General features: G+C 39.1%; 2 protein-coding genes across 2 annotated transcripts; both read right to left on the bottom strand.

Moving 5' to 3' along the window:
• Window positions 1-7934: 7934 nt before the first annotated feature.
• Window positions 7935-39492, bottom strand: LOC128664691 (extracellular calcium-sensing receptor-like). Its single transcript, XM_053719500.1, has 8 exons — window positions 39488-39492; window positions 35520-35741; window positions 34701-34992; window positions 33687-34505; window positions 30521-30745; window positions 9132-9255; window positions 8160-9052; window positions 7935-8021 (listed from the first exon to the last, which is right to left on the bottom strand). Exons 1-8 carry the CDS (start codon window positions 39490-39492, stop codon window positions 7935-7937), a joined length of 2667 nt encoding a protein of 888 aa, XP_053575475.1.
• A 16581-nt stretch (window positions 39493-56073) lies between these two features.
• On the bottom strand, window positions 56074-76103 carry LOC128664692 (extracellular calcium-sensing receptor-like). The gene is made up of 7 exons (XM_053719502.1): window positions 76099-76103; window positions 74103-74336; window positions 72418-72709; window positions 64212-65042; window positions 63509-63649; window positions 59743-59866; window positions 56074-56978 (listed from the first exon to the last, which is right to left on the bottom strand). Exons 1-7 carry the CDS (start codon window positions 76101-76103, stop codon window positions 56074-56076), a joined length of 2532 nt encoding a protein of 843 aa, XP_053575477.1.
• Between the last annotated feature and the right edge of the window lie 66692 nt (window positions 76104-142795).

Genomic DNA, 142795 nt, shown 5'->3' on the forward strand with positions numbered 1-142795 from the left:
ATTCTACATTAAAAAGTTAACAGCTTTATTACCTTACCAGCCCTTAAAGGGCCTTTTGCGGGGCATGCCCCAAAGAATTCAGCTCTTTTGCCTGTAAAAATAAAATACAACCCCCCCAACATTAAAACCCACCACCCACATACCCCTACTCTAACCCAAACCCCCCTTAAATAAACCTAACACTACCCCCCTGAAGATCATCCTACCTTTAGCCGTCTTCAGCCAGCCAACCACCGATGGAACAGAAGAAGACATCCGGAGCGGCAGAAGTCATCATCCAAGGGGCACTGAAGAAGTCTTCCATCCGATTGAAGTCAACATCCAGACGGCGCTGAAGAAGTCTTCCATCCGATTGAAGTCATCATCCAGGCGGCGTCTTCAATCTTCATCCATCCGGAGCGGAGCGGAGCCATCTTCAGATGAGCCTACGCGGAGCCATCTTCTTCCACCAACGACTGAACGACGAATGACGGTTCCTTTAAGTGATGTCATCCAAGATGGTGTCCCTCGAATTCCGATTGGCTGATAGGATTCTATCAGCCAATCGGAATTAAGGTAGGAAAATCTGATTGGCTGATTGAATCAGCCAATCAGATTGAAGTTCAATCCGATTGGCTGATCCAATCAGCCAATCAGATTGATCTCGCATTCTATTGGCTGATCGGAACAGCCAATAGAATGCGAGCTCAATCTGATTGGCTGATTGGATCAGCCAATCCGATTGAACTTCAATCTGATTGGCTGATTTAATCAGCCAATCAGATTTTTCCAACCTTAATTCCCATTGGCTGATAAAATCCTATCAGCCAATCGGAATTTGAGGGACGCCATCTTGGATGACGTCACTTAAAGGAACCGTCATTCATCGTTCAGTCGTCGGTGGAAGAAGATGGCTCCGCGTTGGCTCGTCTGAAGATGGATGAAGATTGAAGATGCCGCCTGGATGATGACTTCAATCGGATGGAAGACTTCTTCAGCGCCGCCTGGATGTTGACTTCAATCGGATGGAAGACTTCTTCAGCGCCCCTTGGATGATGACTTCGGCCGCTCCCGATGTCTTCTTCTGTTCCATCGGTGGTCGGCTGGCTGAAGACGGCTAAAGGTAGGATGATCTTCAGGGGAGTAGTGTTAGGTTTACTTAAGGGGGGTTTGGGTTAGAGTAGGGGTATGTGGGTGGTGGGTTTTAATGTTGGGGGGGTTGTATTTTATTTTTACAATCAAAAGAGCTGAATTCTTTGGGGCATGCCCCGCAAAAGGCCCTTTTAAGGGCTGGTAAGGTAATAGAGCTGTTAACTTTTTAATGTAGAATAGGGTAGGGCATTTTTTTTTATTTTGGGGGGCTTTGTTATTTTATTAGAGGGCTTAGATTAGGTGTAAGTAGCTTAAAATTGTTGTAATATTTTTTAAATGTTTGTAACTTATTTTTTTTATTTTTTGTAACTTAGTTTTTTTATTTAGAGTAGGGGTATGTGGGTGGTGGGTTTTAATGTTGGGGGGGTTGTATTGTATTTTTACAGGCAAAAGAGCTGAATTCTTTGGGGCATGCCCCGCAAAAGGCCCTTTTAAGGGCTGGTAAGGTAATAGAGCTGTTAACTTTTTAATGTAGAATAGGGTAGGGCATTTTTTTATTTTGGGGGGCTTTTTTATTTTATTAGGGGGCTTAGATTAGGTGTAAGTAGCTTAAAATTGTTGTAATATTTTTTAAATGTTTGTAACTTATTTTTTTTATTTTTTGTAACTTAGTTTTTTTTATTTTTTGTACTTTAGCTAGTTTATTTAATTGTATTTAATTGTAGTTATTTGTAGGTAATTTATTTAATTAATTTAATGATAGTGTAGTGTTAGGTTTAATTGTAACTTAGGTTAGGATTTATTTTACAGGTAATTTTGTATTTCTTTTAGCTAGGTAGTTATTAAATAGTTAATAACTATTTAATAACTATTATAACTAGCTAAAATAAATACAAAGTTACCTGTAAAATAAATTTAAATCCTAAAATAGCTACAATGTATTTATTAATTACATTGCAGCTATGTTAGGGTTTATTTTACAGGTAAGTATTTAGTTTTAAATAGGAATAATTTATTTAATGATAGTGTAGTGTTAGGTGTAATTGTAGCTTAGGTTAATTTTTATTTTACAGGTAAATTTCTCTTTATTTTAACTAGGTAGCTATTAAATAGTTAATAACTATTTAATAGCTATTGTACCTAGTTAAAATAAATAAAAATTTGCCTGTAAAATAAAAATAAATCCTAAAATAGATACAATATAATTATTATTTATATTGTAGCTATATTAGTGTTTATTTTAAAGGTAAGTATTTAGTTTTAAATAGGATTAATTTAGTTAATAAGAGTTATAATATTTAGATGTATTTAATTAATATTTAAGTTAGGGGGGTGTTAGGGTTAGGGTTAGACTTAGGTTTAGCAGTTAATAATTTTATTATAGTTGCGGCGGTGTAGGGGGGGCAGGATAGGGGTTAATAAATGTATTATAGTGGCGGCGGTATGGGGGGGCAGGATAGGGGTTAATAGGTATTATGTAGGTGGCGGCGGGGTTCGGGAGCGGCGGTTTAGGGGTTAACATATTTATTATAGTGGTGGCGGGGTCCGGGAGCATCGGTTTAGGGGTTAATCAGTTTATTATAGTGGCTGCGGGGTCCGGGAGCGGCGGTTTAGGGGTTAATCAATTTATTAGAGTGGCAGCGGGGTCCGGGAGCAGCGGTTTAGGGGGTAATACATTTATTTAGTTGTGGCGGTGTAGGGGGGGCAGATTATGGGTGTTTAGACTCGGGGTACATGTTAGGGTGTTAGTGCAGACAGCTCCCATAGGAATCAATGGGATGTCGGGCAGCAGCGAACATGAACTTTCGCTATGGTCAGACTCCCATTGATTCCTATGGGATCCGCCGCCTCCAGGGCGGCGGATTGAAAATCAGGTACGCTGGGCCGGAAAAGTGCCGAGGGTACCTGCTAGTTTTTTGATAACTAGCAAAAGTAGTCAGATTGTGCCGAACATGTGTGCGGAACATCTGGAGTGATGTAAGAATCGATCTGTGTCGGACTGAGTCCGGCGGATCGAAGCTTACGTCACAAAATTCTACTTTTGCCGGTGTGTAGGGCTTGATAACTTAGGCGAATCAGCCTCGCCACAAATACGCTGCGGAATTCCAGCGTATTTGAGGTTGATGGCTTGATAACTAGGGGCCCATGTTTCATGTATAGAAATAAAGACACTATACAAGCTGTTAGTGTGAGGAATTATGTTGGACTATAGAACTACTTCCAGGTAAGAGGTAGGGACAGGAAACAGGAAGTATAAGGCAATGCAATGTTTCCATAAACAAACAGTCACAGTATTTGCATAATAACTCCATAACAGGAGTCTTGCTGATGATAATGCCCAAATACTTTATTTGGTCCAACCCCTTTAAACGGGCAGTTTTCCTGAGGACTTGCGGCTTAGGGGTTGTGGTGTAGGGGTTGTTATAGCAGGGGCTTATGGTGATTTGGATTAGCGCGCGTTTTTTAAAAAATGTTTGCTCCATTGACTTCTATGGAGCAGTAGGTTATTGCACTAGAGGTAGGTCATTTGCGCGATTTGGGTTTGCATTGGATCAATCATTTTTAACTTTCAACTTGTAATATTAGTGCAACCCGACTCACGCAAAAGGCTTACCGCTAGTACAATTAGCACTCTAGCGAAAGCACTAGTTTGTGCTCCACTTTTAATCAAGCCCTAAATATTTGAATAAATAAAATATTTTTATTTTTAAATAGGTCCTCATATTCTGTAATGTGACAGTGTACATACCGTTTTATTAGTTATTAAGGCCTAATTCAATACAATTATTAATAAAATGGTCATAAACTCAAAAGTATCAACATGTTTAAACTTTTCGTTTGATTTAAATTCTAAATTAAGCTATTGTACATATCAGTCAAAATGAATTTTTCATACGTTACACCCATAGTTATAAACACATAGCTTTATTTTTGTATTCATATTTAGTTGAACAAATAATTATTTTGGTGTGTTAATAATAATATATCCTCTTCATATTGTTTCAGTGGTTGTGTACAGTTCACAAACAAGAAATCATCCAGGTGTCTCACAAACGCGAGGAAGAGAAAGATATACTTGATACACCCTACTAGTATTAACTCTAGGGACAAAGGAACCATTACTGAGCAGTTCTTCACAGGGAGATTTTATTCAGTTTATCACCTTTATGCACTTACACATTTTAATATATAAATTTTATCATAATCCAGTATTTAATTTGCTTAAATAAGCCTGTTCTAGTTAATAAGTTATTATGTAGTATTCTTCAGTCTTATTAATGATCACATAATTAATACATACTCGGTGCATGGGCCAGTATGTAACATTATGGCTATAAGCCAGGGCTACAGAATTTTGCAAATAAATAACAATAATAACCAATTTTTTTCATAATCAGCGCCAGTGCTACAATAGAGGCAGACTAGGCGACTGCCTAACTTGGATTGATTTTGTAGTAGGGGCTATATGTAATGACATAATGGATTCACGGGAGGGGTCTCCCCTTAAATATAGGTAGGCAGAGGGTGCAGGTCACCCAGAACCGCTGGAAGCATCTGACTGGAATAACTCTCTGCACAGTCCCTGCACTCTCTGCAAAACTTAAGAAGCCTTCATAAAAGCTGATGGACCTGGTGAGACTTTCCTCCACTCACAACCTAATGTTTATTATTTATATATATACCTGTATAAAGTCATAATTGCACAGCACTACGTCTATTATCTGTCTACTTTTTATTCATACCATAAACATTAATGTGTATAAAAAGCTATAATCATTATTCAGCCCAAAATGTCTTATTCAGTGTATATACTGTATACTAGGTATAATTATACAGTGCAGTGTGTCCAAATACGGTATATAAATGTTCAGCATCATGACGCAGTGAAGTGGGATCACCATCAGCGTATAGGCACCTATCATCATTATGGCAGACAGTTCTGTTTTATTATTTGAACTTTCAAAATCCTTATAGAATGCATAGGCTCTCTGCATTAATTAAACAGTACAGCATGTTTATTAGTTATAGATGTCTTACATTATCATATAGTGTTGTGTTTATCAGTGTATCAATGTTCATTATCATCAATATACAGTGACAGTTGACCACAATAAATATGAGTTGTACTGGTCCCCTGGCCAAAACGTGCCAGTACTTAACTGCAAGTTAATGTATACTAATGGAAACATTTATAAAGATGTATTCGCAGTTTGTGATATTGAGATTATCAGTTGGTTTGAACCATATCAACCTGTTGTTATGTGCACAATGGTAGAGTCAGGAAGTGCCTCTTGCATAGTGTGTGTGTGTATAGCATTCTTAATAAAGTTTACAGTTATGAAGACCTGTGCTTGATCTCCTTATATAAACTAAGATAAAACACACAGGTTCTGAGAACTTGCAGTTCAGGCTTCCAAGATTGAGTCTGCAACCACAAATTTAGGAAGCAGTCTCTGCTTCTTATCCTTGGTGGCAGAGATAAACCACCTCAAATTGGCTTGTTCTGGGACATTGACAGACCCTGCTCTCATGCAATTGGCTGCCCAAAAGCAGGGGTCAGGATTGAACAAGAGCTCTTCCGCAATATTACATTTTGCCAAGTAATGATTCCAAGTGGACAGGTTCTCTGCTTGAGAGCTTGTTTGCCTATAGCCTGATCATTTTTCTTTCAAACGTACTAGTATCAGTCTAGGTATAATGGTGAAAAATAAAAAAAGGCGTTCTACCTCTAGTTTTTTATGCTTTATATATTGTCACCACCATGTTATTTATTTTGCAGAACCAGCACAGATTTGCTTTGTTGTTCAGAGCCACCATTTGGTGCATTATGTCATGGCAGAAATTAACCATTATACCTATTACAATTATAATAACAGCCAATAATTGAATGTAATAATGGAAATGTATTTTCTCTATCATTATAGACAAAATAGCTATCTATAGCTACTAGAACATTATGTTAAGAAGCAATAATAGCAGGGTATATAATTTTGTCGGAGGGGGGGGCAGCAAAATATGACTTCACCTGTGTAGCCAAAAATCCTAGCATTGGCCCTATTTATAATGCAAATTGATTGTTTATGGAGACACAATGAGCTTCATGTACTAAACACTTTGGAGCCTTTGTGGTGCATGCTTCTTAATGAGAGCCTGCTTACAGCAAGTGGTAAAGCAGAGGTCATATGACAACTTCTTTGTAACCTCTCCACCAACTCTGAGATTGCAGAGATAATTTACTCTTTTGTCCTGGGTGAATGACATGCTCTGATCTTTACATGATTGGTTGCAAGAACAGGGGGTGGCTCTGCACAAGCAAATGCTTGTGGAACAGAAAATAGGGGCAGTGAATGTACATTATCTGCTGCCTGTTCACCACAAAGACGGGTTTACAGGTTCTTAAGTCTTGAACTTTGCCCCCCACACACACAATAGTACATGGGGCCCAATGACACATCAGTCCTTGTTGAACTTTGTACATAAATATCATTAGCTTTTGAAATTCCGAGAATATAAATCTGTGTGGTTTTCTGCTGCAGTTGATGCAGCATTGCTATGTATAGCTGTATGTGTATTTTCTGTTGCACCCATAATGAAAGCTCAGAGATTTCATGATTATAAATACATAATAGAGCAAGTAAAGTGGCAGTAGACTAGGAAGAAAAGGCGAAGTGAGCATAATGATGGCCATTACTTTACTGGGTTAAAACCTAGTATAGTGCCTCAGAGCTTAAGAGATGTACTATGATGGCTCAGGTATAGAGAAGCTGGCCCATGTTATAGAGATAGTAGGAGAACACACACACTATAATAGATAAAGTAGAGGGGCAGTAGGCTAAGCATTACAAAGAAGGTGGACATAATCACAGTCAGCAGGGGCCACTTTAGTGGGTTAAATAACTAGTACACTGCTTATGCTATTGGGCGTACAGGTAGTGATGGTGCTGGTTTGGCAATAAAGATGGTTTTATAAGAGTTGCAGGAGATGTACTATGTCTTAGCTCAAATATAGTGTGGAGCTGTTCCATGTTATAGAAATAGTAGGAGAAACACATTGGGATATGATTGAAAAGGAAAAAGAGTTTTTGTAAACAATGTGATGAAATGGATGGCCTATGTCTGGGATCTGGAAGGTCACTTTTATACCCAAATGGCAGACTAGATAAACAAACACATTTTGAGACCCTAATGCCCCTGAAGGGCAACTATTTTAATCATTTTTGTTTATTCATATATTTATTTTTCACAAGGCATATATTCTTAGCTAAATCCTCTACAAGTCCATACAATAAAATGCAAATAAAACTATTTTGCATCGTTTTCAAAAGCAAACAAATGGACTAAAGTCCATTTAAAAGAATAAACATTTTATAATTTCAAAATGCTTTAGAATAGATTTTTCTTGCAAGACATGCAGAGATTTAGCCCCCTCTACTAAATTCTCAATGGGAGCTGTCAGTGTTGACCAGTGGGATTGAACACTGAAGTGTGGGATTTGATTTTAGGTTTACTTAAAGAGACACAGATTTTTTTAATGATTTAGATAGAGTGTACAGAGTGTAGAGTGGCAGCAGTTGAAATAAACTAGTAAGCACTAGTAGCAGCAGTGTTTGCAAAATGTATTACATTATTAAAAACATTGTTGCAAAACGGCTGCCACATAGTGCTGAGTCTACGTAGGTATGTTCCTAAACAAATGGTACAAATAAATCAAAGTCAATTTTTACATTCTATTTGAATCATGTGTAAGGTTTTCATGTTCTTTTTAACATTTTAATGCACATATATTGTATTCAATTGCTAACCTTTAAAGTGAATGATATTTTTGCTTCCAAACTACCCATGGTCATTCTAATCTATTCTTCTTACTCTTCCAAATCATATGCATGGAAATGAAAGTTGCATACTGCTTTATGATATCCACAGTATGTTCCACTTAGAAAAGCAGATATCTAGCGTATAAAAGCTTAATCTCATAGAGATTTACCATAAAGTTAAATTAGTACACACATGTTTTGAACACTTGTGCAAATAAAATGTCTGATTACTTTAGCAACTTATTATGATTGTGTTGAACTTTAACCCCTTACTTTCCCCATTAGATGTTCCTTTGAATTCATGCTGGGTTTGAACAATATGATGAAACACTTTGGCACAAACATACAGCCCACAAGAGCCCAGCTAGAAGATAGGATGGCAAAAACCTCCATTGCCACAATGTACTTGCCACGTGCACTAAGGGAGGCTGGGATAAAGGACGTCCAAACGCATAAAAAGGCCAACATGCTGAAAGTGATGAATTTTGCTTCATTAAAGCTGTCTGGGAGATGTCTGGCCAAGAAGGCAACAATAAAGCTAAAACTAGCCAGGAAGCCAAGATATCCCAGCATACACCAGAAGGCAGTGGTAGAATTCTCATTGCATTCCATTATGATGAGCCCAGGTTCAGTTTGAGTATTATATTCTACAAAAGGGGGAGAGAAGAATAACCAGCATATACATAACAGGAGTTGTAAGAAAGAGCATAATGCAATGATCATGTAGGAGAAGTAAGGGCTGGCCCATTTTCTAAGCCTGCTTCCAGGTTTGGTGGCCATGAATGCAAAAACAACCATAATGGTTTTGGCCAAGATACATGAGATGCAAAGGGCAAAGGCCACACCGAATGCTGCCTGCTGCAGAAGACATGTCAAAGGTTTTGGGTAACCAATGAAAGCCAAAGAGCAGAGGAAGCAAAGAGTCAAGGAAACCAGCAAAATACAGCTGAGATAGTAATTGTTTGCTCTGACTATAGGAGTAGCTTTGTAAAAAATAAAAAGTCCAAAGATGCAAACTGGAACCATAGAAGAGGTGATGCTGATAGCGACTAGTGTAGCCCCCAATGTATCTTCAAAGGAAAGGAATTCAATTATCTTTGGGAGGCATTTATCTTTCTCCTGATTTGGCCACTTATCTTTTGGACACTTGATACAATCGACTGAGCCTAAAAGAAACAATCATAAATTCATTAGTTATGAATTACATTTTGAAAGACAGTTATATTATTATCTACTCAGGCTCACCTGTCTGGTTGGATATCTCTTCTGGGGGACATGGAACACATCGGAAGCAACAGATGGGTGCACCCCTTATAACTACCCTTCTGAAACCTGAGGGACAATTCTCATTGCAGACAGAGGTAGGAGCCTAGGATAATGTAAAAAAAGATCTATAATCTATAAGGTGAATGCACATTTAATTTTAAAGTGTTGTTAAAATTCTCAGTACATAAATAAAAGAGTGTCCCTTCCCTTATCCACCTATAATGTGGGGATGCTGAAGAGTAAAAAATTATTGAACTACAAATTACATGTACACTTATAAAAATAATATAAGCTGATCGTATTGATAAGAGGACATTAAAGGGTAGTAATTAAACATTAAACTTTCATAATTCAGATAATGCAAATTTACTTCAACTATCTAATTTTGGAGTCAATTCTAATCCTTCTTATTCTGTTTATCAGCAGCTTTTTTTGGCTCTTGAACTGTTTTTTTTATCACAATCCAAGACTTACCAAATTTTTTCGCATTGGGAAAAGTTCAGATCTGATCCAGTCATGTATCAGGAAAAACGCACATACAATGCATGGACAGCAATAACTTTGGCAATCAGAATCCTCCTGACCAAGGGTTTTGCACTTTCGGCAACAACATGGGTACATCACATTCAACACACAAAGGATGTTGATAAACTACAAAAATTGTCTTTATTGACATGTTTGGGTATATTATGGTTTGGAATAATTCTATTAAGTTGCGCATTTGCAATATACTCTGAAAGACCACTGAAGGCATTTTAAATGTATGTATCAATATAAGGTCTACATTCATTAAATCTATAATGAATGGGGGCGGAGCTGGCCGAGAAACAACATGTGAGCTCCGTGCAAGCACAAGCTAAAGGAACTAAACTGAGGAGTCAGAGACAGATCTTCACATTTCTATCTCCCTACTCATCACCTAAGTTCAAGGGGGATCCTCCTGGGAAGCCGTTACACACAAGTTTTAAGACAGAGGAGCGACCCGCCATTGTGGCCTAACATGCAAGCCAGACCAGCACTTATATTTTGATAGCCGCAACTCGCGGCACACAGACATCACTACGCGATTGATAACGGCCACCAAACCTAGACTTGAAGTGACTCTTTGACCGCTCCACAGCCGTGATTATTAAACTGAAGCCTAATCTGCAAACATAAGGGGCCTCAGGTATTAGAATAGTTGCGACTCCGCAACTTTCAAGCTTATCTTAAATAACCAAAGGAGAAAATACGCTGCCAGCAATAATTGACCCGCAAATAGAGCTTATCACTTCATCACTTGGGGCTTTGCTTGATCAGCACTTTAAATTACTTGAAAGAGAACTGGAGAGGGCTTTTTTGAATTATTTATTGGTTGAGGACCGTGCTGAGGGGACTTCTGCAAATATGATGACCCAGCAAGCAGACTTCACTCTGGACACTTATCAACATATTAATGTGAATACTGGCATCCAATCTTGCTTTGAGGTATGTGATATAAAGCCAGGAGTGACGGCCATGAATGATATACAGAAGCCTTATGGTCAGGAGAATAGTTACACTGCTACAAGATTCATGTTTGGCCATAACGTACAAGACTCCTTAGCTGTGAACATGTGTTTGCTTCAATCTCTTTTTGAGATATTGAAGGGGGCGCAGAAGCGAGATTCAGGTCCCGCCATCTTTACTAATGATTCCAATTTGTGGCAGTCATGGAGGTTTGGGAGTCAAGATTATCGACATCCAATGGTGCTGGGAGACTTATTGCAAGCAAGTATCTCAGAAGTCTTTTGGTACCACTTGTTGAAAATTGGCATCAGTTTACTTTCTATGAGACATGAAAGGGGCTGACATAAGTTAAAATAATTTTTTCACAAATTTACCATACTCATATGGTTGGATACCTTGTAGCACTTTTATGATGGCATTTAATATTTGAGCGATACATTACCACAACAATCAATAAGTTAGGACCTATAACCTATATTCATTTCTTCTTTTAACAGTTTGTTAGGTAATGTTATCATAGAAAAGTTAAAAATATTCAATGCTAATTGTTTTGTTATTATTGTACCCAAGGTTTGTTGTAGTAATCTACTGAGGCTAAGTTACATAGATGTGTATATATATATATATATATATATATATATATACGTGTGTATGTGTGAGTATATGTACATATATTAGGGCCTTTTTTCAACCTGATATAATCATTCAGTTTTTTGTACTACTTGCCTAATAACTTTAAGTATTCAACCTAGAGGCGACTCTTTAATGTGGTCTTTTATTTTACTAGCTATACATAGATACTAATATCACAGTAATAATACAAAATTAACTACGTTCTTTGGGGGATATTTATCAAAGGTCTGGCGGACCTGATCCACACTCCAGACCTCGCTGAATGCGGAGAGCAATACGCTCTCCGTATTCAGCATTTCACCAGCAGCTTTTGTGAGCTGCTGGTGCAATGCCACCCCCTGCAGATTTACGGCCAATCGGCCACCAGCAGGGGGGTGTCAATCAACGCGATCGGGTTGAATTGCAGCGATGTCTGTCCGTCTCCACAGAGTAGGCGGACAGGTTATGGAGCAGCGGTCTTTAGACCGCTGCTTTATAAGTTATAACTGCTGTTTCTGGCGAGCGTGCAGGCTCGCCAGAAACACGGGCCCTCAAGCTCCATCCGGAGCTTGATAAATGGGCCCCTTTATCTTGAATTCTTTTGATAAATGTTATAGTTTCCATTAATATACATCACAACAAATGTATAGCTTTCATAAGAGATTACCATAAATAGTTTTCATTGGAATTTTCCACTGTAAATCTATTACATGGCTTAACAGCGGCTCTAGAGCAGCTATTATATGGTATAATTCTAACTCCTAAGTGTGCTGTTACACGGTTTGGAACTATTTTCCATTTAAAGACTCTAGACTTATATACTTATCTTATCACTAAGTTCACCCACTTCTTAGAGACATGGCTGCTCATGTGTTATGATTCCTATTTGTATAATTGTGTTTTCTTGTGCCATATTTACCCACAAGGTTAATAACGTTAGGTAAACTGTTTAGTATGCTTATCATTTTTATATATATAAATCCAGCACATGATTGCTCAGATGGTGGGTGTCTATTGGCACCCTCTAAAAAAGTATACATCATATGTACCACACGTCCTTGTACATCTAGTTTTCTCTTAGATAACTTTTATATGTGTCACCATATGTGTCAATATTTGGGTGCAGACCTTGAAAAGTTATGTCTTACATATAATACCATGTGAATTAACATGTTTTGTTGTATCTTGGTTTGGCGGGGCTTGTGTTATTTCTAGTTGTGGTAGATTAGCGCTGCAGAATCTGTTGGCGCTCTACAAATAACCGATAATAATAATAATAATTCCTGCTTACTAATTCAGTCACTTGTTGTTGGGCATAGGGCCCATGCCCAGTCGGAAGGGTTTGATTGGATGAGAGTATGAAAAATAGCAGTCTTTGTAGTACTAGCTGTTACAACTATATTTTTATACTGCAGCAACACAGTCCTCCATATATTTCACCATCATTGATAACGATTTATTCTCCTGAGTCTTGCCGCATTGATATAGTATCTAAAACAACTGCACCTTAGCCATAAGCTAACATAAGCCACAATGTACTTTATCATTTCAGAAACAGTCTTAGTTTCCCAATCCATTTAGAGCAGAGCTTTCCAAACTTTTCATGTTGGTGGCACACTTTTTAGACCTACATCATTTCACGACACAGTAGTTCCGTTGTACAAGCAAACAGGAGGTTAAACTAACTTGTTTTAAGAGATACAGACAGATACATAAATTATATAATAACAAAATGTATTTACAAGTAACAGTATGTAAGTATGGGCAAGAATTATTTTTATTTTTTTTAATAACACCAATAGCTACTTACTATTTTAATGGGATGTATGAGGTTGATGGGATGAACACAGTTGCTGAATATCTGGTGGAATATTAGATAAAGATACTTGCATTTCATCATCAAGCATTTTTAAGCTTCCATTTCCTATCAATATATCAAGAGCAGGAGCAGAAATGCTACTGGGAGCTAGCTGCAAAAAAAAAAACACTTTCGGCTAGATTACGAGTCTTGCGTTAGCCTTAAAAAGCAGCGTTGAGATGTCCCAACGCTGCATTTTAATGCCCGCTGGTATTATGAGTCTGGCAGGTACAGGTGTACCGCTCACTTTTCTTCCGCGACTCGAGCTTACCGCAAATCCCCTTACGTCAATTGCGTATCCTATCTTTTTAATGGGATTTGCCTAACGCCGGTATTACGAGTCTTGGAAGAAGTGAGTGGTAGACCCTCTCCTGTCAAGACTCCTACCGCATTTAAAAGTCAGTAGTTAAGAGTTTTATGGGCTAACGCCGGAACATAAAACTCTTAACTAAAGTGCTACAAAGTACACTAACACCCATAAACTACCTATTAACACCTAAACCGAGCCCTCCCCTCCACATTGCAAACACTTAAATAAAATGTTTAACCCATAATCTGCCGACCGGACATCGCCGCCACTTTAATAAATGTATTAACCCCTAAACCACCGCACTCCCACCTCGCAAACACTAGTTAATTTTTATTAACCCCTAATGTGCCGTCCCTAACATCGCCGACACCTACCTACATTTATAAACCCCTAATCTTCCGACCCCAACGTCGCCACTACTATATTAAATTTATTAACCCCTAAACCTAAGTCTAAACCTAAGTCTAACCCCCCGTAACTTAAATATAATTTAAATTAAACAAAATAAATTTACCATAATTAAATAAATTAATCCTATTTAAAACTAACCTGTAAAATAAACCCTAAGCTAGCTACAATATAACTAATAGTTACATGGTAGCTAGCTTAGGATTTATATTTATTTTACAGGCAACTTTGAATTTATTTTAACTAGGTAGAATAGTTATTAAATAGTTATTAACTATTTAATAACTACCTAGCTAAAATAGTACAAAAGTACCTGTAAAATAAACCCTAACCTCAGTTACAATTACACCTAACACTACACTATCATTAAACTAATTACCTAAACTACCTACAATTAATTACAATTAAATTAAATAAACTAAATTACGAAAAAAACAAACACTAAATTACAGAGAAAAAAAAAGAATTACAAGAATTTTAAACTAATTACACCTAATCTAATCCCCCAATAAAATAAAAAAGCCCCCCAAAATAATTAAATTCCCTACCATATACTAAATTACAAATAGCCCTTAAAAGGGCCTTTTGTGGGGCATTGCCCCAAAGTAATCAGCTCTTTCACCTGTAAAAAAAAAATACAATACCCCCAACATTAAAACCCACCACCCACACACCCAACCCTACTCTAAAACCCACCCAATCCCCCTTAAAAAAACCTAACACTACCCCCTTGAAGATCACCCTACCTTGAGCCGTCTTCACCCAGCCGGGCACAAGTGGTCCTCCAGAGGGTCCGAAGTCTTCATCCTATCTGGCCAGAAGAGGACCTCCTGACCAGTAGAAGTCTTCATCCAGGCGGCATCTTCTATCTTCATCCTTCCGGAGCGGAGCGGGTCCATCTTCAAGACATCCGATGCAGCGCATCCTCTTCATCCGACGGCCAAATGACTGGTCCTTTAAGTGACGTCATCCAAGATGGCGTCCCTTGAATTCCGATTGGCTGATAGAATCCTATCAGCCAATCGGAATTAAGGTAGGAAAAATCCTATTGGCTGATGCAATCAGCCAATATGATTGAGCTTGCATTCTATTGGCTGATTGGAACAGCCAATAGAATGCAAGCTCAATCCTATTGGCTGATTGGATCAGCCAATAGGATTGAACTTCAATCCTATTGGCTGATTGCATCAGCCAATAGGATTTTTCCTACCTTAATTCCGATTGGCTGATAGAATCCTATTAGCCAATCGGAATTCAAGAGACGCAATCTTGGATGACGTCATTTAAAGGAACCTTCATTCAGTGTTAGGACGTCAATGGAAGAGGATGCTCCGTGTCGGATGGATTGAAGATGGACCCACTCCGCTCCGGATGGATGAAGATAGAAGATGCCGCCTGGATGAAGACTTCTGCCGGTCTGGATGTCCTCTTCTGCTCGTATAGGATGAAGACTTCTGCCGGTCTGGAGGTCCACTTGTGCCCGGCTGGGTGTAGACGGCTCAAGGTAGGGTGATCTTCAGGGGGTTAGTGCTAGGTTTTTTTAAGGGGGGTTTGGGTGGGTTTTAGAGTAGGGTTGTGTGTGTGGGTGGTGGGTTTTAATGTTGGGGGATTGAATTTCTTTTTATACAGGTAAAAGAGCTGATTACTTTGGGGCAATGCCCCTCAAAAGGCCCTTTTAAGGGCTATTTGTAATTTAGTATAGGGTAGGGAATTTTTTTATTTTGGGGGGCTTTTTAATTTTATTAGGAGGCTTAGATTAAGTGTAATTAGTTTAAAATTCTTGTAATTTTTTTTATTTTCTATAATTTAGTGTTTGTTTTTTTGTACTTTAGTTAATTTTATTTAATTGTAATTAGTTTTAATTAATTGTAGTTAATTTATGTAATTAATTTAATGATAGTGTAGTGTTATGTGTAATTGTAACTTAGGTTAGGTTTTATTTTACAGGTATTTATTTTAGCTAGGTAGTTATTAAATAGTTAATAACTATTTAATAACTATTGTACCTAGTTAAAATAAATACAAAGTTGCCTGTAAAATAAAAATAAATCCTAAAATAGCTATAATGTAATTATTAATTATATTGTAGCTATCTTAGGGTTTATTTTATAGGTAAGTATTTAGTTTTAAATAGGAATAATTTACGGCTAGATTTGGAGTTTGGCGGTAGCCGTGAAAACCAGCGTTAGAGGCTCCTAACGCTGGTTTTAGGCTACCGCCGGTATTTGGAGTCACTGAAAATAGGGTCTAACGCTCACTTTTCAGCCGCGACTTTTCAATACCGCAGATCCCCTTACGTCAATTGCGTATCCTATCTTTTCAATGGGATCTTCCTAACTCCGGTATTTAGAGTCGTTTCTGCAGTGAGCGTTAGAGCTCTAACGACAAAACTCCAGCCGCAGAAAAAAAGCAGGAGTTAAGAGCTTTCTGGGCTAACGCCGGTTCATAAAGCTCTTAACTACTGTACCCTAAAGTACACTAACACCCATAAACTACCTATGTACCCCTAAACTGAGGTCCCCCCACATCGCCGCCACTCAATTTTTTTTTTTAACCCCTAATCTGCCGACCGCCACCTACGTTATACTTATGTACCCCTAATCTGCTGCCCCTAACCCCGCCGACCCCTGTATTATATTTATTAACCCCTAACCTGCCCCCCACAACGTCGCCGCCAGCTACTTACAATAATTAACCCCTAATCTGCCGACCGCAAAGCGCCGCCACCTACATTATAGCTATGTACCCCTAATCTGCTGCCCCTAACACCGCCGACCCCTATATTATATTTATTAACCCCTAATCTGCCCCCCTCAACGTCGCCTCCACCTGCCTACACTTATTAACCCCTAATCTGCCGAGCGGACCGCACCGCTACTATAATAAAGTTATTAACCCCTAATCCGCATCACTAACCCTATCATAAATAGTATTAACCCCTAATCTGCCCTCCCTAACATCGCCGACACCTAACTTCAAACATTAACCCCTAATCTGCCGACCGGAGATCACCGCTACTATAATAAATGGATTAACCCCTAAAGCTAAGTCTAACACTAACACCCCCCTAACTTAAATATAATTTAAATCTAACAAAATTAATTAACTCTTATTAAATAAATTATTCCTATTTAAAGCTAAATACTTACCTGTAAAATAAATCCTAATATAGCTACAATATAAATAACAATTACATTGTAGCTATTTTAGGATTAATATTTATTTTACAGGCAACTTCGTAATTATTTTAACCAGGTACAATAGCTATTAAATAGTTAAGAACTATTTAATAGTTACCTAGTTAAAATAATCACAAAATTACCTGTAAAATAAATCCTAACCTAAGTTACAATTAAACCTAACACTATACTATCATTAAATTAATTAAATAAAATACCTACAATTACCTACAATAAAACCTAACACTACACTATCAATAGATAAATTAAATACAATTCCTACAAATAACTACAATGAAATAAACTAACTAAAGTACAAAAAATAAAAAAGAACTAAGTTACAAAAAATAAAAAATTTTTTACAAACATCAGAAAAATATTACAACAATTTTAAACTAATTACACCTACTCTAAGCCCCCTAATAAAATAACAAAGACCCCCAAAATAAAAAATGCCCTACCCTATTCTAAATAAAAAAAGTTAAAAGCTCTTTTACCTTACCAGCCCTGAACAGGGCCCTTTGCGGGGCATGCCCCAAGAAATTCAGCTCTTTTGCCTGTAAAAAAAACATACAATACCCCCCCCCCAACATTACAACCCACCACCCACATACCCCTAATCTAACCCAAACCCCCCTTAAATAAACCTAACACTAAGCCCCTGAAGATCTTCCTACCTTGTCTTCACCTCACCAGGTATCACCGATCCGTCCTGTCTCCAAAATCTTCATCCAACCCAAGCGGGGGCTGGCGATCCATCATCCGGTGCTGAAGAGGTCCAGAAGAGGCTCCAAAGTCTTCCTCCTATCCGGCAAGAAGAGGACATCCGGACCGGCAAACATCTTCATCCAAGCGGCATCTTCTATCTTCTTCCATCCGGTGCGGAGCGGGTCCATCTTGAAGCAGCTGACGCGGATCCATCCTCTTCTTCCGGCGACTCCCGACGAATGACGGTTCCTTTAAGGGACGTCATCCAAGATGGCGTCCCTCGAATTCCGATTGGCTGATAGGATTCTATCAGCCAATCGGAATTAAGGTAGGAATATTCTGATTGGCTGATGGAATCAGCCAATCAGAATCAGGTTCAATCCGATTGGCTGATCCAATCAGCCAATCAGATAGAGCTCGCATTCTATTGGCTGATCGGAACAGCCAATAGAATGCGAGCTCAATCTGATTGGCTGATTGGATCAGCCAATCGGATTGAACTTGATTCTGATTGGCTGATTCCATCAGCCAATCAGAATATTCCTACCTTAATTCCGATTGGCTGATAGAATCCTATCAGCCAATCGGAATTCGAGGGACGCCATCTTGGATGACGTCCCTTAAAGGAACCGTCATTCGTCGGGAGTCGCCGGAAGAAGAGGATGGATCCGCGTCGGCTGCTTCAAGATGGACCCGCTCCGCACCGGATGGAAGAAGATAGAAGATGCCGCTTGGATGAAGATGTTTGCCGGTCCGGATGTCCTCTTCTTGCCGGATAGGAGGAAGACTTTGGAGCCTCTTCTGGACCTCTTCAGCACCGGATGATGGATCGCCAGCCCCCGCTTGGGTTGGATGAAGATTTTGGAGCCAGGACGGATCGGTGATACCTGGTGAGGTGAAGACAAGGTAGGAAGATCTTCAGGGGCTTAGTGTTAGGTTTATTTAAGGGGGGTTTGGGTTAGATTAGGGGTATGTGGGTGGTGGGTTGTAATGTTGGGGGGGGGTATTGTATGTTTTTTTTACAGGCAAAAGAGCTGAATTTCTTGGGGCATGCCCCGCAAAGGGCCCTGTTCAGGGCTGGTAAGGTAAAAGAGCTTTTAACTTTTTTTATTTAGAATAGGGTAGGGCATTTTTTATTTTGGGGGTCTTTGTTATTTTATTAGGGGGCTTAGAGTAGGTGTAATTAGTTTAAAATTGTTGTAATATTTTTCTGATGTTTGTAAAAAAAAATTTATTTTTTGTAACTTAGTTCTTTTTTATTTTTTGTACTTTAGTTAGTTTATTTCATTGTAGTTATTTGTAGGAATTGTATTTAATTTATTTATTGATAGTATAGTGTTAGGTTTAATTGTAACTTAGGTTAGGATTTATTTTACAGGTAATTTTGTGATTATTTTAACTAGGTAACTATTAAATAGTTCTTAACTATTTAATAGCTACTGTACCTGGTTAAAATAATTACAAAGTTGCCTGTAAAATAAATATTAATCCTAAAATAGCTACAATGTAATTATAATTTATATTGTAGCTATATTAGGATTTATTTTACAGGTAAGTATTTAGCTTTAAATAGGAATAATTTATTTAATAAGAGTTAATTAATTTCGTTAGATTTAAATTATATTTAAGTTAGGGGGGTGTTAGTGTTAGGGTTAGACTTAGCTTTAGGGGTTAATCCATTTATTATAGTAGCGGTGAGCTCCGGTCGGCAGATTAGGGGTTAATAATTGAAGTTAGGTGTCGGTGATGTTAGGGAGGGCAGATTAGGGGTTAATACTATTTATGATAGGGTTAGTGATGCGGATTAGGGGTTAATAACTTTATTATAGTAGCGGTGCGGTCCGCTCGGCAGATTATGGGTTAATAAGTGTAGGCAGGTGGAGGCGACGTTGAGGGGGGCAGATTAGGGGTTAATAAATATAATATAGGGGTCGGCGGTGTTAGGGGCAGCAGATTAGGGGTACATAGCTATAATGTAAGTAGCGGCGGTTTACGGAGCGGCAGATTAGGGGTTAAAAATAATATGCAGGGGTCAGCGATAGCGGGGGCGGCAGATTAGGGGTTAATAAGTGTAAGGTTAGGGGTGTTTAGACTCGGGGTACATGTTAGGGTGTTAGGTGCAGACGTAGGAAGTGTTTCCCCATAGGAAACAATGGGGCCGCGTAAGGAGCTGAACGCGGCTTTTTTGCAGGTGTTAGGTTTTTTTTCAGCTCAAACAGCCCCATTGTTTCCTATGGGGGAATCGTGCACGAGCACGTTTTTGAGGCTGGCCGCTTGCGTAAGCAACTCTGGTATCGAGAGTTTAAGTTGCGGTAAAAATGCTCTACGCTCCTTTTTTGGAGCCTAACGCAGCATTTTTTTGGACTCTCGATACCAGAGTTAATTTTATGGTGCGGCCAGAAAAAAGCCTGCGTAGCGTTAACAACCCATCTACCGCCAAACTCCAAATCTAGCCGTTAGTTAATAATAGTAATATTTATTTAGATTTATTTTAATTATATTTAAGTTAGTGGGTATTAGGGTTAGGGTTAGACTTAGGTTTAGGGGTTAATTACTTTATTATAGTGGTGGCGATGTAGGGGGGGCAGGATAGGGGTTAATATGCATAATGTAGGTGGCGGTGGGCTTCGGGAGCGGCGGTTTAGGGGTTAAACAATTTATTTAGTTGCGGCGGGGTCCGGGATCGTCAGGATAGGGGTTAATAACTTTATGTAGGTGGCGGCGGTATAGGGGGCGGCAGATTAGGGGTTAATAGGTATAATGTAGGTGGCGGTGGGGTCCGGGAGCAGCGGTTTAGGGGTTAATATATTTATTATAGTTGCGGCTGGGTCCGGGAGCGGTGGTTTAGAGGTTAATATATTTATTATAGTTGCGGCGGGGGCCGGGAGCAGCGGTTTACGGGTTAATAACTTTATTTAGTTGCGGGGGGCTCCGGGAGCGGCGGTATAGGGGGTAAAACAGTATAGTATAGTGTGAGTGCTTAGTGACAGTATAGCAAGAAAGCTGCGAATAAGCCGCAGAGCAGCGAGATCGATGACTGTTAGTTAACAACAGTCTGCTGCTCATCGCACCATACTTGGTGCGCGGCTTTTTGACAGCTTTCTTGATAAATTTGGCAAACGTATTCAGGTCCGCGGCGGCGATGTTAGGCGAGCTTAGGCGAGCGTATTGGTGCCGGCGAATGCAGGTAAGTAGACAGCTTGATAAATAGAGGCCCATGTCTCCTCCTTCTTTCCGGCATATAGCCCAAGGCAATCCTCGCCAATGTGTCCCCTCCTCCACTCTGGCAAACAGCTGAGCCCTATGGGTATCTCCAATGAATGCAAACAAAAAGCTGTACAAACACAGACCGGCTCAATCCGTTGTAAAAGCGAGGAACTTTATTGAAAAACAATTAAAAATGTTATGTAACACACCATTAATAAGATGGTGTATTAATGTATTAACTGCTCTATGAGCTACGTGGCATATTTGATCTCTTGTGTAGACTGCAAATTGCAGTATGTGGACCTCACCACTAGGGAGGTGAGGTCCAGAATTAGAGAGCATCTCACCAACATAGACAATGAGCGAGAATGTTCTGCATTGGCTTCCCACTTCATATTGAAGCATACTAAAAGTGTTAATTTCTTTAAGTGGCAGGCCATTGAGAGGGTGTTTACCCCAAAGAGAGGAGGAGATCGGACTAAGATCCTATACCGAAGGGAGGAGTTCTGGATCTTTAAGCTCCAGACACGCCTACCCAAGGGGTTTAACTTCATGTTTGACTTAATAAATCATTGGGAATAAACTGATGTGGACCTTACCTTTAGATTTATCGCCATTTATGTTCCAAGTAATAGCTTTACCCCCAAGAAAATGAACATTATTATTATTATTATTATTATTATTACGTCTATTCCAAACCTGGCGATTAACAGTAATGTGTATATATATATATATATATATACATGACTCATTAATTCATCTAGAGATGGTGATAAATATCGGAGTCCATTGTCCATTTTTTACCTGATCATTCTTACTTTTGTATTAATTAATTGATATAGATAAGGAGGTTGAGAACCTATTCATGTATATATATATATATATATATATATATGTTTAGCTTTCTATTTAATAGATGATATAAATGTAAATATAAAAACAAAAACTTAATCAAGTGATTATATCATATTATTTCATATATATGGTAGATAAGTAGAGTAGAAATGTAATTGAATGAAATATACGTATAAGTATACAGGTATATAGTATTGTGCAATTGATATATAATATGTACGTGTTTGTTTCTTTAATTATGACTCTGACAATTTATTTAGTTGCGGCGGGGTCCGGGATCGGCAGGATAGGGGTTAATAACTTTATGTAGGTGGTGGCGGTATAGGGGGCGGCAGATTAGGGGTTAATAGGTATAATGTAGGTGGCGGCGGGGTCCGGGAGCAGCGGTTTAGGGGTTAATATATTTTTTATAGTTGCGGCTGGGTCCGGGAGCGGTGGTTTAGAGGTTAATATATTTATTATAGTTGCGGCGGGGTCCGGGAGCAGCGGTTTAGGGGTTAATAACTTTATTTAGTTGCGGGGGGCTCCGGGAGCGGCGGTATAGGGGATAAAACAGTATAGTATAGTGTGAGTGCTTAGTGACAGTATAGCAAGAAAGCTGCGAATAAGCCGCAGAGCAGCGAGATCGATGACTGTTAGTTAACAACAGTCTGCTGCTCATCGCACCATACTTGGTGCGCGGCTTTTTGATAGCTTTCTTGATAAATTTGGCAAACGTATTCAGGTCCGCGGCGGCGATGTTAGGCGAGCTTAGGCGAGCGTATTGGTGCCGGCGAATGCAGGTAAGTAGACAGCTTGATAAATAGAGGCCCATGTCTCCTCCTTCTTTCCGGCATATAGCCCAAGGCAATCCTCGCCGCTGTGTCCCCTCCTCCACTCTGGCAAACAGCTGAGCCCTATGGGTATCTCCAATGAATGCAAACAAAAAGCTGTACAAACACAGACCGGCTCAATCCGTTGTAAAAGCGAGGAACTTTATTGAAAAACAATTAAAAATGCTATGTAACACACCATTAATAAGATGGTGTATTAATGTATTAACTGCTCTATGAGCTACGTGGCATATTTGATCTCTTGTGTAGACTGCAAATTGCAGTATGTGGACCTCACCACTAGGGAGGTGAGGTCCAAAATTAGAGAGCATCTCACCAACATAGACAATGAGCGAGAATGTTCTGCATTGGCTTCCCACTTCATATTGAAGCATACTAAAAGTGTTAATTTCTTTAAGTGGCAGGCCATTGAGAGGGTGTTTACCCCAAAGAGAGGAGGAGATCGGACTAAGATCCTATACCAAAGGGAGGAGTTCTGGATCTTTAAGCTCCAGACACGCCTACCCAAGGGGTTTAACTTCATGTTTGACTTAATAAATCATTGGGAATAAACTGATGTGGACCTTACCTTTAGATTTATATTTATGTTCCAAGTAATAGCTTTACCCCCAAGAAAATTAACATTATTATTATTATTATTATTACGTCTATTCCAAACCTGGCGATTAACAGTAATGTGTATATATATATATATATATATACATGACTCATTAATTCATCTAGAGATGGTGATAAATATCGGAGTCCATTGTCCATTTTTACCTGATCATTCTTACTTTTGTATTAATTAATTGATATAGATAAGGAGGTTGAGAACCTATTCATGTATATATATATATATATATATATATATATATATATATGTTTAGCTTTCTATTTAACTTAATCAAGTGATTATATCACATTATTTCATATATATGGTAGATAAGTAGAGTAGAAATGTAATTGAATGAAATATACGTATAAGTATACAGGTATATAGTATTGTGCAATTGATATATAATATGTACGTGTTTGTTTCTTTAATTATGACTCTGACAGTAAGTTCAGAATGAGGCTACCACCTGTTTTCAGAAGGTATATGAAGGTGAATGAGTCTGTATGTGACTATCTATGATTACAGGAGTATCCGAAACACGTCAGTGACGTCACACGGCCCCAGGTCGTAGCCTTGTTCTGACATTTTAATATGTAGCAAGCGTTGCTTACTTATTAATGGTGTGTTACATAGCGTTTTTAATTGTTTTTCAATAAAGTTCCTCGCTTTTACAACGGATTGAGCCAGTCTGGGTTTGTACAGCTTTTTGTTTTTTTCTTTGTTTCATCTAAAACAAGGCAATTGTGTTAGCATTTTTTTTCAAATGAATGTTGCTGTCCTGAATTGACTAATGTTTTCTTGGAATACTTGAAGAGGTGGGTCCTTGTCTGCCAGTACAGCAGAAGCAGTAGTCTTTCACAATTCAGATAGTGGGCAAGATGCTATCACATATACGCGCCGCATATAAATGCAGCACATATATATTTCACCCGTCGGCTGCAATTTTTATTCCCATAAGCTAACATAGAACCGCATCGCTAATCAGTATCACATATTCAGCGCAAGGACTTAGGCATCGAAAATGGAGACATTTTACTCCATTTTAACCACACATAGTCAGGCACAGCAAGCCTTGTGCTGAGTATGTGAGCACCGTAACTCCCGTAACTGCCTGAAAATATTAACTAACACCTAACACATGCGCAATATCTATCTACCTGTCAACCGCAATCCCCCACCGCAATAACTAATAAAGTATATTAACCCCTAATCCACCATTAACCCACATCGCAATTAACCTAATAAAGTATATTAACCCCTAATCTGCCATTAACCAACATCGCAATGAACAGCCAATAGGATTTTAGTAGCTCTCATCTTATTGGCTGATTTGTATTTGTAGAATCAAATCAGCCAATAGGAATGCAAGGGACAACATTTTTAAATGCGTACCTTGAATTCAACATTCAGTGTAGGGTGGCGATCGTACGAAGAGGATCCTCCATGCTCCATGGCTCTGCGGTCGCCGGTACTGCTCCCCGCTCATTTCTGCTCCGCGCCAGCTTGGTCCTGGATAAAGAAGGAAGAGGTCCCCGCTTGGAAGAAGGATGTCTGCCGCTTGGAAGAAGACTTCACCCCTGCATGGAACAGGACCTTCTCCGCCGGACTTCAGGAACAGTGAGTACCTAATTGGGGGGTTAGAGTTAGGCTTTTTTTTATTTTTAGGGGGTTTGGGTTTTTTTAGATTAGGGATTTCTGGGCACTCTTAAAAGACCTGAATGCCATTTTAAGGGCAGTAAAAGAGCTGAATGCCCTTTTAAGGGCAATGTCCATACAAATGCCCCTTGAGGGGCAATGGGTAGTTTAGGATTTTTTAGTGTTAGGTTTTTTTATTTTGGGGGGTTTGGTGGGTGGGGGATTTTACTGTTAGAAGGGGACTTTTTTTTAAGGAAAAGAGCTGTTTAACTTAGGGCAATGCCCTACAAAAGGCCCTGTTAAGGGCTATTGGTAGTTTAGCATTAGATTAGGGGGTGTTTTTATTTTGGGGGGGCTTATTCATTTTCATAGGGATTAGGTTTAATTTTTAATTTTTGATAATTTGGTTTATTTTTTTTGTAATGTTAGACTTTTTTTATTTTTTGCAATCTTAGATTAATTTAATTTTTTTTTTTAAGTAATGTTATCTTTTTTATTTTAATTGTAACTTAGTATTTTTTAATTTAGGTAATTGGGGTTAATTTAGGGGGTGTTAGGTTAGGGGCCATAGCAATTTAATTAGTTATTTGCATTGTGGAGATTTGGCGGATTAGGGGTTAATAGATTTATTAGGATTATTGCGTTGTGTGGGTTTGGCGGATTAGGGGTTAATAGTTTTATTAGGTTTGTTGCGAGGTGGGTTAAGTGGTGGGTTAGGGGTTAATATACCTTATTAGGTTTGTTGCGAGGTGGGTTAAATGGTGGGTTAGGGGTTAATATACTTTATTAGTTTTATTGCAATGTGGGTTAATGGCAGATGAGGGGTTCATATACTATATTAGGTTTATTGCAATGTGGGTTAAAGGGACATAATACTCATATGCTAAATCACTTGAAACTGATGCAGTATAACTGTAAAAAGCTGAGAGGAAAATATCACCTGAGCATCTCTATGTAAAAAAAGAAGATATTTTACCTCACAATTTCCTCAGCTCAGCAGAGTAAGTTCTGTGTAAAAAAATATACTTCAGCTGCTGCCCAGCTGCAGGGTAAAAAAAAAAGAAAGAAAGAAAGAAATGAACAGCAGCCAATCAGCATCAACAGTGCTGAGGTCATGAACTCTTTTACTGTGATCTCATGAGATTTCACTTAACTCTCATGAGATTTCATAGTAAACTTCCTTAAACTGAATAGGGAAATAAGATGAGTGTGCACGTAAGCTCACTCCCTTAGCTGTATTACTGCTGACATACTGATTTGCTGCTTAGAAGTCCTTTACAATGGGATGTGGCAACTGAGGAATTTTTGAGGTAAAATATCTTTCTTTTTTACATAGAGATGTTCAGGTGATATTTTTTAGTCAGCTTTTTACAGCTATGCTGCATCACTTTCAAGTGTTTCAACATTTGGGTATCATGGCCCTTTAATGGCGGGTTAGGGGTTAATAGTTTTATTAGGTAGATTGCGATGTGGGTGAATTGTGGATTAGGGGGTCGATTTATGAAGCAGCAGATGCCACCTCTGAGGTGGCGGACAGCAATCAACCCGATCGGATATGATCAGGTTGATTGACACCCCTGCTAGCGGCCGATTGGCCGCGAATCTGCAGGGGGCGGCATTGCACCAGCATTTCACCACTGCTGGTGCAATGATAAATGCCGACAATGTATGCTGTCAGCATTTATCGATGTGCGGTGGACATGATATGATACGCATCAAGTTCGTCCACACCTTAATAAATTGACCCCTAGGGGTTAATAGTTTAATTAGGCTTATTGCGTTGTGGGGGGTTGTCGGTTTAGGGGTTAATACTTTTATTATTAGTTCCGATGTGGGTTTGATGAAGGATATAGGGGTTTTACGTGTCGGGTTTATTTTTGGGAGGCGGTTTAGACTTTTACGGGAGATTTGGCCTTTTTTTTTTTTCTTAGGGGCCGGCAGTTTCTAAAGTGCCGTTAGTCACTGTCGACTCCAGAAATGTGTATTTACGCTCATTTCTGGACATCGCTAGTTTATCCGACTTACGGCACTTTATTAACTGCAGGCGGGGTTATGTAATACCCCGATGTGTGAGGTGAAATTACAGGCGGCATGGGTTTCAGCAGTTGAGCTGAAGCTTGTGCCGTATATGTAACCTCACCCAGAGCATGCAATTTTAATCAACTTTATAATTTTCTTCTTTTATCTAATTTGCTTTGCTCTTTTGTTATCCTTTCTTGAAAAGCATACATAGTGTTATGTTCTGGCGCTGGGGAAAGTGCAAATTAGGTCTCGCTATAGTACTGAAAAAGAGAACTGACACACAAGAATGCAGTAGAATAATAATTGTGTTTATTATGAACTTATTGCAAAAACACAAATGAGTTATCAGCTTCTAAATGTATTAAAACATAATGGCTACACTAAGCAGTGATTAAACTATAAATGCCTTACTTATCTTTGGGTTTTCAAATAAGGCATTAATTGCAGCGTACGGTGGCACACAGGCAGGTTAATCCCAATAGCTGAGAGTCATCATAATTCAATAAGATTCAGGCAGCTAATCTCACAGATGCTGTATCAAACTTCTCTCCAAAATTTTACCTAGCAGACTCCCTAGCCCCCCCCCCTTGGCAATTCTAATAATTAAACCTATAGATTTTGCAGGCGTGTCTAGTGTTATGTCAATCATATTATTTCATTTAGCTGGCATTTTAACTAGCTAAGAGTATTTTCATAAGAAATTAATATTCTCACATTAGAGCCTAGCACTATCTGTCTCGGAGAATGTTACATCTGACACTTTCAAGATAAGCTCTGCTATAAAAAAACAGAACTGCAGAGTGAAATACAAGTGTAGCATTTCATAAAGGCAATACTCTTAAAGTTATATATGTGTTAAATTAATTTGAAACCCCAAAATTTTCTTTTGTGGTTCAGACAGAACATACAATTTAAAAAAAAAAAAAGTTTTCAATTTACTCCTATGATCATGTTTGCTTCATTGCCATGGTATTCTTTGCTGAAGAGATACCTAGGTAGGCATCTGAAGCACAACATGGCAGGACATAATGCTGCCCTCTATTGCTCTTGCAAATGGGTAATATTCTTGCAAAACTGCTGCCATATAGTGCCTCAGAAATGATCCTAAGCTTACACACCTGCTTTTCAACAAAAGATACCAAAAGAACAAAGTAAAATTGATAGAAGTAAATTAGAATTTTCTTATTTTGGGTTTCATATCCTTTTGCAAGTATATATATATACAGTATCTCACAAAAGTGAGTACACCCCTCACATTTTTGTAAATATTTTATTATATCTTTTCATGTGACACTGAAGAAATGACACTTTGCTACAATGTAAAGTAGTGAGTGTACATACAGCCTGTATAACAGTGTAAATTTGCTGTCCCTTCAAAATAACTCAACACACAGCCATTAATGTCTAAACCGTTGGCAACAAAAGTGAGTACACCCTTAAGTGGAAATGTCCAAATTGGGCCCAAAGTGTGAATATTTTGTGTGGCCACCATTTTTTTCCAGCACTGCCTTAACCCTCTTGAGCATGGAGCTCACCAGAGCTTCACAGGTTGCCACTGGAGTCCTCTTCCTTTCCTCCATGACAACATCACAGAGCTGGTGGATGTTAGAGACTTTGCACTCCCCCACCTTCCATTTGAGGATGCCCCACAGATGTTTAATAGGGTTTAGGTCTGGAGACATGCTTGGCCAGTCCATTACCTTTACCCTTAGCTTCTTTAGAAAGGCAGTGGTCATCTTGAAGGTGTGTTTGGGGTCGTTATGTTGGAATACTGCCCTGCGGCCCAGTCTCCGAAGGGAGGGGATCATTCTCTGCTTCAGTATGTCACAGTACATGTTGGCATTCATGGTTCCCTCAATGAACTGTAGCTCCCCAGTGCCGGCAGCAGTCATGCAGGCCCAGACCATGACACTCCCACCACCATGCTTGACTGTAGGCAAGACACACTTGTCTGTACTCCTCACCTTGTTGCCACCATACACGCTTGACACCATCTGAACCAAATAAGTTTATCTTGGTCTCATCAGACCACAGGACATGGTTACAGTAATCCATATCCTTAGTCTGCTTGTCTTCAGCACTGTTTGCAGGCTTTCTTGTGCATCATCTTTGGAAGAGGCTTCCTTCTGGGACGACAGCCATGCAGACTAATTTGATGAAGTGTGCAGCATATGGTCTAAGCACTGACAGGCTGACCCCCTCTCCTTCAACCTCTGCAGCAATGCTGGCAGCACTCATACGTCTATTTCCCAAAGACAACCTTTGGATATGATGCTAAGCACGTGCACTCAACTTCTTTGGTCGACCATGGCGAGGCCTGTTCTGAGTTGAACCTGTCCTGTGAAACTGCTGTATGGTCTTGCCTACCGTGCTGCAGCTCAGTTTCAGGCTCTTGGCAATCTTCTTATAGCCTATGCCATCTTTATGTAGAGCAAAAATTATTTTTTCAGATCCTCATAGAGTTCTTTGCCATGAGGTGCCATGTTGAACTTCCAGTGACCAGTATGAGATAGTGTGAGAGCGATAACACCAAATTTAACACACCTGCTCCCCATTCACACCTGAGACCTTGTAACACTAACAAGTCACATGACACCGGGGAGGGAAAATGGCTAATTGGGCCCAATTTGGACATTTCCACTTAGGGGTGTACTCACTTTTGTTGCCAATGGTTTAGACATTAATGGCTGTGTGTTGAGTTATTTTGAGGGGACAGCAAATTTACACTGTTATACAGGCTGTACACTTACAACTTTACAATGTAGCAAAGTGTCATTTCTTCAGTGTTGTCACATGAAAAGATATAATAAAATAGTTAAAAAATGTGAGGGGTGTACTCACTTTTGTGAGATACTGTGTATATATATATGTGTATATATGTATGTATGTATATATATATATATATATATATATATATATAGAGAGAGAGAGAGAGAGAGAGAGACCCCTACCTCTCTCTGTGTACAGTATATATATACACACAGTATATATATATATATATATATATATATATATATATATATATGTAAGCTTACACCCCTGCTTTTCAATAAAAGATTTCAAAAGAACAAAGTAAAATTGATAGAAGTAAATTAGAATTTTCTTTTCTTATTTTGGGTTTCATATCCTTTTACAAGGAGAGAGAGAGAATCTTACTTAATGTATATCGCTACCAAGTATGCAGCTATTACAGAACACATTTATATATATATAAATTTATATATATTAACTGTTTGATTAATTATTTGTGCATGGAATCATGAAAAGTTTCCAATCGCTTACAACTACGTAGGCTCAGGAGCTGGGAGCTAGCTACTGATTGGTGGCTGCACATACAGTATATGCCTCTTGTGATTGGCTTACCAATGTGTTCAGCTAGCTCCCAGTAGTGCATTACTGCTACTTCAAAAAAAAAAAAAAAATGATAATGGGAGTAAAATACAAATTTGTTTACATTTGTATGCTCTGACTCATGAAAGAAAAACTTTTGGTGTCATGTCCCTTTAAATTTTTATAGCTTTTATTTTATATATGCTTAAATAGTGATTTTCCTATGACAGAACATTTCTGAGTATAATGCCTCTAACATATTTGTATCCAAGTCTAAAAATACTCAGACTATTGCTAACAAGATCAGATGTGCTACAATGCATACCTGGCCATACCTAGAATCCCACATCACTGCACTGTTGTTGATGACTAATTTTCTATCAGCAAGTGTCGTATCATAGCTTCCAACCTTGACATGTTGCAACATGCCATCTGCACCCAGTTGCCAATTCACAATGTCGTATATTGCAGGTGGGTCACCATTTTTATCAAAGAAGACCTCTCTATCATTGCTCAGCTTCAACTTCACATTCTGAATGTAATATAATAGCTGTAAATAGGAAAAGTATTGGTCATACATAGGGAGTGGAAGGAAACCTACCCACAGAAAAAATGTTTTGAAGGGAAAGGGAGTGATGAGGCACTGCACTACAGAAAAGGGGTGAAACAGGGATTTGGGGGCACCCTACATAATGAAACCGTGGAGGGGGAGGTGGGGGGGCACTACACTACAGAAACATATATATTTACAAAATTGTATTAATTAAAAAAAATTAAATCTTACAAATTAGATACAGGCAGACAGCTGCTAGTACCAAAGGTGGCTGCCCCCAGTGGGAGGGTTAGAGAGCTGTTTGGGAGGGATCAGGAAGGTGGAAGGGTTGAGGGGATCACTACACTGTATCCAAATAATAAAAAATAAAATAAGCCCTAAACTGCATGCTGGCAGACTGTCAGTACCTAAGATGGCATGGATGAATGTGGGTGGGGGAGTAAGAGTGCTGTTTAGGAGGGCATTATGGAGGTGAGAGGTGTCAGGTAGGATTGTAATACCTACATTAATATAGTATTTTCTTACCAGCTAATTAAATAACCCCTTCACTGCCGGGAATTTCAGAACTGTTGTGCACAACTATAATTAGCAACCTTCTAATTACCAAAAATCAATGGCAAAGCCATGCAAGTATGCTATTTCTGAACAAAGGGGATCCCGGAAAAGCTTTTACAACCATTTGTGTCATGATTGCACAAATAGTATGTACATAATTTCAGTGAGAAACCCAAACTTTGTGAAAAAAGTTAACTATTTTTATTTTTTATGGTCGTATTTAGTGGCAAAATGGTGGAATACAATATACCAAAATGGACCTAGATCAATACCTTGGGTTGTTTATTTTAAAAAAAAGTTTTTCTCTGAAATTCCCAATAGCGAAGTGACATTCCAGACAAAATTAAAATGCACACTTTGGATACAAGAATTTTTACAATAGACATGAATTAGAAAAAAAAAATGCTTCTAATAAAAGCTATAGCTGTTTCAAGAGGGTATTTAAGTATGCTTCGTGCACCAGCATTTTAAGCACAGCACTTGCTCAAAGAACCTAAAGTGCTTGTTTCATCTGGTAAAAACTCAATTTGCATCATTGCTAACATGATACAAGCTCCACTGGCTCTTTGAGCAGCTGCAGTATTTATAAAGCTGGTACACTGAGAATATCTAGCTATGCTTTACATGCACGTGCAGAGAAATATGCTAACATTATAACAGTGATAACTTTTACTAGAAGAATGTTTGCCAATATGTATTATAAGCATAATATATGCAACAATAAATATTAACCCACGATGTGTGCTTAAAAAATATATATTTAATAATGCCTTTGACCCAAATATAATAAATATAAAACCGTATAGGTGATAAAATTTATACTCGTCCTTCAAAACAACATAGGGACTTCTCTCTAGTATAAAAAGGACAATATGCAAAAGACAATGGTGTATAAAAAATGTAACAGTCTAGAAAAAGTTTTAAGGTACCTTTCTCCTGAAACATGCCGAAAAACTTGAGTCTCGGATAAGTGGTATAAAGCGCGTACCTCTATAAGCTAACCACAAACCTCCTCGCGGCTCGTAAGTGCGGTGTGTAGCTCCTAAAATAACACACCTCTGTTTCTATTTGTTATCCGGTGACACACCCCTCCTGTGATTGGTGGATGCGTATGCCAATTGGAAGTAGGATTTTAAGCTACTCTTAGCATTTTGCTTTTTTTGCCGGTGTTCTGTTAAGGGACCGAACTTTTCAAAAGAGCGAACCATGTCACTTCCTGTGACGTTACATCAGCTGTTGTAGACATTTTGCCCCTAATGCGCATGCGTGCCAGCGTCATCACATACCTGGCCACATACGTCACTGTGAAACTATTTAGACTTGTGAAATTAAGAAGCCTTTCTATAGCGCATGCGTGGGATTTTCTATCACAAATGGGGGGGTTTATGGAACGCTGTTTATTCGTCCCTGCATGACAAACAGCCACTCGGCTCTCGCCACTAAACTAAACATAAAGTGAAGTGCTTTGAATGCACGCCTTCTTGTTTGTATGCCAACAGAAGCAGTGGTGAGAGCCGAGTGGCTGTTTGTCATGCAGGGATGAATAAACAGCGTTCCATAAACCCCCCCATTTGTGATAGAAAATCCCACGCATGCGCTATAGAAAGGCTTCTTAATTTCACAAGTCTAAATAGTTTCACAGTGACGTATGTGGCCAGGTATGTGATGACGCTGGCACGCATGCGCATTAGGGGCAAAATGTCTACAACAGCTGATGTAACGTCACAGGAAGTGACATGGTTCGCTCTTTTGAAAAGTTCGGTCCCTTAACAGAACACCGGTTTTGGTGGTAAACCGGAAGCAACTAAGAAGTATCAAAACTTGATTTAAACTTCCTTCTCCATGTCACAGGAGATTTGTTTCCTTGTGTCACGGATCCTAATTAAGATCACTGGATCACATTTTTCAGCTGCTCTGTACTCCTTGGTCCTAGTATTGGGTCCTCTTAAGCTGATGGACTATAGAGTCCAAACGAGGGGCTGTAGTGCAGCTGTGACTGTGTCTTGGTTCTTCTTTTCTCTCTTGCTGTAATCCTGGAGTAAATATACGTGTTTAACCAAATTAGGGTTTTATCAAGATTATCATCAAAACTGGCAAAACAAGCAAAAGCTAAGGGTAGCATAAAATCCTACTTCCCAAAATTTACTTTTCTTAAATATTTCAAGTTCATACTAAAAATATTTTTTAAACGTTAAATCTTCATATTAATGCAATAATTTTCTCATATGGCTTGGTATTCCTATATCATCTCAGTGCATCATAGTAAATTGGGGGGAAACATGATACAGCTTGTGGCACAGTATCAGAGTCACTTTAAAATAACATAAACTTGCAAAGAATATGTCATCAATATACCTTGATCATAAAGTTTATTGATGATTACCTGCCATGGCTTAAAATATTCAGAATCTGCACAACTTCTATTATAAAATGGTCCACTTTCATCTTGGCAAGTTTGCAAATCATGCAAAGCTTTGGCAATGACATGTATTGCTGTATATAAACTATATGCACTTCTTAGGTTGGATACATCATTAAAGCTTGATTGAAGACTGTTAAGATCTTCATTTCCAGTACATAACTTTGTAAAATTCTCCCATGGACTATTGTCAAATAATTTGCACCCAAAAACATTTTCCCAGAATATTTTCATCCAAGATTGCCCAAGAGTATCAAAGAGATTTATGTTGTTAAAATATCCTTCAAAATTTGGGATTTTTGAACTATAGAAAGAAAAGCCAATAGCACCAGACAGTAGGGGAGTATATTTGTCCACTAACAACATAGATAAGGTGGACCAAGCTTCACTGGCTACAAATATCTTTCCCTTCACATTCTGTTTCAGCATTTCATCCAATAGAAATACCAAATCAGATTCTGTAGTGAAGACAACTATTGCCTTGGCTGTTGAATGTTTAATAGCCTTTGCAATGTGTGGCACATTTCTGTCCAAACGATTGGTCATAATATATTCTGTAAAGGCTACGCAAGCTCCAGCATTAAGAATTTCATTTTTAATAACCTGAATTCCTTGCTGTCCATAGTCATTATTTGAAGCAACCAATCCAATCCAAGTCCATCCAAAATGCAACACTAGTTTTGCTAGTCCTTGAGACTGAAAAACATCACTAGGTACAGTCCTAAAGAATGATGGAAACTGAGTCCTGTCACTCAGCAGGAAGCTAGTTGAAAAGTGGCTGATCTACAGTGCCAAAGAGAAATTGAATTATGTAGATTACATCTGATTTAATGTAATGATAATAAAAACATAGATCATTTATAATTTATCAAAGTCAAATTATATTTGCTAGCAGCAGCTAATTAGATTTCAATATATTAGAAATGTAGTAGTAAGTTAAAGAGGTCTTAAACTTTGATAGCTTTCTGCGAAACTCACCTGTGGGTATTTGTACAGTCCCAGTATATAAGCCATCAGAATAGAGAAGGTAGATAAAGAATGTCCAATTATTACAGGCAATGGAGGTCTTTCTCTACAAGAGTAATTGGGTATACCCTTGTTATAGCCCGTTAATAATCTAAAAGTTGAATCAAGTTCTAGCTGAAGCCATGTACATGAATCAAATATATGAAAACCTAGCGTAAGGTTAGGAAGGAGATCATTCCTTCTGTTAATCTCATCCACAGTATATCTCATAACATGGAAATGCTGGAACATTTCAGCACTGAACCTAATAGAAATAGGAAAAACAAGAGGTAATTGTGTTCTTACCCATTATGAAAAGCAAGGGGGTGGTCATCACACACATAAAGATAAAAATATCTATCAAAATGAGACTAAACATTTTCTGGAATAACTGTCCCTAACTGGCTTCGGACATGAAATAATATTACAAGATTTTAAACATAGGAACAAACCTAGGTTAAAACATGGTAACACCCATCATTTTATAAAGACTAAATATTTACACTTGCATTTTTTTAATTATGTGAGTTGAGTTGTTTAAATATTGAAGATACAAGTGAATATTAATATCAGGCTAACATTTGCTTTAAATACATCATTATATCTAGCATTAATGTATTGTCTAATATCTCTTTAATGGTCAAACAACCGTTTTCGATACAAAACTGGAAGGTCAGGAGATATAAAGATAGAGGGAAATAAATAAAAAATATATAGACATATATGACTTAGATTCAAAGGAGATAGAAAAAGAACGAAATTGTAAGTTTAAATGATTAAAAGAAACCTTACATTTTGCAGGATCCTTGTGGTGGTGATTCCATAAAAGAGACTTTGGGCAGCTCCATATCAAAATGAATTGGTAGCACAGCCCCTATTAATACATCTCCAAGGTTCTCCGCCCCAATGAGCTCTAATCCCTTCAATTTACAACCTAAATGGTCTAAATGAGAAGCTGGGATTATGTACCATAAAAAAAGGTCCAATATAGACCAGTATACATGATATATCAACCTGAAATGCAACAGAACATATGTTAAATTATAATGTAATTCCTTATTTTGCAGGAAAAAAATTGTAGCTACACATTATATAAATTGCTGGTATACTTCTTTATTCTGTAAATGGCAGGTAAATGAAATGGGTTCATTTATAAGAAAAACTGGTTAACATTATATGTGTTTTTTTATGCTGACACATAAGTCATACAGAATCTTATCCCCGCACACACACTCATTCCAGACATACTACACACAGACATATAATGAATCACAATTGTTTCTGCATATACAGATAATTTCACAGTTACAGCAGGGAATGATTGCTGCTCTTCCTAGTAGGCTGAAAACTAGAAGGAGTTTTTCTTTTTTACTTGGTGAACTGACAGATGAGTATAATAGAGGTAGATACATGAGTAATAGGGAACCTAATTGTCTGAGATGCTTGAGACTGTACGACTTTAAACAAAGGGAACTCCAGGAATTGATGTATATATATATATATATATATATATATATATATATATATATATATATATATATATATATATAGGCACTTCACTGTTATTTATATGCTTGTATTAATTTAATACTATAGGTACAGATCCAATGTTTTGGCCAATGCTAGGAATTTTCAAGGCATGGGCCAAAATGATGGATCTGTACCTATAGTACATATATATAAATATACTGTATATATATATATATATATATATATATATATATATATATATATAAAATTATTTTTTTTAAAGTATGTCAGTTAATGCGCCATTGGGAATATGCCATTTAATTGCTGTAATTATGCCACATATCATTCTGAATTGCTTCTTTGAAAGTTATCAAATAAAGTGTCTATAATGAAAGTATACCATGAGGAAATGGTAGAAGGCAGAGTGCATTATAACTAAGACTAGATAATAGTCCAGTTTTAAACTAGACAGCTGGTAGCAATTCCAAAAATGTATATTATATTTAAGACTATCATCATTTTTGCAATTACTTAATTTTACAAATGTGTTATATCAAACCCAAAAATCATATTAATAGCCAATCTTTAAATTGTTCCCCAGTGAAATATACAGGTAATTGCCATGAAATTAAATATTTAGAGCTGTGGTATCATGAATAGTATCTATCTCATTTTATGGTTAAATATAAACACAGACAAAAGGTGTATAGTGGTTGTTCCAGAATATCGACAAAAGAAAATATATTGGATTCTTAGTTTTTGTTCCTTGATCAAAAGCAGATTTATGAAGATATAATGAAAGGTTTTAATGTTAGGGATATTTTAGATGGAGTTTAATTCATCTGATGTAATAAAGATGCGCTAGAACTTACTTTTAATATAGATATGAAATTTAAATTCCCCACAGTCCGGCCGCCCACTTCAAAAGTCAGTTTTCCGGTTAGCTAATAGTTTAAATTGTTCTCCAATTTCCACTCTCCACACAGCGCTGATTGGAGAACAATTTCATATAACGCATCTTCGTTACAACTGATGAATGAAACTCAATCTAAAATATCACTAACATTCCGGATCTGATTTTAAAAGGGGGAGAGCTTACCATCACTTTAATTGTGTATAAATGAATGAGAATCTGTTTTTTGTGAGTAAATGAAACTTTCTGCCCAAAGTGGTTTATTAAAGACAACATTTTTTATCTTAATCTTAAAGTGTGGATGTAAGTTTATAGCAAGAGGTTTTCCTCTGTTAACATTTACTATACTCCTAGCGAAGGGGGTATTTTGGTCTAGGCCTAGGGCAGCAAGGTTGGGCAGGGTGGAAGGTTTGAGAAGTAGTTTTGTGGCATGATGCATTCCTTCTTCTATGCTCTGCAAATATTTAATTATATTTAATAAGCTTATTACAAACTAGTGATATCTGGTTATCTAGGGGAGAGGGAAGACCCCAACATGAATCCCTGTAGTACAGTTATAGAGGTTCAAGGGCAGCAGATTTCACAAAATATACTGCAGTTTGTAGCCTCACTAAAGTTAATGTACAACTGCCCTGACTCATACATTATTATACTATCAGTTCTCATATGCCAGTGGTGGGCAGCTGGCTGAACTGTGATTACAATGGAGCCCTTTAAATCACCCTATGTCCTCATCCTCTTCTCTCGGGTGGGCAGTTATGCCCCATTTTTATAGGTACCCTGCAAAATGCTTGCACTCCCTCTTTACTCTCAGTCCCACCCTTTATCCACTGTCTTCCACATACACAGTGGATTTATTTTCTGTACTGTGGGATCAACAACAAGATCAAGGGGACGATTTACTAAAGTGCGGACGGACATGATACAATGAAGCATACGCTGTTGGCATTTATCATTGCACAAGCAGTTCTGGTGAAATTTAATATTTAATATTTATTCAGTCTGGATTACAGTATGAACAGAAATAGATACCTCAAACAGTTTTATATTACTTGTCCTTGTTAGAAAGTAAACAAACAATTTAATACCATTTTTATTTTATTTGAATTTACTAACAGCTGCCTCAGGGCCACATAATATCATCTAGGCATTAAAGGGAAGGAAACAGCATATAATTTAACAAGACAAAAAGTGAATTAACAAGATTAAAAGTTCTTTAAATACATGTCAGTTATGCTCCTTTTAATAAAACTAATTTGCCATCATTATTATATTTTATGCCCTCTAACATATGTCCTACACTGTTTCTAAAAGTTCCCTGCCCATTTCTCTGTGGTTTGTTCAGAACTATAATTATTCATATGCATTATATCACTAAAAAATGTTTTAAAATATTAAAATATGTATTCTGTTCATGTGTGTACGTGCTAGGTTGGGTGTGCGTGTGCATGGTTTTGAGTGAATTTGTGCATGTGTGTGTATATGGGGAGTGCAGACATTTTTTTTATCTAAGTATGTATAAGGTTGTGTGTGTGTGTGTATGCATGTGTGCATGGATTACGTGTATTTCTTTATGTGTGTGTGCGCATGTTGTGTGCAAACATATGTGTGTGCATGTATGTATGTGTTAGGTTGTGTATGTGTGTGCATGTACGTGTGCGTGGGTTAAGCGAATTTGTGTATGTGTGTGTGTATTGTGGTGAAGACATGTGTGCATGTATGTATGCGTTAGGTTGTATGTGTGTATGCATGTGTGTGTGGGTTGAGTGGATTTGTGTATGTGTGTGTATGGGGGTGCAGACAGGTGTGCATTTTTGTATGTGTTAGGCTGTGTGTGTGTATGGGGGTGCAGACAGATGTGCATTTTTGTATGTGTTAGGCTGTGTGTGTGTATGGGGGTGCAGACAGATGTGCATTTTTGTATGTGTTAGGCTGTGTGTGTGTATGGGGGTGCAGACAGGTGTGCATTTATGTATGTGTTAGGCTGTGTGTGTGTATGGGGGTGCAGACAGGTGTGCATTTTTGTATGTGTTAGGCTGTGTGTGTGTATGGGGGTGCAGACAGGTGTGCATTTTTGTATGTGTTAGGCTATGTGTGTGTATGGGGGTGCAGACAGGTGTGCATTTTTGTATGTGTTAGGCTGTGTGTGTGTATGGGGGTGCAGACAGATGTGCATTTTTGTATGTGTTAGGCTGTGTGTGTGTGTATGGGGGTGCAGACAGGTGTGCATTTTTGTATGTGTTAGGCTGTGTGTGTGTATGGGGGTGCAGACAGGTGTGCATTTTTGTATGTGTTAGGATGTGTGTGTGTATGGGGGTGCAGACAGGTGTGCATTTTTGTATGTGTTAGGCTGTGTGTGTGTGTGTTTTCCACTTACCTCATTGTTCATTTATCTATTAACCTTTTTCTCTTACTGCCACCTGTATACAGAACAATACATTGGCAAGTTTAGAGTAACTGGCTCTTTTTATACTGAAATACAATCCCTTGTTCCCTTATTATCATGGTTTTTCAATTACTCACACACCTGCAGTATCACAAATCTTATAGGTAAATCTGGAAGAAATGTGCTAAATAATTGGTTGCAGATGTCATATCTATATGGCAAAATTACTGTATGGGTATGATAATTACCCAACTGAGCTGATTTATTTCCCAGTAGGATCTAGAAATGCCCTTAGTGGGAACAAAGAAGTTTCAAGTCGATCCATATGTTCAGTATAAATTCATACATACAGCTTACACAATATAAAATATAAATCATGACATTAAACTTCATTGGAAACCCAGAGTGTGCAGTTAAAAAAAAAAAAAAAAGAATTAATGATGGCAAATCATGAAAATTATGTTTTGTACCAGATTGGTAAAAGTTTTTCTCTTGTATTTGCAAAATTATTGTGTATAATTGTATAATTGCTGAAGTGCTATATAATTTATCCATACTATTAATTACAGGTTTTCCAACAATTCCAGCTATTAAAATATTATTTTTCCTATATAGCACCAACAAATGGGATTTAAATTTAATTAGCTCTTTGACATCCAGATAAAAGGGACAGTCAAGACCAAAAAAAACTTTCATGTTTTAAATAGGGCATGCAATTTTAAACAACTTCCCAATTTACTTTTATCACCAATTTTGCTTTGTTCTCTTGGTATTCTTAGTTAAAAGCTAAAACTAGGAGGTTCATATGCTAATTTCTTAGACCTTGAAGACTGCCTCTAATTTGAATACATTTTGAGCACTAGAGGGCATTAGTTCACATGTTTCATATAGATAACATTGAGCTCATGCATGTAAAGTGACCTAGGAGTGAGCACTGATTGGCTAAAATGCATGTCTGTCAAAAGAACTGAAATAAAGGGGCAGTCAGCAGAAGCTTAGATACAAGATAATTACAGAGGTAAAATGTGTATTATTATAAGTTTAACTGTGTTGGTTATGCAAAACTGGGGAATGGGTAATAAAGGGATTATCTTTCTTTTTAAACAACAAAAATTATGGTGTTGACTGTCCCTTTAAGTAATTTTGGTGCCACTAGTGTGTATCTAACTATGATCTTAAAAGAAACAAATTGCGCGCTAACTCCGCTAGAAATAAGCTTTTTGCGTGCGTCGGGTAACATACATATTACAAGTTGAAAGTAAAACGTTTTTGCATGAGCGATAACCTGGCGTGCGCAAAAAGCTGTATTTAGAATATTGCGACCGCATTAACGTATTCCCCTATAGACTTCAATGGAGTGTGAAAAGTGCAAAAAACCTAACACCCTTACTCGCATGCAAACCCTTTCTCAAGTGCACTAACATGAAAATATAAATATTTCACATTCCAACGTTCTTCACATAGCAGAATATGTTCTATTTGTTCATAAATACATATTTCTAGATACAGTATATTCATACCTATATATATTTTTATATATATATATATATATATAAATATACAGTATATATATGAATGACTATATATAGGTATAGATATATATATATATATAGATATATATAGATATATATACTGTATATATATATATATATATATATATATAAAAATGAATATCTTTTTAAAAATACTTAGAACATATTCCCCTATGTGAAAACATTGGAATGTGACATATTTACAATAAATACACAGTAAAACACTTTATTAAATATCGCCTAGATTTAGAGTTTTGCGTTAGAAGGGGTGTGTTAGCTACGCATGTTTTTTCCCCCCCGCACCTTTTAAACAACGCTGGTATTTAGAGTTCTCAGAAGGGCTGCGTTAGGCTCCAAAAAGGGAGCGTACAGGCATATTTACCGCCACTGCAACTCTCAATACCAGCGTTGCTTACGGACGCGGCCAGCTTCAAAAACGTGCTCGTGCACGATTCCCCCATAGGAAACAATGGGGCAGTTTGAGCTGAAAAAAAAACTAACACCTGCAAAAAAGCAGCGTTCAGCTCCTAACGCAGCCCCATTGTTTCCTATGGGAAAACACTTCCTAAGTCTGCACCTAACACCCTAACATGTACCCCAAGTCTAAACACCCCTAACCTTACACTTATTAACCCCTAATCTGCTGACCCCGCTATCGCTGACCCCTGCATATTATTTTTAACCCCTAATCTGCTGCTCCGTACACCGCCGCAACCTACGTTATCCCTATGTACCCCTAATCTGCTGCCCCTAACACCGCCGACCACCTACCTACAATTATTAACCCCTAATCTGCCGACCGGACCTCACCGCTACTCTAATAAATGTATTAACCCCTAAAGCTAAGTCTAACCCTAACACTAACACCCCCCTAAGTTAAATATAATTTTATTCTAACGAAATAAAATAATTCTTATTAAATAAATTAATCCTATTTAAAGCTAAATACTTACCTGTAAAATAAACCCTAATATAGCTACAATATAAATAATAATTATATTGTAGCTATATTAGGGTTTATTTTACAGGTTTAATAAGAAATAATTTATTTAGTTAGATTTAAATTATATTTAATTTAGGGGGGTGTTAGGGTTAGGGTTAGACTTAGCTTTAGGGGTTAATACATTTATTATAGTAGCGGCGAGGTCCGGTCGGCAGATTAGGGGTTAAAACTTGAAGTTAGGTGTCGGCGATGTTAGGGAGGGCAGATTAGAGGTTAATACTATTTATTATAGGGTTTTTGAGGCGGGAGTGAGGCGGATTAGGGGTTAATACATTTATTATAGTAGCGGTGAGGTCCGGTCGGCAGATTAGGGGTTAATAATTGTAGGTAGGTAGCGGCGACGTTGGGGGGGCAGATAAGGGGGTAATAAATATTATGTAGGGGTCGGCGATGTTAGGGGCAGCATATTAGGGGTACATAGGGATAATGTAGGTTGCGGCGGTGTGAGGTCGGCAGATTAGGGGTTAAAAAAATTTAATACAGTGGCGGCGATGTGGGGGGGCCTCAGTTTAGGGGTACATAGGTAGTTTATGGGTGTTAGTGTACTTTAGAGCACAGTAGTTAAGAGCTTTATGAACCGGCGTTAGCCCAGAAAGCTCTTAACTCCTGGCTTTTTTCTGCGGCTGGAGTCTTGTCGTTAGATTTCTAACGCTCACTTCAGCCAAGACTCTAAATACCGGCGTTAGAAAGATCCCATTGAAAAGATAGGATACGCAATTGACGTAAGGGGATCTGCGGTATGGAAAAGTCGCGGCTGGAAAGTGAGCGTTAGACCCTTACCTACAAGACTCTAAATACCAGCGGTAGGCCAAAACCAGCGTTAGGACCCCCTAACGCTGGTTTTGACAGCTAGCGCAGAACTCTAAATCTAGGTGTATGAATATTGCATTAATATGATTTTACATGTATATGTATGTATCTCTACATTAAAGCCCTTTGCCTGTCTTTGTAACAGTTGTAACAGTTAACAAGAGCTATGAATTTGGTTTATCCTGACAAGCTTTAAATTAAATTGCGCTCAAATGAACTTGGGTACTTTCAACTAATATACGCACTACTTCAGACTTGCACAAAGAGTCTCGATAAACCCCTTATCGCTTGCACCGATCAGTTAGAGCACCACTTGTAATCTAGCCCTTAAAGGGAGAGTAAAGCCAAAATCAAACTTTAGATAAACCATGAAGTTTTAAAGAGCTTTTATCTATTTTGTTTTGTTATCTTGGCATTCTTTGAAAAGCATACTTAAATAGGCTGAGAAGCAGCATTGCGCTACTGGGAGCTAGCTGCTGATAGGTGGCTGCACACATATACCACTTGTCATTGGCTCACCTGATGTGTTTAGCTAGCTCCCAGTAGTGTATTGCTTCTCAATCAATAAAGAATACCAAGAGAACTAAGTCTATTTGATAATAGAAGTACACTGGAAAGTTACTTAAAATGGTATGCTCTGTCTGAATCATGAAAGAAAAAAATGTGGGTTTCAAGTCCCTTTAACAATTTATTACAAGGTAATATCAGTTATTAGATTGCATCAGTGTTAGTCCATATGTACTTGTTATTAAAAGATATTTCAGCTCACTATGTACGCTTTACATGTTTTAAAATTATGTCTGCAATCTAAGCAATATTTTAGATAGACTTTAATTGATCACTTCTAATAAAGATACGCTGTAACTTACTTTTTAATCTAGCTATGTCATTCTAATACCCCACACTCCGGCCGCCCTCCTCAATAATAATTTTTTATTTTTTTATCTAACGGTTTAAACTGTTCTCCAATCAGCGATCTAGCTTAAAAAAAGTGCTGTACGGCTAGAGAGCCAATTGGAGAAAGTGCTGTACGGCTAGAGAGCCAATTAGAAAAAGTGCTGTATGGCTAGAGAGCCAATTGGAGAAAGTGCTGTACGGTTAGAGAGCCAATTGGAGAAAGTGCTGTACGGTTAGAGAGCCAATTGGAGAAAGTGCTGTACGGCTAGAGAGCCAATTGGAGAAAGTGCTGTACGGTTAGAGAGCCAATTAGAGAAAGTGCTGTACGGCTAGAGAGCCAATTGGAGAAAGTGCTGTACGGTTAGAGAGCCAATTGGAGAAAGTGCTGTACGGCTAGAGAGCCAATTAAAGAAAGTGCTGTATGGCTAGAGAGCCAATTGGAGAACAGTTCAAACCATTAGCCCATAAAAAAAATGGTTTTGAGGTGGGCAGCAGGAGCGCAGGGTATACGAATGGTGCGGGTAGATTAAAAACAAAGTTCTAGTGCATCTTTATTAGAAGTGATCAATTAAAGTCCATCTAAAATATTGCTTAGATTCCAGACATGATTTTAAAACCAAAGAAATGTCAAGCTTATGTCAGTTATACAGTTTTGCCATCTGTATTGTAGTGACTAGTTATTATTATTATTCTTTATTTATAAAGCGACAACAGATTCTGCAGCGCTGTCCATGGGTACAAAGATAAAAATACAACTGTGATACAATACAATACAATATAAGACACCAGACAAAATTTAACAAACAAATACAGGGGGAATTGAGGGCCCTATTCTGGTGGGAACTTACTAGCCCCTCAAAGGAGATTTCCCGCAGTTTTATAGTGAGGCGCAAACTACATTGCTGTGATGGCCAATGGAACTGGGGATTATGCAGAGTCAGCCAAGATAATCCTAATACTATAAGATATAATGGGGATTCTATAACATCAAATTTAAGGACCTCTTAATGAAAAATCCCAACAGAAACTGTCAGAGGTAAGGTCTCAAAATGCATTATCCAGATCCCAAAGGATGACCATCGATACTGGCTACCTTAAATAACTGTGTCTTAGTACGAGAAGGAAGTTGAATCTTAATCCTATTGAACATCTTTGAGATGAGCTGGAAAGGGAAATTCGCTGCAGCCCTACACCTCCGTCGAATCTCAAGGAGTTGCATGACACTCATGTCTGCATGGTACACAATACCTCCACAACGTTTTCAGCATCTTGTTAAATCCATGCCTTGACAAATTCAGGCTGTTTAGAAGGCTAAAGGAGACTAAACACGTTACTAGGTTGCTGTGCCTAATAAAGTGTATGTATCGCTGCCTTTTTTTTCCCTAACACCTGAGACCTCATATCTTTGAGCCTTTATAACTTTTGTGTGCTATATTTTTTTTAAATAATTTTTACTAGATGGTGATATTATGAGTTTAAGTGTACTTTGTAAAGTATTTTTGATGTGTTTTGAGCAACTTTTTTGTTTTGCAAAACAGATAACTCTGAAGACACAGTGATCATTCTAGCATTTACTTTTAACTCGTAATACCAGCAGTAAACCTGACGAACGCAAACACCTGCGATAAATCCCTCGCAAGCAAACGTTAAGGCTCCACTCATAATCTGGCCTACAATGTATAATTTTGTTTTTCTGGATAAATCTAGTTTTGAATTTTGATTGATTTATTTTTTTAACTGAATTGTTCTTATATAGCGCAGATCAGAAAGATAAAATATATTTCCCAGGAAATGACCATGCGTGAGACTGCCCTACTTCCTATGCCTGCTTCTATTGTGGTAACTATATAGCCAAAGGTATTAATGATTCAAACAGCTCAAATAGTGCTGGGTGATTGCGTTGAATTCCCAACCATTACTGTAGCACCAAGATTATTCTTTTTTTTTTAATATGTTTATTTATTTTTCCATCAGTATCAATATAACTGTAACAGAGCTCATTTGCTCATATTTTGCACCACGCAGGGTAAGAAAGAAATTTTTTTTTTCCAATCATGTATACAGAAATAAAAAGATAAATATCTAGCATTTATGCCTAGACAATAACCAGGTTCCGTGCCCATTACCTTATGGACATCACACAGTAAATAAACATTGTAAGTAGGCTAAAGAAAAAAAAAAAAGGAAGAAAAGAAAAAAAAAAAACAAAATGCTGTGTTGCGTCTAAATACAGTTATTACATTTTGTTCTCATTAACCAGATCGGAAAAAAAGAAGAAAAAGAGAAAGAAAAACAGCAAAAACAAACAAAAAAAAAAAAAAAAAAAGCCACCTCCTCCTCCACCACGCCACGTAAAGGTGTCTTATAATCTAAGAGTCCCCCAATTTTTCAAAGCCAGGATACTGGAAATAGTTCTCTTAATATCAGACCTTCAAAGTAGTCTGTTTTGTGGAATGCCTTAGTGAGTATATATTGCATGGGAAGTGTATATGTCTGGATAATATTTTCCCATTTATTGAAAAAACGTTGGGTTGGTTTATTGTGTAGGTTTGACACATTATATTGTTCAAATATGATCTGTTGTCTTACTGCTTCTAGGAAAATCTTAAAAGGTATTGTTCTGGTCTGCTTCCAATTTCTTAGAATTAAATTCCGACCTATAAGTATAATAGTATTGACCAAATCATAGTTCTGGGCTGTTATGTTTAGAAAAAAAATGTTTATAGGTTCCAGAACTAAATGTTCAGGGCAAAATTTATTTAGCCAAAAGTTAACCTTCTGCCAGAATTGCCTTATTTTGGGGCATAACCAGAAACAATGCATCAGATCAGCCCTAGGCATTGAGCATTTGTGGCATATTCCCGAGCTTTCTGAAGACCATGCTGCCAATCTTTTTGGCGAAATATAGGCGTTGTTAAGTAATTTTAGAAAAGATTCGTGCCAAGAGGAACGGAGGGGGGCTTTAATCAGCCATTGGATACCCTTCTTAATGTGATCCCCGTTAAGTTCTGGGAAATGTTTTGCCCAATAACCTATATATTGTTCATTATTTAATTGACCTTGTTTTGCCAATAAAATTTTGTATAATAATGATATTGAGTGCTTTCCTTGCTTGTATATATTGATATAGTCTCCAATTTGTTTAAAACCTACTGGCCAATTCTCTAACTTAGCTTTCTTGTTAGCAAAGTGGCGTAGCTGGAGATATGCGAAAAAGCTCTCCTTCTTGGGGAGATCAAATTCTCTAGCAATACTCTCAAAGGTTCTTAGATTAAACCTTTGGTCAAAGACTTGTAGAAATTTGTCAAATCCTTTATCCGCCCATTCTTTAAATACCTGATAGTCGCATCCGGCTATAAACTCGCGGTTCCCTCTGATCGGAAGATAGGGGGAAATAGAAAAATTAATTTTAAGATATTTACATGTCATTTGCCATGCTTTAATCACGTTATATATACTGATAAACCTTTTGATGCTGTCTGGGAGTTCTATAAGAGTGCAATGTAAAATTGCTTTACATGCAAACGGATATATTAAGCTCTCTTCCAGAGTTAAGTTAGTTAGTACCTCGGTTGACAGAAGCCAATCCACCGCATTCCGAGCCAAGATGGCCATGTTATATAATCTAATGTCCGGGAAAGCTAGCCCCCCATGTTCCCTCAGTTGTGACAATTTTTTAATGGCTATCATGTGTCGCGACTTGCTCCAAAGAAATTTAGCACATAATTGATTGAATATTTTAATGTCTTTTGCCTTAATGAATAATGGCAAATTATTCATAATATAAATTATCTGAGGGAATAGGATAGATTTAATCATAGCTATTTTAGCAGACAAGGAAATAGGGAGTAGTGCCCATCTTTGCAACTTGTTTTTAAGTCGTGAAAAGAAGGGCGTAAAGTTAACTCTATACCAACAATTAGGATCTTTATGTAACATGATTCCTAGATATCTAATCTGCGTAACCTCTCTTAGCTCATATTGTGTCTTGCTATCCATGTTTTTGTGTATCCATAGAATCTCTGATTTAAGCGTATTGACTTTGTAGCCCGAAATACTACTAAATAAATCTAATGCCTTGAACGCAGTAGGGATATTTCTATGTGTTTGTTGGAAGTAAAGAAGTAGATCATCAGCATATAAGGCAAGCACAAACTTCTGAGATCCAATCTTTATTCCCTCCAGTTCTTGTCTGAGATAAATTGCTAGTGGCTCAATGGCTACATTAAATAGGAGGGGTGATAAGGGACACCCCTGGCGCGTTCCCTTCTCTAATTTGAAAAAATCTGATTGAGTATTGTTGACCAGTATCGAAGAGATGGGGTAGTTGTATATGGCTTTAATGAATTCAATCAATTTACCTGAGAAGCCAAACTTTTCAAGGGAAGTATACAAATGTTCCCATATTATAGAGTCAAATGCCTTCTCCGCGTCGACCACAACCATAGCAAGATCATCATGATACGCTGGTTTTTCCTTATGCAATTTGTTCCAAAAATATTCTATTAGCATATATGTTTTACGAATGTTTTTTGTTGGTGATCTATCATACATAAAACCGGCCTGATCTTGATGTATAATTTTACATAGTATATCCTTCAAACGATTTGCAATTATTACTGTTAATAGTTTATAGTCTGTATTCAACAGAGAGATAGGTCTGTATGACCCTGGATCTGATAAGATTTTGTCTTTTTTTGGGATAAGGGTTATGATCGACGCGGAGAAAAATCGAGACATTATTTTCCCATCTATGAAATATGAGTTAAATAAACAAGTCAGTATGGGTGCTATATCTGTCTTCAACATTCTATAGAACTCCGCGGGTATTTGATCAGGCCCGGGAGCTTTTCCAAGTTTAGAATCTTCAATTGCTTTTATGACTTCGGCTAACGATATGGGATCATTTATTGACTTAGCTTGCTCTAGTGTAATCTGTGGACACTCAATCTTATCCCAGAATATCTTACTTGCTTCTGTATCTATAATTTTGGCAGCATATATGTTCTTATAATAATCTAGGAAAACCTTACTAATATCGTTCGTTTGGGTGAAGTTCTGACCTCCCCAGCTAATATTCCCGATCACATTCTTCTGGTTCCTAGCTTTGTCTAGCCTAGCCAAATATTTAACAGATTTCCCATAGCGTCCGCCATAAATAGCGCTCATTCTAGCTTCCTGCTGTATGTTTTTTGCAGCCATAAATAAATCTCTTTCTTGGCGTGCACTATGATACTTATCCCAGTGCTTTTTTAATGGATTATTTATATAGTTTTGATATGCCCTCGAGACCGTTTTTGTCAATTGATTTTCCCGAGCCCTAATCTTTTTTTTTTTGCTAACCATGTATAGTTTGATCTCCCCTCTTAGAAAGGCCTTTGCTGCCTCCCAAAACACCTCATATTTATTCGCATAACCTTGATTATTTATACAATACTCACGCCACTTGCTCTTTATCCACATTTGAAATGCTTTATCATTTATCATATACTTTGGAAAATAAAAATTATTTCCTTTGATCCCCTGGCTTTCTCTATTCCCTACTGATAACGTTAATATGGCATGGTCCGATAATATGATTTCACCGATTTCTGCACTCACATCATCTCTCAAAAGAGCATTAGAAATTAAGAAAAAATCAATACGGGAGAAGGATCTGTGCGAGTGTGACTCGCAGGTGAAGCTTTTGCCCGCAGGGTGGTGGATACGCCATATGTCGTGGAGTTTTAATTCCTTGCATATTTGGAAAAACAGTCTAGAATTCTGTATTGACCTACCCCTCTGCTTATAAGGGAATCTATCCAATGAAGGTATTGGGGTTAGATTGAAGTCACCCGCTAATATTACATTGGGTGATTCATGCAGAATTAATCTTGCAATTATATCATTCCAAAACAATTGGTCTGAGGTGTTAGGGCCATAAACATTACACAGTACATATTTTACATTAAAAATTTCTATGTTAAGGATAATCCATCTATTATTGACATCTAGTTGTATATCATGAATTCTATATTCCAGATCCTTGCTAATTAAGAAAGCAACCCCTCTTTTCCTCCCGGCACAATCTGATGCTATAACTTGTCCAACCCATTTGCACTTAAGTTTCTGCGCTTCAATACTTTTGAGGTGTGTTTCCTGCACCCATGCTATATCAGGATTCAGTTTGGCAAGATGCTTAATCACTAACTTCCTCTTTTTAGGTGACGTGATCCCACCTATGTTCCATGAAACGAACTTAATCATCCTCATCTTATTTGTCTGAGTGTATTAGTACCCCTCTAATACGCAATTTAAACTTTATATATGTTTGGAGGGGGAGGAGGAGGGAGGTAGCGAGTGCAAGAAAGGGGGAGGCAGAGGAGAGGCAAGCGGGAGAAAAAAAGAAGAGAAAAAAAAAAAAAGAAGAAGAAAACAATAAAACTCCCTAAGTATTAAAAACATTTTCGAATTCGGAAACATTTGCTTAAAAGTCCTAGATAAAGTACAGAAATAACTTAAATACTTTATTAGGACAGGTCTGTTATAATTTTCTCTCATGTTACTTCTATTTGTACCTAATCGATGCGCCCTTTCAACTACAATGGGGGCTTTATCAATAGAAATACCCAGGGCGAGAGGTAATGTGGCGGTTCTCGGCCTCTGGGGTCGCCGCCCCACTCTGTACACTTCCGACCTCCTATGCCCTCTGTGTCTCTCGGGCTCTGCTACCGTCGCCCTCTCTGTGAAACAGGTCAATTTGGGCAGTCTTGAGAGATCGATACTTGTGCCTCGCTTGTGCTTCCGAATTCGGCTCTTGCAACTGAGCCACTTTGCTTGTTCCACAGTTCCGCCACAAGCACCTCTGACTAGTGCGGTTGCCCTAGGAAGTAGTCCCACTCCAACAACGGGCATATGGCAGGGAGAAGTGCAGTACGAGCCCTCAGCATACACGCTCAGTTACCACGAGCGGTGCGTGGCTCCTCCCACCGGAACCGGAACCTCCCCAAGATTATTCTAAGGCACCAACACTCCAGATTCATCACTCGTAATCTGGCCCACAGTATGATAAGAAGTCTTATTGGTTATATTTCTTTTGAAAATAGAATATTGTAATGTTTACCTGCATTTAGGTTGTTTATGGTATTTGATTAGGGAAGTGCATATATTTAATCCCATCCAGCCCTACTACAGATTTATCAAAAAATCCTTTCTCCTAACTGGGCACTTCATTAAAGCACTTTATTTAAGAAGCTGCACAACTTAATAAAATAGGTAGAATGCTTGCTAGACTTACCAAACTAACTAAAACTCCTAATTTCATAGCGGCTATCAAGAACCAAAATACAATAGTATCTGACACAAAAGGTATACAACAGACCTTTAGACATTATTACTCAGATCTTTATAAAGCCCAAACCGTCAATCCCTTACATAGAGAAGTCTTCTGGGAATCCATTACGCTCCCTCAGATCTCAGAGAGTCAGCGCCATTTATTAAACTCCCGCATCTCAGTAGAAGAAATTGAGAAAGCAATAGGAAACATGACCTTAGAAAAAGCTCCCGGGCCGGATGGACTCCCGGGAGAGTTTTATAAGCTGCTTCAGAAAGAAGTAGCGGGAGCACTGTCTGAGCTCTTCAATAATATCATGGAAGGGGAATTGAGAGAAGCAGGGAGATTCACCGAAGCCAATGTTAGTCTGATACACAAACCAGGCAAGGACCATCTAAATCCAGCCTCATATAGGCCGATCTCACTCATGAATTCGGACTATAAACTTTTTACAAAAATCTTGGCAGGGAGATTAGCAGTAATTTTACCAGACATTATCCACGAGAATCAGTCAAAAGGTAGATCAGCAGTAAAAAATGTCAGAACACTCCAAATCATATTAACACACTACTGGAATAAAAAGACACAAAGGCCAATTATGGAGGTAGACGAGGCATGTGTACTGCTTGTGGACGCAGAAAAGGCCTTTGACAAGGTCCTTTGGGAACATCTTTTTTGTACCATTAGGAAATTCGGAATCGAAGGGCCCTTTATTGAGGCACTACAGACCCTATACTCCAACCCACAGGCAGCAATTTTGGTGAATGGGTCTCTCTCCCAACCATTCACACTGGAGAGGGGCACGAGGCAGGGGTGTCCCTTGTCACCCCTCCTCTTTGACCTGGCTCTAGAGCCCCTAGCGATAAAAATTAGAGCACAAACAGAGGGCCTCAAACTAGGCACAACCACACTGCATCTCTCACTCTTCGCGGATGACATGGTCCTATACATACAAAATCCCAGTTCCAACATACCCAAATTAATAGATATCATCAGTAAATTCAGTCAAGTGTCAGGCTATAAAATGAATACTGATAAGACAGAAATCATCTGGCTGACTGACAACACTGTGGTACCTGACTTTCAATGTAATTTTAAAGTGGCAGGGAAATCCTTTCGGTATCTAGGGGTAGACCTGTCATTAAACCCAGATGACTGGTATGTAGCCAACTACAACCCACTAAAAAGAGAAGCCATGGATCTAATCACTCATTGGGCTAAGCTTCCACTTTCAATTTCAGGCAGGATAGGTCTCATAAAAATGATCCTGTTTCCCAAAATGTTGTATAAAATGCAAATGTTGCCAATAGTACTCAGTAAAATAGATCTGAAATTTTGGAACTCACTATTTCTCTCCTTCATCTGGGCCAATAAGAAACATAGAATTAAATCAGACAGAATGAGAAGTACTACTGACTCGGGAGGCATGGGAGTCCCAGACATAGAACTATATAGCTGGACAACTCAAGCTAAATACGTATTAGATTGGTTGACAGGAGGGAGCAAGTTTACAATCCCTGACTTAGAGCGCCAACTTGTAGCACCATGGTCGCTGGCTATGTTGCCACATCTGCAGGCCACAAAGATTGATAAACACCTCACACAGCATGCACTAATTCAGCAACCTCTGTTCGCATGGAGGAAAATATGTAACAAACTGCAGTTTAATCATGAAACTTCTACATACATCCCATTACAGGGGAATCCCAATTTTATTCCAGGGTTGTCCACGCAAGCCTTCAGGGACTGGGAGGCACTGGGACTAAATGTAGTATCTAAGTTACTGGAGGGGGATGGAAAGACAATACACACATTTGCATACTTGCAGGAAAGATATGCCCTACCGAGATCACACCACTTCGCATACCTCCAGGCGAGACACTATGTATCCATGCTTCTAGAATCTGATACATTTTTGGGGAATGAGCAGACGATCTACCAGTTATGTAAGCTATACACACAAGGGAACACGTCAATCACCCCAATTTACAAAGCACTGACAAAGGCAAACAATGAGAACACACAAAAACATATTGGAGATAGATGGTCTGCACTGTTAAATGACGAGGTTTCGGCTGCCCAAGTCAAACATAGCATCCAAAAGATCCAAAAAGCCACACTATCCATGGATCATAGGGAGTCCCACACCAAGTTATTGGAAATGGCCTATATCACACCCAAACTATACAAGGCATGGGAAGCAGAATCGGCCGGGGCTTGCCCGAAATGTAAACAAGCCAATGCAGATCTCTTACATATGATCTGGACGTGCCCCAGACTGGTGAGGTTCTGGGGGATGGTCCAGCACTGGATGCGAACCATTGGAGTCACAGTCACTACACTAACGGTTAGATCAATTGTTTTCTTAGACTGTCAGAACTTAAACAAAACAAATACACAATTCGCACATATGGTGATTATACAGGCTAGGAAAATCATCCTCAAAAACTGGTTAAAGGATGTGGCCCCAACCTTGACACAGCTTAAGAGAGAAATACATAGACAAATGCTCTACGAGCAGGTGCACACCATGGGGGATGCCCAACAACGCACAAAACGTTTCATGAGAAAATGGGAGGTTTATTTGCACACCCTAGATCAAAATCAACAGCTACAAGTACTCTACCCGATTCGTAACACCGACTACATTCTTGAAGCACAGCTAAGGGGGGAGTGGAGGCTTGATTTTGATGGTTATGTCTCATCCCGAGAAAGCAGGCACTAATACATTCAAAACAGATGGATGGGATGACACCCCGGGGATGAGGAATAGCGATGGAGTTAAAGGTTAGGAGGAGATAGGCAGGATAGAAAAATAAAGTTAAAATGCAGGGACGTGTGTTGGTCCAGTTCATTGTCCTACATTCTTATTTTCTGTCCTACCCTTTACTGTAAAGACGTCTCTATGAGTGGAATAGATGTTTATATCTTTTACTATGTATACCAGATGTCAAAGTTTACTTGTTGGACTGGAATTGATGCATGTTCTTGAATAAATAAAGATTTTCAAAAAAAAAAAAAAAAAAAAAAGAAGCTGCACAACTTCTTGAAGTCATATTGACAAATGGTTTAAGCAGGAGCACTATGGGATAACTCATTTATGATAGAGCAGTTCCTATAGAAAGTAAAACTATTACACAATTACTTGTGAGCTGTCCCGCTACTTAACAATGTACCCTATATGTCACTGGTCGTTAAGGGTTTTTTTCAGGACATAATAGCACAAGTCTAGCAAGAACACGCTATTAATTCCCTCCCTCCAGCAGGCTTTGTGGAATAGAGCAGTCTTTACACTGGTAGCAAGACCGCGATATAAAACAATCAAGTCCCAAAAAAAGGCCAGCGACATACAGGGTACGTCGCTGGTCCTTAAGGGGTTAAGCAAATAAAACTCTGATGGTCTTGAGTGCAATAGCTGACCCATCACTATTGATAGCAACAGAGCTGTCACTAAACTGCAGCATTGTCTATATCAGTAGTGTATTACATAGGATCCAGGCCATACTGTATACCTCAAATGGCAGTATGTCTTTTATTTCCATCGTTTTCTTTTTTTTCTGTGCTTCTTATCTCTCAGCATGAAACTCTACTGTTACAGAGACTGAAAACCTCAGCAGTTAGAGGCTGATTCTCTAGACCTTGCCAGATCAGACGTGGTTTTTCACGCTGACCCTCTTTTATAAAGTAATGGAGTTAACAGAAAAAGGGACACTTTGCTCCATAGAGTGAAGTTAGCAGTGAGTGGGGGGTACTTTAAAAATTAAATCCTGCAGCCAATATAAATCACATTAAGCTGCTTTCTATGTATAGTGTCTTACAATCGCTTCTTTTTTCCTTCGCATATGTTTTTCTATTAGGGTATTAAGTATTTTGAGTGTTTTTAGAAAAGCTCTTCACCTTCTAGCTGACAAGAAAAAACTGTGAAATATGCAGTGCAAAAATCTTTACATAAATAGGGGTAGATTTATCAAATGTCGGGCGGACATGATCTGGTGAAATGCTTGTGCAATGCTGCCCCCTGCACATTAGCAGCCAATCGGTCGCTAGCAGGGGGTGTCAATCATCCCGATCGTATCCGATCGGGATGATTGCAGTCCGCCACCTCATACGTGGTGGATAAGTTAAGGAGCGGTGGTTTTATGACCGCTGCTTCTTAACTTAAAGTGACAGTCAACACCAGAATTTTTATTGTTTTAAAAGATAGATAATCCCTTAATTACCCATTTCCCAGTTTTCCATAACCAACACAGTTATAATAATACATGTTTTACCTCTGTGATTACCTTGTATCTAAGCCTCTGCTGACTGCCCCCTTATTTCAGTTCTTTTGACAGACTTGCATTTTAGCCAATCAGTGCTCACTCAGTTATAAGTTCACGTGCTTGAGCTCAATGTTATCTATATGAAACACATGAACTAACAACCTCTAGTGGTGAAAAACTGTCAAAATGCATTTAGATTAGAGGCGGCCTTCAAGGTCTAAGAAATTAGCACATGAACCTCCTAGGTTTAGCTTTCAACTAAGAATACCAAGAGAACAAAGCAATACAAGCTACATAAGGGGTTGTGGAATAGACCTCCCACCCATTACAGAAATACGGGATGGTTAAAAGCTCTGGTTCTCTGTTTACTTACCATGCATTTCTCAGTAAATTTAATATAAAAGCATTGTAGATAATGTTTATGTTAGTTTTTTTTTAATGAACTCAGACAGGGGTATTTTATATATTTTATTTCTATAAACTCAATTTAAATGTTAATTGCTGTGGTATAACAGACTATGATGTCACCAAAAGTGCAAGTACATTATTCTTAATTTATATTTTTAACACATAATTTCCAATGTGCAAAATAATTATTAGTATTAGTGCAGAACACTTTGATGCACAGAAAATGATAATTTCATCCCACAGAGATTTATTGGAGAATCAATGTACATTTTCTATTGTGAAATACATAATATATTTTTTACATAAAAATAAATCTGTAGAATTATATTAAGCACATTTTAACTTTGTAGACTTTAACCCACGGGTCTCCCCATCAGATGTTGTTTTGAATTCATGTTGGGTCTGAAGAGTATAATGAAACACTTTGGCACAAACATAAAAACAACCAGAGCCCAGCTAGAGGATAGAATAGCAAAGACCTCCATAGCTACAATGTACTTGCCACGTGCACTAAGGGAGGCTGGGATAAAAGACACCCAAACACTTAAAAATGCCAGCATGCTGAAAGTTATGTATTTTGCTTCATTAAAGTTGTCAGGGAGATGCCGGGCCAGAAAGGCAACTAGAAAGCTGAACGTTGCCAAAAAGCCAAGATATCCCAACATACACCAGAAGGCAATTGGTGAATTCTCATTGCATTCAATAATGATTAGTCCAGGTTCAGTCCTAGTATTATATTCTGTAAAAGGAGGATAGAGAGACAACCAGCAAATACACAGCAGCAATTGTAGGAGAGAGCAAAAAGCAATGATCGTATAGGAAACTCGAGGGTTGGCCCATTTTCTTAGGCTACTCCCTGGCTTGGAAGCCATAAATGCAAAAACGACCATAAAGGTTTTGGCCAAGATGCAAGAGACACAGAGGCCAAAAGCTATGCCAAATGTTGCCTGGCGCAAAAGACACTTCTTAGGCTGTGGGTAACCAATGAATACCAAAGAGCAGAGGAAGCAGAGAGTCAAGGAAACCAGCAGAACACAACTAAGACTGTAATTGTTTGCTCGGACAATAGGAGTTGTTTTGTAGCGAATGAAAAGTCCAAAGATGGAAACCGGAATAATGGCAGAGGTGGCGCTGATAGCTGCTAGTGTGCCCCCTAAGGTTTCTTCATAAGAAAGAAATTCTATTAACTTTGGGAGACATTTGTCTTTATTATGATTTGGCCACTCATCTCTTGGACACTTTGTACAATCAATTGAGTCTGAAAGATAAAATTGCAAATTCATGACCTAAGCAAGTATTGTTAATGATTATGATTTACATTTTAATATAATTTATTGTGCCCAAAACAATAATTAAAATATATAGCTGATCTCCACGCTGTCTGAAATTACAGCGTTCTAACTTGCATTTACATCCAGGAAACCCCTGTAAGTCTCCCTATGTAAGCCGTGGACAGCTTTATTATATGCCTATGAAAGGTAAGCGGAATGTTATGGGCTATGGGGTGAACAAAGTCATTTCACAAGAACAGGTAATACGAAGCAGACGCTGAATGTGAATAGCGCTGTGTAACTTCTCTCCTGTTGTTCCGGATTGATCTGTATATCTGTCCCCGTTTCGCATAGATCAACTTTCTTTATGGTTATGAGAAAAGGTATGGGACGATACTCTGGATGAGATATGAACGATATTGTAGCCCCCCACAATGGTCATTTGTTAATCTGCTGAGATTTGGCCACATAGGGAGTGAAGGAGTGAATTTGGGGATACCTAGTTGCTGTATAATTGTATGCAGCTGCCGTATATTTGCATGAGACAGTTTAACTACAAGAATATTCTATGTGGAGACTTGCTTCAGTGAATTTCTCATATGTGAAGACCTTATTGTCTATTTGCCGGCTCTTATAATTAATAATCTGGGTACCCCTGTTTCTTGGGTAATGAATGAATTGCATACGCTTAACTTTATATGACCAATCACTTGCCCCTATTTATCAAAGGTCTTGCGGACCTGATCCGACAGTGCGGATCAGGTCCGCAAGACCTCGCTGAATGCAGAGAGCAATACGCTCTCCGCATTTATCATTGCACCAGCAGCTCACAAGAGCTGCTGGTGCAACGCCGCCCCCTGCAGACTTGCAGCCAATGGGCCGCCAGCAGGGGGTGTCAATCAACCCGATCGTACTCGATCAGGTTGAATTGTGACGATTCCTGTCCTCCTGCTCAGAGCAGGCGGACAGGGTTATGGAGCAGTGGTCTTTGTGACCGCTGCTTCATAACTGCTGTTTCTGGCGAGCCTGCAGGCTCGCCAGAAACAAGGGGCATCAAGCTCCATTCGGAGCTTGATAGATAGGGCCCAATGTGTGGGTTTTTTTCTTTTTGTATATTATATTTTATGCACATGATCACAAATTAATTAAATATATAATATTTACCAGTATCCCTAGTAGTGTTTATTTTTTTGGGGGGTGACGGTTCCTATATCTATTTAATTTATAGGCTTTATATGGGGTTGCTGGATAAGGTTTACTTGTGGACCTTTGTGTAGTTTTATATTATTCTCTAAACCTCTGTGCACCTTGGGACCCACATCTATACTAAATACTGTGGGCCCTTGTCCATAGCCTTAATATCCTAGGGTCAGCTGGTACAAACATTATAAAAAAAAAAATATATATATATATATATATATATATATATATATATATGTAAATTCTACAATAATGTTTTTTAGAAATTACCCGATATAAAAATATGAATATTTCACATTCCAATGTTCTGCAGATTGCAAATGAACTATTTGTGTACACTGGTATTGAGTATATGCAATTATGCTAAAAAGGTTTATGACAGAGGGAGTTATATGGTTATATATACTAGTTACATAACTCTGGGGCTCAAGCTCTTTCTTCTACTTACGAGCATCAAGAGTATTAATATTTCAATTTATTTCTGTTTACATTCAATTTCTATAGCATGCCCAATTAAAGGAACAGTCTAGTCCAAAATAATCTTTCATGATTCAGATAGGACATGTCATTTTAAACATTTTTTTCTATTTACTTTTATCACCAATTTTGCTTTGTTCTCTTGGTATTCTTAGTTGAAATCTAAACCTAGGCTGTTTATATGCTAATTTCTAAGCCCTTGAAGGCCGCCTCTTCTCTTAGGGCATTTTGACAGTTTTTCACCACTAGAGGGTGTTAGTTCATGTGTGTCATATAGATAACACTGTGCTCATGTACGTGGAGTGCCTAGGAGCCAGCACTTATTGGCTAAAATGCAAGTCTTTCAAAAGAACTGAACTAAGGGGGCAGTTTGCAGAGGCTTAGATACAAGATAATCACACAAAGGTAAAAAGTGTATATAGTGTATATATAACTGTGTTAATTTTGCAAAACAAGGGAATGAGTAATAAAGGGATTATCTATCTTTTAAAAAAATAAACATTCTGGTGTAGACTGTTCCTTTAACCAGGCATCATATACAGTACATACTTAGTAAAAATATTAAATGTATATAGTTCTCAAATATTTGTAACAATGTTAATCTAAATAATTAACTCAAGATTATGTAACTGATTTATATATTAGTTAAATATTTAAAATTTCCTGTTTTGGGCTCCATATATCAAGATGCAAGCCTGCAACAGATAGTTAAGAAGGAGAGGTCTAAGAAGTACTGGTTTTAAGATAATTGTGTCTTAACCTCTGTAATACCCCAGAGTTGCTGGATTAAAATAACCCCAGACTGATCCAAACGTGGTGATTGACATCCCCTGCTCTCATGCTATTGGACACTCAATATGATTCCAGCTGGACAGGTTCCCTGACTTGCGATATTGTCTGTCTGAACAATGTTAAATGGAGCCCTTTGCCATTCCTTTAACATCTGTAGTAATGTGTCACAATAGATAAACATCTTAACATTTATCACTCCAGATTTTGACACTGCAGCATGACCTCTGTTTCCTAATACATTTTTAAGGACCATTTTTGTTTCGATTGTCTTATCGATCTTACCTGTCTGGTTGGATATTTCCCCTGGAGGACAAGGAACACACTGGAAGCAACAGATTGGTGCTCCCCTTACTACTAGTCTTCTGAATCCAGAGGGACAACTCTCACTGCAGACAGAGGTAGGAACCTAGGAACAATCAATATATACTCATAACGTTAATCAATATTTTATTTAAAAATTCTTTGTAAATGTGTAAAGTATAATAATGCTATGTTGCTCTATTAATCAGCAGTAAGAGCAATCAGCTAATTTGCTTGAAATAATGTTTTTTCAGTATAATCAATATTATTCCGTAATGTACCCATAATTCCAAAATTTTGCCACAAAAATTAAAAACCTTGTATTATTATAAAGCAATTATACTTAAATATAACTGTTTGCACTCCTAATTATTGGACCATGTAGGCAACAAAATAGAAGTGACTTCAGATATAATTAGAATATGAACCACCATTATGGGTATTAATGCAAAAGATATTAAATAGATAGTCCAGTAGATCAACAGGACGTTCAGTAAAATCTATACAAAATATCTATCTATTAAAAATTTGGCACCTGCGTTAACTTATTAAAGGGACAGTCAAGCCAAAAAATTAATGATTCAAATAGGGCATGTAATTTTAAACAAATTTCCAATTTACTGTTATCACCAATTTTGCTTTGTTCTGTTGGTATTCTTAGTTGAAGCTAAACCTAGGAGGTTCATATGCTAATTTCTTAGACCTTGAAGGCTGCCTCTAAGCTGAATGCATTTTGACCACTAGAGGGCGTTAGTTCATGTGTTTCATATAGATAACATTGAGCTCATGCATGTGAATTTACCGAGGAGTGAGCACTGATTGGCTAAAATGCAAGTCTGTCAAAAGAACTGAAATAAGGGGGCAGTCTGCAGATGCTTAGATACAAGGTAATTTCAAAGGTAAAACGTATATTATTATAACTGTGTTAGTTATGCAAAACTAGGGAATGGATAATAAAGGGATTATCTTTTAAACCAACAAAAATTCTGGTGTTGACTGTCACTTTAAGTTGAAAGTAAACGTAACTGCACAAGGGCAAACTAAATTTGCGCTCTTTGGGTTAACTTGACTGAAGAACTTGTATAAAGGCTTAGGGCTAAAAAAAAGTTGCATTGAACAGTACATACATTAAAGTGTTACACTCATATATAAACTACCTAATAGACAAAGCAAACAAGAGATGCACACCGTCGACACAATAAAAGTTAACCATTTATTTCTGATGCCCCTAAATGTAGACAGACACTCAGACAAAATGAACGACAGGCATGTAGACAAAGTCAACCAGGGGGTACCTCCCATACGTCATGTATGGATGAGTCTGACGCAGTAGCGTGATGAAGCCACAATCCCTACTTAGGGCTTGATTACAAGTGGAGCACTATTTATAGCTTTCGCTAATTGCGCTAGAAGTTTTTGCGCGCATTTGGTTGCACTGGTATTACAAGTTGAAAGTAAAAAGTTATCTCGCTCGTGTAAACCCAAGGCACACAAAAAGACAAACTTAAAATATCATGTGCACATTCAAGTATTGCCCTATAGTTAAAACCTTCATTAAATATAAATATTGCATTAATATGTTTTTTTAAAGTTTTCATCTACTGAACTGCAAAGGGCTCTAATGCACTTCTATATATGTGTATATATGTGTACATATGTATTTATGTGTTTATATGTATATATATGTCTGTAAAGACATATATACACATATCAATACATCAATATATATGTACACATATATAGACATATATATATATATATATACACACATACATATACATCTTTAGACATGTATATCTATGTATGTTTATGTTAAAGTGCTTTGCCAGCCTTTTTTTCTGACACCTGAGATATTATATCTTTGAGCCTAAATAACTTTTTTGTGCAATATTTTTTTTGAATATTTTTTATTAGAAGGTGTTATTATGAATACAACTGTACTTTGTAATGTATTTTTGTTGTGTTTTTTGCAACTTTTTTGTTTCATAAAAACGGTTAAACACAGCTCTGAGGACGTTGTAACCATTCCAGCGTAAATCGCTATTGCGTTCAAGTGATTGCATTTGCTTTCAACTTGTAATACCAGCAAAATTTAACCTGCCCGCAAACAATTACAAAAACCTGATATCGCTTGCGTGCAAATGTTTGCGCTCCACTCGTAATCTGGCCCTTAGTCACCACCTATCAGTGATCGTACAGTGTTGGGGGCTCTGTACGCTCCTTTATTCCTCTGAAGACTTTTTTTATAAAAAAAACATGTACACCGGCTTCTGAAATGCTGCCATCCCACTGTCCTTATGACTGCAAGATCGACCTCTTTCCCGGAGCCCCACTACCTAAAGGGAGGACTTATCCACTCTCCAAAACTGAAAACAAATCCATGGAAGAGTACATCCAAGAGAACCTAGCTAAAGGTTTCATTCGCCCTTCCTTCTCTCCTGCTGGGGCAGGCTTCTTTTTCGTCAGTAAGAAGGATTGTGGGCTCAGACCCTGCATCGACTACAGGGCCTTGAACAACATAACTATCAAGAATCACTATCCCATTCCATTGATCACCGAACTGTATGACTCACTCCAGGATACTCACTTCTTCACCAAGCTGGATTTACGTGGGGCATTCAATCTGATTCATATCTTTCCAGGCCACGAATGGAAGACCGCCTTTAACACAAGATCAGGGCATTACAAATACCTCGTAATGCCCTTTGGGTTATGTAATGCCCCTGCAGTCTTCCAGGCATCCCACTGTCATCGTCTACCTTGATGACATCCTTATCTTTTCTTCCACTCATGAAGCGCATCATAATCACGTGAGACAGGTACTTAAATGTCTCCGGGACAATTCTTTAGTAGCCAAACTAGAAAAATGTGAGTTTGACCAAGTTCAGATCCAGTTCCTTGGCTATGTCATCTCGAAAGAAGGTTTTGCCTTGGATCCTGCTAAACTCTCCGCAGTTTTAGAGTGGCCCCAACATACTTTATTGAAGGAATTACAGAGATTCTTGGGGTTCTCCAATTATTAACGCAAGTTTATAAGGATCTTTTCCCCAACAGTCGCTCCACTCACTGAACAGACAAAATGGAACAAAGACTGTAAACATTGGCCTCCTGAAGCCATAAATGCCTTCTCTCGTCTGACAAAAGCCTTTTGTTCTGCTCCTGTGCTCCGCCATCCTGATCCTGACCTACAGTTCACTTTAGAGGTTGATGCATCCGTAATAGGGGCTGGAGCAGTTCTAACCCAAAGGGATCCTTTGACCTCCTGGAAAGATATGAATCAGATTGTATGCCCCACGTAAATCCAGCTTGGTGAAGAAGTGAGCATCCTGGAGTGAGTCATACAGTTCGGTGATCAATGGAATGGGATAGTGATTCTTGATAGTTATGTTGTTGAAGGCCCTGTAGTCGATTTTTTTGTAATTTGTCATAATATCTCCAGCTACCATTAATCAAGTGGAGATGATGCAGAAAGTTTTTTTGAGCAAAATATTTGTTTCACAAAAGTGTTTTATTGAATCTAGGCAAGTGACAAGAAAAATTAATTTCAGCAAATATATAGATTAATTTGTAAGTTACTAATATATTTGCTTATAAAACAGTATGCACATTCTGAATAGATTGTGATTATTATTTACAAAGTAAAAAGTACTACAGTAAATACCTGGCCATGTCCAGAAGTCCACAACACAGCACTAGTATTGATAATTAATCTTCTGTCAGGAGGAAGCAGGGTATTGTAACTTCCCACCTTCACATGGTGCATCATCCCATCTGCACCCAGCTGCCAATTCACAATATCATATATTGCTGGTGGGTCACCATTCTTATCAAAGAAGACCTCTCTCCCATTGCTCAGCCTCAAATGCACATTCTGAATGTAATACAACAGCTGTAGGTTGAAAAATGTTGGTTGCATATTTTACTACATTTAAGATCTAACATTGAGTTTTCTAGAAATAAACGACCTATTTAACACATTCACTTCACATAGTGGTTCACTTTCATCAAAGGAGTTACATATGTGGGTATTTATGCTTAGAAATAAGAGTGAAATTCCAGAATGGGCATTTGCCCCCCTATATATATATAGTTACTTTATTAGTAAACGTTTTCGGGATCACCCCCGTCCTCAGACTAAAAATATACTTTTAGTCTGAGGACGGCGGTGACTCCGAAAACGTTTACTAATAAAGTAACCAGTTATAACGGAGAGTGCTGTTCCTATGGTGATTGACTGGATTGTACATTTTGAATTGTACCCCAGCTGTTGTAAGCTTTGGAGAGAGTGAGTGCTGGATCCCATATATAATTTGAAAGCCTATCATAATTTATTTCTGGTTCACAATTTAAATGAGAGCAATTGTGAATTGTTTCAAAATGCCACAACATTACAAATAAAATAATATAATTTTCATGTCCGCCTCTTGAAATCACAACATAATAATGATTACCTGCCATGGTTTAACGCTCTTATAGTCTGTACAGCTCCCATTATAAAATGGCCCTCTTCCATCTTGGCATGTCTGTAAATCATGCAATGCTTTGGCTATGAGATAAATTGCTGTATATAAACTATAGGCACTTCTTAGGTTGGACACATCGTTGACGCTTGACTGAAGACTCTTTAGATCTTCATTTCCTGTACATAACTTTGATGAATTATCCCATGGATTATTCACCATATTCTGGTTAAAGAATTTGCATCCAAATGTATTTTCCCAGAATATTTTTACCCAAGCCTGTCCTAAAGCACTGAAGGGATTAACACTGTTTAAATATTGTTGAAACCGTGGGATTGTTGAACTGTGGAAAGAAAAGCCAATCAAACCAGATAATAGTGGAGTGTATTTTTCCACTAACAACATCTTTATGGTGGACCAGGATTCACTGGCTATAAATATCTTCCCACTCACATTCAGCTTCACCATCTCATCCAGAAGTGGAACCAAATCAGAAACTGTAGAAAAGACAACTACAGCTTTGGCTGTTGAATCTTTAATGATCTTTGCTAAGTGAAGCACATTGTTGTTCAAAAGATTGGTCATAATATATTCTGTAAAAGCTATGCAAGCTCCAGCACTGAGGATGTCCTTCTTAACAGCCTGAATGCCCAGTTCTCCATAGTCATCATTTACGGCAACCAATCCAACCCATGTCCACCCAAAATGCAACACAAGCTTGGCAAGTCCTTGAGATTGGAAGACATCATTAGGTACAGTTCTGAAGAAGGAAGGAAAATGAGTCCTGTCACTCAGAAGGGAACTAGTAGAGAAATGGCTGATCTAAAGTGACAAAAAAAAACATAATTATGTACATGATGTGAGTGATTTAATGACATAAATGTGGATTAGCAGATTTTTTTCTGGATAGGGTGGCCAGAAAAATAAAACTCCTCAAGAAAATAATGTCAGTTGTACACATGAGCTGCACTTTTGAAAATAGAGGCTTATTGGCATGACTCAAGTGGGTGCTTGTGTGTAAATATAAATAGCAAAATTAGATAGGAGGTGTTTGCCCCATACTCCCCCCTCCAGAGTCCATTGATGACATGTTTCATTATCATGTATAAAATGCTCAGGGATTCTGTGAATTGAGGTTCTTTAGGCTGTTATTGGTTGGTCAGAATGCAAGGCAGGACAACTCCCAAAGAAAAATGGAGATATATTTAGATTTGCAGCGACTTACCACTAGTGAGATTACACAATAATAACTCATGCACGCCAGAATTCTTTTGATGAAAAAAACAAAATTGACACACAGACATTCAGGAGTGCTGACAGTAGGTGGCCCTTAAAGGGACAGTAAACATCTTAGATTTAAAATACATTTCTGTTGATATGTTAAATAACATATCAGCCAAGTCTAAACATTTTTAAAGCAAATTAACATCTTGATTACTGCAGTAGCCAAACTCCACCCACCACGTGCTATAATTGGAGAAGCCAATCTGGGCTTGAGAATGCAGACAACAAGGCTAGGCATGGGCATTAATACTAAACCCAATTTTTTTCTTTTATTATTCGGATAGAGCATAACATTTTAAGCAACTTTCTAATTTGCTCCTATTATGATTTTTTCTTTGTTCTCGTAGTATCTTCATTTGAAAAAGCAGGAATGAAAGATTTGGAGCCAGCCCATTGTGAATATACCTGACTTTTTGAGCACAAATGGAGGCTTTGATTGCAGCCTTAATCCCTTTGTGGCTGTGGGGCTAAGTTGGGGGACTGCCCTCTTGGCTACGGCACAACGATCAATATAAATAAACTCACCCATGAGCCCTTATTATAGGTTCCTGAGATTGCGGAAGAATCGATCTACAAAGTGAAGCCCTCTATTCCTCTAGTGCAGATCAGACCTGGTCTGGGAAATACTACGGCTTCTACAACCAACGCAACTGAGGACATGCTCCCATACGCAATACCTGTGAGAGAGATGGATACATCGCAGGGAGACCGAATTGGGCTTTCTCTTCTGCATCAAAAGGCCCTGCAGCCTTGAGGGCTCTACGCTTGAACTCCCGGAATGCCTATTACTAACAATCTTTAGTTCCAGACAATACCAGGTACAGAACATGTAAAGAACCCAGGCCGTTTTTCAGCAACCAGAACCAGTTAGAAACCTGTCAACTATTAACATCAAGTTCATGGGGATAGCAATCTACTGACTCAGAACTTAATATGCTAGGCAATGTTTTACGAGCCGAATGACAATGTGTGGGCTAGCTGAGATGGGAGATCAAACCCCCCGCGTCTTGTATAACTTCACTGATCCTAAAGGTAATCTGTAATTATGTTTCGACTACCAATAGTGACTCTGAGAGCAATACAAGTGAAAAATGTCTTCTCATTTAATGTGTCCCCAACACAATGGCGATGTGGAGGCAGATCAACAGTTTATTGATATTATGAGGGCTTTGAGTCTGAGACTTATTCAGTGACTGGAGACCGCGAAAACCTCACAGCCACAGCTAATTTTATATATGATCTCCACCTCTTACTACAACAATTTTGAATGCCATACATGTTTATATGCTAACTAGCTAAAACTTCTCTGTGTCTCTATGTATTGCAGTGACTTAGTGCTCTCCCTAATCTAACCCTGTGAGGGCTACCACTATTATATGGTATTTTACCCTTAAAGGGACAGTCTACACCAGCATTTTTATTGTTTTAAAAGATAGATAATCCCTTTATTATCCATTCCCCAGTTTTGCATAACCAACAGAGTTATATTAATATACTTTTAACCTCTGTGATTATCTTATATCTAAGCTTCTGCAAACTGCCCCTTTGTTTCAGTTCTTTTGAAAGACTTTCAGTTTAGTGCCTGCTCCCAGATAACTTCACGTGTTACCTATATGAAATACGTGAACTAACACCCTCTAGTGGTGAAAAACTGTTAAAATGCATTCTGAAAAGAGGTGGCCTTCAAGGTCTAAGAAATTAGCATATGAACCTCCTAGGTTAAGCTTTCAACTAAGAATACCAAGAGAACAAAGCAAAATTGGTGATAAAAGTAAATTGGAAAATTGTTTAAAATGACATGCTCTATCTGAATCATGAAAGTTTATTTTGGCCTAGACTGTCCCTTTAAGCATGGTTTTTAAGTAATGCAACACCTATATTATCTTAGATGAGTAGGAACTCTACTAACAGGGCTGACTAGCATGTGCAGCCTAATATAATTGTAATGCCATCTACTGGCATTATCCCTGCAAATTTTAAACTACTCCTAAGCAAGCAGAGTCCTAACTAGGTACCCCAAAGGAATGGTTTATACTGTAGTCTAGATCCCAGAAAGAGGCAGATCTGTTTTTCTACCAAAGGACCTTATGTGCGACATATATGTTGAGCGCAGGGTTTACTAACTAATAAGTATTTATTCTGATTATTATATTTGCTATTCCCTACCATATGTATTTACTTTTATCAGAGGCTGATGGTAACTACTCTTGACATATTACCAATGATGCGCTGTCTGCGGCCGAGATAGCGCATTTTAGTATTTGGCCTACAGTCTATCAACATAATTAACTGGAATTAATTACTTAGCAATAAGAATACATACCACATTGAGATACCCAACACTTTAGCTCCCTAGACATTGAGTCTGACAGTATAGACACAGGTCAGGAGCATATTCTTACTTATTTTGGTAAGCCACAATCACTAAATCCTTGCCCTGCATTACCGCTCTACACTAATACACCCTAGAGAGGTACCATTGTTTAACACCTTCCATGCCTAACTAATCTACTGATGTCAGTCATGACGGTTTCCCCGTCAAAACACTTTATCTAAATCCGCTATCTAATTGAGCGATCAACCGTGTTTATATATTTTGATAACTCCCCTCGCTTTTGAATCACTGATCTAGATCGGTCCAAGAGTGACTTTTAAGTAATTTGGGGTACAATTACTAAAATATAAAATGAGGTTCCACCTTTACAGGTTCTAGGTTTTATATGTTCTTCACAAGTTTTATATTTGACTCTTATATACCAGATACTGTCCATTCTATTTTTCCATTTTGAGCATATTGTTCACTCATATAGGTGTAGTACATTACAATAATGTGAAAATTATATGAATAGCTACGACTTCTGAGACTTACGGTTATTACTCACATATATGCCACCTGTGACATTTGTATGTACTCTGATAGCTTATTATCATTGCAAATGGACATATCTAGTTTGCTATATTTCTTTATAACCTTTAAAAGTTCTGTGTTTTATTCGTTCTTCCCATGTTGTATATTCGAGTCATACATACAAGATACTGTCCATGCAACAATTGTCCCCTTTTTGAGCTTATCGTTCACATATATAGGTGTGGTACATTGCAGTAATGTGAAAATGATGTGTATAGCTACAACTTCTGAGGCCTAAGGTTATCACTGGCATGTATGCCACTTGTGATGTTTGTATGTTCTCTGATTTGGTATTGTCATTGTAAATGGACATATCTTATTTGTTATTTTTATTTATAACCTCAATAAAAAATAAAAAAAAGAGTTTTGTTTTGCAGTTGTTATCTGTTAAAACTCATTAGGAAATATATGTAGTAAAGTTAGCCATGAGAAGTTAGCAGTGTGCATGTTCTGAGAATTAGAAAATCCACAATTTTCATTACTAAATTGCATGCAAAGAGGGCAAAATAAGGAAAGTATGTTGCAAAGCGGTTTTATTATGCATAGTAAATATTTTATATTAAAATTTCAAGGTGTTTACTGTCCCTTTAAAGGGACAGTCTACCATACAATTGTTATAGTTTTAAAAGATAGATAATCCCTTTATTACTCATTCCCCAGTTTTGCACAAACAACACAGTTATATTAATATACTTTTTACCTCTGTGATTACCTTGTATCTAGGAACCTTCTTCCAGCCCCCTGATCACATGACTGTGACTGTTTATTATCTATTGTCTTGTATTTAGCATTGTAATGTGCTAAATATTAAATAACTCCCTGTGTCTGAACACAGTGTTATCTATATGGCCCATGTGTACTTTCTGTCTCTTTGTGTTGAAAAGAGATTTAAAAAGCCTGTGATAAGAGGCAGCCCTCAAAGGCTTAGAAATTAGCATATTAGCCTACCTATGTTTAGTTTAAACTAAGAATACCAAGAGAAAAAAGCTAATTTGATGATAAAAGTAAATTGGAAAGTTGATTAAAATTACAAGTCCTATCTGAATAATGAAAGTTTAATTTTGACTAGACTGTCCCTTTAAGTCCAAATGCTCCTATGAACTTGCCTGCTGTGTTTTAAAGGGACATAAAACCAAAACATTTGCTTTCATGATTCAGATGGAGAATACAATTTTAAACCACTTTCCAATTTACTTCTATTATCAATTTTGCTTCATTATCTTGGTATTCTTTATTGCAAGTGCAGTAATACACTATTGGGAGCTAGCTGAACACATCAGTAGACCAATGTAGCGTGTATGTGAAACACATGTCAGGGGTGTTATGTTTGTGAGTGCCTGAACTATTATTAAGAGGGGAAGTTATGGCTGGGGAAATCTAGATATTGCTAAACATAATGGGCTAGATTACAAGTAAAACGCAAATGTGAGGGGTATGTGGCGAGGGTTTGCGGTCATCGGGCTTATTGCTCGTATCACAAGTTAAAAGTACACGTGTGAGCGAAATCCAGATTCACGCTAGATTCTTTACCGCAACTTCAGAGCTCTGGTTAAATGTTTTGTGAAACATTAAAGTTGCACACACAAAAAAAAAAAACCCATTGCAAATTAAAGTTGTATATAAAGATGTATATGTTTTTTTTTATATATATATATATATATATATATATATATATATATATATATATATGTCTATATGTGTATACATATGTATTTATATGTGTATATATGTATTTACAGACATATATACACATATAAACACATAAATACATATGCACACATACAGTATATAGACATATATATACTGTGTATATATATATATATATATATATATATATATATATATATATATATATATATATATATAAGTGCATTGGTGCCCTTTGCAGTTATGTAGATGAAAATATGAAAAAAGCATATTTATGCAATATTCATATTTAATAGGTTTTAACTAAGTAATTACTGTAAATGTTATACATTCCAATGTTCTGCACATAGCAGAATATGTTCTAAGTATTTATAAATAAACATTCCTATCTATAGCTGTATATAGCTATACCTATATATAATCATGTATATATAGGTACTGATATATATTGTACAAAAATACCATCAGACATACAGTATATATAGAGAGAAATATGTCTTCCTGAATAGATAGAACATAATCTGTTATGTAAAGAACATTGGAATATAAAATATTCGTATTTTCATATTGGTTTTGCGCAAATGAGAATATGCAATCGTGTTTGCGAGAGAGTGGGGTACTAGGTTTTTTCAACTTTATTTTCACCATTGACTTTTTTGGGGGAATACATGAACGCATACACGATATTCTATGTTCTGAGTTTTGCGCTCGTCGGGTTAACACTAGAGCCAAAACAGTTTACTTTTAACTCATAATACAAGTGCAACCCGACGGGCGCAAAAATCTTAATTAAGCAGGAGCCTTAATTTGCGCTTCACTTGTAATCTAGCCGGACCGTAGAAGTTTAGCCCATAGTTGAGTTTGGTATGTACGGGGATTATGAATGTATGTTTTCACCAAAACTCTATAGCTTATTCCCATCCACTTAATACTGTATAATCATTTTCAGGAACCCTGCACATTAGTCACAGATAGGTACTGTGTTAATATTTTTACAAACTAGTCACAATTTGTTGTATTTTTTTAAAGCAATTGAATATTGCTACATCTGATAAAGATTCGTAACGTAGGGCCATATTACAAATGGCGCGCTAAATATTGCTCTTGTGAAAGCGATATATGTGCTCCACTGAGTTATACCAGCACATGCTAATGTGCGCTGGTATTGCAAGTTGACAGCAATGCAAATGTGAGCTCAGGTTAGCATTGCGCTCACAAGCGTGCCCTTGATAGCCTCGTTCTCATGTCGTCATACACGACACAGAACCTAAGAGCAGCGAAGGGGTAAGTCACGCAGCGATGGCAGCAAATTGTAAATATATATGTATATGCTTATATACATATATATTTATGTGTTAGTATAACACAAAAATATACATGTATATAAGCATATACATATATATTTACGGGGAACACACAGTTCCCATAGACCGCAATGTAAAGGCACTTTTCAGTGCAGTTTTTTTTTTTTTTTTAAACACCCCACAACCACCAACTTTAGCCCCCAAAAACTGCCTGGTGCAGTTATTTTATTAAAAAATAATAATGCTACTATTTTTATTTTTTTTACTAAAATAGACACCACTGTATTTTTGGGGCATTTGGGGCATATTTATGAAATTAACCAGAGATCTGATCTCTGGTTAATTTTATAAGCGTAAGCGCAAATTGCTACTGCTAGCTCACGGTAGCAATAACCAGCCACTTGTAACAGCTGATTATTTATTGTGCGCCACTTGTAATCTAGCCCATAGTTATCACTCTCCCTTTGTCTTGTCATATTGCAATTTATATTTTGGTATTACCTTTTTAGAATTATTCCAGTAATTATATAATTTAATTTAATAAGATAGATATTTTTATAATTGCTATTATGGGCTATGGCCCATTATGACTATACTAGTAAGTATACTTGTGAAATTTGACTATCTAATTTCCTATGATGTGATTTTAACTTGCGCTAGCGGTGTACAGCTTGGTCTCTTGGTTGCCTTATGTAACTCACTTAATCTAAGAGGCTAGCTGCCATCTCCTGAGCCTACCTAGATATCCTTTTCAACAAAGGATGCCAATAGAACGAAGAAAATTAGATAATAGAAGTAAATCTAAAAGTTGTTTTAAAATTGTATGCTGTGTCTGAGTCATGAAGGAATTTTTTTGGGTTTCATTTCCCTTCAAGGACAATTAAGCCTTCATTATATTAGACATTATCACTAATGATGCAAAATTTGTGAATATTTTATTCATACTTTTGAATGAAAAAAATGTCATCCCTTATTATATTGTTCTGGTTCAAGTAAATTAGCTTTCAGTTTTTTAGAGCTAAAAAGTTTATAACTATGAGCCTATAAAACGCACCTGTGGGTATTTGTACAATCCAAGTATGTAAGCCATTAGAATAGAGACAGTGGATACAGAATGGCCAATTATGACAGGTAAAGGTGGCTTTTCTTGGCAAGAGTAGTTGGGTATACTCTGGTTTTGACCTGTTAATAATCTAAGGGTTGCATCTAGTTCTAGCTGAAGTCCTGAACATGTATCAAATACATGAAATCCTAAAGTAACATTCGGAAGAAGATCTATATTTCTGTTAATCTCATCCAAAGCAAATTGCAGGACTTGGAAATGATGGAAATATTCAAAGGTGAACCTAAGAGAAAGAAGAGGAAATATAAGGATGTGCATTACTCCAAGTATGAACAATTTTAGAGAAATGAAAATCAAATATAGAGAAACAAAATGTTTAAAAGTCAACATGGGGAAACAATTTTAGTTATATTGCTATTTAATGGTTGTTAAAGGAACAAGTCTATTCCAGAATTGTTATTGTTTAAAAAAATAGATAATCTCTTTATTACCCATTCCCCAGTTTTGCTTATTCATTATGGTTGTATTAAATGGACACTGAACCCAAATTGTTTCTTTCGTGATTCAGATAGAGCATGCAATTTTAAGCAACTTTCTAATTTACTGCTATTATCAACTTTTCTTCATTCTCTTGGTATCTTTATTTGAAATGCAAGAATGTAAGTTTACTGTAGATGCCAGCCCATTTTTGGTGAACAACCTGGGTTGTCCTTGCTGACTGGTGGATAAATTCATCCACCAATAAACAAGTGCTGTCCATTGGTCTGAACCACAAAAATAGCTTAGATGCCTTCTTTTTCAAATAAAGATAGCAAGAGAACGAAGAAAAAATGATAATAGGAGTAAATTAGAAAGTTGATTAAAATTGCATGCTCTGTCTGAATCACAAAAAAATATGGTTCCGTGTCCCTTTAATATACTTTTTACCTCTGTGATGACCTTGTATCTAAGCCTCTGCAAACTACCCCCTTATTTCAGTTATTTTGCTAGACTTGCATTTTAGCCAATCAGTGCTGATTCATAAATAACTCCACGGGAGTGAGTACAATATTATCTATTTGGTACACATGAACTAGCACGCTCTAGCTGTGAAAAACTGTCAACATGCATTTGATCATAAAAGTAAATTGGACAGCTGTTTAAAATTGCATGCCCTATCTGAAACATGAAAGCTTAATTTTGCCTAGCCTGTCCCTTTAAATTTAAACATGATTCAGATTAATCATACAATTAAAAAAATTCACTTCTCCTATGACATTTTCCTAATTTACTTCTCCTATGACATTTTCCTCTTTCTCTTAGTATTATTTGTTGAAATTTAGTTATCTTTAATGAGAGTATATCTAAATAGGCACAGTGGTGTGCATGTGCAATGCATGATGTTTGTAACAATGCTCTACATAGAGTCAACAAGACCTCTACACAATCTCCTTATGTCATCAGGGAAAGGAGATAAGTTTCAACAATGGAAACAAAGGATAACAAGAGAGATATTGTTAGGAAAATAAGTTTCAAAGAAGAGAGATTGTGATAATGATATGGAAGTAAATTAGAAACAATAAAACATATAAATTAATTAGTGATGGGATTGATAAAGAGATGGATAAGGAATAAGAAAAGAGAGAAGGTTGGAGAAAAAATATTTATTTATATTAATACAATAAAAACAGTATTACATTTTGCAGACTCCTCTTTGTGGGGGCTCTTTGTATGACACTTCAGGGTAATCTATGTCAATATGCATTGGCAGCACAGCTCCTATTAACACATCTCCAAGGTTCTCAACCCCGATGAGCTCAGAGTCAGAACCTTTCAATTTACAACCCAAACGATCAAAATGTGAGCTTGGAATTATGTAGCAGATAATGAGGTGCCAAACAGAATGGTATAAATGGAATATCCCCCTGGAACTAGAACATATACATATTACATGTCAATATATTATTATGGACTTTTGTAGGAAATGCAATAATTATTCTCTCTCTACATATAATGTGCAAACATTCACATTTCAGCATTCGTTCATGAAACAAATGCCGAAAATGGCAGATATTTGTATGTTACCTTTATAATCTAATAAATATGGCACCGTAATGGTACAAATACCGCACACAGCACTAACGAATGTTAAAATCTGAATTTTTTGCACATCCCTACATATAATGTGCATTACTGAATTTGTTATAAACATAACTGGTGAATGAAAGAGTTTGAAAGATTATAGGTTACCTTTCAGAATAACCCAAAACCACAATCATACATGCAAAGCCAACCATAAATGCTAACAAGTACTGAATCAGAAACACATATACAGACTATTGGCTTTTCGTTAGGGATAAGAATGACAGTCTCCTCAATAGAATAGAGCAGGGCTGTAGAACATTCTTGAGTGTGTATCCTCCAAATTGGTGATAAAGATCTCAATGGCCCATGGTTGGTGCTTTTTTTAAAATATAAAAGGACCTTGAAGAAACAGTAAAGTAATTTTTTTCTTATACATTTATGATATATATCAACAATTGAAGCTTAATTACTGATGCATAGCATGAATTCAGAAGAAAATATAAATTATTAAGCACTACAAATAAAACCAAGAAGTATAGTGGTACCCAAAGGAGGGGCATCCGAACATTTGCCTTGAATGCCATCATGGATACACGTGCCATAGATTTGTCAACACTGGGCTATAGGGTATAATGAGCTATTTTGGGTATGATATGGGTATATATCAGATATAAAGCATATACTATATATATGAAGGGAAATTTGATGTTTTGTGGTGGTAAAATAAGTTCTGAAGTGAATTAAGCCCAGTATAGTAAAATTATGTGAATTATTTGAATTAGTTTCAGTTACGTTCTGAATTTGTGAGACTAGAATATGAGACAGAGGAAGAATTAATTTGATATAATGCACATTTGAGACTCATAAATGTACTGCTAAGGCTAAATAATAATATATAAATTGAAAGATACATATTATGAATCACTGTATTAGTTATGTGCTTTTCAGGGTACAATCAATGCTCACCTGAAGTAAAAATTGTAAAATGTTTTTAAATAAATGTAGCTTTGAGTACAACTTAATGTGGTAAATGCACATAAGCCTAAATTTTTGGTTGAGTATACCATAAAAAGAGATTTTTTTTTGATGATGGCTATTCCTTTAAGGGTGAAAATCACAGGATGTTGTCGCTGTGTGTACTTCAGTGACTATAGATAGTTCCATTATGTGTTTTCTTACAATACCTTACACTAACAGCCCTTTAATTAACTGTACACTTTTGTATAGCTGTCTTGATTGTTATGAAATATTCTACAATATAAATTATTATTCTGACTCTCTAAATAAAGCTCTCTAGTTTGGCAAGGTAATCTAAGAAGGCTTTAGATTTTAGGAATTTGTCACTTTTGTTTCTGCTTAGTGTAATATATTAGAACTCTTTTTTTATTAAGAAACAATAAATATATAATTCAACTATTATGAATGTGTCCTGTCTTGTAACCTGTTTACTGTGGTTTAGTATAAATCTACTACACCTTCATGCTGTAATACATTTTATAACAAATATTTAAATATGATTGGACTTTATAAACATGGTACTTTATGTGCATTTTGCATATTTTTATGTACTTATTTGTATATGAATTTTGTAGGAGAAATATCACTTACCTCATTGTTCTTCCTATCAGTTCCTGACAGACAAATGTTCACTTTTCAAAGTCGTCAAATGCATATAATGTGACTGATGAATCCTTTTTATACTGAATTGTATTCCCTTGTTAAAATTAAATAAGTCTTTATTATTAGTACCATTGTCTATTGCTCTCACACACTTACAAAGGGCAAATGATGATTTGTAATTGTCATTGAGCACATATGGTAAAAATTAGGATTTGATAATTACCTGGAGAGACTGATTTATTCCCAAAAGAAGGGAATTCCCTCTATAGCGAAATGGAATTGTCCTGTCTATTTTTATGAATACTAGCAAATGTTGGACTATATCTAACTCTCAAAAAGTCATGAAACATACAGGGCTAGATTAAAAGTTTTGCGCAAATTTTTTCCCCTCGTGTTAATCTTTTATCATGGACATTTAACGCATGTATTACAAGTTAAAAGTAAATTGGTTGCGTGAGATCAAAACTGGACGAGTGACAACAGCTGGACTTCGGATATCGCAACCATGTTAACTTCTCTTCCCCATCGACTTTAACGGAGCGTGCTTAAAAAACAAACAAAAAAAAATAATACTTATCACTCGTGCACTAACCCGACACAGCATTAGACCTACAGCACTAAAGCCAAAGGTACTTTTGAATACTTTCATTCTATGTTAAGGTCCTATGCAGCCTTTTTTTCTAACACCTGAGACCTTATATTTTTGAGCTCTTATAACATTTTTGTGCAAACACTGACCGAGATTACATATTGTGCAGTATAGCCGTAGCGAACACACCATGCAAAATGGGTCCATACCGCTATTTCTATAGCGCCGTTATTACAAGTCACCCTAAAACTTTCTTTAGTAGTGCAGTATGGTGCGGTAAAAAAAAAAGTTTCAACTTTGCATGCTCGTGTATGTTTTCCTCCATAGAGATAAATGGAGAAAAAATGTAGGAAAAATCCTAACACCTGTGATTGCGAAATGCTGATCGCATTAACGCATTCCCTATTGAAGTCTATGGAGAAAATAAAGTTTTGTAAAAACCTAACACCCTAACATAAACCCCTATTCTAATAACCCCTAAACCACCTTCCCCCCACATCACCAAGACTAAATAAAGCTATTAACTCCTAAAGCGCCATCCACCCACATCGCCAGCACTAAATAAAGCTATGAACTCCTAAACAGCCAACCCCCACATTGCCAACACTAAATAAAGCTGTTAACCCCTAAACTGCCGGCATCCACATCACGACAAACTAAATTAAACTATTAACCCCTAAACCTAAAACCCCATAATTTTAAATTAAAGTTACAACATAACTACCTTAAAATAAATAAAAACTTACCTGTGAAATAAAAAAAAACTAAGCTTAGACTATACATAAACCTAACATTACTATTAAAAAAAAATAAAAGATACAAAATATAAACACTACGAAAAAAAACTAACATTACAAAAAATAACAAAATCTAAAATTAAACAAAATAACAAAACCTAGCATTAAACAAAATAATAAACTCTAAAATTGCAAAAAATAACAAAATCTAACATTACACAAAATAACAAATGAAATTATCCAAAATAAAAAAAGATATTCCTAATCTAATACCCTGTTTAAAATAAAAAAGCCCCTAAACTATAAATAAACTACCAATAGCCCTTAAAAGGGGCTTTTGTAGGGCATTGACCTACGTTTAACAGCTCTTTTACCAAAAAAACTAACAGTTACAACCCCCCCAATAAAAAATCCTAACTAAAAAAAACTAATCTACCCATTGCCATGAAAATTGCATTTGTATGGGCGTTGCCCTTAAAAGGACATTCAGCTCTTTTAGTGCCTATTAAAATAAAAAAAAACTAATCTATAAAAAAAAGCCACCCCAAAAATTAAAACAAAATTGCTATCACTAACCCCAAAATCGGTACTCACCATTCCTGAAGAGCAGTGCTCCATCTGCATCCAGCATGATGTGGAGGCTCCTCTTCATGCAATCTTCTGCCGCACGCTGAAGATTGACTACGAGGTACCCATTTTATATTGGGGTACCTTGCATTCCTATTGGCTGAAAATTTCAAATCAGCCAATAGAATGAGAGCTGCTTGCATCCTTTTGGCTGATCAGATCATCCTATTCTAATCTTTTTTTATTTTGAATAATTTTGCTTGATATTTTCTGTAATGTTAGATTTTGTTATTTTTTGTAATTTTAGAGTTTGTTATTTTGTGTAATGTTAGGTTTTGTTATTTTGTATAGTAGAGTGTGTTATTTTTTTAATGTTAGGTTTTGGGGGGGGGGGGTTGTAGTGTTAAGATTTTTTAATTTTGTAATTTTGTTTTTGTTTTTTTTTGGTATCTTTTATTGTTTTAAAATAGTAATGTTAGGTTTATTTATAGTTTAAGCTTAGTTTTTTTTTTATTTCACAGTTAAGTTTTTATTTATTTATTTTCCAAAATGTTTTTATTAAGGAAGTACAATAACATCAATACAGAAATAAAAATGATACATAGTTTCCTTATTATTTGAATTATTTTGGATATTAGTAGTCAAAGACAAAGTAATTTGAAACAGTTTTAACAGTAATAACAAATTTAACAGATCCCTATGGGTGCTACCGGATATGTAGATCTACCCAATGGGAGATAAACAGAGCAATCAAGTAAATTGTATCGAACAGGGAAAAACATTAAGGGGAAATTCCCCGACTGGGTTCCACACTTAGAAAACTAAGAGGAAATGCCTCTAGATACTGAAGAGAGAGATAAGAAAAGGAAAAGAAGTGAATGAATAAGAGAAGCAGAAGAAGAGAAGAAAGCAAAGGAGAGGGAAGAGGGGAAAGATAAAAAAAAAAGGGGGGGAAGGAAGGATTGGGAAGGAAGGTCCAGGGAAGGGGAGGGGAAAGGATATTACAACAGATAAAGTCAGGCGATCTAGGGAAGGAGAGGGAAGGGATATTATACCAGACAAAGTCGGGTGGCCGATGAGTTTAGATGGCTAGAAGAAAACCTGAGATATTTAGGGAGGTCTAAGAAACCAATTACTCCAAATTGTCCAGTATTTGTCTAAACAGTCGATCCCATTAAAAAAGCCCCTTTCCATAGAGGCTAGGTAGTCGGTGAGATGGGTGACCTGGCATAAACTTGGAGCTTCCAATTGTTTCCAGGACCTAGCAATACACACTTTAGCTGCTGTCAGGATTGTGGCCCCCAGCAAGAAGGGCTAGGTCTGGGGTCATAAGGAGAGGCATTCCCAAGTCTGAAAGCAGAGAAAATATTTCCCTCCATAAGTGGGTCATCTTTGGACATGACCACCATATGTGAAAGTCAGAACCTAGCTGTCCACAGTCCCTCCAGCATTGTGGAGAGGCCGTGGGATATATCTTGGTCAGTTTATGAGGGGTCAGGTACCATTTCAAAAGAACTTTAAAATATGTCTCTAGGTGTGAGGTGCAGTGTATAGCTTTTTTAGTAATGGTGGTTGCATGTTACACTTCTAAGGGATCAATCTGGACATTCATTTCGCTGACCCATGGCTTATTTTGCCAGGGTAGATCTTCGCTATAGTCATTAAGGAGGATTAAGTGGTGATTAGTAAGTGGTCTTATTAATTTGTTCCCCGTTTTCCAACGTGTTTCCCAAGCAGTACATTCTCTAAGATTTGTTTTAGGGAATCCCCAAGCCTGACAATATCCCAGGAGTCTAAAACTCTCAAACGGAAGCCACTTGGGAGCCGTGGCGACCAGCTCTACAATTTGCTTAGATGTAAGTAGCTTCTTCTGTTTATATAGGTCTCCTATTGTTGTGATGTTCCAGGAGGCCCACTCGGATTTGTGAATATCTGGAAGGCCCGTCATTAACCCCTGAAGGCCGTGAATGGGGGAAGGGTGTGGTTCAATTCCCTTATGATGCCGAAGTCTGTGCCATGCGCGACAACTATCTAGGATGATGTCATTTGTAAGCTGCAGATCTGGCAATCTATGTTTAGGGACCCAAATCAGATCACTTAATTTGAGATTTCTAGGTATTATGGCTGACTCCAAGAGATACCACGCTGGTTTCTCAGATTCGTTGCTCCAGCCTGCTATATGAGTCAGGCGGGTAGCATCGTGATATAAATATAAATTGGGGAAAGCTATTCCCCCCTTGCCAATTGGCAGCTGAAGAACACGATTCACAACTCTCGGTAGATTTCCTCTCCATACATACTTGAGAAATAATGAGTGTATCTGAGATAGATACATTTTTGGAAACGTAAAGGGTATGCACCGGAATAGATATAGGATCTTGGGTAGGATAGCCATTTTCAGAGTGGCTATACATCCCATCCAGGATACTTCTCTAAAGTCCCATTTCTGCAGGAGTCTTTTGATTTCCAAGATCAGCGGTTCAAAGTTATGCTTGATAACCTTGTTAATGCCAGGACCTAAGAATATTCCCAAATGTTTAATGAGGTCTAAATTCCAAGTAAAGGAGAAGCGAGTCTTGAGGTCGGAGAGCGTTTCCGAATCTATATTAATTGCCAGAGCCTCAGTTTTAAGAATATTTACTTTGTATAGGCTAAAGGTGCCAAAGAGTTTCAGAGTCCGGAAGACCTCATCTATTGAACAGCTTGGATTGGTTAGGAGGACAGTTAGGTCGTCTGCGAAAAGAGCAATTTTTTCAGAGCGATCCCCTATTGTGACTCCTTCAGTATTCTGAGTCAGTCTGATCTTTTGGGCCAAAGGTTCCATAGCCATGGCAAAGATCAAAGGGGAGAGCGGGCAGCCCTGCCGAGTACCGTTCGTTATGGGGAAGGCTTTATAATGAAACCCCACTCCTTTGATGGTTGCGAACGGGGTAGAGTAGAGAGCTTATACCATTGTGATAAACTGTGGGGGAAAGCCAAATGATTTTAAAACCTGCCATAGATAACCCCATCGCACCCTGTCAAATGCTTTTTCAGCATCTAGTGACAGGGCAACAACGGGGGTTCCTGATTTAGCTGACTCAGAGAAGACCTGAAGTAGCTTACGAGTGTTGTCGGGTCCCTGTCTGCCATATGTAAAGCCTACTTGGTCTATCTGCAAAATGGAGGGCAACAGGTGGACAATCCTATTAGCTAGCACTTTGGAGTATAATTTGACATCTAGATTTATTAATGAGATGGGTCTATAGCTGGTGCAATATAGGGGGTCTTTGTTTGGCTTAGGAATCGCAATTAGAGATGCTTCAAGGAACTCTTTCGAGAATCTTCCAAGCTCCGCCACTTCTGTGAATAGAGAACATAACATGGGTGCTAGAAGCTGTCTAAATGTTTTATAAAAAGAGCCTGTGAAACCATCAGGTCCGGGCGATTTATTCGGCTTAAGCTGGTTAACTACACTGTAAATTTCTCTAGTGGTAAACGGTTTCAAGAGCGAATCTCTCACCTCAACAGAGAGCTGAGGAAGCTCCAAAGTGTCAAGAACCCCTTGTATCTGATTTGAAGATGGAGTATCAAGACTCTCTGAATGAGAGAGATTGTAGAGTTTATGATAATAGTCGGCAAAGGCGTTTCCGATAGCGTCTGGCGCTAAAATTTTGGAGCCATTTATATCTAAGGCCTGAATCCTAGATTGGGCAGTTCTAGAGTTAAGTTTCCTTGCCAAGAGCTCATTAGCCTTATTTCCTTTATAGTACATCAGCTGTTTGAACCGCAGTAAATTTGCTTTGACCTTATCAAGTTCTAATTGTTGAATTTGCTGTCTTAGAGTGGTTATTTCATCTGAAATTACGTTGGTGGGTTTTTTTTTTATTGTTTTTCTCTAAATTCCTCAATTTAACTATCAATTGTCCTAGGTGGCCCCCCTTTATCTTTTTACTACTAGCTGACTCAGAAATACAAAATCCTCTGATATAAGCCTTAAGCGCTCCCCAAATATTCTGAAAAGACGTCTGGCCTGGCTTGTTAAATTGTATGAACTCAGTAAGCGTCCTTGTAAGGGACTCTCTAAAGCCTGGTTCTTCCCATAAAAAGTTAGGAAATCTCCACATGTAGCCACCTTCGCGGGTCGCATCTGGAAATATATCAAAAGAGACTGCATCATGATCAGACCATGAGCAAATATGAATACGGGATCTGGTGATCTCATTAAGAAGCCTAGAATCTGAAAGGAAGTAATCCAATCTAGAATAGGAGCGATGTGGGTTAGAGAAAAAAGTAAAGTCCCTATCTTCAGGGTGACAGGACCTCCAAACATCATACAGTTCTTGCCGCATCGAAATTGACCGAAATTTGGAAGCTGAAGAGCTCGTATAGGGGTCTATGACTTTCCCTAGGGTGAGTTTTTTGTCAAGCTTGGGGTCCCATATGACATTAAAGTCTCCCCCCCACTATAATATGCCCTTGTCTGACAGATTTCTCTTTATCCAGGACTTTTTTAATAAATTGAATTTGTCGTTGATTAGGGGCATAAAAGTTAACCAGGGTGTAAGGTTTATTATTGATTTTACATACGCAAATGATAAATCTACCCTTAGGGTCAGTTTCTAAGTATATTCGGTTATATTGGATGTCCTTGTGTAGGAGTATAGCTACTCCTCTTGTTTTGTCAGTAAAGGAAGCTGTCTCGTATTGTGGATAAAGGGAAGACTTATATTGTTGAGTACGGTCTATAGTCCAGTGAGTCTCCTGAACAAACACAACAGCAGCTTTAAGTTTTCTACCATATGTGGTCAGTAAGCTGCGTTTAGTGGGTGGATTCAGACCCTTAACATTTAAGGTCAGGAACCTCAAATGGGTCGCCATGGGGGAAAGGGAGAGTGAAGAAGGGAGAAAAAAAAAAAAAGGAACAAGACAAGAAGGGAAAAAGAGGAAAAAATAGAGATAAAGTGAGATGAGAGATTAAATTAGAAAGATCATAGGAGTAAAGTGTGAGAAGGAGAAGAAAGTGTGGTAAGCTTAACACACAAGTTTATTAGAATAAAACGCTAGCGTGTTAGAAAGAATGGGGATTCTAAAAGATCCGTAAGTTTACTTCTGCAAACTTAAATAATGTTGGGGGGGTATAGAAGGCCTTATTAGGGAGGCCCAAAAGTTTGGAGAATGGCACATAGAAGACAGGTGGTATGAGGATGCAGTTGTACACCTGTAAAGTGCACCAAGGTATATACGGGTATAGGTTAATATAAAAAGTATGTGTAGGGTGGCAGAGGTGATGTAGAGGTGTGAGATCCAGCAAAGAAAAGGAAAGTAGAGGGTAAAACCTATAAGAAGGAAGAGTCACATGATGTTCTCTGTCGTGAGTCAACATAGACCTATTAAGAACTCACAGGAGAGAGCAAAAAGAGCCCAGGTTCAAGTATTAACCGGTACATGATAAATAGCTAAAATATTGAACATATGAACATGTGAACACAACAACAATCTACACACAGCCCAATATGTGGGACAACAACTAAATGTCAACTAAATTATTTAACATAATGAAGGCGTATAAGTTCTTCAGGCTTACCTGATGCATCTGTTTCCCAGTCAGAAAAGACGACACCTTCTAAACCGCCAATCATCTGGGATATTATATAGTTATAAAACTGTGTGTCTTCTTATCTCACAGAGAAAGGGGCATGGGGACCACATCATTACAAAAAAGTTATCTGCTTGCATTGATCATTGGTGGTATATCATCATGGGTTAATCTCGGGGTGGGACAGCACAACACCACTCAATGTGCTATAAGGCACAGGTGGTAAGTAAACGTAATTGTCAAGTATAAGACTATCTCACTCCGAGAAAGCCTTAGCAGAACTGTCATCGATGAATAGGTCTAGATGCAAGTATGTACTGTCAACATAATACAAAACAAATAGAACAGCCATTATAATATTAGTTACAGTAGTCACAAATAATAACAAGACCATAAATCTGAAAATGTATAGTGGCATTAGAGTCCCTCCTGTGGAAGTAGAAAATATAAATCCAACATGTGTGACACTTTTATAAAAAACATAGGGGGAGGATCTTACTAAAGAGCAAAATGTGAGCAAGATATACAATAGCAAAAGAAAGACCAACATAATTTAAGTGCCATCCTGAATACTTATCCAATCAACCAGGAGAAGAGTCTCTGGAAACTGTGGTTCTTTTACTTGGATGAAGACGTTGTGGAAGAGGGTTCCATTTCTCAGCTGTTGGTCTGAGTTGTGAAGATCCAGAAGGGGTATGATCTTTATGACCATCAGATTGGTCCCATCTTTTAAGGAGATCTTCACCCTTGGCTGGGGAGTCCACTGTGTAGAGGGTTCCTTCTCTGTGTATAATTAGTTTGGTGGGATAACCCCATCTATACTTAAGACCTCTTGAGCAAAGAGATTGAGTAAGCTGACGAAAGGTGCTCCTCTTTTGAAGAGTAAACTGGGATAAGTCAGGGAATACCTGGATATGCTGCAGAGATTCAGGAAGCTGAGGTTTGGCGAAGGCAGCTCTCATGAGTTGTTCCTTGTAGGTGAAAAAGTGGAACCTAGCTATCAGACATGTGCGGTTCGTTTCGGATTTATTCGGAAATTCGGTAAATTCGGTAAATTCGGAGATTCGGATCGATTCGGATTTCCGAATTAAAATACTTCCGAATCTACCGAATGAATCCGAAATAGCTGCCGTATCTCCGAATAAATCCGAATTAGCTCGGTAAAATTCGGCATTTCCCCATAGGAAACAATGGGAGTTTCGGCTGAAAAAAAACTAACACCGCAGCCCCATTGTTTCCTATGGGGAAACACTAAGTCTGCACCTAACACCCTAACATGTACCCCAAGTCTCTAAACACCCCTAATCTAACACTTATTAACCCCTAATCTGCCGCCCCCGCTATCGCTGACACCTGCATTATTTTATTAACCCCTAATCTGCCGACCGAATATCGCCGCCACCTACATTATAACTATTAACCCCTAATCTGCTGTCCCTAACACCGCCGACCCCTACATTATAGTTATTAACCCCTAATCTGCCCCCCCAACGTCGCCGCAATCTAACTACAAGTATTAACCCCTAATCTGCCGACCCGATATCGCCGCCGCCTACATTATAGATATTAACCCCTAATCTGCTGTCCCTAACACCGCCGACCCCTACATTATAGTTATTAACCCCTAATTTGCCCCCCCCCAACGTCGCCGCAATCTAACTACAAGTATTAACCCCTAATCTGCCGACCCGATATCGCCGCCGCCTACATTATAGATATTAACCCCTAATCTGCTGTCCCTAACACCGCCGACCCCTACATTATAGTTATTAACCCCTAATCTGCCTCCCCCAACGTCGCCGCAATCTAACTACAAGTATTAACCCCTAATCTGCCGACCCGATATCGCCGCCGCCTACATTATAGCTATTAACCCCTAATCTGCTGTCCCTAACACCGCCGACCCCTACATTATAGTTATTAACCCCTAATCTGCCTCCCCCAATGTCGCCGCAATCTAACTACAAGTATTAACCCCTAATCTGCCGACCCGATATCGCCGCCGCCTACATTATAGCTATTAACCCCTAATCTGCTGTCCCTAACACCGCCGACCCCTACATTATAGTTATTAACCCCTAATCTGCCCCCCCCAACGTCGCCGCAATCTAACTACAAGTATTAACCCCTAATCTGCCGACCGCAAATCGCCGCAACTATAATAAATGTATTAACCCCTAAACCGCCGCACTCCCGCCTCGCAAACACTATAATACATTTTATTAACCCCTAATCTGCCCTCCCTAACATCGCCGCCACCTACCTACAATTATTAACCCCTAACCTCACGCCCGCACCGTCGCCGCTACTATAATAAGGTTATTAACCCCTAAACCTAAGTCTAACCCTAACACTAACACCCCCTAACTTAAATATAATTTAAATAAAACGAAATAAATTTACTATAGTTAAATCAATGAATCCTATTTAAAACTAAAGACTTACCTGTAAAATAAACCCTAATATAGCTGCAATATAACTAATAGTTACATTGTAGCTATTTTAGCATTTATATTTATTTTACAGGCAACTTTGTATTTATTTTAACTAGGTACAATAGCTATTAAATAGTTATTGACTAATTAATAGCTACCTAGTTAAAATAAATACAAATTTACCTGTAAAATAAATCCTAACCTAAGTTACAATTACGCCTAACACTACACTATCATTAAATAAATGAATCATATTTAAAACTAAATACTTACCTGTAAAATAAACCCTAATATAGCTACAATATAACTAATAGTTAAATTGTAGCTATTTTAGCATTTATATTTATTTTACAGGCAACTTTGTATTTATTTTAACTAGGTACAATAGCTATTAAATAGTTATTGACTAATTAATAGCTAACTAGTTAAAATAATTACAAAATTACCTGTAAAATAAATCCTAACCTAAGTTACAATAAAACCTAACACTACACTATCATTAAATAAATTAACTACAAGTACCTACAATTATCTACAATTAAATAAACTAAAGTACAAAACCCCCCCACTAAATTACAAAAAATAAAAAACCACTAAATTACAAAAAATAAAAAAATATTACAAGAATTTTAAACTAATTACACCTAATCTAAGCCCCCTAATAAAATAACAAAGCCCCCCAAAATAAAAAAAATGCCCTACCCTATACTAAATTACAAAAGTTAACAGCTCTATTACCTTACCAGCCCTGAACAGGGCCCTTTGCGGGGCATGCCCCAAAGAAAACAGCTCTTTTGCCTTTAAAAAGAAAACACAATCCCCCCCCCCACATTACAACCCACCACCCACATACCCCTACTCTAACCCAAACCCCCCTTAAATAAACCTAACACTACCCCCCCTGAAGATCTCCCTACCTTGAGTCGTGTTCACCCAGCCGGGCCGAAGTCTTCATCCGATGGGGCAGAAGAGGACATCCAGACCGGCAGAAGTCTTCATCCAAGCGGGGCAAGAAGAGGTCTTCCATCCATCATACAAGTACCAAAATACAAACAAACACTAAATTACCAAAAATAATAAAATATTACAATAATTTTAAACTAATTACACCTAATCTAAGCCCCCTACTAGCTATTAATATAGCTTCAATATAACTAATAGTTACATTGTAGCTATTTTAGGATTTATATGTATTTTACAGGCAACTTTGTATTTATTTTAACTAGGTACAATAGTTATTAAATAGTTAATAACTATTTAATAACTACCTAGCTAAAATAAATACAAATTTACCTGTAAAATAAATCATAACCTAAGTTACAATTACACCTAACACTACACTATCATTAAATTAACTAAATAAATGAATCCTATATAAAACTAAAGACTTACCTGTAAAATAAACCCTAATATAGCTGCAATATAACTAATAGTTACATTGTAGCTATTTTAGCATTTATATTTATTGTACAGGCAACTTTGTATTCATTTTAACTAGGTTCAATAGCTATTAAATAGATATTGACTATTTAATAGCTACCTAGTTAAAATAATTACAAAATTACCTGTAAAATAAATCCTAACCTAAGTTACAATTAAACCTAACACTACACTATCATTAAATAAATTAACTACAAGTACCTACAATTAAATACAATTAAAAAAACTAAACTAAAGTACAAACCCCCCCCCACTAAATTACAAAAAATAAAAAAATATTACAAGAATTTTAAACTAATTACACCTAATCTAAGCCCCCTAATAAAATAACAAAGCCCCCCAAAATAAAAAAATGCCCTACCCTATACTAAATTACAAAAGTAATCAGCTCTATTACCTTACCAGCCCTGAACAGGGCCCTTTGCGGGGCATGCCCCAAAGAAAACAGCTCTTTTGCCTGTAAAAAAAAAAACACAATCTCCCCCCCCCCACATTACAACCCACCACCCACATACCCCTACTCTAACCCAAACCCCCCTTAAATAAACCTAACACTACCCCCCTGAAGATCTCTCTACCGTGTCTTCACCCAGCGGGCCGAAGTCTTCATCCGATCGGGCAGAAGAGGACATCCAGACCGGCAGAAGTCTTCATCAAAGCGGGGCAAGAAGAGGTCTTCCATCCATCAGAAAAGTACAAAAAAAACAAAGAAACACTAAATTAGCAAAAATAATAAAATATTACAATAATTTTAAACTAATTACACCTAATCTAAGCCCCCTACTAGCTATTAATATAGCTACAATATAACTAATAGTTACATTGTAGCTATTTTAGGATTTATATTTATTTTACAGGCAACTTTGTATTTATTTTAACTAGGTACAATAGCTATTAAATAGTTAATAACTATTTAATAACTACCTAGCTAAAATAAATACAAATTTACCTGTAAAATAAACCCTAACCTAAGTTACAATTACACCTAACACTACACTGTCATTAAATTAACTAAATAAATTAATCCTATATAAAACTAAATACTTACCTGTAAAATAAACCCTAATATAGCTACAATATAACTAATAGTTACATTGTAGCTATTTTAGCATTTATATTTATTTTACAGGCAACTTTGTATTTATTTTAACTAGGTACAATAGCTATTAAATAGATATTTACTGTTTAATAGCTACCTAGTTAAAATAATTACAAAATTACCTGTAAAATAAATCCTAACCTAAGTTACTATTAAACCTAACACTACACTATCATTAAATAAATTAACTACAAGTACCTACAATTAAATACAATGAAATAAACTAAACTAAAGTACAAAAAAAACAAACACTAAATTACAAAAAATAAAAAAAATTACAAGAATTTTAAACTAATTACACCTAATCTAAGCCCCCTAATAAAATAACAAAGCCCCCCAAAATAAAAAAAAATGCCCTACCCTATACTAAATTACAAAAGTAATCAGCTCTATTACCTTACCAGCCCTGAACAGGGCCTTTTGCGGGGCATGCCCCAAAGAAAACAGCTCTTTTGCCTGTAAAAAAAAACACAATACCCCCCCCCACATTACAACCCACCACCCACATACCCCTACTCTAACCCAAACCCCCCTTAAATAAACCTAACACTACCCCCCTGAAGATCTCTCTACCGTGTCTTCACCCAGCGGGCCGAAGTCTTCATCCGATGGGGCAGAAGAGGACATCCAGACCGGCAGAAGTCTTCATCCAAGCGGGGCAAGAAGAGGTCTTCCATCCATCAGAAGTCTTGATCCAGGCGGCATCTTCTCTGTTCATCCATCGGGAGCGGAGCGGCAGCATCCTGAAGACATCCCACGCAGAGCATCCTCTTCTTTCTTGATCCGACGACTAGGTGACTGTACCTTTAAGTGACGTCATCCAAGATGGCGTCCCTTGAATTCCGATTGGCTGATAGGATTCTATCAGCCAATCGGAATTAAGGTAGGAAAAATCTGATTGGCTGATTCAATCAGCCAATCAGATTCAAGTTCAATCCGATTGGCTGATGGAATCAGCCAATCAGATTGACCTCGCATTCTATTGGCTGTTCCGATCAGCCAATAGAATGCGAGCTCAATCTGATTGGCTGATTCCATCAGCCAATCGGATTGAACTTGAATCTGATTGGCTGATTGAATCAGCCAATCAGATTTTTCCTACCTTAATTCCGATTGGCTGATAGAATCCTATCAGCCAATCGGAATTCAAGGGACGCCATCTTGGATGACGTCACTTAAAGGTACAGTCACCTAGTCGTCGGATCAAGAAAGAAGAGGATGCTCTGCGTGGGATGTCTTCAGGATGCTGCCGCTCCGCTCCCGATGGATAAACAGAGAAGATGCCGCCTGGATCAAGACTTCTGATGGATGGAAGACCTCTTCTTGCCCCGCTTTGATGAAGACTTCTGCCGGTCTGGATGTCCTCTTCTGCCCGATCGGATGAAGACTTCGGCCCGCTGGGTGAAGACACGGTAGAGAGATCTTCAGGGGGTAGTGTTAGGTTTATTTAAGGGGGGTTTGGGTTAGAGTAGGGGTATGTGGGTGGTGGGTTGTAATGTGGGGGGGGGTATTGTGTTTTTTTTTACAGGCAAAAGAGCTGTTTTCTTTGGGGCATGCCCCGCAAAAGGCCCTGTTCAGGGCTGGTAAGGTAATAGAGCTGATTACTTTTGTAATTTAGTATAGGGTAGGGCATTTTTTTATTTTGGGGGGCTTTGTTATTTTATTAGGGGGCTTAGATTAGGTGTAATTAGTTTAAAATTCTTGTAATTTTTTTTATTTTTTGTAATTTAGTGTTTATTTTTTTTGGACTTTAGTTTAGTTTATTTCATTGTATTTAATTGTAGGTACTTGTAGTTAATTTATTTAATGATAGTGTAGTGTTAGGTTTAATAGTAACTTAGGTTAGGATTTATTTTACAGGTAATTTTGTAATTATTTTAACTAGGTAGCTATTAAACAGTAAATATCTATTTAATAGCTATTGTACCTAGTTAAAATAAATACAAAGTTGCCTGTAAAATAAATATAAATGCTAAAATAGCTACAATGTAACTATTAGTTATATTGTAGCTATATTAGAGTTTATTTTACAGGTAAGTATTTAGTTTTATATAGGATTAATTTATTTAGTTAATTTAATGACAGTGTAGTGTTAGGTGTAATTGTAACTTAGGTTAGGGTTTATTTTACAGGTAAATTTGTATTTATTTTAGCTAGGTAGTTATTAAATAGTTATTAACTATTTAATAGCTATTGTACCTAGTTAAAATAAATACAAAGTTGCCTGTAAAATAAATATAAATCCTAAAATAGCTACAATGTAACTATTAGTTATATTGTAGCTATATTAATAGCTAGTAGGGGGCTTAGATTAGGTGTAATTAGTTTAAAATTATTGTAATATTTTATTATTCTTGCTAATTTAGTGTTTGTTTATTTTTTTGTACTTTTCTGATGGATGGAAGACCTCTTCTTGCCCCGCTTGGATGAAGACTTCTGCTGGTCTGGATGTCCTCTTCTGCCCCATCGGATGAAGACTTCGGCCCGGCTGGGTGAACACGACTCAAGGTAGGGAGATCTTCAGGGGGGTAGTGTTAGGTTTATTTAAGGGGGGTTTGGGTTAGAGTAGGGGTATGTGGGTGGTGGGTTGTAATGTGGGGGGGGGGAGATTGTGTTTTTTTTTTACAGGCAAAAGAGCTGTTTTCTTTGGGGCATGCCCCGCAAAGGGCCCTGTTCAGGGCTGGTAAGGTAATAGAGCTGTTAACTTTTGTAATTTAGTATAGGGTAGGGCATTTTTTTTATTTTGGGGGGCTTTGTTATTTTATTAGGGGGCTTAGATTAGGTGTAATTAGTTTAAAATTCTTGTAATATTTTTTTATTTTTTGTAATTTAGTGTTTGTTTTTTTTGTAATTTAGTGGGGGGTTTTTGTACTTTAGTTTATTTAATTGTAGATAATTGTAGGTACTTGTAGTTAATTTATTTAATGACAGTGTAGTGTTAGGTTTAATTGTAACTTAGGTTAGGATTTATTTTACAGGTAATTTTGTAATTATTTTAACTAGGTAGCTATTAATTAGTCAATAACTATTTAATAGCTTTTGTACCTAGTTATAATAAATACAAAGTTGCCTGTAAAATAAATATAAATGCTAAAATAGCTACAATGTAACTATTAGTTATATTGCAGCTATATTAGGGTTTATTTTACAGGTAAGTATTTTGTTTTAAATATGATTCATTTATTTAATGATAGTGTAGTGTTAGGTGTAATTGTAACTTAGGTTAGGATTTATTTTACAGGTAAATTTGTAATTATTTTAACTAGGTAGCTATTAAACAGTAAATATCTATTTAATAGCTATTGTACCTAGTTAAAATAAATACAAAGTTGCCTGTAAAATAAAAATAAATCCTAAAATAGCTACAATGTAACTATTAGTTATATTGCAGCTATCTTAGGGTTTATTTTACAGGTAAGTCTTTAGTTTTAAATAGGATTCATTTATTTAACTATAGTAAATTTATTTCGTTTTATTTAAATTATATTTAAGTTAGGGGGTGTTAGTGTTAGGGTTAGACTTAGGTTTAGGGGTTAATAACCTTATTATAGTAGCGGCGACGTTGGGGGCGGGAGATTAGGGGTTAATAATTGTAGGTAGGTGGCGGCGATGTTAGGGAGGGCAGATTAGGGGTTAATAAAATGTATTATAGTGTTTGCGAGGCGGGAGTGCAGCGGTTTAGGGGTTAATACATTTATTATAGTGGCGGCGATTTGCGGTCGGCAGATTAGGGGTTAATACTTGTAGTTAGATTGCGGGGACGTTGGGGGGGGCAGATTAGGGGTTAATAACTATAATGTAGGGGTCGGCGGTGTTAGGGACAGCAGATTAGGGGTTAATAGCTATAATGTAGGCGGCGGCGATATCGGGTCGGCAGATTAGGGGTTAATACTTGTAGTTAGATTGCGGCGACGTTGGGGGAGGCAGATTATGGGTTAATAACTATAATGTAGGGGTCGGCGGTGTTAGGGACAGCAGATTAGGGGTTAATAGCTATAATGTAGGCGGCGATATCGGGTCGGCAGATTAGGGGTTAATACTTGTAGTTAGATTGCGGCGACGTTGGGGGAGGCAGATTAGGGGTTAATAACTATAATGTAGGGGTCGGCGGTGTTAGGGACAGCAGATTAGGGGTTAATAGCTATAATGTAGGCGGCGGCGATATCGGGTCGGCAGATTAGGGGTTAATACTTGTAGTTAGATTGCGGCGACGTTGGGGGAGGCAGATTAGGGGTTAATAACTATAATGTAGGGGTCGGCGGTGTTAGGGACAGCAGATTAGGGGTTAATAGCTATAATGTAGGTTGCGGCGATATCCGATCGGCAGATTAGGGGTTAAATAATGTTATTATAGGGTTTGCGATGTGGGGGGGCCTCGGTTTAGTGATTCATAGGTAGTTTATGGGTGTTAGTGACTTAGTGTACTAAATGGGTGTTAGTGTACTAAAACATACCGAATTTCGGAACGGAATAGAACCGAATTCAGCCGAATCAGAATAAATCCGAAACGAATTTATTCGGATCCGAATAAATCCGAAACGAATTTATTCAAATTTTGCCGAATCCTATTCGATCCGAAACGAAATTTGAAAAGTCCGAATCGATCCGAACCGAAAACGAACCGAATTTTTTAGCCGTGCACATGTCTACAGCTATAACATCCTTAGGTTTGTCCTTGGGGGCATTTCTGCCTCTAGGAATTCTATGAATTCTGTCTATCAGCATGTCATTAGGAAATGAGGGTGGAGCCAATGATGTACAAAATTTCTGCACAAATACCTCTAGTTCAGCCTGAAGGACCTCCTCAGAGATACCTCAAAACCTGACATTATTTCGGCGTGACCTATCTTTTAGGTCCGCCACCTTCTGCTCTATTTCAGAGACATAATCTGCTAGATTGTGAGAGTGTGCAATTATATTTTGTTGCTCAATAGCGAGGTCCTCCTGTTTGTGTTCAAGCGCTTCAGTCCTCTCACCCATTTTGACTAAATCTTTCTTGAGGTCTGCAACTCAGCATTTAATAGTAGAGGTCAAATTATCTTGCAGGTCATTCAGCCATTTTGTCAAGGTATCCACAATAGCTGACCCTGTAGGGAGCTCTATCTCTTCATCTTGTATTTGGGATAAGGGTGATTCTGATTCAGGGCCATCTGATCTTTCATGACTTGAATGTGGAGATAGCAAACCTTTGTTCACGGCCAGGTCTCTAGATTTGAAATGGTCAGCAACAGAGTTCCTGGACCTGGTGTTTGATTTATTCCTGTTCTTCAAGGGCTGAGACATTATGATTTTATAAAGAAGGTGAGGAGACCTAGTGTTCGTGTGGTCCTCTAAAATAAGCACAATTTTTAACCTCAGTCAGACTTCTATCCAGCCTCAGCAAAGCAGCTGTAATGTGAGAAGCAGGAAAATAAGACTCAAGCAGCTGGATCTCTCCTTGAATTAAAGTAATGTATGTAGCTGGGGGAGGGCACCTGGTCTCAGTTCCACCTAGCCCAACATGCTAAGTATATACTCCTGATATATGTGCAAGTTTAAAACAGAGTCAGGTTATGAGTAATGGGACAACACATTCAATGGAAAATGTAAATAAGCAAACCTGTTGCATAGAGATTGTTCATATCAGTGGTAACTGAGAGATTAAGCACACTTTATTAGCTGTATGGTGATGAGAAAATGGCCGCTATTTGCGCCACTGTATAGTCCAAATGTGGGGTGAGTAAAGAAAAAAAAAAATTAAACAGCTTGATCTCTGTTTGTGTGGGAGTGAAATGGAATGCCAGCAATCAGTGGTGTAGGTGAGGACAAAGTCTAGCAGTCTGAAGGCCGTTTACCCCTGGTAGTTGTGCAGGTGTGGTAATACTCACAGCCTCAGTCTATAGGCCTCTCCGCCTGTGTTCTGTCCTCTGATGCCTTGTTGTGGGCTCTGTAGTATAGCCAGTATTGGGTTTAGGCCCCTCGATGTAGCCAGTCTGAAGTTTGCTGCCTTTGGGGCTCCAATCACTGCCCCTCGCGACTTCCGATCTAGGCCGCAGCCGCGGTGTTTCCTAAGATTTGCTCTGGTTCTCTGATGCGGCCCGGCGGAGCTCCGACTTTTTTTGCAGAATCGGGAACTTTGTGTACTCCAGGGACACCCAGCCACTATCCCCACTGATGTGCAGGCATTTTCCCACTAAATGTAGACGCTTTTTAGGTTAAAACACCTTGCTGTAAGCAGAGCTTTCACTCAGCACGTCTGCTCTGCTCGGCTCCTCTAAACTCCGTCCCCCCAGTTTTTATTTATTTTAAAGTAGTTAAATTGTAACTTAAATTAGTTACAGAGGTGTTAGATTTAGGGGTTACTAGTTTAGTTTGTCGCGTTGTGGAGGGCTGGCAGTTTAGAGGTTAATAGTTTATTTAGGGAGTCGCAATGTGGGGGGTTGGCAGTTTAGAGGTTAATAGCTTGATTTAGTGTTGCTATGTGGGGGGACAGCAGTTTATGGTTTAATAGGTTGATTAGGTGTTAGCGATGCGGGGGGCTAGCAGATTAGGGGTTAATACTTTAATTTAGGTAGTCGTGATGTGGGTGGACGGCAGATTAGGGGTTAATAGGTTTATTTTAGTATTTGTGATGTGGGGGGATGGCAGTTTAGGTGTTAATAGAAAGATTATGGGTGTTAGTGTGCTTTGTAACATATTTTTATGAGTTTTGTGAAACATTTTTGGTCTTTGATTGCAGGATGGATTGTTGTAGTATAGGCTATAACGCTAGCAGAATAGCCGTACCGCACAACTTGTAATATCGAGTAGCTGACCATACCGCACTCAAAGGTCATTTTTTTAACTGTAAAGCCATACCACACAACTTGTAATCTTGCTCATCATTTTTGATTATTTTTTCCCTGTGGGTGAATCCTGGATGTGTTAATCCTTACGGGAAAGTATAGATCCTTACTTGAAAAAAACCTGAAAAGAAAGAAAAATAACAATGTGCAAAATCTCCCAAAAAGTGTCTAACAATTGGTGAATTGCTTACCGTAAAAACACTCAAGCCTGAGTCTTAGGGGAATATCAACGCGTTTTGGCCATACTTGGGGACTTTTTCAAGACATATATTGGCTCTAAATAGTTGGACTTATATGTGGTGTATTAACCAATAGGGATTAACTTCCAGAAGTTGTATTCCCACCTAAACGAGAGAACATCCGTCTTTAAAAAGCGTCATATCCACATCCGGCATATTAGCGTAATTTTCGTTTGGTATATTTCCAGTGTGACGTAACTTCTGGTGGATCCGTATGGTATCTGGTTCCAAAATATCGGAGACCCAATGCCGCCATTGTGATTGTGGGCAAAATGAAATTTATTTATTACATATAGAGGAACCGAGTCTTCTTTTTGAGATACAAAATGAAAAACTTTAAGTTAATTAAAGAAAATAAAAAATACCAAATGTTAAAAACTGATAGAAATGGGAATCTAAATTACATAGTTCTATATTGATAGCCCAATTTGGGACCTAGCTGTGAATATAAAAGTAAAAAGAAAAAAATTAAAGGGATTAAAATTATTTACTGAAAAATCGTATCCTCAAGTTTTCTCTGATTGTTTTGGGAGATCGATGTGTATATATGATATATAGTCTCCAAGAGACATCTAAGATTATCTTTGCATAATTATTAAACATTATGTAGCAAGGATGTATAAGTTTTATAGTCTATTTAGCTAAGATACAGTATGGTATACAATTGTATCCATAAGCGTTTAGGTCAATAATTTTAGTGATTAATTCAATTTGGATTAGAATACAGCAATAGGACCATAGAGGAAATGAATAAATTAAATACATTAAATCTGGATCAACAATATAATCACCAATTACTAATACTATCTATTTATATTAGAAATATAAATTATGGTCGTATATTAGATGTATGCAAATTGAAGATTATTCCCAAATGTATAACCAGGTGTTTGTTGTAGTACATCAGTGGAAACAATTCTAATAATTAGTACGATAAATGCATACATTCAGAAAAGACCTAACTTTGGACTAGGAAGGGTTATATCTGTTAGAAGGGTAATAATTGAGTTTGTTGACTATATATATATACCCGGTATATATATATATATATATATATATATATATATATATATATATATATATATATACTGTATATATATATATATATATATATATACATATATATCTAAATTAGTTATTGAGGATATGGATATGTGGTATATATTTATAGTAGATGGACAACTTTAAAATTTGCATAAAGCCCTTTGGGGTGGATACAGTCAAGTAAGAATATCCACTTGGATTCTTCACAAATAATTTTCTTTTCTGGATCCGCTCTCCTCCAGTCCTTAGGGACCATGCAAATACCCATATATTTAAGACCTTGATCACTGCAGTTGTATTTCCCTTTAAAATGCTTATAAATGGGAACATCTTCTTTCTACCACTTAATTTGGAGGAGATGTTCCCTTATTCTATCTTTAAGCTTACGTGAATCTGTCCTATATATTGAAACCCACATGCGCACTCAATAAGGTAGATGATATTCTTAACTGTACATTTAATAACATCTTTTTATTTTAAATTTTTCGTTGGTTGTCTTTGATGAAAAAGTATTTGTTTGTTTGCCATGTTTGCATGCTTTGCACGAATGGCAGGGGAAAAAAAAACCCTTGAGAGGGTTCCCTCTAATGTCACGAATATTAGAGTGTGGTCTCTGGATAGCTATACTCTGAGACATTATTGAGTTTAGGTTCCACACTTTCCTATCAATAAATTGGGGTTTATCTCTCAGACTTTCTCTATTGTGTAATGAAAGGGACATTGAGGTCTATATTTGTAATGTTTGCATCTTTCAATTTATAGGAGAGCATTGACTTTCTGTCCATATCTTCCACAGTTTTAATGGTGTTATCAAACTGTGTTTCTTTATAGCCCATTTTTAGGAATTTATTTTTTAGAATGGTAGATTAGACCCCCCAACTCATATCGTTGGAGCAGTTTTTACTTATTCAAATGAATTGGCCCTTAGGGATATTAGATTTCCATCTTTCATGATAACAACTGTTTTGGTAAATATAGTTATTACAATCTACTTCTTTGAAGTAGGTTGAAGTTTCAATCTTGCCATCTATAATATGGATATCTAGGTCTAGAAAGTGGATATGTTCACAACTGAATTCATAGGTGAACTTTAGGTTGGCCAAATTGTCATTCATCACTTCCAAAGTGTGGGTTTGATCCACTATGCTTCTTTTCCAGATCATTAGGATGTCATCTATAGATCGTCGATAGAGGACTAGGTCCATGCTAGCAGGGCAGGACTCCAAAAATATCGCCTCTCAGAATTTCATATGTCTGAGTGTCTTCCAAAATCCTATTGGATTCTGTAAGGTAATCTTGCTTGTCTAGAAACACTATACCCTTTGTCGGCAGGTTTAATAATTATTTCTTTATTTTTTTCCAATTCCTTAATGGTGAAATCTATCAAAACTGCATGAGGGTGCGTATGATAACACTGTTCAAATAAAAAGTTATCGGTAAACTTTTGACGTAGTCCCAAAATACTGGATAAAACACCAATCAGTGTCTCCTGCACAAAATGCCACCTCCCAAAATGTAAGTATATGTATGTATACCTTCAGCCCTTAGGACATCCACTTCACCACCATTTATCCGGTCATTACAGCCAAGGCACAGTTGGTTACCATTTCTTCCACGGACACAATCCAGGCATGCTTTACCACTTGCCTTCTCAGATTTCTGGTGTGCGGTTCCGGGTGTGATGTCGGGCGCTCAGGGTTGTGTCATCTGGCCGTGGGAGGGGCTAGTTCCATGATTAGAATGGTCACACATATATCTGGTTGGAGTAGAATCAAACGGATATAGATTCAGTAATGAAGAAGATGCGGTTCACTCCTTTAAAAATTTCAATATTTATTTAAACATTTCAAACAGCTTCTAAAGGAAGTGTCCAAAACATGGGTCTCTTTAGTTTTTAGTTTAGCTTTGCTTAGATTAAAGGTGCCCTTAGGGAGTTCAGATATGGGTTCCTCAGTAGTCGTATCATTAATTTTTGTAGTGTTTTCATTTATTTGTTTATTTATTCTATGTCATAGTCTAGCTCCTGCTCTTCTTCCTCTATGAGTCACCTTTTTTTAGGGGTATCTATATTTTCCAATATTAAATTTTTTCTTTTTACTGCTGTCATGTTTTTCAGTTGTGTTTTAATTGTTATTGTTTTGAATATTTTGGCATTTAAAGGTTCAAAACCCTTTAAAGAAAAGCATGACAATCTACATGTCAGAATCAATAAACTGAAAGATGATAATATTGCTAGAAGAAACAAAAAAGCTAAATAGGGACCTAAATTAAGCAAATGGCTCCACTGATGAAATATCTAATCAGAATGAACACACGGTAACAACTACAGATCCTGAAAATAATGTAGAGCCAGAAAAGGCACCTTGGCATACTGTGACCCATAAACAAAAATTTAAACAACAAAACATGGGGAGATACAATAAGACTAGACCCACCTCCATCTATATGAATTGTACTTCAACAAACCAAAACCATATAAAATTTAGGAATACACACATTCGATCTACATACAGACCACAGTACCAACAATACACCAGAAATAATAACCCATCTAGAACACACCAATTCCAAAATAGGCCCATAGATGAGATGAATAATCAATATGACCAACATGACTTTACACATGCCACTTATCCGTCTGGGCGACATTATCACTATACACCTAGATATACACGAAGATATCTACCTAATAGAAACCAACACAGAAATAGAGAATGGTTTAGACCTATTACCAACTATAATCAATACTCCAATAACAGGCAACAGTACCCAAATAAGAACTTCCATTGAACAGAGAATTCAAACCATAATAACTCATGGAGAGAAGAATACAAAAATACCCCGAACAGGTTTAACATACTGAAAATCAACAATGACACATTACACTAGGCCAAGTAAGATTCCAGATGATTTTAGAGCATTACCCACATTTTCAGCAGATTCAGGCCCTTCTCCATCTGCTTTCTCCCATTTTTCAACACAACTGAAAAACACAACAGCAGTAAAAGAAAAAGTCTAATATTGGAAAAGATAGATACCCCTCAAAAAAGGTGACTCATGTGCAGATTCAGAACCCACATCTGCACTCAATAAGGTAGATGATATTCTTATCTGTACATTTGATAACATCTTTCATTTTAAATTTTTCCTTGGTTGTCTTTGATGAAAAAGTACCAATTTTTTGCCATGTTTGCATGTTTTGCACAAATGGCAGGGAAAAAAGACCTTGAGAGGTTTTCCTCTAATTTCACGAATATTAGATTGTGGTCTCTGGATAGGTATACTCGGAGCCAGTATTGATTTTAGGTTCTGCGCTTTTCTATAAATAAATTGAGGTTTATCTCTCAGACTTTTTCCAATGATGTCATCTCCCTTAAGTAGATGCCAATGTCTTTTGATTATTTTTTCTATGATGTCTTTATTTTCAATATATTGTGTAATGAAAGGGACATTGAGGTCTGTATTTGTAATGTTTGAATCTTTCAATTGAAAGGAGAGCATTGAATTCCTGCCCATATCTTCCACAGTTTTAATGGTGTTATCAATGTGTGTTTCTTTATAGCCCCTTTCTAGGATTTTCTTTTTTAGAATGGCAGATTGGACCCCCCCCCCCCAACTCATATCATTGATCGTTGATTTGGTCCTTAGGGATATTAGATTTCTATCTTTCATGATGACAACTGTTTTGTAAATATAGTTATCACAATCTAATTCTTTGAAGTAGGTTGAAGTTTCAATCTTGCCATCTATAATACGGATATCAAGGTTTAGAAAGTGGTTATGTTCACGACTGAATTCATAGGTGAACTTTAGGTTGGCCAAATTGTCATTCATCACTTCCAAAGTGTGGGTTAGATCCCCTATTTTTCCTTTCCAGATAATTAGGATGTCATCTGTATATGGTCGATAGAGGACTAGGTCCGCGCTAGCAGGGCAGGACTCCCAAAATATCGCCTCCCATCTGCCCATAAAGAGATTCGCATAACTTGATGCAAACCTAGTCCCCATCGCTGTCCCACAGAGTTGTCTATAGAATTTCCCTCCAAAGCAGAAGTAGTTATGATGGAGGACATATTCTATCCCAGTCAGGATAAATTCTTTTTGATCTTGTGGCATTTCGTCATCTTTATGAAGTATTCAACAGAGTCAATACCCTCAGTGTGGGGAATACAGGTGTAGAGGGATGTTACATCACAGGTTATCAGAATGCAGTTGTCCTCCCACACTATGTCATTGAGTATATTTAATACCTCTGTTGAGTCCCTCGGATATGATGGCAGTTTATACATTTTTGTAGTTTCTTGTCTATATATTCAGACAAGTTGCTGGAAAGGAACCCTATGCCTGAAATTATAGGCCTGCCTGGTGGATTGGTTAGTGATTTATGAACCTTGGGAAGATAATAAAACACTGGTAATTTGAGATGTTTAACTGACAGATATCTAAATTCCTTATCATTTAGGATTTCAATGGTTTTGATTGAAGCTGTAACCTACTTCAAATAAGTAGATTGTAATAACTATATTTACCAAAACAGTTGTCATTATGAAAGATGGAAATCTAATATCCCTAAGGGCCAATTCATCGATTAACGATATGAGTTGGGGGGTCCAATCTGCCATTCTAAAGAATAAATTCCTAGAAAGGGGCTATAAAGAAACACACATTGCTAACACCATTAAAACTGTGGAAGATATGGACAGGAATCCAATGCTCTCCTATAAATTAAAAGATTCAAACATTACAAATACAGACCTCAATGTCCATTTCATTACACAATATATTGAAAATAAAAACATCATAGAAAAAATAATCAAAAGACATTGGCATTTACTTAAGGAAGATGACATCATTGGAGAAAGTCTGAGAGATAAACCCCAATTTATTGATAGGAAAGCGCAGAACCTAAAATCAATACTGGCTCAGAGTATACCTATCCAGAGACCACACTCTAATATTCGTGACATTAGAGGGAACCCTCTCAAGAGTTTTTTTCCCTGTCATTTGCGCAAAGCATGCAAACATGGCAAAAAAAATGGATCCTTTTGTATCAAAGACAACCAAAGAAAAATTTAAAATGAAAGATGTTATCAAATGTACAGATAAGAATATCATCTACCTTACTGAGTGTGGATGTGGGTTCCAATATGTAGGACAGACTTCACATAAGCTTAAAGATAGAATAAGGGAACATCTCCTCCAAATTAAGTGGAAAAAGAAGATTTTCCCTTTTATAAGCATTTTAAAGAGAAACAGAACATCAGTGATCAAAGCCTTAAATATATATGGGTTATTTGCAAAGTCCCTAAGGACTGAAGGGGAGGGGATCTAGAAAAGAAACTTCTTTGTGAAGAATCCAAGTGGATATTCTTACTTGACTGTATCCACCCCAAAGGGCTTAATGCAAATTTTGAAGTTGTCCATCTACTATGAAGATATACCACATATCCGTATACCCAATAACGAATTTTGATATATATATATATATATAGTACAAAATAGATCCTCACTCACTGGACTTTGAAAAACAAAACGTGGTTGTACACATCAATCTCCCAAAACAATTAGAGAAAACTCGAGGATACGATTTTTCAGTAAATCATATTATTATCTTTAATTTAATTTTATTTGCTTTTATATTCTCATCTAGGTCCCAAATCAGGCTATTAATATGGATCTATTTGATTTAGATTCCTATTTCTATCAGTTTTTAACATTTGGTATTTTTTATTTTCTTCATTTAACTTACAGTTTTTCATTTTGTATCTCAAAAAGAAGACCCTGTTCCTCTACCCTATAATATAAAAGGCCAATTATGTTTGTCCAAAGCTATCATGCGCAGTAGAGACTGCGCAAGGACAAACATATCTGGCCATTAGGATCAGAAAGCAAGCTGTAGAGAGGCCGGGCGGGAACTCTGTGATGAGGGCATGGCCAGGTGTGGCCGTGACAAGGGGGTGCAACCGGTCTGGAACACTGTGGCGAGGGGGCGTGGCTGGACGGGAGGGCCATGGTGGGGTGTGGCCAGGTGGGAGGGGGTGGCTGGGTGAGAGTGGGAGTGGTCATGAAAAAGAGGTCACAAAAGAGAGGGGAGAGAGCGCAAAAGAGGGGGGTAAGAGAGAGAAAAAGAGGGGGAGAGAGAGAGAGCAAAAGAGGAGGGAGAGAGAGCAAAAGAGAGGAGGAGAGAGAGCAAAAGAGAGGGGGAGAGAGAAAGAGCAAAAAAGAGGGGGAGAGAGAAAGAGCAAAAGAGGGGGAGAGAGAGCAAAAGAGGGGGGAAGAGAGAGCAAAAGAGGGGGAGAGAGAGCAAAAGAGGAAGGAGAGAGAGAGCAAAAGAGGGGGGAGAGAGAGCAAAAGAGGAAGGGGAGAGAGCAAAAGAGGGGGTGAAAGAGGGGGTGAAAGAGTAAAAGAGGGGGGGACGAGAGAGAAAAAGAGGGGGGAGAGAGAGCAAAAGAGGAAGGAGAGAGCAAAAGAGGGGGGAGAGAGAGAGCAAAAGAGGAAGGGGAGAGAGCAAAAGAGGGGGTGAAAGAGCAAAAGAGGGGAGGGGGAGAGAGCAAAAGAGGGGGGAAGAGTGGGAGAGCAAAAGAGGGGGGGCAGAGATAGCAAAAGAGGGGGGGGAAGAGAGAGCAAAAGAGGGGGGAGAGAGCAAAAGAGGAAGGAGAGAGAGAGCAAAAGAGGGGGGAGAGAGAGCAAAAGAGGAAGGGGAGAGAGCAAAAGAGGGGATGAAAGAGCAAAAGAGGGGAGGGGGAGAGAGAAAAAAAATGGTTTGAATAGAGAGAGAGCACAAGAGAGGGTGGGAGCAAGAGAGAGAAGGCAAAAGAGAGGGAAGAGAGAGAGCAAGAGAGGGGGAGAGAGCAAAAGAGAGGGGGAGAGCAAAAGATGTTGGGAGAGAGAGATAGCAAAAGAGGGGGGAGAGAGAGCAAAAGAGGGAGGAGAGAGAGCAAAAGAGAGGGAAGAGAGAGAGAGCAAAAGAGAGGTTAGGAGAGAGAGAGCAAAAGAGAGGGGGAGTGAAAGAGCAAAAGAGGGGGAGAGAGAGCAAAAGAGAGGGGGGAGAGAAAGAGCAAAAGAGGGGGAGAAAGAGCAAAAGAGAGGGGGAGAGAAAGAGCAAAAGAGAGGGGGTAGAGAGAGCAAAAGATTGGGGAGAGAGAGAGCAAAAGGGGGGAAGAGAGAGAACGAAAGAGGGGGGAGAGAGCAAAAGAGGGGGGAGAGAGCAAAAGAAAGGGGGAGAGAGAGCAAAAGAGGGGGCAGAGAGTAAAAAAGAGGGGGAGAGAGAGAGAGAGCAAAAGAGAGGTTGGGAGAGAGAGAGAGAGCAAAAGAGAGGGTGAGAGAGAGCAAAATAAACGGTGGGAGAGAGTGAGAGAGGGAGCAAAAGAGAGGGTGGGAGAGAGAGCAAAAGAGAGTGGGGGAGGGAGCAAAAGAGAGGGGGAGAGAGCAAGAGGGGTGATGGGCATGGCCAGGGGAGTGGTCATGGCCATGAGAGAGAGAGAGTGCAGAGAGAGTGCAAAAGAGAGGGTAGAGAGCACAAAAGAGGGGGGTTGAGAGAGAGAGCAAAAGAGGGGGAGAGAGCAAAAGAGAGGAGGGAAAGAGAGCAAAAGAGGGGGAGAGAGAGCAAAAGAGGGGGGAGAGAGAGCAAAAGAGGGGGGGAGAGAGAGAGAGAGCAAAAGAGGGAGGAGAGAAAGCAAAAGAGAGGGTGGGAGAGAAAGCAAAAGTGAGGGGGGAGAGAGAGCAAAAGAGAGGATGGGATAGAGAGCGCAAAAGAGAGGGGGAGAGAGAGAGTAAAAGAAGGGAGAGAGAGCAAAATAGAGGGGGGAGAGAGAGAGAGTAAAAGAGGGGAGAGAGAGAGCAAAAGAGAGGGGGAGAGAGAGAGCAAAAGAGAGCACAAGGGGGTGTAACCGGTCGGTAATGCTGTGGTGAGGGGGTGTTGCTGGATGGGAGGGCCTTAGTGGGGACATGGCCAGGTGGGAGGGTGTGGTGGGCTGGTCGGGCAGGAGTGGGCATGGCCGTGAGAGAGCACAAAAGAGAGGGGAGAGAGAGCGCAAAAGAGAGGGGTTGAGAAAGAGAAAAAGAGGGGGGAGAGAGAAAAAGAGGGGGGATAGAGAGAGAGCAAAAGAGGGGGGAGAGAGAAAGCAAAAAATGGGGGAGAGAGAGAAAAAGAGGGAGGGGATAGAGCAAAAGAGGGGGTGAGAGACCAAAAGAGGGGGGAGAGCAAAAGATGGGGTAGAGAGAGCAAAAGAGGGGAAGGGAGAGAGAAAAAGAGAGGGTGGGAGAGAGAGCAAAAGAGAGGGTGGGAGAGAGAGAGAGACAGAGTAAAAGAGAGGGTGGGAGAGACAGCAAAAGAGAGGGTGAGAGAGAGCAAAAGAGATGGGGGAGAGAAAGCAAGAGAAGTGGGAGAGAGCAAAGAGGGGGGAAGAGAGGGATAGCAAAAGAGGGGTAGAGAGAGCAAAAGAGGGAGGAGAGAGAGCAAAAGAGGGAGGAGAGAAATAGAGCAAAAGAGGGGGAAAGAGAGCAAAAGATAGGGGGCAGAGAGAGAGCAAAAGAGAGGGGGGAAATAGAGCAAAAAATAGGGGGAAGAGTGAGCGAGCAAAAGAGAGGGGAGAGAGAGCAAAATTGTGGCAGGGAGAGAGAGAGCAAAAGAGAGGGGGAGAAAGAGAGCAAATGAGGAGGGAGGGAGAGAGCAAAAGATGGGGAGAGAGAGCAAAAGAGGGGGGAAAGAGAAAAAGTGGGGGAGAGAGAGCAAAAGAGAGGTTGGGAGGGAGAGAGAGCAAAAGAGAAGGTGGGAGAGAGATAGCAAAATAGAGGGTGGGAGAGAGAGAGCAAAAGAGAGGTTGGGAGGGAGAGAGAGCAAAAGAGAGGGTTGGAGAGATAGAGCAAAATAGAGGGTGGGAGAGAGAGAGCAAAAGAGAGGGTGGGAAAGAGAGAGCAAAATAGAGGGGGAGAGAGAGCAAAATAGAGGGGGGAGAGAGCAAGAGGCGGCGGTGGACGTGGTCAGTGGAATGGGCGTGGCCCTGAGAGAGAGAGCAAAATAGAGGGTAGAGAGAGAGCAAAAGAGGGGGGTTGAGAGAGAGCAAAAGAGGGGGGAGAAAGCAAAAGAGAGGGGGGGAGAGAGAGCAAGAGAGGGGGAGAGAGAGCAAAAGAGGGGGGATAAAGAGAGCAAAAGAGGGGGGAGAGAGAGCTCAAGAGAGAGGGGAGAGAGAGAGAGCAAAAGAGAGGGGTGAGAGAGAGCAAGAGGCAGCGGTCGGCGTGGTCAGCGGAATGGGCGTGGCTCTAAGAGAGAGCGAGAACAAAAGAGAGGGGAGAGAGAGTGCAAAAGAGGGGAGTTAAGAGAGAGCAAAAGATGGGGTAGAGAGCAAAAGAGAGGGGGAGAGAGAGCAAAAGAGAGAGGGGGAGAGAGAGAGAGCAAAAGAGAGGGGGAGAGAGAGCAAGAAGCAGCGGTCGGCATGGTCAGCGGAATGGGCGTGGCCCTAAGAGAGAGCGAGAACAAAAGAGAGGGGAGAGAGAGTGCAAAAGAGGGGAGTTGAGAGAGAGCAAAAGATGGGGGAGAGAGCAAAAGAGAGGGGGGAGAGAGCAAAAGAGAGGGGGGGAGAGAGCAAAAGAGAGGGGGAGAGAGAGCAAGAGAGGAGGGAGAGAGAGCAAAAGAGGGGGGAAGAGAGCAAAAGAGGGGGGAGAGAGATTAAAAGAGGGGGGAGAGAGAGCAAAAGAGGGAGGAGAGAGAGCAAAAGAGAGGGTGGGAGAGAAAGCAAAAGAGAGGGGGGAGAGAGAGAGAGCAAAAGAGAGGGTGGGAGAGAGCAAAAGAGAGGGGGAGAAAGAGAGAGCAAAAGATGGGTAGAGAGAGAGCAAAAGAGGGGGGGAGAGAGAGCAAAAGAGAGGGTGAAGAGAGAGAGAACAAGAGAGAGAGCAAAAGAGAGAGGGGAGAGAGCAAACGAGATGGGGGAGAGAGAGAGAGCAAAAGAGAGGGGGAGAGAAAGAGCAAAAGAGAGGGGGGAGAGAGAGAGCAAAAGAGAGGGGGAGAAAGCAAAAGAGAGGAGGAGAGAGAGAGCAAAAGAGGGGGAAGAGAGAGCAAAAGAGAGGGAGGAGAGAGAGAGAGAGAGAGAGAGACAGAGAGAGAGTGCAAAAGAGAGGGGATAGGGAGAGAGAAAAAAAGGGGGGAGAGAGCAAAAGAGAGGGGGAAGAGAGAGAGCAAAAGAGAGGGGAGAGAGAGATTGAAAGAGAGGGGAAGGAAGAGAGAGAGCAAAAGAGAGGGGGGAGAGAGAAAGCAAAAGAGAGGGGGAGAGAGAGAGAGCGCAATAGATAGGGGGAGAGAGAGGGCAAAAGAGAGGGGGGAGTGTAAGAGAAATCAAAAGAGAGGGGAGAGAGAGAGAGCAAAAGAGAGGAGGAGAGAGCAAAAGAGAGGGGGAGAGAGAGAGCAAGGGGTGGCAAAAAATGGCCCGTGTACATGGGCTTAGGACTAGTAAGTAATAAATCAATTTAATTTGCCCACAATCACAATGGCGGCATTGCGTCTCCGATATTTTGGAACCAGATACCACCCGGATCCACCGAAGTTACGCCACACCGGAAATATACCAAACGGAAATTACGCTAATATGCCGGATGCGGATATGACGCTTTTTAAAGACGGAAGTTCTCTTGTTTAGGCGGGAATACAACTTCCTGAAGTAAATCCCTATTGGTTAATACACCACATATAAGTCCAACTACTCAGAGCCAATATTTGTCTTGAAAATGGACCCAAGAAGGGCCGAAACACGTTGATATTCCCCTAAGTCTCAGGCTTGAGTTTTCTCTGAACGGTAAGCAACTCTCCAATTGTTAGACACTTTTTGGGAGATTTTGAACATTGTTATTTTTCTTTCATTTCAGGTTTTTTCACATAAGGATCTATACTTTCATGTAACGATTTACACATACAGAGAGAGCTGGAGAGAGAGAGAGCAAAAGAGAGGTGGGAGACAGAGCAAAAGAGAGGGTGGAGAGAGAGCAAAAGAGAGTTGGAGAGAGAGCAAAAGAGAGGGGAGAGAGAGAGCAAAAGAGAGAGGGGAGAGAGAAAGAGAAAAAGAGAGGGGGGAGAGAGAGCAAAAGAGAGTTGGGAGAGAGAGAGCAAAAGAGAGGGGGGAGAGAGCAAAAGAGAGGGGGAGAGAGAGCAAAAGAGAGGGGGGGAGTGAGAGTGCAACAGAGAGGGGGAAGAGAGAGAGCAAGAGAGGGAGGAGAGAGAGAGCAAAAGAGAGGGGAGAGAGAGCAAAATTGTGGCAGGGAGAGAGAGAGCAAAAGAGAGGGGAGCAAGAGAGAGAGCAAAAGAGAGGGGGGAGAGAGAACAAGAGATATCAAAAGAGAGGGGAGGGAAGAGAAAGAGAGCAAAAGAGAGGGGGGAGAGAGAGAGCAAAAGAGAGGGGGAGAGAGAGTGCAAAAGAGAGGGGGAGAGAGAGAGTAAAAGAAGGGAGAGAGAGCAAAATAGAGGGGGGAGAGAGAGAGAGAGAGAGAGAGAGAGAGAGAGAGTAAAAGAGGGGAGAGAGAGAGCAAAAGAGAGGGGGAGAGAGCAAAAGAGAGCACAAGGGGGTGTAACCGGTCGGTAATGCTGTGGCGAGGGGGTGTTGCTGGATGGGAGGGCCTTGGTGGGGACATGGCCAGGTGGGAGGGTGTGGTGGGCTGGTCGGGCAGGAGTGGGCATGGCCGTGAGAGAGCAAAAAAGAGAGGGGAGAGAGAGCGCAAAAGAGAGGGGTTGAGAAAGAGAAAAAGAGTGGGGAGAGAGAAAAAGAGGGGGGATAGAGAGAGAGCAAAAGAGGGGGGAGAGAGAAAGCAAAAGATGGGGGAGAGAGAGAAAAAGAGGGAGGGAATAGAGCAAAAGAGGGGGTGAGAGACCAAAAGAGGGGGGAGAGCAAAAGATGGGGTAGAGAGAGCAAAAGAGGGGAAGGGAGAGAGCAAAAGAGAGGGTGGGAGAGAGAGCAAATGAGAGGGTGGGAGAGAGAGAGAGACAGAGTAAAAGAGAGGGTGGGAGAGACAGCAAAAGAGAGGGGGAGAGAGAGCAAAAGAGAGGGGGGAGAGAGAGCAAGAGAGGTGGGAGAGAGCAAAGAGGGGGGGAGAGAGGGATAGCAAAAGAGGGGTAGAGAGAGCAAAAGAGGGAGGAGAGAGAGCAAAAGAGGGAGGAGAGAAAGAGAGCAAAAGAGGGGGAAAGAGAGCAAAAGATAGGGGGCAGAGAGAGAGCAAAAGAGAGGGGGCAGAGAGAGAGCAAAAGAGAGGGGGGAAATAGAGCAAAAAATAGGGGGAAGAGTGAGCGAGCAAAAGAGAGGGGAGAGAGAGCAAAATTGTGGCAGGGAGAGAGAGAGAGCAAAAGAGAGGGGGAGAAAGAGAGCAAATGAGGAGGGAGGGAGAGAGCAAAAGATGGGGAGAGAGAGCAAAAGAGGGGGAAAGAGAAAAAGTGGGGGAGAGAGAGCAAAAGAGAGGTTGGGTGGGAGAGAGAGAGCAAAAGAGAGGTTGGGAGGGAGAGAGAGCAAAAGAGAGGGTGGGAGAGATAGAGCAAAATAGAGGGTGGGAGAGAGAGAGCAAAAGAGAGGGTGGGAAAGAGAGAGCAAAATAGAGGGGGAGAGAGAGCAAAATAGAGGGGGGGAGAGAGCAAGAGGCGGCGGTGGACGTGGTCAGTGGAATGGGCGTGGCCCTGAGAGAGAGAGCAAAATAGAGGGTAGAGAGAGAGCAAAAGAGGGGGGTTGAGAGAGAGAAAAAGAGGGGGGGAGAAAGCAAAAGAGAGGGGGGAGAGAGAGCAAGAGAGGGGGAGAGAGAGCAAAAGAGGGGGGATAAAGAGAGCAAAAGAGGGGGGAGAGAGAGCTCAAGAGAGAGGGGAGAGAGAGAGAGCAAAAGAGAGGGGGGGAGAGAGAGCAAGAGGCAGCGGTCGGCATGGTCAGCGGAATGGGCGTGGCCCTAAGAGAGAGCGAGAACAAAAGAGAGGGGAGAGAGAGTGCAAAAGAGGGGAGTTAAGAGAGAGCAAAAGATGGGGTAGAGAGCAAAAGAGAGGGGGAGAGAGAGCAAAAGAGAGAGGGGGAGAGAGAGAGAGCAAAACAGAGGGGGGAGAGAGAGCAAGAAGCAGCGGTCGGCATGGTCAGCAGAATGGGCGTGGCCCTAAGAGAGAGCGAGAACAAAAGAGAGGGGAGAGAGAGTGCAAAAGAGGGGAGTTGAGAGAGAGCAAAAGATGGGGGAGAGAGCAAAAGAGAGGGGGGGAGAGAGCAAAAGAGAGGGGGAGAGAGAGCAAGAGAGGGGGGGGGAGAGAGCAAAAGAGGGGGGAAGAGAGCAAAAGAGGGGGAGAGAGAGAAAAAGAGGGGGGAGAGAGAGCTAAAGAGGGAGGAGAGAGAGCAAAAGAGAGGGTGGGAGAGAAAGCAAAAGAGAGGGGGGAGAGAGAGAGAGCAAAAGAGAGGGTGGGAGAGAGCAAAAGAGAGGGGGAGAGAGAGAGAGCAAAAGATGGGTAGAGAGAGAGCAAAAGAGGTGGAGAGAGAGCAAAAGAGAGGGTGGAGAGAGAGAGAACAAGAGAGAGAGCAAAAGAGAGAGGGGAGAGAGCAAACGAGATGGGGGAGAGAGAGAGCAAAAGAGAGGGGGAGAGAAAGAGCAAAAGAGAGGGGGGAGAGAGAGAGCAAAAGAGAGGGGGAGAGAGCAAAAGAGAGGAGGAGAGAGAGAGCAAAAGAGGGGGAAGAGAGAGCAAAAGAGAGGGAGGAGAGAGAGAGAGACAGAGAGAGAGTGCAAAAGAGAGGGGATAGGGAGAGAGAAAAAAAGGGGGGAGAGAGCAAAAGAGAGGGGGGGAGAGAGCAAAAGAGAGGGGAGAGAGAGATTGAAAGAGAGGGGAAGGAAGAAAGAGAGCAAAAGAGAGGTGGGAGAGAGAAAGCAAAAGAGAGGGGGAGAGAGAGAGAGCGCAATAGATAGGGGGAGAGAGAGGGCAAAAGAGAGGGGGGAGTGTAAGAGAAATCAAAAGAGAGGGGAGAGAGAGAGAGCAAAAGAGAGGAGGAGAGAGCAAAAGAGAGGGGGAGAGAGAGAGCAAGGGGTGGCAAAAAATGGCCCGTGTACATGGGCTTAGGACTAGTAAGTAATAAATCAATTTAATTTTGCCCACAATCACAATGGCGGCATTGCGTCTCCGATATTTTGGAACCAGATACCACCCGGATCCACTGAAGTTACGCCACACCGGAAATATACCAAACGGAAATTACGCTAATATGCCGGATGCGGATATGACGCTTTTTTAAGACGGAAGTTCTCTTGTTTAGGCGGGAATACAACTTCCTGAAGTAAATCCCTATTGGTTAATACACCACATATAAGTCCAACTACTCAGAGCCAATATTTGTCTTGAAAAAGGACCCAAGTAGGGCCGAAACACGTTGATATTCCCCTAAGTCTCAGGCTTGAGTTTTCTCTGAACGGTAAGCAACTCTCCAATTGTTAGACACTTTTTGGGAGATTTTGAACATTGTTATTTTTCTTTCATTTCAGGTTTTTTCACATAAGGATCTATACTTTCATGTAACGATTTACACATACAGAGAGAGCTGGAGAGAGAGAGAGCAAAAGAGAGGTGGGAGAGAGAGCAAAAGAGAGGGTGGAGAGAGAGCAAAAGAGAGTTTGAGAGATAGCAAAAGAGAGGGGAGAGAGAGAGAGCAAAAGAGAGAGGGGAGAGAGAAAGAGAAAAAGAGAGGGGGGAGAGAGAGCAAAAGAGAGTTGGGAGAGAGAGAGCAAAAGAGAGGGGGGAGAGAGCAAAAGAGAGGGGGAGAGAGAGCAAAAGAGAGGGGGGAGTGAGAGTGCAACAGAGAGGGGGAAGAGAGAGAGCAAGAGAGGGAGGAGAGAGAGAGCAAAAGAGAGGGGGAGAGAGAGAGCAAAAGAGAGGGGAGCAAGAGAGAGAGCAAAAGAGAGGGGGGAGAGAGAACAAGAGATATCAAAAGAGAGGGGAGGGAAGAGAAAGAGAGCAAAAGAGAGGGGGGGGAGAGAGAGAGCAAAAGAGAGGGGGAGAGAGAGTGCAAAAGAGAGGGGAGAGAGGAAAAGAGAGCAAAAGAGAGGGGGGAGGGAGAGAGCAAAAGAGAGGGGGAAAGAAAGAGCAAGGGGTGGGACCGCTGTACAGCAAAAAATGGCCCATGTCAACGGGCTTTAGGACTAGTAAGTAATAAATAAATGTCATTTTGCCCACAATCACAATGGCGGCCTTGCGTCTCCGATATTTTGGAACCAGATACCACACGGATCCACCGAATTTACGCCACACCGGAAATATACCAACCGAAAATTACTCTAATATGCCGGATGCGGATGTGACGCTTTTTAAAGACTGAAGTTCTCTCGTTTAGGCGGGAATACAACTTCCGGAAGTTAATCCCAATTGGTTAATACACCACATATAAGTCCAACTACTCAGAGCCAATATATGTCTTGGCCCCAAGTAGGGCCGAAACGCGTCAATATTCCCCTAAGACTCAGGCTCGAGTTTTCTCAGAACGGTAAGCAACTCTCCAATTGTTAGACACTTTTTGTGAGATTTTGGACATTGTTATTTTTCTTTCTTTTCAGTTTTTTTCACGTAAGGATCTATACTTTCATGTAAGAATTTACACATACAGGATTCAACCACATGGAACTTATCAAATTTATTTTTTATTTTTATTTTTTCTATCAGATTAACGTTCACCACTGAGAACCAATATCATTAACATATTCATTTTGGGACTCACTCATAGACTTTTTATTTAAGATTACCACTAACGATTATTTTATATATTTTTATATATATATTTTTATCAGCATCTGGAGACTTTACACCCCCTGATTTTCACATGTACTTTATTCACAAATTTTTAATATATATATATATATATATATTTTTTTTTTTTTTTCATCTGTTTTATCTTTTCATCATTTTTCCTTTTCCCCCCGCTGGGGATATTTTTATACTCCATTGGAGAAATCGCTAATTGTTTTATTGTTATTGTTTTTATTGTCTTGCAAGACACCCTGTAATAAATGTTATTATTTTTAATTCTGTTAAATCAGTAGTAAAAGCAATATTGTTACAATCTAACTTTCAAATTGCCTGTTTATATACTATTCTAATTGCCTGTTTACAAACTTTAGCCTTATAGGCGCTCCTATTCTTTCCTCATTAAATTCAATTGCACTCAAGCAATCGAATTTACTTTCATCCTTTAAAATGTGTGCTACTATATAAGTGTGCGAACGCCCACGATAAACCCTTTTTCACTTGCAAACAGTTTGCGCACCGCTTGTAATCTAGCCCTTATTGTTAAAAGGATTTGGCACCGTTTCAGTTGTTACTTATGTTTACAACGTATCTCAGTGGGTATTTTTGTGCCTATATCCTGTCAAGAGAGCTTTTAATATTTAACCCCTTAACGACTGAGGACGTGCAGGGTACGTCCTCAGAAAAAAGGCAGTTAACGCCTGAGAACGTACCCTGCACGTCCTCAGTGTGGAAAGCAGCTGGAAGCGATCCTGATCACTTCCAGCTGTGTTCCGGTTATTGCAGGATGCCTCGATATTGAGGCATCCTGCAATAACATTTTTTACCCCTCCGGTGCAGAGAGAGCCACTCTGTGGCCCTCTCTGCACCGGACATCGATGGCCGCATTCGTTGGTGGGTGGGAGCTGAAGTGGGAGGTGGGTGGGCGGCCATCGATGGCTTCTTGGTCAGAGAGGGGGGCGGGATCGGGGGCGGGATCGCCGGGGGCGCGCACGGGCGCGCGCGCGTGCACGGGGGGTGGTGGGCGGGCGCGTGCACGGGGAGGGAGCGGGTGGGAACCACTTACACTACAGAAACGTTTTTTTGTATTATGGGGAGAAAGGAGGGAAAAAAATCCCTAATTAAAGTCATCTAAGGGATCTGGGAGGGGGTGGGGGAAGCTACACTGCAGAAAAACCAAAAAATAAAAAAAATAAAGACATTTTTACATGCAAACTGGGTACTGGCAGACAGCTGCCAGTACCCAAGATGGCCCCCAATAAGGCAGAGGGGGAGGGTTAGAGAGCTGTTTTGGGGGGGATAAGGGAGGTTGGGGGCTAAGGGGGGGAATCTTACACAGCAGCATATGTAAATATGCTATATATAAAAAAAGGATACCTTTTATTTTAGTACTGGCAGACTTTCTGCCAGTACTTAAGATGGCGGGGACAATTTTTGGGGTGGGGGAGGAAAGAGAGCTCTTTGGGAGGGATCAGGGGGTCTGATGTGTCAGGTGGGAAGCTGATCTCTACACTAAAGCTAAAATTAACCCTGCAAACTCCATACAAGCTACCTAATTAACCCCTTCATTGCTGGGCATAATTCACGTGTTGTGCGCAGTGGCATTTAGCGGCCTTCTAATTACCAAAAAGCAACACCAAATCCATATATGTCTGCTATTTTTGAACAAAGGAGACCCCAGAGAAGCATTTACAACCATTTGTGCCATAATTGCACAAAATGTTTGTAAATGATTTCAGTGAGAAATCTAAAATTTTGAAAAATGTAACGTTTTTCTTTATTTGATCGCATTTGGCGGTGAAATGGTGGCATGAAATATACCAAAATGGGCGTAGATCAATACTTTGGGTTGTCTACTACACTACACTAAAGCTAAAATGACCCCAAAAAGCTCCCTACATGCTCCCTTATTAACCCCTTCCCTGCTGTGCATAATACACGCATGGTGCGCAGTGGCATTTAGCGGCCTTCTAATTACCAAAAAGCAACGTCAAAGCCATATATGTCTGCTATTTCTGAACAAAGGGGATTGTGAAAAAGTTAACAATTTTTTTTATTTGATCGCATTTGGTGGTGAAATGGTGGCATGAAATATACCAAAATGGGCCTAGATCAATACTTTGGGATGTGTTCTAAAAAAAAATATATACATGTCAATGGATATTCAAGAATTCCTGAAAGATATCAGTGTTCCAATGTAACTAGCGCTCATTTTGAAAAAAAGTGGTTTGGAAATAGCAAAGTGCTACTTATATTTATTGCCCTATAACTTGCAAAAAAAGCAAAGAACATGTAAACATTGGGTATTTCTAAACTCAGGACAAAATTTAGAAATTATTTAGCATGTTTTTTTTTTTTGGTGGTTGTAGATGTGTAACAGATTTTGGGGGACAAAGTTAGAAAAAGTGTGTTTTTTTCCATTTTTTCCTCATATTTTATATTTTTTTTTATAGTAAATGATAAGATATGATGAAAATAATGGTATCTTTAGAAAGTCCATTTAATGGCGAGAAAAACGGTATATAATATGTGTGGGCACAGTAAATGAGTAAGAGGAAAATTACAGCTAAACACAAACACCGCAGAAATGTAAAAATAGCCTTGGTCCCAAATGGACAGAAAATGGAAAAGTGCTGTGGTCATTAAGGGGTTAAGGTGATTGGAGATTCTGTTATTGCTATGCCTCACCTTTCTTGTATTGCAGAGTCAGTCACATGAGCTGCTGACCAATCCATATGGGGAATTAAATGGACAGTAAACTTAAAAAATAATGTTATATAATTCTGCACATAGTATTATATTACATTATCTTAGCGGCAGCTTTCTAAATCAAAAGCATTGCGAGATTTTTGCTATTAAAGTTGTTCTTACCTGTTCTCGCTCCAGGCTCTTCTGATCGGGTCTTGGTTTTCATAAGCGCTTCATGGGCACGATGTCTAATCACAGCACACCCGATCGCGCCATTAAACTGAATGTAGCTCGCTCCTACTCTGGCATGGTAGCGGGAGCGAGCTACATTCAGTTCAATGGCGCGATCGAGCGCAAGAGCGATAAGGGGTATTTCATGGCTTGAGCACAATCGAATTAAAGGTGCGCCGGGTTAACGCAACTTCAGAGAACTGGCTAACTGTTAAGTGAGACAAAAAAGTTGCACAAAAACATCAAAAGTATATTTAACAGTACAGTTACACTCATAATAACACTGGCTTTAACATAGAGATACATACATGTCTAAATATGTATATATATATATATATGTATATATATATAGAGATATATATATATATATTTATTTGTGTGTGTGTTTACATGTATGTACAGATGTATTTAAGTATTTATGTGTGTTTACTGTATATGTACTGTACATATTTCAAATTTTAATATTCGATCACTTACACGATAATGTACTTTGTATTGTAAATACATATTTCTATATATTTCTTTTTATACCTATACCTATATATCTATTACTATACATATATAGGTATAGATATGTTTTTAACATGAGCAGTATAAGATATATATAGAAATATATATTTAGTAAAAAAAGTACAGTATTTTCTAAGTGAAGAACATAGGAATAGGAATGCATAATATGCACTTTCTGCATCATGTTTTGCAAATTTAGATTTTAACGCAGTCGGGTTAGTGCACATGAAAACAAGGCGAGTTATTGAAATATTACAAATTACCAATCAGTAATGACTCATAAACAATTTTATCTATATGGCACACATTAACTAGCACTGTCTAGCTGTGGAAAACTGTCAAAATGCACTGAGATAAACGGTGACAGTTTAGAAATCAGTTTAAGCCTACCTAGGTTTAGCTTTCAAAATGAATACCAAGAGAACAAAGCAAATTTTGATGATAAAAGTAAATTGGAAAGTTTTTTTTAAAATTGCATGCCCTATTATCATGAAAGTTTAATTTCGACTTAACTGTCCCTTTAATCATTTTTATAAATGTTATCTAACCCCTTAACGACCAGCGACGTACTCTGTACATCCCTTTAATAATAAATAGAACATATTAGCACTAACACACCTAATTATTAAGTCTAAATGTAACTTATATTCTTTATTTCCATACCATTTTCATGAGTTTTGTAATACAAACTAGCAAGTTATAATTGTTTACTTCAGGTCTCAAAAAGCGCTAAATTTTAAAGCGTATTTTGACTACACATGAGAGCAACATTTTACTAAATAATTGTAAAACAATCACAATGAGCAAGCAAATACCTCTCTGTGATATCTGTAATGAGTATTGGGTGCTTTAAAACATATTGGTCGCATAAAGTTGCTTTAGTTAAAGGGACATAAAACCCAAGATTTTTCTTTAATGATTCACATTGATCATACAATTTTAAACAACTTTCTAATTTACTTCTATTATAGAGTTTGCTTCATTCTCTTAGTATCCTTTGTTGAAGAAGTAGCAATGCACTACACGGAGCAAGTTAACGCACTGGGTGAGCCAATAACATAAAACATATGTGTGCAGCCACCAATCAGTAGCTCCTGAACCTACTGTACCTAGGTATCCTTTTCAACACGGGAGACCAAGAGAACAAAACAAATTAGTTTTATAAAAGTAAATTGGAAAGTTGTCTAAAATCACAAGTTCTATCTGAATCATGAAAGAAGAAAGATTGGGTTTCATGTCCATTTAACATTTTTAACCAATATATTTATTTCCCTTCCTGCCTGTTTCAAGTAAAGGTCATACAATATAATAAGTGTAGTCAACAGTTGTCCCCTCCAACAGCTCCAAACAATCTGCGGCAATAAGAAACAAAAAGTCACTCACCCGAATACCCTTGCCTTGTGTGCGGGACCCCACTTCAGCGGTTACAGAGATATCACAGCTCCTTCTCTGGGCGTCACTCTGCCAGTCCCTCCGACACACACTTTACACTGCAAGTAAACTCCAAGCCGTGGGTGAGTGTACTTCCGACGCTGTCAGCGGCATAACTGTCAGCCAATCCGGTGCTTCTTTACCCGAACCAATCAGGGCAGGTGTTTGATGAAAGCTCTCGCCAAGGTACGCTGGTAATGATAAGTATACAGCAACAGCGAAAATGAGCAGCAGACCTCAAAGCGTAAAGCAGTAAAAGTTCTTTATTGGAAACGTTGATTTAAAACAGCGTTAAAAGCTTATATTCCCATATGACAAATGGTAAGATAGGTCCTACGCGTTTCGGCAGTCCCCCTGCCTTATTCATGGACTTAAAACACAATGGTATCAAAGCTCCTTATATACACCTGTGTCCTCAGGTGTAGAAATCACATGTCATTACTTAAAGGGATATTTACCTACTCAAACTTTTAGTAACACGCAGTCAAATAATACATATATACATGGTGAGATGAGAATTGGTTAAACTGACAATGCAGATAACATATTGCTACATGTGAACCGAAGTTCTATATTTAAATAAGCAAGCTACTTATATTCGATCTAAAAATTGAAAACCATACCATATTGAGCATAGATCCGTGACCCACTGCCTACACATAATTACAATAATATATAAAAATAAATATAAATATAAATATAAACTAGGGTAATAATTTAATATAATATACTTCCCTTATCTAACACCTAGCAGTGGAGTGAAATAATTCTCTATTCACTACTGTCTCTTCAATACTCAACATGAAAGGAGGTGAGGGGAAAATTAAATATTACTTATTGTTATATTTATTATATAAATAAGAGCAGGAATGTGAGCAAACCATAGATGGACCACATGTAAAAAAATGGTGCCTATTTACTCAGAGGTATGGACACAATTAGATCTCCATAAAGCATTTAGAAACTTATATTATATGTTTATGTAGTTAAATGCAAAGTAGTGCTGCAACACATATGTTATAACACCTGATAAGATATAACAAGAAAGAGTGACTTGGCACTCATACTGATGTTTGCCATGGCATACCTACACTGGTTAATGTTAGAATGTCTTAATTCAAATGCCCAAACAGAGCATTAGTGATGAATATATTGTGTTATTTATGACAATTGATTCAACGTTGATGGGTCCAAAAATTAATAACATCCCCATCAATGTTGAATCCAAAAGGTCTCCTGGTCTTTAGCTTAAAGATCCAAAAAGCTTCCCTGTATAGTAATTTGGAAGCACGATCTCCACCACGGATACAGGGTTTTATTTGGTCAATTACTTGCCATTTAAAACCTGCCTCAGCTTTACCATGGGCATATATAAAATGCCTTACCAGGTCTGAGCATTCTGTTCCATTATCAATATTTTTCAGGTGTTCCCTGATTCTGCTTCTGGCCTCACGGGTGGTGCACCCCACATACTGCTTATTACATAGGGTGCATTCCACCAAATATACAACGAACTTAGTCCTACAATTCGTGTAGGAAGTAAGGTCAAACACCCTCTGGGTGGTACATGACTGAAAGTTTCGTGTAACATTAGTAAAGCCGCATGATATGCAATTGCTGAAGTAGCATTTATAATGACCTTTTACTTCCAGCCAGCTTCCCCTCCTGGCGGAGGGCTGTCGCAGCATGCTTGGAGACAATGCATTTCCCAATGTGCATCCTCGTCTTGGTATGCAATTGCATCCTTGTGCCACATAGTCTTTGAGGCTATCTTCTGCTGTCAATATTGGCAGATGCTTGTTAACTATCTTACAAATGTCCTCAAATTGAGCACTAAATATAGTGATAAATGCTGGCTTAGAGGAATCAAATCTTTTGTTCCTTAGAGTATTCTTATTAGTATCTGTCAAAAGGTTTTGCCTGTCCATTCGGGTAACCTCCAAGAGAGCACGTTCTAGCGTCTTCTTCTTATAACCCCTATCCAAGAGGTCACCCATAAGAGCCTCGCTTTCTCTCTTGAAGTCCTGTTCATCCATACAATTCCTTGGAATCTATCATTGATGATGGTCTCGAATTGGGGATCTATGACCAAGATACGGCTGATTATCTATATGTACCACACCCAGTTATACCTATCTTCCATCACCTCCCCAAGGTGCATAAGTCCCTTGAGGAGGTGAAGGGTAGACCGATTGTGGCAGGCATAGGTTCCCTTTTCGAGAACATGTCCAATTGGGTGGAATCTTTGCTTCAGCCCATAGTTCATAACTTACCCTCTTACCTTAGGGATTCCAAGCACCTCCTGAATTGTGTAGATCAATTGGTATGGAATGATCAAACTGAGTGGTTAACTGTAGATGTGGTTAGCCTATATTCGGCAATCCCACATGATTGTGGGTTGGAAGCCGTGTCTTATATGCTAGATAATTTTAGTGACTATGATGAAACCTTGAAGAGATTTCTGTTGTCTACTTTGGACTTTTTACTGTCGCATAATTACTTTCAGTTTGGGGGTGCTTTTTATCTCCAAAGACGTGGCACAGCGATGGGGGCCAAGTTTGCCCCTGCCTACGCCAACCTATTTATGGGTTGGTGGGAGGTGTGCCACGTCTTTGGGGATACTAATCCCTTCCACTCTGATATTTTGATGTACAAGAGGTACATTGATGACCTCCTGTTCATTTGGACGGGAGGCCATCATAGGATTGGTGACTTTATTAAATATTTGAATGCTAATAGTATCAACCTCAAGTTCACCTATGAAAGTGATCCTATCTCTATACCATACCTTGATCTGCTATTGATAGCGGACTTGGATACACATAGTATTAAGACAACATTATATCGAAAACCGATTGCAACCAATGCGGTGTTACATGGCAGGAGTAATCACCCAAGATATACTGGTTTTGGTGTTGCCAAAGGCCAGTTCATCCGCATAAAAAGGAATTTTACGGATGAACAGGACTTCAAGAGAGAAAGCGAGGCTCTTATGGGTGACCTCTTGGATAGGGGTTATAAGAAGAAGACGCTAGAACGTGCTCTCTTGGAGGTTACCCGAATGGACAGGCAAAACCTTTTGACAGATACTAATAAGAATACTCTAAGGAACAAAAGATTTGATTCCTCTAAGCCAGCATTTATCACTACATTTAGTGCTCAATTTGAGGACATTTGTAAGATAGTTAACAAGCATCTGCCAATATTGACAGCAGAAGATAGCCTCAAAGACTATGTGGCACAAGGATGCAATTGCATACCAAGACGAGGATGCATATTGGGAAATGCATTGTCTCCAAGCATGCTGCGACAGCCCTCCGCCAGGAGGGGAAGCTGGCTGGAAGTAAAAGGTCATTATAAATGCTACTTCAGCAATTGCATATCATGCGGCTTTACTAATGTTACACAAAACTTTCAGTCATGTACCACCCAGAGGGTGTTTGACCTTACTTCCTACACGAATTGTAGGACTAAGTTCGTTGTATATTTGGTGGAATGCACCCTATGTAATAAGCAGTATGTGGGGTGCACCACCCGTGAGGCCAGAAGCAGAATCAGGGAACACCTGAAAAATATTGATAATGGAACAGAATGCTCAGACCTGGTAAGGCATTTTATATATGCCCATGGTAAAGCTGAGGCAGGTTTTAAATGGCAAGTAATTGACCAAATAAAACCCTGTATCCGTGGTGGAGATCGTGCTTCCAAATTACTATACAGGGAAGCTTTTTGGATCTTTAAGCTAAAGACCAGGAGACCTTTTGGATTCAACATTGATGGGGATGTTATTAATTTTTGGACCCATCAACGTTGAATCAATTGTCATAAATAACACAATATATTCATCACTAATGCTCTGTTTGGGCATTTGAATTAAGACATTCTAACATTAACCAGTGTAGGTATGCCATGGCAAACATCAGTATGAGTGCCAAGTCACTCTTTCTTGTTATATCTTATCAGGTGTTATAACATATGTGTTGCAGCACTACTTTGCATTTAACTACATAAACATATAATATAAGTTTCTAAATGCTTTATGGAGATCTAATTGTGTCCATACCTCTGAGTAAATAGGCACCATTTTTTTACATGTGGTCCATCTATGGTTTGCTCACATTCCTGCTCTGATTTATATAATAAATATAACAATAAGTAATATTTAATTTTCCCCTCACCTCCTTTCATGTTGAGTATTGAAGAGACAGTAGTGAATAGAGAATTATTTCACTCCACTGCTAGGTGTTAGATAAGGGAAGAATATTATATTAAATTATTACCCTAGTTTATATTTATATTTATATTTATTTTTATTTTTATATATTATTGTAATTATGTGTAGGCAGTGGGTCACGGATCTATGCTCAATATGGTATGGTTTTCAATTTTTAGATCGAATATAAGTAGCTTGCTTATTTAAATATAGAACTTCGGTTCACATGTAGCAATATGTTATCTGCATTGTCACTTTAACCAATTCTCATCTCACCATGTATATATGTATTATTTCACTGCGTGTTACTAAAAGTTTGAGTAGGTAAATATCCCTTTAAGTAATGACATGTGATTTCTACACCTGAGGACACAGGTGTATATAAGGAGCTTTGATACCATTGTGTTTTAAGTCCATGAATAAGGCAGGGGGACTGCCGAAACGCGTAGGACCTATCTTACCATTTGTCATATGGGAATATAAGCTTTTAACGCTGTTTTAAATCAACGTTTCCAATAAAGAACTTTTACTGCTTTACGCTTTGAGGTCTGCTGGTCATTTTCGCTGTTGCAATATAATAAGTGTAACTAACAACAAGGAAAAATGAAGCGAAAATATAATGAAAATAAAATAATATGCATCAAAAACAGATAGAAAGTTATGCACAGAATCATGCAGTCGACCTGTAAATTGTTGCATTGTTTGCCGGATTCAATGCATTTTTCTTAAACAGACATTTCTGTGCAAACTATTCTAGCTCTCTATAGTGAATGAGCCCAAATCAGAAGCTAGTACAGATGTGTGAAGTGTTTATTTAAGGGACAAATGCGCACTCATCATGAAAACCGGATTTAAGTTATGTTTAAACGAAATGAATATCCAAATAAATGCACCAACGAAAATAAAAAAAATAAAAAAAATACTGATGAAAATTGTCAGTATTCATTCCTTTATTTTTTATAAGCTGTAAAAACTTACCTTAGCGTGCTCTCCATGCTCTTCTGAGCACTTTAAAGGGACATGAAATACAATTTTCTTTCTTTCATTATTTAGAAAGAGCGTACAGGGGAGACTTCCTGTTGGAGGCGGGGCATGCAGGTAGCTGCAGGTAGCTGCAGGTGCTGTGGAAGCTCTGCGCCTCTGTGAGAGGCCTAATTCAGCACCAACATATGCCTTTGTTTCCCTTGGCCACGCACAGGCTTGGGAATTAGGATTTCAATCCTGCATGGGAAGTTAATGTTTGCAGCCTAGGAGTGCACGTTGGCTGGTGCACACCATTTCTACATGGGCTCTTAAGTATTGGAACAAGACGCCCTTAGATAAGCCTCTCAACTACATCCAGGACTTTATATCGATGGCTGCCAGTTTCCCCGCTTATTGCACCTGCCATTTAAATCTTGCCTACTAAAGAGGCATTTGGGCTCATTCATACAAGTGCTGTTTGTTGAATAAACTATCTGCACGCTGGTGCACGCTAAACAGAGCTGCGGCTTTAATACTCACCTGGTTGAGATCTGTCTACACTCAAGCGGCAGCTTTTTTGTTTCCTGACAGGTTCTGACCTGTATATTGAAAAACACAAGCTCCGTGGACCCACCTGGAAAGCCTAGCATTGGAGGTGGCAGATCGAAAGCAGCTTTGAGTTGGCCGCAAGAAGTCTGAGCCCCCTGGACGGGCAAACAGCCAAAGTAATCTCACCTCCCCCAGTGTAAGGCGTCGTGGGTGTTACCGCACAGCGGTCCTGGCTGCTGCTTGGTCAGGGCCTCTTTTGCCTGCGGTCTGCACACAAGCGGAGGAAGAGTGGCTGGGGTGATCGATTGGATTGCTGTTTGCTTCGATGCGGGCGGGCTGTTCCGCCGCGCAATTTTTTCTCTCTCCTGGTCGCAGCTAGAGGTTCTTCTGCTACAGCAGTCCACAACCTGGGAAGAACGAATAGGCAAAGTACCTGATGAGACTCTAGGCACCTGTAGCGAGGTATCGTATCCTGGTCTGATTGTTTGTGCCCTGCTGGGAATTAAAGTACTCTGAACTTGCTCACCATAGCTGTACAGTTAGCCTAGGTGCTTTGGTTATTGCAGTGCACGGTGCACCGGTCTCTTTTTTGGATTCACTGAGTGAATTGATAGCTCTAGCTGACTGGGCAACTTGTTGCTGTGGCAGTGAAGACGATGTTGTGGACTACTATTTGGTCTGATTAAGCTTAATGCGGGGTCTGAGTGTGTGGGAGCCATAACCCCCATCCATGTTCATATTCTATCTTGTTGGTCCCTCATTAGCATAAAAACCTCTCTTTATACAGGCTTTGATAGAAGGGTTTTGCACCCCTGAGTGCGAGATTATGGGGAATAGTACATATATAAGAATTTTGCCACAGAATGTTACCAGGTATTAAAGCATAGGGGGTTGATTACTCAGAAATCTCTTCCTGGTATTTAGCATTTGAAGAGATTGCTAAGGCTGATATCTACACACCTTAGCTAAATGATATAGAACGGGCACTATGTCATACCTGCTGTGTTAAATTTAAAATATCAGTCTCTTTGATGAGTGCTTTCTCTAAACCAATAGTGCTGAATTTAAGGATATTGAATTCTATCTTTACTAAATTAAGCTTATAGCTATCTATCATTGTATGTGTATATACATAATCTATCTTGTGTAATTCTTACTGGGCTGTTATATATTAAGAAATTATTTATCTATATCTATCTATTTCTATCTATCTATCTATCTATCTAAAAGCTCTGTATTACAAGGTTTAACTTCACGCTACAACATACACTAGAAATGGTTTAGAAATAGGGAACATTCTTTAGAAAGCGTTACACTTTAGATAAAGTTAAATTCCAGGGAATTTAATTTTTAGAATGGATATTTGAAGTAAAAACACTTCATCACTTTTGGAGCACAAATTGTCATATTCTGCTGTGGGTTAAATAACACAATAGAAAAGTTAGCACTTAAAACAAAAAAAAATTTTTTTCCCCTCTTTGCTATTCCTTCTTAAATCAACTGTATTTCCTGCATAATATAGGAGGTTTTGCACAAAGTATATTATTTGGAGATAGACTATTAGAGCATTATACGTTTTCGGAGGATTCTGATTTGTTCCCCATATCTCTAAGCCACATAGATAACATCTGTTACAATACAGACAAATAACAGTCAAGTCCTGTTCATGGACAAATATATGCATCAAAGGAGTTCTCCCTCCAATATGCCCCCTAATGCAAGGGAAAAAAAAGGGAGCAGCAGGAATCTGGACTCTAGTATTGTTTCACCTCTGGAAAAAAAGTGTCTCTAATCCTTCTCCCAATAATTTGATAGAATTTTCAGCTGAAGTGGCAAAAATTCTGACTCCTCAATTTGATATGATCAAACAGGAGATCAGAAATGAGATATCAAACCTCACCTTAGAGGTCAGGCAGTTCTCATCAAGACTAGATGAAATTGAGAATCGGATTTCGGATCTGGAAGACAGATTCAATGTAATTGATCCAACAATGGATACTCATAGTAAAATTATTACTTCTTTGCAAGCCAAGATCGAGGATCTTGAGGACCGATCGAGACGTAACAATCTCAAAGTGATTGGTCTGCCTGAATCCCCTGAGTTTCAAGATCTAATGAATTTTGTCACCACTACATTACCACAGGCCCTGCAGATTCCAGCTCCTGCTGCTCCCTTTCTGATTGAAAGGGTACATAGGATAGGTCAACGACGTGAACACAGTGAGGCCTTGAGACCCAGGCCAGTAATTTTTAAATTTGTGAACTTCCAAGACAAATTATTATACCTCAAACATTATAGGAAATGTAGTCCTCTTTCCTTAGGCTCTCATAAGCTACTAATGTTTCAAGATTTCTCCTCGGAAACACTAACCAAGAGAAGAGATATGTCTTTTTTTTATGGGAGACTGTAGAAAGAAAACTATAACATCAGGTTGATTTACCCTGCAAAGTTAATTGTGCAGAAAGATGGTACTACACATACACTCAATAATGTTATGGAGGCTGAGACTTTTTGTAGGGAAGCAGGGGTACCATGAATATGTACCCAATTTTATTAGGTAGATGCTCTCTGATCACAGAATTAGAATATCTAGTCACCAAGAGATATGCAATTGATAAATATGGTATCTGAATTTCGAAATATGGTAGTTACAAAAATGGTGTTTTTTGGTTCTGATGGGGGGGGTTCTGTGGGGGTTGTGTTGTGTGTTTTTTTTTTTTTGTTTTTTTTTTCCTTCCTCTTCCACTCCTCCTCTCACTTTCTGCCCCTTCTCGATTGCCGTCTTTGGGATGTGGTCCCTTGATTTCCCTTAGAGGTGATAATTATATAGATTACCCTCTTCTGTATGTTTGGTTGGTAAGATGAATAGTGTCGATGGCGTACAACCTTAATCTATTATCTTGGAATATAGGGGGCATTAACTCACCAATCAAAAGAAAAGCCATAATAAAACACCTGGGGAAATTTAACCCCAACATAGTCCTTTTACAGGAACTACATCTTAATGCTATTGAAATACCCAAACTTAAATCCAAGTGGGTGGGGGAAGTTGTGGCAGCTCCATTTACCTCAAGGAAGAGGGGGGTCGCAATCCTATTATATCGGAAATTAGAATATCAAATAATTAACACTGAATCGGATCCCGAAGGTAGATTTTTAATATTGGAATTGGAAGTTAAAAATATTAGATATATACTTTGTAATATATAGGGACCCAATCAAATTGACCATAATTTTTGGTCAGCCCTTTCCGTAAAGTTACATAGATTTATAGGGCTAAATTTAATTATTGCAGGAGATCTTAATCTACTAGCAGACCCCTTTCTGGATAACTCTAATAAAAGGGCGTTAAACAGTAGAGGCAGAAAAGTGCAGATCTTTCAGAAATTATGCTCCCATTTGGGTTTGGTCGATTTATGGCGGGTACAGAACCCGGATGTTCGTACCTATACGTGTGTATCCCATGTCCAATGTTCCTTTTCCCGGCTTGACTATTTTCTGGTATCAGAAACAATGCTTGCCCGGTATTGGGCCACTAGAATCGAAGACATAGTCATTTCTGACCATGCCGTTATAGCATTGAATATTGTTATCGGTCATAAGCGGTTTGGTAAGAATTATATTTTTTTCCCTAGATATCTGTGTAATAACATCAAATTTCAGAACCATCTACGTTTGAAGTGGGCAGAATATCTTAATAATAATGGTAATTATATAGATATATTTGAGACATTTTGGGAGGCCTCTAAGGCCGTTTTACGTGGAGAGATTAAATCATACACACTCTATTGGACAAAAAACTGTAGTTCTGTGGTTAGACAACTAGCCAACTGGGTTAAGAACACATATAGAGCCTATATTATTAGGCATACGAGAGAATGCTGGGAGGCCTAAATTACAGCAAAGACACTTTGAGATACACATATGAAACAGATCAGTGCCCAGGAAGAACTTAGAATGAAAGCAAGATATGGGGGGTTTACAGGTAGATCAGCGAAGTTTTTAGCGAGGTTAGCTAAATCTTCCCCCAGATGCGCAATTGCTTCTATCAAGCAAGGAGCTACGAGATATACGAGGCACGCCGATATAGAAAAAGTATTCTTTGAATTCTTCCAAGATTTATATAGACAAGATCCCCCTAAGCTAGATAAGAAAGAGGCATTTTGGGGAAAGATTAAAGTACCACGTCTATCCATAGAGGCCAGAGACGCCATTAATGCGCCCATCACTGAAGACGAAATATTATGGGCAATTAAGAATGCGAAACCCAACAAAGCTGCCGGTCCAGACGCTCTCCCCATTGAATATTATAGAATTCTACAACCCCAGGTGATGCCTATATTAACTAAGCTATTTAATTCTTATTTCTCAGAGAACACAAGATGCTCTGCCTCCTTTTCATCTGCAAACATTTCATTGATCCTAAAAAAGGGTAAAGATCCCGAGTTACCAAGCTCCTTCAGACCTATTTCGGTCTTAAACACTGACTATAAGCTGCTCGCAGCTATCGTAGCCTCACGATTGAAACCCCACATGGGCGATCTATTCCATGAGAATCAATCCGGTTTTATGCCTGGACGTAATCCGGTAAGGAATACGAGGAAACTACTAATCTTGATTGAATCTTTCTGGATCAAATATAAGTCTATGGAACCTTACGAAAGTATAGATAAGGCTATTCTAACGGTCGATGCGGAGAAGGCCTTCGATAGGGTCAGTTGGGACCATCTGTTCTCCGTGTTGGACCAATTTGGGTTCTCGGGATCCTTTAACAACTATATACGCTTAATTTATAGTACTCCTTCTTCCGCGGTGATTATCAATAACACATCTACTCAACGATTTGATTTATTCAGAGGGACTAGACAGGGCTGCCCACTTTCCCCCTTCCTGTTTAATCTTAGTGTAGAACCTCTGGCTATTCGATTACGGCAAGAACTTGATGGGATTTCATTGGCGGGTGAGAAGTTGGTTCTTCTCCTCTATGCGGATGATCTCCTACTATTTCTAGCTAACCTTAAGCTTTCTTTACCCATTTTACAGAGCATCACCCAAGAGTTTGGGGAAATCTCTGGGTTTAAGATCAATACTTCTAAATCAGAATTAATGTGGATATATAAAAACCCCTCACTGCAGGTGAACCATCCTTTTCGAGAGGTCCCCCAGATTACATATCTTGGTTTACGATTATCCAGAAGCTCGGAAGAATGGTATAGATTAAATTATAGGACGGTGATGGACTCTTGCAAGAAAAAGCTGGAGGAATGGGCCATGTTACCGATTTAGTTAACTGCTCGGGTGACTTTGATTAAATCAGTAATTTTTCCAAAACTCCTCTATATTTTGCAAAACATTCCTTGGTTCTTGCATAAAAAAGATATTAGTATATATAATAAGGCTTGCTCCAAGTTTCTATGGAATGGCAAGAGACCGCGGATTGCTTCCCATAGGCTCATGAATTCTAAGGTATCAGCTGGCCTGGCACTCCCTAATATCCAGACATATAATTTGGTTACCATAGATAGATTCGCACTAGATTGGTTAACTGGGAAGGAGCAAATTACTTCTTTCACCTGGGAATCTCAGGTTGCGGCTCCCTTCCAGTTGAAGGCTCTTCTGCACTGTCCACTCACTTCAATTCCATCCAATATATTTTATCTAGGCACCTTTAAGAATGTCATTGTGGCTTGGCAAAGACTATGTACAGAAGTGGGTAATTCTCCTTATGTCTCACAATACTTACCCATAGTTGATAATCCTGAGTTTAGTCCCGGCCTCTCTAACCAGATATTTAAAGACTGGGAGACAAAGGGTCTCCAAACCTTGTGTCAAATACGAGATACAGGAGGACATCCATTATTATTTCAAGAAATTGCAACACGGTTTGACTTAGGTGTACGTGAGTTTTATGCCTACCTTCAAGTTAGACATTTTCTCAGGGAGCTGCTCACAAAATATGGGAATAATTGGTACATGGGTGAATTACAGCCTAGGATCTCTATTTATGCAGCAGGAATACATGCAATTTCCCCTTTGTATCTACTGTTAAATCAGAAAGCGTCAAACTTACAAGTAAACGAGATGGTTGTTAGATGGGCTACTCAATTTCCAGATATAGATGAGCAGACTATTGTTGGGAGCTTTAAAATAATTCAACAGAGCTGGGTTCCGACAACATGGAGGGAGTCACAGATAAAAGTTGGGTTACAGAGATATCTTACACCTGCTGTCCTTTCAAAATGGTACAAAACAAAGGTTCTCTGCCCTAGATGTTCATCTATAGGAGCTGATCTATTCCACTGTTTATGGAGCTGCCCTAAGGTATGTTAATATTGGGGAAAAATCATATTTTGGGTGACGGTAGTTTTGAAATTGGACCATAAAATATCCCCAATTGAAATTTTCTTTCTGGTAAAATTCCAGGGTATAATTAAGAACTATAGCCTGATAAATACTATTATATTAACAGCACGTAATCTTATCTTTAAATCATGGAAAGCATCTTCTGCACCTACAATGGCCCAATTTAAAAGGGCTTTGAGTAACCAATTCCTTAATAGAACAGTTTAATGTACCATACCCACAAGATAAATACTTAGCAGTATTTTTTTACAAATGGGAGACATTTGTAAGATCCCTGCCCTTAACACATCAAAAAAAACTAATCAAACCAATTAGAAATTCGGAGTTTGTTCAGACGAATATTTTGGCGGGCCATTTCCCTGGAGAATGGGCAGCGGACACTGAGTGAGTTGTCAGGGAGAGATAGGGGCGGAGAGGGGTGGGAAGAGAGGAACAGGTTAATTTTTCTTTGGGGGGGTTTCCCCCCTTTTTTTTTTTTTTTTTCTTTCGGTGTTGTGGTGGTCTTGTCCTGTGTTGTTCTGTCTTGTTGTTCGTGTTGTAGCGTTCGCTTAGGGTGGGGGGGGAGCAAAGAGAAAAAAAGCAACTAAGATGAAGAAAGATTAGCTATCTGACAAAGGCTTATATGGTTACCCTATGCACTTTTAGCCAACATATATATGTTCGCTCTAAATAAGTTTGTATGACTTGTATTGACGTATGGGCATTTTTTGTTCCTTACTCTGGCTTATATTGTTTTTACTTAATTATTTATGTATTTTTTATATTTATTGTGACACCTGTTTTTATATTTGGTAACCGATATTGTAGTAACTTTCTTTGTCTTTGTTATAAATAAAGTTATAAAAAAAAAAAAAGAAAGAGCGTACAATTTTAAACAACTTTCAAATTTACTTCTATTATCTAATGAGTTTCATTCTCTTGATATTCTTTGCTAAAAAGCATATCTAGATAGGCTCAGTAGCTGCTTATTGGTGGCTGCACATAGATGCCTTGTATGATTGGCTCACCCATATGCATTGCTATTTCTTAAACAAAGGATATCTAAAAAAATTAACAAATTAGATAATAGATGTAAATTGGAATGTTGTTTAAAATTGTATTCTCTACCTGAATCATGAAAGACATAAAACCCAACATTTTTCTTTCATGATTCATATAGACAATGCATTAGTAAACAACTTTCTAATGTATTCTGTTATCTATTTTGCTTCATTCTTTAGATATCCTTTAATGTTGATTTTCTGCTGAAAACCATTAAATCATTTTTTTCTAAATGATTGTAATCAATCCCTGTGTCTCTTATTTAATATAATAGCATAGAAATATAGGTAAAATACGTTTTGTAATGTCCATTATTATACTTGCTATAGTACTGCAAATTGCTTTATTAAAAAGCTAACATATTATTCAGTATTCAGAGCAGGTGTCTCACTAGGCAACAAAGGCAGTTGACTAGGGTAACCTTCATATAAAAGGCAAATTTTAACATTCACCTTAAACAGACATGAAAACCTATTTTATTTTCTTTCATGATTCAGATAGAGCACACAATTGTAAAAAACTTTCCAATTTACTTCTATTATCTAATTTGTTTTGATCTCTTCATCTCTTGGTATCCTTTGTTGAAAAGGATACTGAGGTAGGCTCAGGAGCTGCTGTTTGGTGGCTGCACACATATGTCTAATGTTATTGGTTCACCCAATGTGTTAACTAACTCTCAGTAGTGCTTCTTCAGCAAAGGATACCAAGAGAATGAAGCAAATTTGATAATAGAAGTAAATTGGAAAGTTGTTTAAAATTGTATGCTCTGTCTGAATCATGAAAGAAAAATGTGGGTTACTTTATAAAAAGTAATACAAAAATATAAATAAAGGTAGGTGAATAAATTGCTGTGTACTGAGTAATTAAAATGGAGTTAGCCATCACTACTCCTAGTGGATTGTACCCTTTGGGAAGGCATTTGTTTGTACTGATTATATATAAAGGACGCTAGATTAAATCCATCAGAGACTGTGAGATACACATGCACAGAATGAGGTAAATAGATTTGCTGGTTTTATTCTATGTAGAATGGATAACAATTGATAGAGCAGTGTATGAGTGTGGTTTCAACAAAGCTGAAGTATAGGAATGAACTACAGTTAAACAAGAGCAAATGCAAGCACACTGAGAGATCTTATGCACACAATTCTTTTTTAGGAATTAGCACTTTGTATTTTAATGACAATTTCAGATGCAGTTAGTGGAAACTACAATGCAAAAACACCTGAGTGACAGATTATATTCTCTGTTTATATAGATATCTTTTGGCAATTAATGATATCAGCTTTGTGATTACAGGTTATTACAGAAAACAGTAAAAATATTTAGAGGCTGGTACATAAAAAATAGATATCTGCAGTGTGTGTGTTTGTGTACGTGTGTGTGTTTATGTGTGTGTGTATGCATGTGGTCTATGTGTGTGTATGTGTTTATGTGTCTGTGTGTGTATGTGTGTGTATGTGTTTATGTGTCTGTGTGTGTATATATGTGTTTATGTGTGTGTGTCTATGTGTGCATGTATGTGGTCTATGTGTGTGTGACTGTGTATGTGTGTGTGCATATGTGGGTGGTCTATGTGTGTGTGTATGTGTGTGTGTGTTTATGTGTGTGTGTGTGTGTGTATGTGTGTGTGTTTATGTGTGTGTGTGTTTATGTGTGTGTGTGTGTGTGTGTGTGTGTGTATGTGTGTGTGTGTATGTGTGTGTGTGTTTATGTGTGTGTGTGTGTGTGTGTGTGTGAGTGTGTGTGTTTATGTGTGTGTGTGTATGTGTGTGTGTGTGTGTATGTGTGTGTGTGTATGTGAATGTGAGTGTGTGTGTGTATGTCTGTGTGTATATGAGTGTGTGTGTTTGTGTGTGTGTGTGTGTGTGTGTGTATGTGAGTGTGTGTATATGTGATCTATGTGTGTGTATGAGCATGTGGCATGTGCATGCATATTTGTACACGTGTGTGTGTGTGTGTGTTTGTCTATGTATGCATTGGAGTGAGCATCAGTATAGACAGCAGACAGCTTCGCAAGTTGAGAATCTGTCCGTCCGCCTCTTAGTGCATGGGTCCCATAGAATATTTCAGTATATAATGATTTAAATATATAATGGTGGTGTTGTCAATTTGCTTTAAATTGTAACAAGCATAGAAAGGTAAAGACTAAAAATGTTGAGCTGACTCAAACCTTTCTGCTACATAACATCATAAGTGTGCACTGCAGTTTTAGCATAGTTTCCCTAAAAGGGCTGTTTAATATTCTGCAAGTACTTCAGCCAATCGAAAGTCACAATGGCCAGGCCAGTATTCTCTATGTCACCATGTTCCTTACTTATTGTGTCTATATCAGCATGTAATTGCCTTTTTTCTTCTGTTCTTTGATAACAGGTTGATGTCCCATTTATACAGAGCATTTTGGCATCTCTTTCTAATGTACCATATTCCTTCTTCATATTCTGATACTACACAAACTTCATCAGATCTAAACGAGGTGATTGTAACTGGAGATCTTCTAATAGGTGCAGTGATCCCTATTCACATTGATAAACTTTATCCTACAATTACTTTCCAAGAGAAGCCTCCTCCTGATGTCTGCACAATGTAAGGACTGAATTAATTGCAATCTAGTACTACTTTGCTTTTTATGGTGCAATTGTACAATTGAATATAATTATCAGATACCGTAAATTTAAAGTGGTGTTGACACATAATGTATATATTTATTAACCAATCAAATCAATGATATAATACAGAAATATAAAAAAGTAGTCTACACATCTAATAATTAAAGGGACAGTCCACTTGATTTTTATGTATTGTTTAAAAAGATAGATAACACTTTTAATATACGTATACTTTATAACTTCTAAGTTACCCTGTTTATTAACCCCTGCCTCTTATCTCAGTGCTTTTTATTTGCGTTTTATATCTTGCACAACAGCCAGGCAGTGCTAGTTCATGTGTACCATATAGATAACATTGTGCTCACTCATGTAGAGAATGATAATGTTTATACAAGAACCAGCACTGATTAGCTAAATGCAAGATTGTAAAAAGCACTAAGATAACAGGCAGTCTGCAGAGGCTTAGATACAATATACAAGGTAATCACAGAGGTAAAATATATATTAATATAACCATGTTGGTTCAGCAAAACTTGGGAATGGGTAATAAAGAGATCATCTATCTTTTTAAACAATAATAATCTGAAAGTAGTCTGTCCCTTTAAATAAAGATTTCAGTGTAGAATTAAGTAAGAATTATGATCTATAACATATTTTGTTCCTAAATAAACAGAGAGTTTTGTTATATTGCAATCACTAATGTATCAACGTATTATAAATAACTGTACATCCCAAAGCTTAGTGCTTAGCTTAATGAATATACGGACTTACATTGTTGTTGTAAACCGTAACAAGAGGCTATGCTAACGGTAACACAAATTACAGTGTTATGAAAGTTCATATTTATTTATAGAAATGATGTGATTTATTGGGACATGATGCATGGGGCAACATATTGTTAAACAGTAAGATAAAACGTATACAGAGTATGAGAATAAAGAATAGAAATGTGCGATTAGTTTCGGATCGATTCAGAAATTCGTCCAAATTCGTAAAATTCGGGATTCGGATCGATTCGAATTTCCGAATTAAAATAGTGCAGAATCTACCGAATAAATCCGAATTAGTTTGGATTTATTCGGATTTATTCGGTATATTCGGATGGCCATGGATTAAACTAGTATTGTACAGTATATTAGGTTATATCACTCTGCTATGGGTTACACAGTACATAATACTAGTCTAATACACAGCACATCCCACCTAACACTTACCGAAATTCCGAATTTCCATATCGAACCGAATCCAGCCGAATTTATTAGAATACGAATTAATCTGAAACGAATCCGAACCGAATTGATTCGAATTTTTCCGAATTTGAATCGATCCGAACCGAAATTCGAAAAAATCCGAATCGATCCGAACCAAATTTTTTCGCCATGCATATGTGTAATAAAAGAAACCCTTGTGTATTAATATATATCCAATAAGAAAATGGTAAATAGCAATCCCACAAGCATTACGTGTCAGATAAATTATGTGCTTTTCTGCTGAGAAAGGATTAAGTTCATAAAGATACAATATGATTTCCTTTTTTTGGATAATGTTACTTGAATTGTCCCTATACACAAAATGTATCTGCATACACAAAACTGGTCCAAAAAACCAACCAAATCCTTATTTACAAAGCTGATCCATGTCAGAAAGCTAGAATTTTAGAGTGTTAGTAAAGGGACATGAAACCCAAAATGTTTCTTTCATGATTTAGGTAGAACATACAATTTTAAACAACTTTTCAGTTTACTTCATTCTTTTGGTATTATTTGTTGAAGGAGCAGTAATGCACTACTGGTTGCTAACTGAACACATGGGGTGAGCCAATGACAATAGGAATATATATGCAACCACCAATCAGCAGCTAGCACCAGGTGCTTTGCTGCTCGTGATCTTATCTAGATAAATCCTTCAACAATGGATAACAAGAGAAGGTAGCAAATTGGAAAGTTGTTTCAAATTGTATGCTCTGTCTGAATTATGAATGTCTAATTATGACTTTACTGTCCCTTTAATTCACTGAAAAAAATATAAGAAAGGGATAGAAAGGTCAGAATTTAAATATTTACGGTTGCATTTCAGTTTTAAATAGAAGCCCTTTTACACCATAGTTCCAATAGCAAAACTATTTCTAGTAAAACGTATCACTTGTTTTTCAGTAGCATATGCACATATGCTATTTCTCAGAGAGTCAACAATGGCTTGTATGACACAAATTAAAGGACCACTTATTACACTAGAATTCAATAAGTTACAAACACACAATACAAGACAATGCAGGAGCAATTACAATTACTGATTTATAGACAGGAAGATCTTGTTCCTTTGAAATCTGTTCAATAGCTCAGGTCTGGTTAAATTGATTAATTTCAGCTTGCTTGGCTTTGCTGCAACACAAGCGGACAGCTCCACCTACTGGCTATTTTAATAAATGCACTGCTTCTCAATAGCAGTCACAATAGCAGTCACATGACTGGAAAAAACGGTTGTTATTCTGAAACAGTGTAAATTGAACCGTTGTAAAACGAGGGCTACCTGTACTTTGAATCTGAAATGAGTAGTAGAATATTTTCTGGCAAATTTCAAAGTTAATCCAATTTTTCTCTCTCCCTGTATCATGTGACCGCTATTAACCAATGACAAAATGCATATACGTATATGCTATGCACTTATGCACATGCTTAGTAGGAGTTGGAGCCCCAGAAACTGTACATATAAAAAGAAAGTTCATATTTTGATAATGGAAATATATTGGAATTTGTTTTTGTTTTTTTAATTGAATGCAGCCATGCACATTTCACTTTTGACCTTTTTTGTTTCTTTAATGATGAAATAAAATACAATGGCAATAATATTTAACAAACACCAGCGAGCCTGCTTACAGCACATCAAAAAGTGGTGGTCAGGTCATATGATGACCGCTTCCTAAAGTGGTAGCTTTCAAACAGGGCAGCTCTGCAAAATGAATTTCTTGTAAAATGTTAAATGCAGGAAGTAGATGTGCAGTGTTTGCTGAACGCTTGTCGCAATCATGTCCTGTCAGGTTTCCAGCTGCAAGTGTTCTACATAATTTCTGACAATTAAAGGGATACTAAACCCACATTTTTCTTTCATGATTCAGATAGAGCATGCAATTTTTAACAACTTTCTAATTTACTCCTTTTATCAATTTTTCTTCGTTCTCTTGCTATCTTTATTTAAAAAAGCAGGAATGTAAAGCTTAGGAGTCTGCCCAGTTTAGGTTGAGCAACCAAGGTTCAGAACCAAAAATGGACCGGCTCCTAAACTTTACATTCTTGCTTTTTAAATAAAGATAGCAAGAGAATGAATAAAAATTGATAATAGGAGTAAATTAGAAAGTTGCTTAAAATTGCATGCTCTGTCTGAATCATGAAAGATTTTTTGGGGGATTTAGTATTCCTTTAATGTAATAAATTACAATCAAATTTTAGAAAATTATAATTAAAATAACATTAATTTAAAATATAATAATGTTCAATTATATATTAAGGTCATTTGAAATGTACTTTTTAAAATTAAATTAGGTTATTATTTTCATTGTATTTTATTTAATTTATCATTTATTATTTTTAGAATTTAAATAATATTATTACATTTTTAGGCACTGTATTTGCATTTTAATGTAATATATGCTTAGATGTGTGCTTGTTACTAAGGCCCTGATTCTAAAACATGGGGGTCTTGCTAAGGGACATTTACTGCATTTTCCTATGGGAAGGAGATGCATACATTAAAAAAGTGCAAAATAAAATTCATAATGTTTAAATCTTACAAAATGAATAATTGAACCATTCACACAAAAACATGCAGGAAAAAATTGTTTTGTTAAGGTGCATCAAAATTGGTGGATAAAAGTACGAAATGCAAAGCATAATTTGAGAGTGGAGGGCCCTCTAGTGGGCCTGTAACATCACTAAGGGATTACCAACTTGAAGTCTGGAGATTGTGTTTGTTTGTTACATTGTTGCAGGAGAGGAGGCGGTGTTTTGTTCTTACCTTTATAGGGTCCTGCAGCAGAGTATCCGGCCTCTTTTCGGTTCCAGACTTCAAGAGGAAAGTTTCTGTGTCCCTGAAGGAAGTTTTGCTGATGGATAGATCCAGGAGGAAATCTCTACCACCCAAAAGATATAGAGAGGTTGTGGAGATGTCATCCAGGAAGAGAGGACCTGCAAGACAAGCAGAGGAGCATGGGTTTGATGAAATTGTTCCCCCCACCCCTCCCAAAAGGCCTACCCAGAGGAGTTCCAATAAGGGGAAAGGACAGGCTAATAAGGGGAAAGGGGGTGCAGGGAAAAAAGGGGGTGGCTCTGTGGGGCCCAGGGATGTGTCCCTTTCTCAGCCGGGGTGTATGGGCGGTGTGGAGGCCCAGGCCGGCACTAGTGGGGGGCGGGAGGCCCCTGGGGAGAGGTGTGAGGCGGGCAGGGGTCCAGCTGTCACCGGAGGGTGTGAACAGGCTGGGGCTTTGCCTGCATTGCCACCGGTAGCCATGGCGGCGGTACTAGCCCTGGCCCAATCACTGGCTTCTGTGATGGCCCCTGAGGCTCAAGGGCAGGGCGGGAGCGCGGCCCTGGCTGGCGGTGAGGTTGTGGCGAGTGGAGCAGGTGTGTCAGGGACCACGAGGCCCCACATGGCAGAGTGCGCAGCAGGCCCATCCCTCTCAGATGGCGGGTCGCGCGAGATGTTCTCCTCCAGCTCATCGGAGGAGGAGGAGTGCGGCCGCCATCTTGGAGGGAGGGTCAGAGGTCCGGAGGACACCACCCGCGACCGGAGCGGCCCAGGTAACTTGGGGAGGCTCCCGGTCGCGGGCGGGGCGGCAGAGGGCAGCGCACAGCGGAGGCGGCAGGACTTACCGGTCGTCATTAGGGCGGCTGGGGCGGCAGGATCTCAGCAGCGCGGCGAGGAGGCGAGGCCTAGTACAAGCGCGCATGCGCACACGAGTACTGATGGGCCTGTAGTGAGGGCGCAGGAGCGCCAAGGCCTGGTGGATGCTGGCTGGAGGTGTGAGTCTGTGGGGTTGAGAGCTGTGGGGCCTACGCAGACGGCGCAGGCAGACATGAGTCGCGGAGGTACAGGCGCGCAGGCGCAAGGGGGGCATAGAGCTAGCGGTCATGTGAGAGTGTCTGGAGCTGGAAGGGGCATGAATATGGGCAGCAATACTGTGAGAGTCATGGAAGCCAGCAGTGGCAGGAGTATGGGGGATGTCACTGGGGGCAGAGGGAGGACACATGCGGGGATAACGCATGTCAGTGCACATGGGTCACAGTGTGTTACGGTTGGTGAGGATGTGTATGGGCGTATGGTGCCTGGGAATATGAGGCTTGGTGGTGACAGGCCAGGAGTTTCGGGGGGTAGGCCTGAGGCACCGCAGACTGCACTGGGGCAAGAGGCAATGATACAGAGAGCTGTGGAGATTGCGCTGCGTGAGATGGCCAGGCAGCAGGCCCCTCAAGGGTTTAGTGCTCATGCCCAGGAGGGGCCTGGGCAAGAACTGTTGATTAGAAGGGCTGTGGTTGCAGCTCTGGGGATGGACGCTGGGGGGGATCTCAGGGTGGAGGGGAGGAATCGCTCTTTTGACGCTCCACCCGTTGCCCAGAGTACTCCCCAAGTTAATTTGTCTCCCCAGGTATCGAGTAGGAATACTTCCACAATGGCAGCAGAAGCATCCAGTGCGCTAGTGGTGGCAGGACAGTGCACAGAGCAAAGAGAGCAGGCCGGATCTTCGTCCCAGGCACCCATCGAAGCAGACCGCTCGGGAAGTTGTGAGTACTATGCACCACACACACTGCACGCTGACACAGGGTCCTCATCTAGTGTTTCAGGTTCAGATAGTGGGGAGGACCTGGGGCTGGTTGGAAAGGGTCAGCGTAGAATGTTTCGCTGGATCAAGAAGATGGCGGCAGGGCAGGCGAAGGAGAGGGACAGGGCGCCAGGACCCGCTGAAGGGGTCCAAGGGCCCGCAGGGCCTGGGGGCGCCCCCCCTGGGGCCGCGGTGCCTCGTAAGGTGGCGGCACAGGGAGACACGTACCCGTGTTTGGTGCATTCCCTGTACGGGCACCTCAAGGCGAAAACAGTGAAGAAAATACAGGAGGGTCGTTACGTTAATGTCTTTGACCTCTCACTGGACGCGTTTAGGGCGAAAGAAAGGGCCCAAGATGGGTCAGGGCCCAAAAAAGTGCGCAGGCCTGAAACATACGAGGAGTGGCTGAAATGCTTCCGAGTGCTGGCAGCGTGTTATGTGGATAGGTGGCCACTGCAGGGCCACAACCTTTTTAAGTACCAGGATACTATTGAGGATATCCATTGCAGGTTTAAAGAGGGTGCTTGGAGGGAATATGACATGGCCTTCAGGAGGAAGATGGTGGGCAACCACCTACTTCATTTCGGCACGCAGGACATGCACCTGTGGTCGAAGCTGGGGTTGGAAGGGGGCCCCACCCCCCCTACGCTGGCGCGGCTGGGATCGCTGAGGCAGAGTGCGAGGGTAGGTCGGCGCGGGCGAGAGTGCTGGAAATTCCAGGACAAGCAGTGCGACAGAGGGAGCAGTTGCTCCTTTCGCCACATCTGCAGATATTGTGGAGGACCGCATGCGGGGGTCGATTGCAGCAAACGCAGGGACACGGGGCAATCGAAGCCAGCGCCAAAAGCTGGAGCTGTGGTCAAGGGCCCCAACCCCGCTTAAGCTGGCCCCTATGCTTCCCTGGCTGGCCCGTTATCCAGACAGGGGGGCAGCGGAACTGCTCCGGGGTGGCCTGGAGTGGGGCTTCGAGATACCGGTTACAAGGATGGTGCGTGGGTCTGGGGTACACAAAAATTTAAAGACGGCTTACGAATTCCCACACGTGGTGAGGGAGAAATTGGCAAAGGAAGTCGCATTGGGTAGGGTGTCTGGCCCATTTGCGGAATCTCCCATCGAGAACCTGGTGGTTTCGCCATTGGGGGTGGTGCCAAAAAAGGAGCCGGGGAAATTCAGGTTGATTCATCACCTGTCTTTCCCGAAAGGCGGGTCAGTCAATGATGCGATCGACCCGGAAATCAGCTCGGTGCATTATCAGTCTTTTGATAATGCTCTGGAGGTGGTTAGGGAGTGTGGCTCGGGGGCATTGATGGCAAAGCTCGATATTGAGTCGGCATTCAGACTGCTGCCCCTTCACCCCTCAGCGTTTAGGCTCATGGGGATGAGGTTCGAAGGGTCCTATTATGTGGACAGGTGCCTACCAATGGGGTGTTCCTTGTCCTGCTCACTATTTGAGTGTTTTAGTTCCTTTCTGCACTGGGTGGTCTGGTCGGCGTCGGGGGGTGGGGCAATCGCCCATTACCTCGACGACTTCCTTCTGGTGGGGAGAGCGGGTTACGCGGATTGCGAACAGCTGATGAGAACCATGAAGGATGTAATGGCCAGTTTCGGGGTGCCCCTGGCGGATGAAAAGACGCAGGGCCCCTGCACATGTATCACATTTCTGGGGATAGAAATTGACACGGTGCGTGCGGTCTGTAGATTGCCCGGCGACAAGGTGCAGCGAATGCTGCAGGCGGTCCGAGCAATTATGGAACGCGATAAGGTGCCTATCAAGGAGGTGCAATCATTGCTAGGCCTCCTGAACTTTGCTGGGCGCGTGATCCCGATGGGCCGGGTCTTCAATCGCCGATTGGAGGGCCAGTTGAAAGGCCCTCCAGGTCAGGCGAAATGGGCGCGCGTTACGATAGAGGTGAAGGAGGACTTGGAAGTCTGGGCCAGATTCTTAGTTGACTTCAACGGGGTGTGCCTCTGGAGGCACCCACCAGTCTCCAATCAGGCACTTCACCTCTTCACGGATGCAGCGGGTGGCTTCGGGTACGGAGCTTACCTGGATGGGAAATGGAGCGCCGCTCCATGGCCCAGGGATTGGATAGAGGCCGGGTACGTCAGGAATTTGACGCTTTTGGAGCTGTTCCCCATAGTGGTAGCTGTAGAAATATGGGGTGCGCGGTTATCAAATAGGTCAGTGGTGTTTTGGACAGACAATCTAAGCGTGGTGTACGCCATTAATAGGTTGTCGGCGGCTTCACCTCATGTGGTGAGCTATCTGAGGCACCTGGTGTTGCGCTGTTTGCAGCTCAACATCTCTTTCACCGCCAAACACGTCCCGGGAGTGCAGAATGTTATCGCTGACGCACTCTCTCGATTCAACTGGGGGCAGTTTAGGAGAGCAGCGCCCAGGGCGGCTAAGGAGGGTCTAACGTGCCCTTCTTTTCTTTGGCAGCTGGCGAAGGCTGGGAAGGCATCCTCGGGCTAGTTAAGACATCACTGGCTCCGAAGACATGGGCTACCTACCTGGGCCACTGGAACAGATGGGTGACTTTCTGTCGGCAGAGGGAGGTTCAGGTACAAGGGGCCTCGAGGGTGCAAGTGTTGGGTTGGTTGGCTCAGTTGAAAGGGGAAGGCATTAGCAGGGCTGGAGCAGTTGGTAGGCTGGCAGCGGTGTCTTTCTTTAACCAGGCTTTGGGTTTTGTCGACCACTCCAGGGCTTTCCTAGTAAGGAAAGTGCTGAAGGGATGGGGGAGAACTGCTCCCCGCGTGAAGGATAAAAGGGAACCGATTACAGCGGACAGGCTAGAGCAGTTGGCTCGGTGCCTGCAAGACGTATGCAAGTCTGACTACGAGACGTTGCTGTTTAGAACCGCTTTTGCGTTGGCATTTGCGGGTGCCCTTCGGGTGAGCGAACTGGTCTCCTCGTCGAAGACGGAGGGGTCCGGTGGGGTATTGGCGGAGCACGTTCGATTAGCACAAGGGGGTGTGCTATTGTACGTTCCTAGGTCTAAAACCGACCAGGAGGGCAAAGGCACATGGCTGCCTCTCGCGCGCCATGAGGTAGCAATATGCTGCCCTGTGCGTTGCGTAGAGGAGTTTGCGAATCTCCGTCCAGGACAAGGCCCGCAATTTCTCTTGCACGAGGATGGGTCCGCATTGTCCAAATTTCAGTTTAGGAGAGTTCTCGCTAAGACGGCTGAGTTGGCGGGCTTGGACCCGAAGAGAATAGCGGCCCATTCCTTTCGGATAGGCGCTGCAACTAGCGCAGCGGAGAAAGGGGAATCATCGGCGGAGATTAAGCGCTTGGGAAGATGGAAGTCGGCCCAATTTAAGGCATATATTAGGCCCACACCAGGTCCGCATTGCTAGGATAGGTGGCGGCCTGGTGGCTTTGAGCGTTATGCGAGTTAGCTTCTGCGCGACACCCGGTGGGTTGGCGGGTGCGTGTGTGGGACAGGGCTGCTGATGGATTTTCAGAAGGTGAGTGGGCGGTTGTTGCGGGGCTAGGGCGCTAGCCCAGGTTTAATTTGGTGTCGTCTGTTTTACCAGGTACAGTGGGAAGTTCACCACCGGTGCGAGTGTGGATAGTGGGACACTCATTTATCCACTGGGCGTCCATCAGGGCATTGCGGATGCCGGAAGGGCGACAACTTGGATTCCGAACGTCCAGGGCAAACTTCCGGTGGTTGGGACGCAGGGGTCTTGTGTGGGACGATTTACCAGCCTTGTTGCAGGATGCACATAGGAGGTGGGGGCAGCCGAACGTCATTGTGCTGCATTTGGGGGGTAATGACTTGGGTGCATTACCGGCCCTGGACCTTATTAAAAGGATGACAGCGGATATTAAATGGGTGCACACGTGGTTGAAAGAGGTCAAAATAGGTTGGTCAAATGTGGTTGCTCGGCTGCATTGGCGACACATTGTGACCCAGAAAGCAGCCTATAACGTGCGGAAGAAGGTCAATAGAGAGTTGGGAAGAGCGGTCACGGCCTTGGGGGGCTTCGTGATTAGA

Source organism: Bombina bombina, chromosome 6 (assembly GCF_027579735.1).
Source record: "Bombina bombina isolate aBomBom1 chromosome 6, aBomBom1.pri, whole genome shotgun sequence".
NCBI classification, from domain to species: domain Eukaryota; kingdom Metazoa; phylum Chordata; class Amphibia; order Anura; family Bombinatoridae; genus Bombina; species Bombina bombina.

Excerpts from the sequence above, each read along its gene's own strand:
- LOC128664691 (XM_053719500.1), bottom strand. Across the intron at positions 9,053-9,131 it reads AGAGATATCCAACCAGACAG|GCTCAGTCGATTGTATCAAG; the intron begins GTGAGCCTGAGT and ends TGTTTCTTTTAG. Across the intron at positions 8,022-8,159 it reads AGGAACATCTAATGGGGAAA|ATATCTGCTTTTCTAAGTGG; the intron begins GTAAGGGGTTAA and ends TTTATACGCTAG.
- LOC128664692 (XM_053719502.1), bottom strand. Across the intron at positions 65,043-72,417 it reads GATTGTACAAATACCCACAG|ATCAGCCATTTCTCTACTAG; the intron begins GTGCGTTTTATA and ends TTGTCACTTTAG. Across the intron at positions 59,867-63,508 it reads GGATGATGCACCATGTGAAG|GTTCCTACCTCTGTCTGCAG; the intron begins GTGGGAAGTTAC and ends GATTGTTCCTAG.